Source organism: Typha latifolia, chromosome 6 (assembly GCF_019914945.1).
Source record: "Typha latifolia isolate L0001 chromosome 6, TyphaL0001v2, whole genome shotgun sequence".
In the NCBI taxonomy this organism is placed as follows: domain Eukaryota; kingdom Viridiplantae; phylum Streptophyta; class Magnoliopsida; order Poales; family Typhaceae; genus Typha; species Typha latifolia.
In genome coordinates this window covers 2,082,984-2,201,393 of record NC_133091.1, presented here as the reverse complement: position 1 = coordinate 2,201,393, position 118,410 = coordinate 2,082,984, and the positions used below count along the sequence as shown (strand labels likewise).

Below are 118,410 nucleotides of genomic sequence, written 5' to 3'. Positions count from 1 at the left end.
TTTCATTTCAATCAATTTGGTATCCAAAGCAATTCTTTTTAGAAAATGACATATTTTTTATAGGTAGCTCGGTGATGTCTTAGCATGGAGTATTATTGGCTTGAAATTTTGGTTCATCATTATAGCGGCTTGGAGCAGTAGCTCGGTACGATAGTTAGGGTCGTCAATTAATGAAAATATTAACTTAATTATCCAAACAATTATCTTATATGCTTGGAGACCTGGATGTTCTTGTATAATACAAAAGGATGATTTACTTGTTATCCAATTTATATCTAACAAACGAGTTCTTAAAATAATACGAAGGAATCGAATTCAATTTAGATATAAGAATATAACAACAACAACAACAACAACAACAACAAAATTGATCCATTAAAAATCGATCGATCAAAACATATTAACATGGACGGTCGGCTCGTACCAAATCCGACCGTAGCGGGAGAGGCGTTTACGATGATTTGTCCAAAGATTAACCAGCCTGTCAACTCTACCAAACTTTGTACGAATCCCATTGCGCATCGATACATCGATCTCGGTAACCCACAAGGGGAGTAGGAGTACGAGACTGCTTACTCCCCTTCCATCAGCCGTCAAATCCATCTCGCATACTACGATCCGCATATCCGAGCGAGAAACCGCAGTGGTATCGTCACCGCAATCGACCCGACCGTCGTCTTCCGTTCTCCTTCGCTTGCCTTTCCTTTACTTTCTTTTCTTTCCTACCTTTCTATGGTTCTATCCTCTTCTCGCGTACAAATTACGATCTCTTTTTTCTACCCAAAATAATAATAACAACGAATACGAGGAAGGAGGAAGAACTTCGTCGCCTCTTTATTCTTTCTCCTCATCTCCCTTCTACAATTAACGAATCAATTAGTGGCTTCTTGTTCTTCTTTCGATGAAAGGTACGATTTCTTTCTCTGCATTCATTTCAATATTTCGATCTAGTTTTTCTACTGCTCTTGGCTTTACATGGTGTGAAATTAATTTTACAAACGAAAAGTTTTCTCCTTTTAGTGTTGAATGAATTTTTTTTTTTTTTTTGTTATGAGAATCAGAGGATTCTGCAATTGTAATCGTCTTTTATTTGCTTTTGCTTGTCAGATGGATTGTGGAATGTTTTGCTAATATTATTTGTTTAGCCTGATGACCTCCTCAACTATACCTGATGGTGCAATGCCAATGAAGCAGCACATTGCAATATTCACGACTGCCAGCCTTCCATGGATGACAGGAACTGCCGTCAATCCTCTTTTTCGTGCCGCTTTTCTCGCGAAGAATGGCGACAGGGAAGTCACCTTGGTGATTCCTTGGCTCTCTTTGAAGGACCAAGAACTAGTTTATCCAAACAAGATTACATTTTGTTCGCCAGCGGAACAAGAAGCCTATGTCCGTGGATGGCTCGAGGAGAGGCTTTATTTTTCAGCATGGTTCAACATCAAGTTCTATCCTGCAAAGGTAACCAGTGCTTATCTTGACCTTCTACTCAATTTTGGAGAAAAGGTAAAACACATAGCATGATATTTCTTGATTAGGTTGTTGGTGGTTGTGTTGTCGTCATTAATTGTTATTGTTTGGCAAGTTAAACTAGTTTGACATGTTTAGAACTAAGAAGCAATGCAGAAGGCTTTTGCTGCTTGAAAAATGCTCTTGACCAAGAGTCAGGACATATCTGGATTGTCTTTATTTCGCTTTTCCTTTATGGTGATAATTCTTCCCTCGGGTATTCATGAACTAAATATTCTTTGTGTTTGATGCAAGATTTCATGTCTTGTTTATATAGTTTTCCAAAGATATGAGGAGCATCCTACCTGTTGGAGATCTCACAGAAATCATTCCTAATGAGGAAGCTGATGTTGCTGTCCTGGAGGAGCCCGAGCATCTTACTTGGTACCATCATGGACGTAGATGGAAAACCAAATTCCGCAAAGTAATTGGTGTTGTTCACACCAATTATCTGGAGTATGTGAAGAGAGAAAAGAATGGACAAGTGATAGCATTTTTCCTCAAACCTGCTAATACTTGGGTTACTCGAATTTATTGCCACAAAGTAAGTCTATAAATGATGCATCTGGGTACTATATTTCTTTCTCATGTTCTATAGTGTTCATAAATTGATACTTTTGTGTATTTCCTTTGAAATGTATAAAGAGAAAATCCCTGATGCATTTGGATGGAGTTGGTGAGCACATTGATCTGTTTGCTTATACATAATTCTGCCATTAGACTTTGAATAGCTCATCTCCTATGATGTTTTCAGAGAAATAGAGAACTATAATGCTAATATACTGTCTATTGGTCAAGTAATTAAACTTTATCAACAATAAGAAAATAAATGGCGTACAAGACAAAATCTTGTTAGTTTTCTTGTTCTTCTTGAAATCATGTTAGATATAAAGGCATCTTTAATTGAAAGACATGCTTTTTGTTGGCAAATGTCATTCTTATGAAAGCTATTTGTCTGGCAAATATCATCTTAGGAAAATAGCAACTTATTTGGATTTACAAGCTTATCTCACTTTACTGAATTAATAATTTTGTAATACTTATGATAATTGAATTCATGATTTTTCTATTGAGACAGCGATAGTATTAAAGACATTAATGACTGTTGGTCATCATCCTTCCCTCTAAAATAGATAGCCATTATCTCTTCAGAGGCATCTGATAGAAAATAGATAAACATTTTTCAGAGTAAGAATACATGGTTCAGATACGACTTTTTTCATGCTCAAAATGGTGTAATTGGTGTAGGTAAACATACTGTACTCCATTATACTGGGAAATATATTTGGATATTTTAGATTAAAGATGTACTCCATAAGGATTTTGTTCCAAAGCAATGGTTCTAGGCTTATAGCAGAACGGAGTTTGAGTTAACCATGCCCTATTCAGGCTTATCTCTTGGTTCTGCTGGGAAATCTCAACTTTCTTTCACCTTTTCTCAGAATAACATAGAATATGACTTTTCTCCAGAATGTGCATTTTCTGGATCCAAGATAAAACTTATTTCACTGTTTCACTGGTTTATGCGACTCATCTTTCTAGATAATATTTTTTCTTTGACATCCATTCTCGATCCTTCAGAATAATGTTATTATATATTTTTCTGTTTTCTTACCTACTGTTCTCATTTAGATTGCCTTGGAGTTGGGTTTTCAATCATTTTCTACAAATTAAACACGAATATATCATTTGGTCATTCATGAGTTTGTACCTTTGATTGGCAATGCTTGTGGTTTCACATTCAGGACAGCAGTTTCTTCTTGCTCATTGAATTCTGAACAAGCATTTTTTTCAGTAAAATGCTAAGATGAGGGACAAGGGATCTTGCTAAACCATCTTGAACTTCCTGCATAGTAATAAGTCCATTGCAATTATTTAAGGCTCAAGAGTGCCTTGGGAGCTGTCATTTATTCAAGTGTTTAGATTTGTTTTTTTGTTATAATTTTCTCTCCCTCATTGTAATATTTTGTTATCATACCTGATTTAGGGAACTTAAATAATCACACCGCATCAGGTTCAAAAGAATAGTCAAATTGTAAAAGCTTATTATATTCTTTCAGGAAATCTATGCTAATGTGAAGATCATCTTGATGTAGATTATCCGATTATCAGCTGCTACCCAGGATCTGCCAAGGTCTATCGTCTGCAATGTTCATGGTGTCAATCCAAAATTTCTTGAGGTTGGCAAGGTAAAGTTAGGGCAGTTGCAGAAAGGTGAAGTAGCTTTCACCAAAGGTATCTACTACATTGGGAAGATGGTTTGGAATAAAGGCTATAAGGAGCTTCTTCAACTACTATCTAAGCACCAGAGCAAGTTAACCGATCTTCAAGTGGATTTATATGGAAATGGAGAAGATTCTGATCAAGTTCGACAATCTGCTGAAAAATTGAGTTTGATAGTAAAAGTTTATCCGGGACGTGATCATGCTGACCCTTTGTTCCATGAGTAAGTTGGAGTGTTCTTTTGACTTAAAAGTCCATTTGTTTGAGATATGTGTACATCTTTTTCGTTAATTGCATTCTAGAATGATTATCTTTCTTAATACTCCACCAGTGATTGTGTGATTGTAGATATAGAATGGGGCTTAATTTGGATTCTAGCAGCAGTTAAAATTTCAAAATTTATGCACTAATATAACAAGCTCACTTGTTGTCATAAAAGTCTCTACTATTGCTATTTGAGAAGTACTGCATCTTTTTTCTTTTTGCAGATACAAAGTATTTTTGAATCCGAGCACAACAGATGTGGTTTGCACAACAACAGCAGAAGCATTGGCAATGGGAAAGATCGTCATTTGTGCCAACCACCCCTCAAATGAGTTCTTCAAGCAGTTTCCGAATTGCCACATATATAATAATGAGGATGAGTTTGTGAAATTAACTCTGAATGCTCTTGATGAAGAGCCTGCTCCATTAATAGATGAGGTACGACATAAATTGTCATGGGAGGCAGCCACTGAAAGATTTATCGAGGCTGCTGAGCTAAACAAGATTCCTGAAGAGAAACCTCCCTCCACAACCAAGCCTGCCTTGTTAAAATCTCTTAGCACTCATAAGTTAAAAAAGAGCATGGAGGAAATCTCCACTTATTTGCATCAAGCCGTATCCGGATTGGAGGTTGCACGTCGAGCTTTTGGCGCCGTCCCGAAAAGTTTGAAACCTGATGAGCAGCAATGCGAGGAGCTTGGATTAGTTTTGTCCAAACGGAAGCAGGCGATGCATCTCTGATGCTGCCATTCTCTCCTCTCATGTTTAACTTTTTCCGGGACTTGTATACAAAAGAGTGATGATGCTAAAAGAGATGAATCAACAGTACCTGGGGGCAGGGCAGTTCACTTCTCTATAACATACTGTTGTATCATAAACATGAAACTAATTTGAACTTGATGTACTCTCAACCAGTTGTAAATTGGAAGAAGGCTAAAAGTAAAGTATTCTCTTCATTCGTTTAGCAGTCATTTATGTCTATTCTCGCAATTCAATACCTAAGCTGTCTTCTTCTTTATATTCCCACCATCTTATTTATGGTTTGTTCTCAGTATGCATGCAAACAACAGTAGGTTATAATTAAGTATGATTAATACACCCATCCATTCCATTATGTGATGTTAACCTCTTGGAATTATAATTAAAACTTATGACTTCGTATAAAAGAATAAACTTTTGGTGTTGTTGGTTTGGTAGAATATCCAGAAAACACGGAGCTGGTCGGCAATAAGAGTGTGATTAGAGAGATCATCCTCTAATTTGTTTCCAAGTTGCAAATGTAGTCAATGGCTTCGAAGCTTTCCTGGGATTTGTTTAGTGCGAGATTACTCAAAGCTGAGGTGCTTCTAGAAAAGAAGACGCATTCTTTCGTCAAAACTACTGCAGATGAATGCCAATTCGAAGCTAATTACGGCATTTTGTTCCTCCCCATGCATGCACTGGTACCGAGATTTCTCCTCCTGTCGTACTAAAATATACTTGGAATATTTAGACTGAATATTTTTTTACCTTGAAAGATTAAAAGCTGGAATAATTACAGAAGCATCATATATAAATAATATATTGTAAATAAAACAGAATATTCTTAGTTATATATATTAAGAGAAGTGGGTTTTCTGAGGAAAAAAAGATCAGATTATTACAACGAAATATATTCTTTCTTAGCCCAAGGTATCAGAGAATAAGTCCAAGGAAAACTTATAGAAAACACCCTAAATCTTGCTTTTATAATCATTAATACAACTTTAAAAAAAAAACAATAAATTTCTCTTAAAATGTAAATATTAAAAATAAAAAGTATCTTGCCCACAAAAACTTTATAAATATTTTATAAAAAGTAATACTGCGGTTGGATTATAATGACTGTGAGATGTGAAAAAAAATTAATTAATTTTTTAGAATGCGTGTAAAAATTCTAAGAGTAGAAATGTTAAAAATATAGTGTGTGAAATATAATTTTTTTCTCATAAAAGGCAGGTATTTAAGGCTGGCTTGACATAACTCTCGTACTGTTTAGAATCACATCAAATGTATGTTGGAAATAAAAATAAATAAAAAAAGGGAGACATTTAATTGATTTGATGCTCAACTACACAAGAAGAATTTGATGTCTGGTCTGAAATCGGTCTTAAATTGTTGTCTTCGATAATTAAATTAAATTTTTCTAAAAAAAAAGAAAGAACATTTATTGGAGTTTTTTTAATTAAATTAGGAAAAACAAATTTATTACATAAAAGATATTATTTCTGACACGTCAGCCTAAACAAATAGGTTCAGTAAACCGCTGATTTTTTTGTCATTTATCTTTAGATATAAAGAGTTGATCTAATTAATTATTTGATAAATATAAATTAAAGAATAACCGGAAATTAAGTTGGGCTCCTAAAACTTTTTTTTTAATAAGATTAGATATGAGCTAGACAACGGATCAACCGTCTTTAGATAAACAAAGCCTTTAATTGATTAGTTTAGGTTTTAAATTATACATGTCGTTAAACAATTATTTCGATTCAAATATCTCCAAGACCAGCTTCAACCTATCACAAATTGCTCATCTAAGTTAATTGCAACGTGGAGCGCTATAGAGTCCAACCTAATATAATATATCCTCGGTCACGGGGACCGAGGGAAGTCAAAACCTCTATTATTCTTTAATAATTCTCGTACAAAAAGAAGCGGATCGTATCCCCTGCACCCAGACTGTAGGAAAATTCGTACGGCCAGGTCATTTTGGCAATCCGTAATTGACCGCTAAATAGCGAGAAATGTTTTAAAATTGTTTAAACAGTGTAATAATAATAATAATCATATGTGTCTACAATGGAACTTTTTTGCTAAATAAATTTTTAATTTTATTTTCGAATTATATTTTATTAAAAAAACCAAATCCTGTGCATCGTCTAATCAACGTGTTAGTACTTCTAACTATTTGCCAAAATTTTCTTTTGACTACTAACTTGTTTTGAGCCAAAGAAGGACTGCCAAGTATTTTATTTTTTTCTGAAAGAAAAAAAAAACTAAAAGGAGAAAAGAAGATATTCCTACAGTCATGGCTGCAGAAGATCTGCTTCCAAACACACAGTAGCGCAAGCGAACAAGAAAGGCACTCTCTTCCAAAATAGCAACTTTTCTCTCACAAGTTTTTTAAAATTATAAAAAGGCCCTTTTTCTTTTGCAGACGAAATGATAGTTATGATGGGGGTTCACGAGCCACTTTTTCAGAAAAGCACTCGAGTTAAAATAATTTCTTTTTCTTTTTCTTTTCAGAGCGGCGCCGCCTGCCTTGCCAAAATAATAATTAAAGCAAGGGCAGGAAGGGAAAAAAAACCAAAAAAAAAAGAAAAAAGAAAGAGAGAGGCAAAAAGGGAATTATTCCACTAAAGCCCTCGAGAGAGCTACTAATTATGAAAAGGTAAAAGAACCGAGGGCATGCGTAGAATAATGGGTTTTTTTCCTACAGTGATTCTTTTTGGTCCTTCTCCTCGACAACTGCCTCGTCCTCCTCAAAACCACATCCATTATGTGGTTGGCTCCTCAGGGGCAACTTTATTTTGGTAACCAACAACTACCCAAACCAAATACTACCCCGCCTAAAGGCCCCAGTGTATGGCCAACGGTCAACGGTCAATGGTCATGCAGGTGGGGGGGTTGTTCTTTGGGTAGTTGTTGGTTGGAAGACCTTCGATTTTTGGCGGTAGAGTGGTGGCGTTGGGCAAGGACTGTTCATTGTAAGCTTTTGCCTGAGCTTTGAAAGGTGGAGAGTACTTTGGTTGCTTCACTTTAGTGTTAGGGATTTGGGGGCCTTAAATGGGATTTATTTTCTCATTAACTACTAAGCTTTTAAGGTGTTAGGCAGCTTTATATGATATTTATTGTCACTAAAAGTTTTTAAAGTATTATAATTGCCACTCATATATTTTTGAGTTTTTTAAAAAGTAGTTTAAAATATAGTTTAGAAAACTAAAAATTTAAAAAAAAAAAAAATCTATGGAAGTAGTAGAATGGTGTGTCTTCTGTTGCTTAGCTATTTTTAACTAATATTTATATTTAACAACCTCAAATTTTATAAACATATAATTTTGCATATCAGAGCAAATATCATATTAACTAAAAAATATCATCATAAAAATATAGTTTACTAGTAAGAAAGATAAAATTATATAGAACTATAGAAGTGAAAACAACTTTTAGAACTAAAATAGAAGCATTGGAAGTGACCGAATAGATTCGCTCAGCTATTCAATCCATGAGTGATGAGTTGGCTAATTTTTATCGTTGGATAATAAAATCGAAATAATTTGGCAGTCGGTTATTTTAAAATAATTCGGTTCAACCGGCATTTATAATATTTTAAAAATTTTTAATAGCAACTATATGAAAATATATTCTTATTTTTATATTCTAACATATTTATTTGGGCCATGTGTGATCGTGCACCACTTAGGCTTATAATAACAAGTCTAATAGTAATCCCTATGTTAGTTAGGGAAGGCTTAGGTATAAGTGGGTGGCCTTAATCTATACCTATGTAAATTTAGTGATAGGTATCATATGATACATATTAAGATACATATTTATTTATAGAGGCATTTCCTGTGGTTTTATGTCACACTCGTATTATATATTGGCTCTATATAACGCCAAAAATGTGATAGAAAACAAATTAACGAATAAATAAATCACTGTCAGTTAGAGTCTTTCTAAAAGAGTAAAAGTAGAAAACAGTAAGCTTGTTAACAGCATTATATACATTTGGCTAGCAGCTTACAAGTTAATGATAGATTAATTGAGTATTACGGTAATTAGGAATGGGTAGTAGTTAATTTAAATTATGAGCGCAAAAGTGTGTTTGATTGCGTAATTCGTGTCTGAGTGTAGGCAGATGGGAACATTTACCTGCGAGCCGGCAAATATCCAACATACCAACGCCATCCTCGATTTGGGTGATTCAAAGAGAAACAACAAGGCCGAGCTAAGAGAGAAGAAGAGAACAAACAAACAAACCAACCACACTGACGTAGTCAACACCCCCAAAACCCCAAAAGAAAAGAGAAGAGAAGAGAAGAGAAGAGAAGGAAAAGAAAAGATTGAGAGATAGAGAGAATCCAAAAGGACTACCATTTTTACGGGATTCTGTGTCTCTCTCTCTCTCTCTCTCCTCTTTCCCCCATGTCACCTTCTCGCCCCTCCCCTACTATTCCCTCCCCTGCGCTCCGCCTCCCCTCATTGGCCTCCGTTTCCCAACAGCCCCTACGATGAGCGACAACCCCCTCTGGACTAGCCCAGGAAGACCTCATCAAAGGACACCTCCTCCTCCCTTTCTTGTCTGCCATTAATCCCGCCATTAATATATTAAACCATTTACCCACCTCCTCTCCCAGGTACTACTAGTCTACAACTACTGCTGCTGCTGCTCTTCTCTCTTTGTCTTCCTCCGTCATCTTCCGGCCAAGCTCGCTCCTTTTCTGAAGCTTATCCTGGAAATGGGCTGATCTCCTCTGTTACCGCAGCAGCTAGCTATTTTGGCAGTTATCTCTCTCTCTTTCTCTGCGTCCAAACTTTAAACTAGACCTCTCCTTCTTGCTCCTCCCTTCTTCGCTTTCCCATCTCGGTCTGGTTGCATTTTAGAAGGAAAAGGTGCTTTTGCAGTAAAGATCGCTTCTTGGGAGTCCGAACTTCTTCCTCTGTGATCGGAGCTAGAAAAGCTCTCGCCTTTCGCGTCCAAGATGATCACCGCGGCCGATCTTTACCATGTGCTCTCTGCTGTGGTTCCTCTTTACGTCGCCATGATCTTGGCCTACGGCTCGGTGAAGTGGTGGAGGATCTTTACGCCCGACCAGTGCTCCGGCATCAATCGTTTTGTCGCGCTCTTCGCCGTCCCGCTCCTCTCCTTCCACTTCATCTCCACCAACAACCCCTACGACATGAACTATCGCTTCATCGCGGCGGACACGCTCCAGAAGCTCATCGTCCTCTGCGTCTTGGCCATTTGGTCCAAAGCAAGCTCGCGCGGTTGCTTGGAGTGGACGATAACTCTCTTCTCGCTCTCCACTCTCCCAAACACTCTTGTCATGGGGATTCCTTTATTGAAGGGAATGTATGGGGCCAACTCCGGTACCCTCATGGTCCAAATCGTTGTTCTTCAGTGCATAATTTGGTACACTTTGATGCTCTTCTTGTTCGAGTACAGGGGAGCTAAGCTTTTGATCATGGACCAGTTCCCCGACACTGCTGGTTCTATAATATCCTTTAGAGTCGATTCGGATATCATCTCTCTCGATGGCAAAGAGCCGTTGCAAACCGACGCCGAGGTCGGCGAGGATGGAAAGCTCCACGTCACGGTCAGGAAGTCGACGAGCTCAAGATCGGAGATTTACTCGAGAAGGTCCCACGGGCTCAACTCGGGCGTCTCGATCACTCCTCGCCCCTCCAACTTATCCAACGCCGAGATTTACTCGTTGCAGTCGTCGAGGAATCCGACGCCAAGGGGGTCTAGTTTCAATCACACGGATTTCTACTCAATGGTGAATGGGAATAAGAATGCTACTAGCTTGAGCCCGAGGAATTCTAACTTTGGAAATGGTGGTGGTTTTGACGAGGAGAGTGGCGTGGGAAGGGGATATCCGGCGCCACCGGCGACCGGAATCTTCTCGCCGGTTGGGGCAAAGAAGAAGGTGAATGTGGTTGATGGAGGGAAGGATCTGCATATGTTCGTTTGGAGTTCGAGCGCTTCGCCGGTGTCGGAAGGCGGGATTCATGTGTTCAGGGGAGGAGAGTTCGCGAATGAGCATGGAGTAGCTCACACAATTGATCACCATGCAAAAGGTGAGAACTTTAACTTTTACTTACGACTTGGAATTATTAAGTAGTTTCTATCATGCATTAAATTTGATACTAGCGTGCTCTGCAATTTGTGGTCTCTTAAATTGTTTATTAACAGTTGGTTGATGTGATGTTTAGCATACGAATAAATCATGGTAGTGTCATTTAAATAGTTTTATCTGCATATAATGCTTGTTCTTGATCTTACATGTACTCATTCTGATTTGTTAGAAGCTCGCCACGACGCATATGATGAATACAGTCGCGAAGATTTCAGCTTTCGGAACAGGTCAATAGCTCAAGGAGGAGACTCTCTTCAGAAGGATGGGCCAAGCCTCTCAAAATTAGGATCTAATTCCACTGCCGAGCTCCACCCTAAAGGCGTTGCAGATGGAGATGGTAAGCTGACTTCGATGCCGCCAGCCAGTGTGATGACTAGACTCATCCTGATCATGGTTTGGAGGAAGCTAATTCGAAACCCCAACACTTATTCCAGCCTCTTTGGTCTCGTCTGGTCTCTAGTGTCTTACAGGTTATGTTCATTCCAGTGTGTGGCTTAAAATTTTCCTACATTTACGTAGCTGATGAGATGATTGCTATGTTGCAGATGGGAGATTGAAATGCCAGCGATTATTGCTCGTTCTATCTCGATACTATCTGATGCAGGGCTCGGAATGGCAATGTTCAGTCTTGGTACTGTATAAAAATCTCAGTTTCATAGCTTGACACACACACACACGCATATGTGTGTTCTTTTGCTGACATGAAAAAATTTATTGTTGATGAACTTCAGGTTTATTTATGGCATTACAGCCGAGGATTATTGCCTGTGGAAATTCTCTTGCAACTTTTGCGATGGCGGTCAGATTCCTCACAGGTCCAGCAGTCATGGCAGCTGCATCAATTGCTGTTGGCCTTCGCGGCACGCTGTTGCATATCGCAATTGTGCAGGTCTGTTGTATGCTGGCATTCATGAATTATTCTGGGTGGTAATACATGTCAATTATATATCAACCTCAAACCAGTTTGGAGCATAATTTAACTAAACTATATGCTGAGAAACAGAATTCTAATACTTGTGCTCTTTCTCAGCAGCCATTTTCTTAGATATAAAGCAGGAAATCTTTCAAAGCCATTTCTGCTCTAACCTTTGTTGTTTTCTGATTTTCAGGCAGCCCTTCCTCAAGGAATCGTGCCATTTGTGTTCGCCAAGGAATACAATGTGCATCCTGACATACTCAGTACAGCGTATGATCTCTTGCTTCAATTAGTCGAGACCTTAGTCACTACTAAAAAGCTTCAATTTGGACATCCTTCTCAATGAGATGGTTCTGATATGATGCCTAATTCTTGCAGGGTCATCTTTGGAATGTTAATAGCTCTGCCCATCACTCTTGTTTACTACATATTATTGGGGCTTTGAAGCTCGAAAGAGATCGGTGTGGTGTAAACAGCGACGACGACTGCCTGACAAAGATTAGGATCCTATAACAAGAATATTAGAGTTCCATAGCTCCCTTTTTTCCTCTCTTCTCTAGATCTTTAGATCATCCCTAATAGTTAGCTTCATCTTCCATAGTATTATGACTTATTAGATAGGTAAGATTTTGCTAAGATATAGTGGGGGTCAGAAAGGAAACATTATTAGCATCAACTCCCCCCTGTTAATTACTTCTAGATTATTTGAAAAGCTTCTGTATTTTGAGAAGAATCTGTTGAAGTCGTAGTGCTGCTAAAATTTTCTCTTGTTCTTGGCTTGAAGTAGATGCATCAAGTTGTGTAACTTGACCATTAGCTGCATGCCAGGATTGCAAGTATTTGGCAATGAAGGCAATTTCTCTTCTCTTAAAAGTGTAAATATATCATATTCTGCTCCTCTGCTTACAGTGAGCACAATGTGACCTCTCTTTGGCCCTTCACCACTACCCGCTAATAATCTACCCCTGGAAAATTCTAACAGTATAAAATGATTAAAACCATATTTCTCTACTAATTCTTACTCCATCCACTCTTTCTTATCCGATTGACTGTCTAAATTAATATTCCTGACTTCAAATCCTTCTAAGAATGCAAAGAGAAGCTCTCAAGAAAAAGAAGAAAAATTGCAATGTGAAAGTACATGACTTTGTGAAAATAGTTGAAGATTATCAAATATAAAATAACTAAAGGAAACAACTTAAATGAAATCTATATCTTAGCAAATAAATTCGAAATTTCCAGGTACAGTGTCAGCATTGCGCAATGCTGTGATCATCAGAGGAAAGTCAGAAGAGGATGAGGGAAAAAGTACGAGAGAGAGAGAGAGAGAAGAAAACAAAGCAACTTTAATCTATACGCACATACTGCAGCATTTACTCATATCCTCCCCACTGTAGCCGACAACCATACGCATGTCTCTTCTTTTCATTCCCCTCCCCCTCGGCCTTGTGTTTGATTGTGTCCCCAGTCCCCAGTCCCCTCCTCTCCTCCATATGGACATTATTATCATCATTCTTATAATTATTTGCTCTTGTTACTAATCATACCTCTTAAGCACGCATGTAATTATATAAGCCTCCACCCTTTTCAGCTCCTCGTCAAACCTCAAAGCTCCTTGAGATTAACACCCTATAATTTCCTTTTATCTTTGTTCTCAAGTGGATAGCAAGGAATATGTTCTAGTTAATTTGAAGCTTAATTAATATTGCCTAGCAAGCATATCAACGAGTCTCATTGGATCACAACTAAGCCTAATTAATGACTTTTATTGTGATGACTGATATATATTTATCCTTCGGAATAGTTCACAATTTATGTATATATTTTATTATCAATTTACACTCTACTGTCCAGATAGTTATTATTGAATATTTTGCTTAAAATTCTTTTTTTTATAAAAAAAACTTAAGATTTAATTCAAGAATATTAGCACCTATAGTTATATGATATTTAATTGCGAGCGCGCAATTAATTTGGTAGCGCGTGCCCGGCCGAGCCGCATGATAAAATTTCTACTGTTGTATAGGGGCAGCATATACACGTGCAGCCCAACAAAGCAACTTTCTTTTTCTTTCTCTCTCTCTCTCAAAATATTTTAATTTTTAATATTAAATTCTTTTGCCTCTTTATCGTATGATCTGATATGCTGCTTCTCAGTGCGCCTCCTTGATGAGCTCCTTCTGAGCAATGGAAATGATTAAACTCTGACAACGGTCGGCACGCGCGCCACCAGCCACGCTCAATTACTCCATTCTCGCCATCATCTCTCTCCTCCTCATCCTCCTCCTTCCTCTCTCTTTCTTGGAGGTCAAAAACGACGGGCTGTGTGGTCCCAGAAACACACACACACACACCTCCTCTCATGCATAGGTGGCATGACACACTCACTCCATTGCCTCTCAAACTAATTCTTCTAATTACTGACTTTTAAACACCAATATATATATGTATCTTAGGCGCGTGCATGCATCAATAGATGGGGGGGGGGGGGGGAGGGGTTCTTTGACATAGAAAGCGAGTCAGCCAAAAAGAACTTCATCTCGACCAGAATCTAAAAGAGAGATACATTATATATCGCAGACTTCTGTTAAAGCTAGCTTTCAAACGCCAACTCCATCAACCTTAATTATATATTTATATGTCCAAGTTATTAGATATTAGCTTACAAGTTACAATTATAACATTAACCTTATTCTAAATTCCAAGACAAGTAATTAAAGAGACAACAACACAATAAAACATCACTGAGAAAGATAAAGATACACAATGATGACACGAGTTTTTGGAGGTGTGAGTGGTCAGGCCAAGCTCCTGTTATGCAGCACCTTCCTCCTCTTGTTACGGTCGGCCGGCGCCGCGCGATAAACGAGAGCTTTAAGCGCATCTCTCAAGAGGTCGCCGCCGCCGCTGTCATCGTCGTTGCAGTTTCCGTCCTCGCTGGCGACGACGAGTACGTTGCGGACCCTCCCGCCGAGCGTGGCGATCTCGGCCCTGAGGGTCTTGAGGCGCAGAGAGCGGAGGGTCTCGATTAGCTCGGGGAGCAGGTCGGAGCGGTCGTCGCAACACACGGAGGCCTCGAACACCCCGGACGGCCGTTGGCCGGCGTAGGGTTTGGAGGAAGGGAGCACGACGATCTCGTCCGTCTCCGTCGGGAGGAGCTGCGCCTCGGCGATCGACGCCATCCGCTGCTTTAAATCCCGCACTCGCTCCACCGCCTTGGCTAGTAAGGATGCCTTGTCCATCTGCAAGCATGATAACACTTCAATTATTATCCATAGAGAAACGGAAAATCCTAACCCCAGAAATCAAGTCCTCAAGAAACTTCATAAAAAACCCTAACCCTAAAAATCAATTATTATTCTACTCAGCATGTTGTACGAACTAAGTTGGAATCCCAACAGCACTGGTTTAACCGGAAGGTATCTACGTACCTTGGCGTCGCAGGCGAGAATCGCGCGGAGGCGATCGAGATGAGACTTGATGCGTTCCCTTCGGCGCTTCTCGGCCTCGCGGTGGTTGTGCGACGCGATGAGGGCGCGGTCGGCGGCCGCGGGATCGGCGGCGGGATCTTGGGGAGGATTAGGGTAGAAGGAGGCCATGAAGCAGCAGGTGGCAGGGATAGGGATAGGAGTAGGGATGGGTGTGGAATTGGATGGAGTCGTAGTTTGGACGTGGGTGGTGGTGCTGCAGTTGTGCGCAGTGGAGGGAGAGATATTAGGGTACATGGTGTCGGAATAGTTTGTTATCCGGGAGGAGAAGAATATATAAGTGAGTGTGAAGTGATGGATAGATGGATCATAAGTACTCCGAGGAGGGGGGATAACACTGCGGGAGAGGCCACTTTGCCGCGTTTATCGGGGGGGGGGAAGGGGGGACAAAGATTTAATCCGTGGACTTTATTTTGATAGAGATAGAGATAGAGATAGAGAGTTATGCAACTATGCATGTGACTGGGGACATAATGGTAAATTGATTATTTTGTGTTTTGAAAGTATATTTAAAACCTTTTTTTTTTTATAATATGTTTGGCATGTTTTATTATTTTGGAAAATAATATCTGCTTTGGTCTGCTTGTAGACATATCCTCATCAACACTACATTTATTACCATTCTTCATTACCGGTATGCCTCGATGTAGATTTTAGATTTCATGCTTGACCAAGTGGCCAAGATTGCTAGGGGTTTTCTATTTTAGAAAGGAAAGCATAAGAAATATCTTCACCTTGTTAATTGGGATACGATCTCCAAACTCAAGATAGAGGCGGCTTATCGGTTAGGGATCTCTGATTGTCAAAGATTACTCTAATGGGTCGTAACATCTACAAATTTTTAGACAATGATGATATGTTCTTGGTGGCAATTATAGCGGCACGGAGTCCGTCATCTAGTGGGCCAGGGGATGAGAATGGATATCCTCAGTGACCCTTGGATTACCAAAATTCCTCTCCAGTATATGCCTTCCTTTTTTTGCGCTGAACGATTCTATGTGTGTGGCCGAGTTGATGTCCTTGGGCAACTAGGGCCTAAACCTCTTAAGGGGTGCTTTCAAGGTGGACTTGACGAAAACCATTCTGGGCATGTGAACTAGCAGTTTAGAGGATAAGTGGGTGTGGTGTTCAAACTCAATGGCCAATTCGTCAGCTTAATTATTTGCCATTATTTGGCCTAAACCCCATTTTGAAGACTCAGAGAGGAGTTGTGGAAGCTCAAAGTTAGCACTAATGTTCCTTTAAAAAGTTTTTAGAGGTCATATCCCCCACAAAAGGTCTCTTAGCCAATCTACGCATTGGCTCCTTCGAACTGTGCCCCATCTGTGGGCTGTGGAACGAGACGGCGGATCACTTATTTTATGCTTGTCGGTGTGCTATTAAGGTTTGAGAGTTCATAGCCCAACACCTCGATCGTCGTATCATTTTCCTTTGATATCTATTAGATTTGCTATAAATGGTCCTATCTTGGTGGTCACAATGGTAAGTTTAAAGCAATAATAGCCACTAGTATATGGCTGATTTGGAAAGCTAGAAACAAATGTGTTTTGAGGGCCTTAAGCAAAGCCTAGATATCACAACGTGGCTAACGATTTGGATGGCGTGGGAAGATTTCGATCAGCCAGTTGAAGAGAGGAAGGAACCAGAAGGACTCTGGATCAAATGGCTGTCTCCTCCCAATGACTACCTCAAAATTAATTATGATGCCTCCTATGATCTGATCGACGAGATAACGGGGATTTGGTATGACCATGAAACAAATCTAAACTTCTCTTCAGCTAGGAAGGTTAATGCTTCTTCCCCGTTGGTAGTTGAAGCGCTTGTCTTAGAGGAAGCGATCCACTCGGCTGTGTCACACCATGTTGGCAAGGTCATATTTGAAGGTGACTCTTAATTGGTCATCTCGGCTATCCAAGGTCTTGGTACTCTACCTTAGACAATCAGTGAGATCATCCACCTTACTCAAACTTTTTTTTTTCTTTCATATACTTTTTATCATTGCTTCTGGGAGTGCAATAGGGCTGCTAACTAGGCTTCCCCTGCAAGTCGGACAGGGCTGCCTTTGTTTTTGTTTTTAGCTAGCTGGACTCTTTCCCAATGATCTGACATGTATCCTCCTTTCTAACTCATCGGAGGCTAAGCCCTTCCATTCAAGCTCTAATAATTAGCTCTCACAGCTCTATTTGATATCAAATAATAATAATAATAATAATAATATCTACTGAGTAGTACCGTTATGATAGTCATTTTAATTGGGAGAAATTATATTTAATCCATTATTATGGTTAATGTTTAAATTTACTCCACCCTTATAATTTTATTTGTATCGTTTCCCTATCATAGTCTATATTAAAGTGCAATCATTATATTTTTTTTACTATATTTAATAAATTAAAATATATAAGTTAAAAATATTAATTAGATAAAAAGTTATATCGAATTGAATAAGTTTTTTTAATGCATATAAAATAATAGCAATAGATTTTATCGTCGGATCTCCCGCCGACATGGTCTGCTTTGTGTCAGCCATGGTCAACATGTGGGCATTCATCGTTGTATCATTCGACATAGAAGAAGTCATCCGAGCATTACTAGATCCTCACCTTCCTTAAAGCCCTTTACCATAAGTATATTTTGGATGCATTTAAAACTTATTTAATTCTCAATAACTTTATATCTAATGAGTATTTTTAAATTCAATTTATAGATTTGTCAAATACGATGAAAAATATAACTATTTTAATTTTGAATATAACTAAAGGATGATAAAGTTACACAGATGAAACTATAAAAAGGGTGAGGTGAATTTAAGCCTAATCACTAACCATAGCGAAGTAAAAAATATAGTTTTTCCTTTCTTTTTAAAGAAGGATGTAAATTTAAACTACCATATAATCAAAACAAATCGTCGGAAAAAAAAACGTACAAACTAGAGAGAGAGAGAGAGGAAAGCCCTTCCCACGTATAACCATCCATAGGGCGATTAGCTTGTCAAAAATATAAAAAATAATAAAAATAATTATAAAAAAAAAAGAGAAAAGAAAACAATATCCTCAATAAGAGTTATAATAGAGCAGGGGAGGCATACATGCCCTTGAAAGCATTGACTAGCAACAACAAGTACAAGTCAGATTCCACAACCAAACGAGAGATGTCACAAAAGTAGAGCTTCCGTAGGGTGACAATTTTCGGCCACAAGCGTGGAATATAAAAATTAATAAGTAATCCATCAATCAGACTAGTGTAATATAATAAATTAATCAATCACGATATCTAGGTCCATATTCACTTTATTTATTTGGATTCGGATCGATTAGTCCATTTGAGCATCCGATCGATCCTATTAGGAATATATTATAAATAGTTCGGAATATTATAATTTACTCTTATCTTTCAGCATAATTCAAATTTGCTCTATGTGCTTTAAACTTAGCCACTTAATTCTCTTATCGTCCGTCCAGGCTAAATTAACTGAGATTTAAAAAATATTATTAATTTTAGATGAAAATTTTAATAATTGTAGTTTGGTATATAAGAGAGGACATTAAAATTGAGCTAAACTATAGAGGATAATTGTATCATCTAATTCTCTCATTTGATCATTAAAACCTTTCCAATTACTTATTCTTTATCTTGGATTATTTTCTTTGCCACCTGAGTTATACACAACTTATCTTCAACGGCTCTTTCACATCCTATTCCACTTCTTATAAACCTTTTAAGCCCTACATAAAATCTCATCTCTCAAGATCCAATGTATCATTCTATTATTATAAATATATACTTTTTTAGATTCAATTTCTATTATAGAATCACTTAATCGCACTTATCCCTGTTGGGTTTTTATTTAAAACTATTTTTTTTTCTAAAACAAAAATTAGTAGTCATACTAAAAAGAGATTAATTTACAGCAAAAAGCCTTTTAATTTTCTAATCGGCGGAAATAGCCCCTTATTTATCGAATTATAAATTCAGATCTTTTTTACTAATTTAGACTAATTTATCATTTTAATCTCGATGTGCATATCGTTAAAAATTAGAACGTACCTTTTGCATAAGCGATGCTTATAAATTACATAAGTGATGCTTATAAATTACATAAGTGATGCGTAACTTTTTTTTTTTTAAATCTCAATCCGCACATCGTTGAAAATTGCAGCGTATATTTTGCATAAGCGATGCATATATATTATATAGGTAATGTGTGACGCTTTTTTTTTTGAAAAATTAGAGTGTACATTTTGTATAAGCTATGTGTATAAATTATATAAGTGATGCATGACTTTTTTTTTTTAATCTTGATATGTATTATTTTAAAAATTAAAGCGTATATTTTGCATAGTCGATGTGTATAAATTATATAAGTAATGCGTTTTTAAGACACGACATTTTTTTTGAAATTTTTCAGGATTAAATCAGTAAAAAAAACCCGAAATTATAATTTGATATATGAGGGAGAGGCCTATTTTTGCTGCAAATTGCCCCTAAAAAGGTGGTATCTTTTCTAAATAGATATATAAAAACACTTTCCTTCCTATAAATATACAAGTACATACGGGATTAAATTTCAAAAAAAGATTTGATATTTTAGTTATTTAAATATATTTGTTAGCTTTAACCGTCATCCATTAGAAATGTTCTTTGACGGTTCTATTAACAACTAATTATTAATTGTGATTCTTAAAGAGTAAATTTTTTTAATTATAATTATAATATTTACAAAGTAAAAGTTATTGCATACGTAGTTATGATTTAATAGAGTAGAGTGCGGAACATATAGTGTTGGTATCCGAGAAGAGGATAAAAGACATAAAACTCACAATTCGGTGGTGTACGACAAAATATGTTTAAAAGTTTATTTGGTTAGAAGCTAAGCTCTAAATTTAATTAATTAATCTTATTTGTTTAGTTTTAATTTTCTAAAAAATAAATTGAATTAGATATAAAAAAAAAAGTTCAAAAGAGGTTCTTGAAAGCCTTAAGAACCAGTAATAATTAAGTTTTTGAATGAAAAGAAAATGTGAAAAGTAATCTCTCTCAGTAAATAGCATTTTTTTTTTCTTTTCTAAAAAGAAAATGTAAGGGCAGGTATGATATATTAAAACAAAAAAATTGTGTAAAAAAATTATATTTATTAATTTCCATTCTATAGTCCTTGCGGGACGAAAGATTTTTAACCCCCCAACTCCCTCTTCCCTTTAATCCCAATAGAGAACTTTTTAGGGTTTCCTCATCCTCTCGATCGATCTTGCTGGGGGTTTCTCCTCGTTCCTTGAGGCGATGCCGTGCCTCGTACGCGATCGTCTCTTCTTCGGCAACATCGGCGACGCCGTCGAGGTTCTCTCCGGCGGTGGAGGGGAGATCACCCACGTCCTCTCTCTCCTCAGCTCGGCCTCCATCTCCTTCTTCTCGGAATGGCGCACCGGAATTGAGATCCCCGCCGAGGAGATCAAGAAGGTGTTCGTCGGCGACGTGTCGCCGAAGAGGTCGCTGGCGCCGGAGAAGCTACTCTACTCGCTCCAGCGCGCGGGGCCGGAGATGAGGCTGGTGAGGATGGCGGTGCCGTTGAGGGATACGGAGGAGGAGGACCTCTTGGATTACTTGGAGGCGTGCTTGGAGTTCATCGAGGAGGGAAGGAGAGAAGGGGCCGTGCTGGTGCATTGCTTCGCGGGGGTGTCAAGAAGGTAAAATTTTCTTTCGTTTTTATTTTTGGTCGATAGATTAGGCTTCACATTTTGAATGCTGACTTATTATGTGTTGCTTAGTAACTATTCCTTGTGTGTTTCTATTATTGGATGATGACTTCTGGAATTTTCTTTTGTTATATTTGTAAGATGGATAATTTAATTGCTGATGATTTACTTCTTATTTGAGATAAATGAGGATAATACCATTATTAGGTTTCTTTGGCTATCTAATTTCTTGACCAAAGTTTAATAGAGTAGTAGTAGATCATTTTCTTTTTTCCAGCTAGTAACATTATTGGTTAGGCATGTAGCTGCAGATGCTTGCAAATGGAGTTGAGAAACTTAAGTTATGATTAATTTGTTATTTGCAGGATGCTATCTATACTTTTTCATTGAAGTAAATACTGTATTAATCAACTATATTGTAATTATATTGCAGAATTTCGTAATCATATGTAAATAGCAATGATTGACCTGCATATTCCTCTTGACACACTTGAATCTTTCTTCATTCCTTAATAGGCATGCATATGGCTATACATTTGGGCACATCTGGTACATCATATTACATGTCTAGATTATATCGCTGCAGGATGAATTCATGCATTCCATTAGTGTTGATGATACAAAATTTGTATTACTTATTGGCTTATTGCAATTAACCTCAAGTGTATCGGTGGATCTTTTGTTCACTAACACAGGGTTTGGATTTATTGCTGTGCTTGTCTGTCAGTAAATGATGATTTTTTTTTCATCATTGTGTTACCCAGATATGCATATTACCTCAATGAATATGACAAGTAGGAAAAATATAAGTTACTATAGGGCCCTGTTATTGCCAACTTTGAGCTCTTGTAATGGATGTTTTAGGAAACCTAGCACTTGTGAGTGTGGAAATTTTCACAAATAAGCAATAACTTCGCGATATTTTGAAGCTATAAGTCTCTGTAACAGTTAATGAAGCCTTATCCCTCCATCATTTTGGGAATGTTTAGGTTTGAAATTGAGGAGATAGATGTGTGTCCAAGGTGTTGTCTACTTAACCTAGTTCGTTGGTGGTATAGCTACAATGGCAGCTGCATATGCTGAAATGATCCCTTGAGGCCTTGACCACTCTCATAAACTACATCGACATGGATACTAGCTCATTAGTACTTTTTGACGTTTCTTTGACTATATAGTAGACCATCATTTGTTCTCCTGATCCTGATTCAGTGTATCTACCTCTGCTTTATTTACAGTTTCTCTCTCTCTATTTTGCTGCAGTGCTGCGGTTATTATTGCATACCTTATGAAGACAGAACAGAAATCTCTGGAAGGTCCAAATGATTTATTTATTTATATATTATGGATATACAAACTTCTACCGTCATTTGAACTTCATGGTAAAGGTTAAGATACAATTTATAGATTCTATGGTAATGTTGGACTATGCCTCTCTTCCAGATGCACTTGAATCCTTAAGGCAAATTAATCAAGCTATTTGTCCGAATGATGGTTTTCTGGATCAGGTTGGATTATTTTGCTTCTTTCTGATGATAAGTTTGTATTCTTTAAATTTGGAGGTCTTTCGCCTTCCTAACTGTTGCAGTCCAATATGTTCAATGTAGGAATTTTTAATAGGCCTGCATTCTAACCGTTGCAGTTAAAATTGTTCGAAGAAATGGGTTTTCTAGTAGATACTTCAAATCCAATGTACAAGCGCTTCCGGTTAAAAATATTAGGTGAGATTTCATCCCAGTCAATTAATTTTTTCACCTTGATATATGGTAAAGGTTAATATAACATAATGGGCTTGAAAATCTTTCCTTTCTTTTATTTCTTCAACTGAATTAAGTAGTTGAAGACCAAATATGATGTTTGTTTGCAAGTTTCTCTTTTGGACTTTATTTGTCCTGTTGAAGTTTCTGGGTGACGGAGCTTGTTTGGATCAGTGTCATTGACAAATAACACGAGGCTATGGCATCTAGCGCATCAGCAAGAGTTTTTATATAATTAAGAAATCTAGGATTTTGTTGTGGAAATGTGAGAAGCGGAAACATTATACATGTTCATTTTTTAGAGTTTCCAGTGTTGATAACAAATTTTCAAGTTAAGGTAGCAATAAGACACTTAAGTGTCCTGGATCTTACAAAACCATATCCTTTGGTTTTCCAAGACATTGTCGGGGTGATATAAGGTTTAAATGATCTATGCAGAATCATAGATGAAGCACCAACACTTTTACTATGGTTCCATTGGAATTGCAAATGTACCATAAAGAAACAGCCTTTTTACTATTTTCAACTAGTGTTATCACAATTTTGTAGTACTCTGATGATATTGAAGATAGTTAACATTTGAGTCCTTTTGTTTAAAGTGTATTTGTTATGTGCTATATTTTCAAAAATGAAACAGATACAGACAAATTGACTAGAGTATTTTATCTATTGTAATACTGCTGATTGCAGTGCAAGGATAGGTTGACCCCTGTATGATTGCACATGGTGTCATTTTCTTGGATCTTTTATCTTCTCTGGCATTATTATATCCTTAATATGTATATGCTTTCTGCATTTCATCCGAGATGCTTCTGTAGTCCTTTTATCTTATTTCTGATGATGTGATAAATAGTTTGCTTGCTGGTCTACCTAATTGAAATGGTAGCTTCCATCTGGAAGACTGATGAGTGACTCAGTTCACTGTATTTTTCAGGTCATTCATATAAATTAGGCGAGAAGATAGACAGGTCTATATTTGAAGTTGATCCTGATCTGTCTCCAGAATCGGACACTTCTGAAGATGGATCCAAGGAGGGTCATGAGAGATCTGCTTATCGCTGCAAAAAATGCAGGAGAATTGTGGCTGTGAAGGAAAATATTGTTAGCCATGTTCCTGGTGAGAGTGAAACATGCTTCGAGTGGCAGAAAAGAAAAAGTAGAAGTTCATTTAATAGGTTTCAAGAGCAGTGCTCTTCATTTTATGTTGAGCCTCTGAAGTGGATGATTTCAGGTAAAGCTGTTGGGATCATGCTGCCTTGTTCAAATTACTTCAGTCTTGGTTTTTATGTACTTTTGACCTTTATCTTGGATACTAGTAAATAAAATTATATATGAATTCCGTGGTTCAATAGTAACCTGAAATCTAAATGTAGAAGCCAAGTGCTTGGAATGCTCAAAATTTGTAATTCAAAGTAAGGGCGAGGAAGGAAACACTGAAACTATTATAGAAGGTAGTAGTTAGACAAGACAGAAGGTTCATATAGCTGATCTTATAAAACTGATACCAGGCTTCACGTTATTTCTAACTTTTCTATTGTTGTAGAATTATATCAAAGCAACAAATGCATATTTTCAATAACTAGATTTACATGCAGATAAGTTTCTTTTCTTTTTTTTCCCCTATAGAACTTTTACTGGATTAGAAATGGACTGCGAAATCTCTCCTCTAACATTTGTTTTCCTTGTGGTTTATTTTCATGTAACAGTGGAAGAGGGCGCATTGGAAGGAAAACTTTCTTGTATCCAGTGTGATTCCCGCTTAGGTTATTTCAACTGGTCGGGGATTCAATGCAGCTGTGGAAGCTGGATTACCCCTGCCTTCCAAATTCACAGGAGTAAAGTTGATTTCAGTGCCTCCTAGATCCACACGGGGAATCAGAAACGTCTACAGCAGCCTCTTTTTCCATGTAATATAGTTGCTTGATAAACTACATGGAACCCGCATTATCGAATTCGAGGATCTTTTTCAGAATCAGATCTTCATCCTTAAGTATGACCTCAAAAGGCCTGCAGATATGATGCTGTGAAGTAATAATAAAAAGTTTATGTTACCAAAACTGCATATTTTTTTATCAATTGCAGTTGGGTTTTTTCCAAAGAGCTGTGTTAATGTACTTCTATATCACTGTAAAAAAATGGACAAGAGAAACTATATTATCACAATATTGTGATAGAATGAGTTATTCTCCTTTTATGATTTTGCTGATAGTTTTGTTTAACTTTATGTGGCTTGAATAAGTCATATGTAAATTCTACAAAAAGCATTTTCGCCCAGCTGTTTGACTGGTACCAGAGTTTTGTGCCATTTGACGTTAAGAAAATGTTTACAAAAAAGAAAGAGATTAACTCGACGGTTTTTATTTGAGCCTTGGGACTCGAGGTGGGAGATATTAAATAATTAAGTGGGGAAAGTATTAAAAAAAAAATCAAATGAGGTATGGTTCTGTATGTAGTTACGAAGGCTATTTATAATTGTGCTCACTATGGTAATGTAGAGATTATTTAACACATTTAATACTCTATAGAAATATTTAATTTAAGGGAAATAAGTGTCATATAATCGGAGACAAAAAAAAAAACTAAAAATACAATTAATTTTACAATCCTTATAATTGTGAGTTATAATAATAATATCAAGACTTTTTACCACCTAAGAAGATTGAATGATGTCATTTAACATGTTAACTAGTACTAAGGGATCCGACTTAGTCCAGAGGTTGGGAACAAACAGGCTAAATAGTTTATGACAACAAAAATATATTATTATCTGAAGAAGTTATTTACATTGAAATTGAATATGGACTCTGCAGCTAGAACAATGGATAGATACATTGAAGATGAACCAGAACCAATTACTTCTCCCTAGATAGATAGGATGAATGAAGTATCAAGACCTTGTGTTATTTTCTATTTCTCACGATAATGTTGATAGCTGGTGGTAAATTCAGTCAGTTCTACCGTCTGCCTTTGCAAATTTAAGTTGCGCTAAAGATGAACCATACTGTTCCAAAAATGCTTGAATGATTGATAATGTTGTTGTAGCCAGGAATTAGACCAAGAAGATATACAAGAATGTGTACGATACGATACGGTCGATATCTATTCGAAGACTTCAGTTGGCCACAGCCTTCTCCACTTTGAAATTTCTTCCTCGCTGTGGAGCTTCCTGATTCCTCCGTAGAATCCATCTGTTTCATCCCCTTTTTCTTGGTGATCCTTCCGACTTACAGACGCTCGCCTCCATCTTGAACCAGGTGTGTAGTGGTTGAACTCCAGTATTATGGTATCTGTCAATAGATGAAGCTGGTGAATGAATTCCATAACTGAAAGTATTAATAAATATAACAGAAAAAATGATGGAATTTTTGTTATATCTCCCTACTGATGTTAGCATCTTATTCGGCAGTCCTGATGAAAGAGACAGACATATCCAAGATGTAGAGATGTAAATGTATTTTCTAAAATTGATCTATGATATCTAGAGACCTTTTCAATTCAGCGACACAGGAGACTTGGCGATGGAAATAAATTCCTGACTCCAGAAGACAACAGACGGCATCATTTCATTTGGAAAATAGATTGGCCATGTAGGTATCAGATAAATAGGAGATATGGCAATTGCCAAGTCATTTGAATCCTCCCTACTTTTGCTGCAAAATGAAAGATTTATGAAATCTAACATTGTGCTATTACCATCCTATATCAAATTTGAGCATGTTAGAAGAAGCAGATGGATTCTTTCATGTTGATGTAATAAAGTTTCAGACCAGATGCCGATTAGTACATCTTGAGGATTGAGTAGTAAGCTACAAAGGCAAGAAACTTCTACCGAGACTGAAGTGTCAATTTTCTCACTTCTATTACCTCAGCAGGCATAGTAAATAGTTTAAATGGATCAAAGTAGAGCAGTATGTAATCTCATGCATTAATCAGAAAGTTAAACTTAACTAGTTTCCAGAAGATGAAAATAGGAAATTTAGTGAATCACGATAGCTTATTGCTTGTTCTTGCAGCCTCTTAATCTATTCAAAATCATATGAAAGGGTTTCGATATATAAATTCAACCATGTTAGTGAAGAAGAGAGCATTATATATGTAAGCAATTACAATCTAAGATCCTCACCATTCTCGTGACAATGACAGTGATGCTCATTTCCATCACACGACTCCAAATGACCCACAACTCCATACCACCAGCCTGCCATACATAAGAAAACACTATTAACAGATACAATAAAGTCTACTTTGAACAGAGATACTATAACCCAGAGAAAAATGAGTTTAAATAAGAAAAAAAGAAAAGGTAAAAGGAAGGCAATGTATTGTAAAATATGTACCATATGGGAATTCTTTGTTTCTTCTCCACTGAATCTCAAAGTGATCTCCTGGGCACAAGTCATTCAGACAATCAGAAACATAAAGATCATGTGCAGGAGTGTTAACAGGTGAAGCTCGCAGCCTGTCCCACTGTATTCTGTCTTCCATTTTTACAGGCTTTTGACCATGTGGTGGATACCTATGGAATAATCCATTGTAAGCTGATCAGATTCAGATAATCCGACAACTTAAAAGCAAAATCATGCTAAAGCTCTTACTTTGCTACTTTGACCTCTAATAATGTTCTTGAAGTTGAGAACCTTTAGATATGAAAATATTTTGTCGATTTCTCATGTAATGTCAATGTAATCAAAGAGTTTTACTAGGACGAAAAAAAAAGATTCAGTTTTGACTGGAAATGATCCAAAATTATATCTCATTCAGTTGAAACAACTAGGTTTCTGACAGAGAACAAGAATGATCATCAAAAGGGATATATCCATGAACTTGAATTAGTATAAGAAGTTCGGCACATACCTTGCATAGAAGGTGTTGGTTTTCCGGTCATAGCTAAGATGAGCATCATAGCATGATAACAAAAAGCCGGTGTGGCCGTTCTGTTGGAAAATCATGAAAATAAGTATCCTGTGCACTGTGCAGAAGAACAAAATGGTAGAGACTAGATAGATGACAACACCAAGTAATAAATCATCTAGCATCACACAATTTGACCTAAATTCTAGTACTAATATGACTCAGATAAAAAAGCATTACTGGATGCCCAAAAAAAAATATGGATATAAAGCCTGTGGCAATAACCTTCATAATTACCGCCATGAAATTTAGAAACTAAATAACAACAGGATCAAACTAGATGGTATAAAAGATGCAAAAGAACATGAAATTAACTCTGGTATGATAATTACCTCACGATTATAGACCTGGGCAGGAAACAAAAATTTGCCACTCTCAAGTGCCACATACCAGGATATGATTGAATCTAACTGCAAATCACTCTTAGATTTACTCCTGGTATCATCAACCTTAGAACTAAACCATGAAAGAGGCCAGAAACATGACAGCAACTCCATCCAGTCCTTCGCCGTCGATTTCTCTACATCGCCATCCGTCGCCGCCGCAGAATCCTTTCTCGGCGCAGAATATCTCTCCCACTCCCGGCGAGCCGCCTCCCCGACCACCGGACTCCACTTCTCCCTCATATGCCTCTCCCAGAGATGATCACATCTACACCTATCCCTAAGAGATCTACAAACGCATGCCATGTTTGCCAATGCAGCTGGGGAGAGCTTCTCCAGGATGCACTCCAAGGCTAAGTCAGGCAAATCCAAGATTCTATTAGCTTCTCTTATCTCCACTCCCACCACTTCTCCCACCTTAGGGGAACACTTCCACTCGGTAGACATCTGGGATGAACAATCCAAGAACTGGGAGCTAAACAATGAATGCCACAAGGAAGACAAGAGCTCTTGCACAAGTAGGAGGCATACAACCATCATCTCATGCACCCAAGAAGGAAGGGTCTTCTTCAAGGGGAGTGGATTGGTGATGAGGAGGAGTAGGAAACAAGAGAGTGATATAAAAAAGAGGAGCATTAGAGGGTTGGTTCTTCAGGAAAAGTTGGAGAAGGGAAAAGAACCAATTGCTCCAAAAAGAGCAGACAGAGAGAAGAAAAATTGGATGCTTAGGGAATCTAGGAGGGAATGATTCCTCTACCAAATTTGGGTTGTTTTGCTGACAACCAATCCCACTAAATTCTAGTGATAATAATGGAGGAGATGTGAGTCGTCGCAATGGGCTTATGAATGAATACTCTATTCCTCTCTACATGTTCAAGAACACCTCAATTCTAATCAGCTACTGCTCTTCTGACAGAATCTGAAGCAGCCCAGCTGCATCATATGGGAGTTGGAGATACTAGTGGGAGAAAGATTAGATTTTGGTTGTTGGATTTTGCTTAAATTAGTTGCAACAAACAAACAAACAAACAAACAAAAGAAGTTTATAAAATGTGGAACATAACAAAAATGGGAAGATCGGGATTAAAAAGAGAGAATAAAATATGAGAGTTGGTAACTATATATAATTTCATCTGAATTTATTGGGGAAGGATAAATTATTGATATTTTTAATTTTAAAAGTAATAAAATATTCATATTTTTTTAGTTTTAAAAGAAAATATATAAATATCCATATAATAAAAACAAAATATTCGATGATCTTGATGAATTTTTTAAAATTTATTTTTCATATGTTTATATTCCAAGTTTGGGGAATAAATATTGTGGGTTTAGTGCTGCATATTTTGGAGACTTAATTAGAGGTCTGGTGATGCAACTACTTTCCCCTAGCTCCTAAAATATTCCAACCAAACTCCTACCTCATTTACACTAACTCTTCAATCCTCCTACCAAACACCCACCTTATTTATACCAACCAAGGGAAGGAAATTATAATAAATGGAGTGATATATAGCTTCAGGTCAAACAGCAGTCACCTGACTGTATCAATGCGAAGCAATTAAAAGTCATTTAAAAACATTAAAATGACAATTATTCGATATTTGTGTTATTTTTGAAAATATTGTTCCAAAGATGGATGGGAGGGCTTCATATCAAATGTCTTTTTAATAGTGTAATGGTTGAGTTAGTCCTACATCACTACCATACTAACTCGTACTAACGATCGATATATTGATATGCATTCAATGGTGCTCCTTGACCAACCAGGATGAGTTAACTCCCATGAATCTTTATCCTTAATTTTTCTTTTTGTGCTAAGTTTGATCCGTGTTTATAATAGAAAGAAAAAAAATGTTTTAAATGGCTTGTCTTGCCAAATCTTTCTACTCACTACTTCCATAGAAAGTCTTTGAGTTGCTTGCAAGCAACTGGGAAAAAAAAAGTTGAATATCTTCTTATGCTTCAATAGTTCCTTTCAACATCCAACTGAAATAAAAGAAGCCAGAAGGATAACCATTCCCATCTCAAAAAATTTCATTAGGGCACTCCCACTAGTAAGTACATGTTCACATTTTTTCTATCACTTATTAGACAAATGTGTTTTTTTTTCTTAAACTTATTAGACAAGTCGGTCACCTCTTCTTGGATGTTATGTAGAAACTTAGGCAAGTGAGCCCTTGATTTCACGCTGCATTATGTGTTTGTTATCGTTTACACTCTATCTTTTAATAAGAATTGAACTTTAAGAAAGTATACTATTTATTAGGTTTTATTATATGAAACCAAAAGGAAGATTACATCTATTGTCCATTTTCATATAAACCTCCCCTCTCCTTGTGTAAAATCTTCCAATAGCATTTGATATATATATATTTTTTTTGCTAAGAAAATATGACAGGTGATTAATTTTAGGTACTGGAGGATTATTTTTTAGGAAGTATTGTCCATCCTGATCCTTGGGTCAGCAAGCCACTGTATATTACTAGCATGTCTTTAACATATCTCTAATATATTTTTGTAGAGTATTTAAAAATATTTTAAATTTAAAGTATATAAATACTAAACTCTACAATAGAGTCTTTTATCCTTATATTATATTTTCAAAGCCCTATCTTATTAATGATATATCAATATTCAAGTAGAAATATTATTTAAAGATAATATGATTAAGCATACATATTAATTTATAATAGTTTAATAATTAAAACTAAAACTTAGTTTAAGGTAGAATAACAGGGTTGCGTAATATGATTACACACATTCATTAATTTGTAATAGTTCAGTAATGTCATGATATTATGCTACCTATAAACTTTGGTCATTCTTTCATTTAGCTGTGATTGTGTTAAGCATGAAATGATTCTTTTTCTTTCTTCTGTTTGATAAATTATACCTCAGTATTTATCTAAGTTTTGCCCCCATAGTAATCTTGGGTGGCACGCGTAAAATTTTCTTCTTATATAAAAAATAATGTCTCTCTAATAAGAAGATTGTGTAGCATAGACATGTGCCTCATCTCTATCATTCCAATTATCACCGCCACCAATCTCAAATTGAATATCATCATTATCACCACCACTATCATCATCATCATCATCATCATCAATTGTAACTATTTGTGAAAATGATCTAATTTGACTAGTAGCCTGTCGGCCTGGTCCAATATTCAAATGGCCACCACTAGCTCGATCTTTAGAAGTCTAACTTGGCATCTAGCTTTGATGAGTTCGACCTACCATAATATGGTCAAAAAAGAAAAAAGAAAAAAAAGAAGAAGTTAATGATAGTTGAGAAACCGTAAGCTAAAAAGTTTGGCAATCATTCAAAGTCCAAACCCTATATGCGATCAGTGTTGGTGTTGGTTTCTGGGATTAATCCATCTCCCTTTTGGATCCTCCAAAATCTAATTAATTACAACTTCAAGTGCAGATTAATATAATCCACAAGCAATTAGAACAAATCCCACCACTCCTGGAGGTTGGAGTTGTATAGTTGTGATCACAACTTTTGGTGCATGCATTGAATCCAAGAAAAGGAAGTGATCTTGGAAGATAGCATTAATGAATAAGACTAATTTGATTAGAAATAGGCATTCATGGTGTGTTAGTGGGTAATTATATTTCTTCTGATTGTGATCTTCACAAAGGAACATCTCTTGGAATTAATGTGCAACTACGCACTTATTAATGACAATGAAAGCTAAGTGACATCAACTAAGTGTTATCAAATAGTATATGATAATGAGGCAAAGACTGCTGTAATGTTAATTAAGAAAAAGAAACCACCTCTCTTTCTTATTCTTTTGTCTTTCAGAAAGACAGAAAAAAAAAGTTTCAAAAATATAAAGAATGTATATCTATAGAGGTAGAATTAATAAATAAACTTTAAAAGAGAATGGCTAATCTGGGATCAAGGATGTGGGAAATGGGAAGAAAGAGGCAATGGGTCACAGTGTCGTCATGGAAAAGACTTGAAAAAAAAGTTAGAAATCAAAAGTGAATGGTCTCGCACTGAGATGGCAAAGGAGTGACATGAGATGAGAGCACTCTGCCTTCTTGATTCAATGCAACTTTGCTCCATAAAGGAAGAATGGTACACCGATTAGGTCTCCAAATAATTCATGCATGGAAGACAAGGTTGGCCCCATTAGAGAGGGAGACAGAGAGAGAGTTCAGTGGAACCTTTTAACAATGCCCCCAATAAGGGAAGCCGTTAATAAGCTCTATAAATATAAGGGGGGCAGGCCTCTTTTCTGGGACTGGGAGGAGGTAGTAGAAGAAGCCAAATCCATTTGAGTGGGGGAATTTTAGTGGGAGTGCACTGCTCTATATATATATATATATATATATATATCCATGATTTTGATTATGCTTCTATATTTATCTTTTGAGATTGTGCGGATGATGATATGCCAAAGTTGATCTGAGCCTATATGTGTGGATCAGTTTGGGCTTACCATGGTATGTATGTATGTATGTCAATGTATTAATCATGCGCATCTAACATTCAACCGCACTCGTTTAAATTCTATAACTTTGGCACGCACTCGTTTAATCAAAATCGTGGGGTGCAAGTAAATGCACCGTTCAGTGAAAAAATTAGTTTAAAAATTGATTAAAAATACTCAAATTTTTACTTATTATTATTATTATTATTATTATTATTATTATTTTATTCTAATATATAGACATTCATCATTTGGCTCGTATAATTTTTTTTTCAATGCCTCAAAAACACCGTGGGTTAAAATTTTCTTCTAATGATAGTTAACAAAGGTCTTTCAAGTAGCTCGTCCTAGCTCCCACACCTTTATCTTAAATTCCCATATACAGAATACACTCTTTTAGGTTAATAGAGAATACTATATTATTTATAAAAAAAAAATTAAAAATAACTCTTTGCCATTTGACCTTATAAATCCAGTTCTCCATTTATTTTTCTCTTAACGTGAAAAAAATTGATTCAATGTTATTGTTTATAGTTATCTTAAGTCATCTATGTGACATTAATATACGGAATTTTTGAGATATTTTAGGAGGGGTGCTAGGGTTCAAACACAAAAGATAGAGTGTTTTTGATAAAAAATTTTTTTTAATTAATTGTGCCCAAATAGGTTATTGGGCCTTTCTAGTTTTATTCGGCCCATTAGTGCTTACCATACATATATATATATACATATATATATATATATATATATGTATATATATATATATATATATATGCGTATGTGGTATTGCGTAGTAGTCTGCATCCAAAGATTGTTAAATATGTAATTATACCTCTTAAAAATTAAGTCGACCAAACAGCTTTGCCAACAAATCTAACATCCTCCCATGTCTATATATCCTCCCATATATGTCATTACATTCTTTAAATGTTTTAATTTTCATTCAAATCATTTTAACTCTTTCAAAATTATCATTTTCATTAGTTTTTGAAATATTCATAGTATATTCCTAACATGTAGTTATTAAAAATAACAAATATATATATATATATATATATATATATATATATAAACATTTAAAATATCCTTCTTTCTTGAAGTTTAATCAGTAAAATATTTGTCTTTAATTTTTGACACAGAAAAGAAGGTTTTTTTTTTCAAAAAAATTATATATATATTATTATTACGTGCAATCCATAATACACTCCTCCTATAAAATAAAAACAAAGAAAACTTAATGTAGTAGCTGAAGCAACCACCACCACCACCACCTCAATCCCCAAACGCTTAAAATTCTCCACCACGTACCTCGCTCCCTCCATGTCCCTCCTTCCCCTCTCCCCTCGCACTCCCTTCGCCGTCGTGCCGGCGGGAACTCCCCCCGGCTCCCCGTTCACCCCGCGCCCTCCGGCCCCCTCCTCCCCGCCCTCGAGGCCTCCCCGTCGCCCGACGTCAAAAACCTGGAAGGCCCTCCGCGCCCTCCGGTCCCTCCTCCGCGCCCTCCCCCTCCTACCACCCTCCTGCAGCCTCCACGACGGCCACGTCCACTCCCCCCGCCGCGCCACCGGCACCCTCTTCGGCCACCGGAAGGCGAGGATCACCCTAGCCATCCAAGAAACCCCTCAGAGCCCGCCCCTCCTCTTCCTCGAGCTGGCCATGCAAACGGGGAAGTTCATGCAGGAGTTGGGCGCAGAGCAAGTACGCGTGGCACTCGAGTGTGAGAAGAAGAGGTGTAACGGCAGTAATGGTGATGATGATGATCAGAAGAAGAAGACTAGTATACTAGACGAGCCACTTTGGACGGCGTACGTGAACGGACGTAAGGTTGGGTATGCTTTGAAAAGGGAGCCGAGTCGTGACGACGTTGTGGTTATGGAGGTGCTGCAGAGCGTGTCAGTTGGGGCTGGAGTGCTGCCTTGTGCTATTACCGAGAAAGGCGAGGGGGATTTGGCATATATGAGGGCACTTTTTGATAGGGTGGTCGGAGGCAAAGACTCCGAGTCTTTTTACATGTTGAACCCTGAGGGCACCACCTCTGGCCCTGACCTTAGTATCTTCTTTGTTAGGATTTGATCTTCTACTACTTCTTTATTATGATTTTTCTCTTCTTCTATTCTGAGTTTTCTTTTAAAGTAATTAATTATGGATTTGAGAACGACAATGTACATATTATCATTAATTTTTTTGGGATATGATGTGGATATTGGTAGTTGGTCTTATGTTGTCTAGTCGACTTTGTCAAACAAAAATTCACCAGTCATATAAAATCAGGCTTAGTTTTGTAAATAAAATCATATTAGATTAGTCGAGAATGGTTTTGAATTCAAAAGGTATAAATTTTAGTTTTTATGTATTAAATCACAGAACAGAACTGTGTGCTATTCTTTTTGTTATATTTTCTTACTGTTCTCGGGCTTAATATCTTATTTTATGATTATGATGTTTAATGTTGCAATCAAGTTAATGGGTTGTGTTAAAAGAGTCGCCACACTAGATCGATATCCATTTTAACCGGATCCGGGTTTCAAATTGGATCCGGGACACTCTGTCTCTCCCTCCCTCATTGCTCTTTTATGAGAAGGGGGGAGGGGGTTTTAGGGTTTAACGACTCCATCACTGACACAAATCGAATGCGAGAGGATTTTTTTTTTTATCACTCAGGATCACCATGTCGGCTCTCCGAAGAGCTGCAAACCCTTCAAGGTTATGCTCTCTCGCTTGGATCATGTTTCTTTTGATTCCTTTTTGGATCTCTTTTGCAAAAAAAATTAAAAAAAAAATCATCTTGTTCTTACTATTATCTTTACATGGCGCTATTTGATCATTCATATATGTTTCTGTAATGTTGTTGTAGTAATTTGTTTAGTGAATTCGATGTCCTTGTACCTGAAATTGTTACTTTTACTTATTTATTTATTTATTTGGGTGAGGATGGTAAATTAGCAATTTGGTTAGTATTCATCTGTTAAAAGTGGCTCCTTTTGTGAATCTAATAGCTGGTTTTGTAACTTTGATTCTATTCCAGAACCGAGACCTATGCCTGCACTTGTCTGTAGACTTGATTAGTTTCATTTTGAGCGTAGTGTTTGCCAATCTTGATCCTTTCAATGGCATTTCAGGTTGCAGATTACACATCATGTGATTGCCCGAGCCTTTTGTTCTAAGTTTGGGATTACAAATTGTAGCTTGAGTGATACCTGTGAAAAAAGCTTACAGATGGGAGGCCATGTCTCCTGTGGACATTCAGTGATATATTTTCTAGGGGTTCGAAATCTTTGTTTGCAGTCGAGAACAAGTAATAGTAATGGAGAGGCTGCCGATGGATTTTTGGATGTTGATGAACTTCCAGTATGTCATAAAGTTGACAGACTGCCAGACGATGTGGATGATGAAGAATATGCAGATGAACAAGGAATCTCTAGGGATGAAGCAGAAGTAAGCAAAACAGAAGCTGCCAATAGTTCTCTGGGATCATCAGAGACTGAAAAAGATTTGTATCATAGTGATGAAGTCAGAGGGAAGAACCATACAACCCCTTTGTTCAAGGTTATAATGGAAGCGCCATGGCAGTCTGTTAGCAGTGTCCTTAACAAATGGGTTGAAGGTGGCAACCACTTGGGAAGGGATGAAGTCATGACAGCCTTGCGCAGTCTTAGGAGACGAAGGCTATATGGAAAGGCTTTGCAGGTGCCTATTTTTTTAGAAATATAGAGTTATAAGTTGTTTCTAACCTTAAATATGGGATGGTTCGTAGTGAGAGTAATCTGTTATTGGATTAGCTGTTTGCTTATATATATATATATATATATATATAGGGTGAATTTCAAATTACTCCCCTGTGGTTAGGGGTGTGAGTCAGCTGAGCTCTGATCAAGCTTGATTCAAAATTTGGTTCAAGCTTGAGTTCAAAATCAAGCTTGAGCCTAAACAAGCCGATCAATTTATATTGCAAATTGAAGTCTATTTAGTTCAAGCTTAAATTAAGCATGGTTCAAGCTTGAATTAGGCTTGATTCAACAAAATCAAGCTTGAATTGATTTAATTTTAATTTGAGCTAATTTTGAGCTTGAGCCTAAACAAGCCGATTAATTTATATTGCAGATTGAAGTCTATTTAGTTCAAGCTTAAAATAAGCATGGTTCAAGCTTGAATTAGGCTTGATTCAACAATTTAGATGCAAATTATTTAAATTATTTGAACTACAAAAACATAAAGATTACATAAACTTAAATTATAAGTTAAAAAAAATAAATTAACAAAAAATGATTTAAACCCAGGAGAAACTAATATTATGAGTCTTTAGATCTTTGATCTAAATTATATGTATTATATATCATAGGAATAATTATACTTAGCTCCCTTGAACTCACAATTTTTCACTTATATTTTTTGAATTTTTTTATTATGGGTTAAATACATTTTACTCTCCTGTATTTATGCCCAAAATCACTTTATCCCCCTATATTTCAAAAAGTCTTAAACCAGTTTCTATATTTATGACTAAAGTGAAATTGTTAGTTTTTCTGTCAAAGTCAATGAAGCGCCCCCAAATGACCAAAATGGTCCCGTCGTGTTTATTAGGTAAAATAGATGGGTTTTTTTTTATCTAATTTTCATTAATCTATATTTTCTTGTTCCTAGATATGATATAACTATTAAACTTCATAAAAATCAGTTAATAAAATTTATTATATAGTTGACACAAATCTATAAAGTAAAAGAAATGCTTATATAAGAGGGGAAAGACATTTTTGTCCATAAAAAGTTAAAAATGGAGACAATTCAGCCCACCATTTAATTTTTAAAATTTTTTGGGCGTGCTCCGTTAATTTGGATAAAAAAACAAATGGTCACACTTTTCGTAAGTATATAGACTGGTTTAAGACTTTTTAAAGTATAGGAGGGTAAAGTATTTTGAGCATAAGTACAAAAGAGTAAATTGTGTTTAACCCTTTTATTATCCACGTAATACTTCTAAATTAACAAAAGTATCTACATAGACCTCCTTAATTAAGAAAAAAAGTAACTATGTGGACTTTCTGAACTAAAATTTTTCATGTTAGAGGATCTATGTGATAAAAAACTAATTTAGGGATGCGAAAAATAGTGATAGTTCAAGGAGGCTAACTTATATAATACTAAATATTATACTAAATACAAGTAACCCTATATTATATAATACTAAATATTTATTATTATTTTTGAGTCTTATTAAGTCGAGCTTGAACCTTAATGAGCCAAGCTCGAGCTAACTCAATTATGCCTAAAATTAAACTACCACCCTAAACTTTCATTTATATCATTTTATCCTCTTGTTATAAAACTGTTAACTTTTCTATCTATACTTTAAAAAAAGGTGTGAATTACCATAATACCCCTGTGGTATTAATAAAATTAAACTACCACCCTAAACTTTCATTCATATCATTTTATCCTCAGGTTATAAAACAGTAAAACTGTTAACTTTTCTATCTATACTTAACAAAAAAAGTGTGAATTACCATAATACCCCTGTGGTATTAATAATCACATTGTTTTGAGCAAATATGAATATTTGCCTATATTTTTAAGATGATTAAAAATTTTCATTCCATGGCTATATATTTAAAAGGGGGTATGATTTGATAGTTAGATAATAATTAAGATTTGGGACTTCTAATCTTAGAAAGAAGATGTTGAAAATATTCATTCCATGATCTTAATTCTCACTTTTGATGACAACTAAGTGGTGGCATATTCTGGATAACAACTGTCTCAAAGACTGGTTACTGTATTCAGTCAGTGCATACCTTATAAAAAATGTTCAGACTTTAGTTTCATGTTCTTTTAAACATATAAAGAACTAAGATGAGAGAATGTTGATTATTGTGCCATTTAGAAAATCAATTATTGGGCATGCTGTACTTGCATATGCAAACTTTGCTTACAATTGGTGTGACACAGATATCCTGATATTTTGGAGCAATTTGTTCGATCTGACCTCCTATGGCATTTAGTTTTCAATCACTCACTTATACTTTATTTTTCATTGTTTGCAGTTTGTGGAGTGGTTGGAAATAAATAAGCGTCTCAATTTTGTGGAACGAGACTATGCTTGTCATCTTGATTTGATTGCAAAGGTGCATGGTCTTCAAAAGGCTGAGAAGTACATAGACAGGGTTCCAGAATCCTTCAGGAGTGAGGTGATATATGAAGCTCTACTTGCTAATTGTGTGTCTACCAGCAATTATAAGAAAGCAGAAGAAGTGTTCAAGAAAATTACAGACCTTGCCTTGCCAATTTCTATCTTCTCATGCAACCAACTCCTATTGTTATATAAAAGGTTTTCTCGCAATAAGATAGCAGATCTTCTTGTAATGATGGAAAAGGAAAATATCAAGCCATCCCTCTTCACATACAAACTACTGATAGACACAAAAGCCCGTGCAAACGATATAACTGGTATGGAACAGATCATGGAAGCAATGAAGACTGATGGCGTGGAGCCTGACCTAGTGACTCAAGCTATGGTTGCCAATCACTACATAGTTGGAGGGCTTAATGGTAAAGCAGAAGCAACCCTCAAGGAGATGGAGGGGGAAGATGTTATCGAAAATCGGAAGGCTTGCAAACTTCTCCTTCCTCTATATGCTTCGCTTGGTAAAGCTGACGAAGTGGAGAGGATTTGGAAGTGGTGTGAGTCTGATCCTAGTCTTGATGAGTGTTTAGCTGCCATTGAGGCATGGGGGAAATTAGGGCGTGTGGAAGATGCAGAGAGCGTCTTCGAAAGCATGTTGAGGACCTGGAAGAAGCTTTTGTCAAAACACTACAACTCATTATTGAATGTTTATGCAAATCATAAACTTTTGTCAAAGGGTAAGGAACTGGCAAAAAGGATGTCAGACAATGGCTGTAGAATCGGTCCTTCAACTTGGGATGCACTTATAAAGCTTTATGTTAAAGCTGGCGAGTTAGAGAAGGCTGATTCAATATTGCAAAAAGTTGCACAACAGAATCAGGTTAGGCCTCTTTATAGCTCATACATTACTTTGCTGGACCAGTACGCAAAGAGGGGCGACATCTACAACTCCGAGAAGATATTTCACAGGCTGAAACAGATTGAGTACTCTGGGAGGATGCAACAGTACCAATTGTTACTTGAGGCCTATGTTAATGCTAAGGCTCCTGCTTACGGGTTTAGAGAAAGGATGAAAGCTGATAACATGTTTCCTAGCAAGCAAATTTTGGCTCAGTTGGCAGCTCTTGATGCATTCAAGAAGACTCACATTTCAGAATTGGATTGACTGAAGAATCTTTCATGCCCTTCTACCATGTTCAAAATTGATGACATACTTTAAACTCAATTCATGTTTTTCTAATAGGCTAATAGCGAAAAGAAGATTTAAGAGTTATCTTTGGAATGCCAGGCATTGGATCCGCCACAGGCCTATTTATTGTGATTTTGTGTTTCTTTCCAGAAGTTGTTGTTTAATACATCTGTACCCCTCCATTGTGTTCTTAATCTCACAGGCATACGAAGTTGACATTTCTGAATTAGAGATGTTGCTCATTAAGAACATTACAGGGTTCACAAGTTAGTAGTTAACTTCCTAGCTGCAATTTTATCTACATTTAATAATTTTATTTAAATTAAGAACACCCTCTCCTGCAACAACAGAAGCTTGCTGTTAACCAGTGAAAACTACATTTAATGCAAGCATTACTTTCAAAAAAGGTTTAAATGTCTGAAAAAGTCAGAGAAAGCAAGGGCATTCTGGTAAGAAAAAGAGAATTAAAAAACGAATCCATATTGTTTTCATAGAAATTGCTCAAAAAGAACAACAAATTACCACGACTCTTTTTCTACTACCCTTGATGATGACCAACAACCTCTATAATTTAATGCAACTTTAACTTCCTTTGCTCTCTTTAGCTTGTCATCTGATTGAGGACTGTTGTCTGTTTGTGCAGCAGATTAATGGTGTGGACTGTGAGGGTTGGTAGCATTGCCTTTTGATGACCTCTCACCCTTTCTACATGGAAAGGGCTCCCTTTTTCCAACCTGAGGGCCCTTTCTTCAAACCCAACTGCGACTTTTGGAGGAACTGCAACATTTAGCTTCCAATCCCTTCAAAGCTTCCTAGTGCTTCTTCCCATAGAAAACGCCATGGATCCCAGTAGCTACACTTCTCTCCTTGATTCTTCTATCCCATTGAAGCATTTGGAGCATTTGGAGGAGTCCAATTTCCCAGCATTGCCACTTCCTGAGGAGCTCAACATCCTGTGCCAAGATCTCTCTTTGCCTTCATATTTATACAATGTGGGATCCCCAGTCACTCTCAATCCACAGGTGAGCTCTGATTTCAACTATCCCATCAGCAAAGAGACTGTCTTTAGTCTTGATTCCACCGTCTCGTTGGAAGATTTGGACTTCATAGGGGCGCAATTAGACTTTAGGGTTGATACTAATGCAGCACCAAATGTGGTCGTTTCTCAAAATCAGAATGTGGGTATTGTTGGGTCTGCTGAAACTTTTGGAAATCACCATGGCCCAGTTCAGAATGCCCATTTGCAAGAACTTTCTGAAGCATATAAAATAGTTGGTGGCGGCAAGGAGGAGGAGAAAAAGCCCCTGCAAGTAGCTACTGTTTCTGTTGACTTGATCAGAAACAAGAGGCCATTTAAGTGTATGCATGATGGGTGTGAGAAGACCTTTAAGAACCCCCAAACCTTGTCCATGCACCACAGGACACATTACAAGAGTTTGGGTGATGGACTGCATCCTAATGCTGCGAAAGCTGGGCAGAACAAGAAGATCCCATGCCGATGCCCGGTATGCGGAAGGGTGTTTGTTGGCCTCTATGAATTGCGGCGTCATTTTGGGAGGAAGCACTCGGAGGGAGAGAAGATGCATAGCTGTAGGAAATGTGGTAAGAAATTCTACATAGAGGTGGATTTGAGGGACCATGAGAAGCTTTGTGGGGAGATGGTGGGGTGCAAATGTGGATTGAAGTTTGCATTCAAATGTAATCTTCTGGCTCATAAAAAGACCCACCCAGAGTGTGTAGGAGAGTCTTCAAATCCTCTGAATCCAAGAATTGCTGGGAAAACTGCTGGTTCTGAATCCAAGAGTCCTTATATTGGTATGATGGGTGTGAAGCTAGAAGACATCTGGGCTCTTAGTTGCCATTCTCGGCTTAGCGTTGTCAAACCTCAGATTTTTAAAGAGTAAGTTTTTGGATTTAGGCAGGAACCATGCAAAACATTTCTCTGTTGTTGCAATCATTTCCAGGTTAAATGATCTAAATTTTCCCCTTTTGTCTTTTCTCCAACTTCCATGTCTGACTTGTTATTTTAAAAAGCAATGCTAGCACTAGTTAACTGTGAATCAGCATTGTCAACTTTCCTCTTAAGATGGTTGTGAGACACCTGATACTTTCCTTCTTAGTAAAGGTAAACAGTATGTTTGTTTATTATTTTAATGTCAGACAAGCATCTACTGAAACCCAAAATTATCCGTTGATATATCTAATCAGATATCAACCTTCATAATTAACCTGTAGATATAACATAGTAGCAATTCAGTCTGTTGAGTATAGAAGAATTTTGACTGATCATGTTTCATTTGATTAATGGAGAGTAAGCTAAAATTGGCCCTTCAAAAAGTTATATTTGATGAGGTTAACGCAACTCAGTATATGTGGCCTCCTACCATATCTGTTGAAATATTCTTATGGTACTGCTCTGCAATTACATTAGTTGATTCATCAGTCCTTTGATCCTGAGCGAAATTTAAAGTGAAAATTTGTTTGGTTTTCTTCGTCATCTTTCATTTTAAGCCATGATTTGCTTCACTTGCAACCCTTTAAGTTTTTCTGCTAATAGCAAAAGAATTTTTTTCTTCTCTTCATTAAACTTCACTTAGTAATCTTTTCACAATGTCTGTTTCAGCCATATGATATCAAAAGACTAAATTCCATCCCATTCCTGTCCAGCCTCTTGTAAATCAACTTGAAATAATCATGACTATGAAGAATCTTATACTGAAAGTAGCAACTATCTGATCAATTGAACTGTTCTTGAACTCATGAAGAATTTTGTCATGACCATAGATCACATCTTCCCTTTTCGAGCATGTGGCTAGATTTCTACAAGATATCAAAATTCTCTATCATATGAATGCAATTTCAATATAGTCATCATACTGCACTTGTTCCCTCAATTTGTTTGCTTATATCTACTCACTAGTAGCCTTCCTCTTGTATGTTGATAGTCGTTAACAAACTCAACTATCTAGAAAAGCGGCACAGAGTAGACTGGGCAGAGAAATATGGAAGTCAGCATAACAATCACACCAGGAAGTTCAGCAAATGCATCTGGATGTCTAAATATTTCTTGTTTTCTGCAGGAACTCCCTAGATTAGGCATCAAAGTCTAGACAAGAGTTGTATAATGTGCAGCAAATAGATTTTCATTCAGTCTTGAATGGTACATAAATGAGAATATTGATGGTATTGCTGCAATACAATTGTACAAGGAGCTTTCTTTACAATTGAAAATAAATCTCCTGCTCTTATTTCTCAGAAAAGAACAGTACATTGAAGAGAGGTTAGACAGCTTTCAGTAATTCTTTTATGCATCATCTCCTATCTCTGCTTCATTTGTACAGGGCATATCCATAAGCGAATTCATCTTAAGATTCTTGCCGTCATCTTGAACAAGGAGAGCTGCCAGACCGCGTGCGCAGATCAACAGAACCACACTGGTGCACCCCATGAGGGTTCAACAACAGAATGACCATGACCTCTACCTTGGAACATTACTTTTGATCCCATCTTACCCACCAATCAAAAGGGAGACTTACGATAGAAAAACAAGACAACAAACCAAGAGAAGCAAAGTATAAAGAGATAGCCATATCTCTCAATGATTTGAATTACAACATATAAGATTGATAGCAGTAGCTATGCTTTTATAGCAACTCACTCAGAATTCAAGTTGGCAATTAGTTCATGAATTTTGTGGGAAATAAAATTGATTAGTTGCTTTATCAATTTGATACCTTTTCCATTCCAATTTTGGCAAGAGAAATCTACCTTCTAAAGAAAATTTATCAGATTTTGGCAAATTCACAACGGTATCCATTTCTCTTTATTGATCCGATGGCAAAATTAGTTATCGTATTAGTTTCATATATAATATATTTAGATTATTCCTTATGAGCTAACTAATAGCAAGAGGTGATTATTTGCAAATATATCCAAAGAAAGAGGAGTTGATTAATTAAATTTGAAAAATGGAGGTAGGTTTTTGCAATAATGTTAAAATGTAGGTCGTTATATGCAAAAACCTCCATTTTATTACCCACCGGTGATCAGAGAGGCCAAATTGATAGTATTAACTAGCGACACAGAGAGGAGGAAGGAGAGATGCCTCACAGAACACGGCCGATGACGTCGCTGTTGGTGTTCATGGGAGTAAATTTAGTCCTCGTCAATACCATCTCTCCGGTCTACGATTTCGTCTGCTTCCTTCCCTACTGGGAGCGCAGGGTGCGTTGTTTCCTCTTCCCCAATTTTTTTTTCACTTTTAAACTTGTAATCTTGGTTTGTGTTCAATTTACGTATTAGATTCTTAAATCTTCATATTTTTGGATGGTTGTAACGTTACCTTCCTTCTACTGTTTACATCCGATGTTGATAAGATGCAATATGAGTTGGTGCATGTAAGCTGTTTGTTGAAATGCTCGAAACAAACTGGATGTTGCGTTTCGAGTTTGGGCAGCCAAATAGATCCTTTTCTTGTTCTAACAGATGCAGATTAAGGGGAAGAATTGCCTGCTAAAAAATTTATAGAGTTCAAGCAGTTTTTTTTTCCTCCTTAAAGAACTCTTTGTATTTTAAATTTTGAAATAATCCTTATGTCCTCATTTTCCTCATAAAGATCCATCTTCTTTGAAATAGAATCGAGTCCTTCAATCTTCCATGTTTTCTTGGATCTTTGCTTGAATTCTATCTTTATATGACTCTCTCCATACTAGTGCTTGTACTAAGCCAACCTCCCACATATGCGGTTTTTTCTATCACTATATTTTCATTAGTCTCACCAATCTTTTCTCAGCATCTTCATCATATCCATGGTTTGTTTTGTGATCATTGTTCTCCTAGCTTTTCAATGTCCATATGCTGAAGAATGTTTTGTTTTGCAAGTTTCCTTTTCACTTACGGAATAGGGATTATCGTAAGTTAGAAATTCTCCTCTTTAATTATCTTGTGCTACCATCTTATATATATTTAGATAGGCAAATTCACAGGTTTTTCAAGTTTACTCACATCCTTTGCTTATATGGCATATTTTTCAGAGAGAACACCGTCGAAAGGAGCGTGAAGATGCTTTGATAAAAGGTTCTGAAGCAAATTAGTACATGCTCTTGTCAGGTATTCTCTCATAAATAGAAAAAAAAATTCTACTATTTTGTTTTGGATTTTTTGCATACATACTCTTCAAAAATCCATTATATGCTTGTACTTTAAAGTTGATATTTGTATGTATACTCTCAAAACACACGGTGGGTTTTACATGTATATCTTTTATAACTTATTTTTTTTGTGACTGCCGTTGGAGTTAACTTACAATTACAATTTGAACAATTTAGACATAAAAGGGGAAAATCTCAAAACACTTGGTTCTTCTTCTTAGGGATTTTTTTAAAGGGTATACACGCAAAAAACCCTTTTTGTTTTTCCAGTCCCAAGGTGGTTATAATGCTTCTACCGAATGTTGTTTTGTCTTTAATCAAATTTTTTAATGAACTAACTCATTAAAGTAATTTAATTGATAGGATGTTATAATAGATAGATAACACTGGAATGGATCTATAGGAAGTTTGTCATGGTTTATACCATTAACTTGGAAATGACATTGTATCATTTTACTGTAGTTATACCCTTCAAAAATTCCTCAAGGAAATTTGATCCTTTTGGGGTTAAAAATACTGAGAGTAGATGCACCTTTAGTTAAGGATTTAGGTTACCAAACAGGAGTTCCTTATCGTATTTGCTGGATGAGGGATGAGGCTGGAGTGGAAAGGTTATTTGCATATGCCGAGGGATCCTGCAAACAGTACCATTGACCTACTATTGCCAAACAACCTCGGCATTGGGTCCAATGTTGGCTATGATCCATACTTGAATAGGGGGCACATTGGAAATATCGATAATTTGTCAAAATTTGTATGCATACTAGATTTTCTAATTTATCTCCATTTCTGACATCTGTATTGAGATTTTTGAAGCTACACCATCTATCCCTGGATATTTTCTTTACATTAGCCTTTGGCATTGTCATTATGCCGAATATATTTCAGCAATCTATGGAATATCTCATAAATACAGTTCACTTCAGCTTCATGAATGTTTCTCATGGAACATGATTGAATCATAGCTATCCAAATGCTAGAAGACAGAAATTACACAACCTTTCATATGTATAAAATAACTTTTAACCTCAGCTGCACTTTATCATCATTGAAAGATTATAGCAGTTGTATATTCTTAGGGTAATGTAGGGATTGCATTAAATTACAAACCGTTTGATTATGCCATGCATTATTTTCTTAAACCCTTTAGAAAAGAATGCATACAGCATGTTGTTGAAATTTTTGCTGGTCAGATATCGGAATCCTGTGTATTTTATTATAATTATTTAGAGATTAAGAAGAATTGCTGCTTCTGATATGTAGGTAGATGCTGATACTTCAGTCAATGGGATGCAAAAGGCAGACATTATGTCCTTTATTGGTGATTTTGTCCAGCTACACCTTCCAGAATATTGATGTAATATAGACTAAGGTGGCTTCTCAGGCATCTTTGTTCTCAGGAGGAAAGCCTTTGGCTTTGCAACGATCATTACTTGTTTCATAGTTTGATCCTCAAATTAGAGTTGTAACATTTTGTTCTATCATCAATCTCAAATGAAATAAACTCTGTATGATTAGTTTCAACTGTATTATTTTGAAGTGCTAAGTGTAATTCTGCTTCCTTTGTCACCTTTATCTCCAATCTGTAGACGATTCACACATTATCCAGGAAAAAGGGGACTGAGAAAGAAGAGTATTTTTGTGCTCAAGTTTTTTTTTAATGTTTTATTTAATATAATTCACATGTACATGTATGATATATTTTTTTTAAATTTTAAATCTAACAAAAGATAATTCCGAGGCCAATGCGATAGTGCTAAGTTGGTTTCAAATGGCTCACGGTTATATAAGGATTCTTGGCTTTGAATTCTAAAGGTAGGGTTTGTTTTCAAATTGTAAGAAATTGAGGGGGTTTAACATAAAAAAACCTTTCGCCTTCCTTAAACCCCAGGACCTGAGCTAAGAATCACTCTATCTTCCTCCTCGGCATCTTTGTCGAAGCTCAGGTCCATCCTTCGCCGCTTCCATTTCAATCGAGCTCGCCCTCGCCAGCTATGGCTTCCGGCGGCGGAGCAAACAGCGCCTCAATCGCCGCCGCCCCGGCTCCTCCTCCGGTGTCGGTGGAGTGGCACGTGCGGCCACCCAACCCGAAGAACCCCATCGTCTTCTTCGACGTCACGATCGGCACCATTCCCGCGGGGCGCATCAAGATGGAGCTCTTCGCCGACATCACCCCCAAAACAGCCGAGAATTTCAGGTAAGTTGGTCTTGGTTCGAATTGATAGAAGCCCTAGAATTTATGTTAGGCTTGTTGGTTGACTTGGTTATGTTCTTTTTGCAGGCAATTCTGCACTGGCGAGTACAGGTAGGTGGATATGTTCGTATTGTTGGATTTATTCTTTGGTTGTCTATGTTTCTTTTAGCTACTCGATCATGATTCAAAGTGTAAACGATGATGGAAATGATAAAGTGTTAATATTTCTTTGATTTAGAGATGAGAATCGAATCAATCGATAGACTATGTTATTAAGGTGAAAGGGCCCGAGTCTTTATAAAGGGAAGATTGTAGTTTAGCCATGGGGAAAATCAAGCTTTGTTCTAATATTTGCTCATAAAAATATTCAAAATATCTAATTAAGACTACCTAACTCTTTTATGGGAGTTTTATATAAACTCATGATTTGCAGAAAAGCTGGATTACCTATCGGTTATAAAGGATGTCAATTTCATCGAGTAATCAAAGATTTCATGATTCAAACCGGTGATTTCGTGAAGGTATGCTTCTATGTTTAAGACTTCGAGCAGCATGTGATTTAATGTTCTCTCCTTATAGTTACAATATGCAAATGATTTTGTCTCTTTAAACCCTACTATCAGGTCTTACTATTTAGTAGAAATTATGTTGCTAGTTTTGTTGCTGCTTGAAACATTCAATATGTACAGAATCACTTCATACAAGTACCAACATTGCAGTACACCATTGATTCCATCCCAGCTTTTCTCAACAATCTTTCTCTTTTGTTTGTCATGTAAATTGTTTGATGTAGATACTCTCACCAGCATCAATTAGCTTTAGACATCAAGATTGTCTTGCCTTATCCTTCTAATCTCTACTTTACCTTTTTCAGGGCGATGGAAGTGGATGTGCAAGCATATATGGAAGTAAGTTTGAGGATGAAAATTTCACTGCAAAGCATACAGGCCCTGGTCTGCTTTCTATGGTAAGTTACTACTTTATCTACTATTATTTTTAGTTACTTTCCTCATCTATTTTCCTTGGCATTTCATATAATGTAATTTGTCTATTCATTTTCTTTTCGTCTGTTAGAAAAGTGATACTTCATCCGAATACTCTAAAATCCTGTGTAGAGCCTTGTGTACATTATTACAGACAATTGAATTTCTGCTTTATAGTAATTACGATGATAAATCAATTATTATTCTAGAATTCAACAAATACCCAAATTCCCAAGCACAATTCAGTTGTGTCTGCAATCCAAATTGGTTTATCCAAGGCCTTAAACAAAAGCTGTCCACGTAATCTGGATGTGATTCTCCCTTTTCTTTTGCCATGCAAAGAAGAAACAATGTATGGAGAAATGTTTGATTAAGATGGCGTGTAGACTACTTTCAGTGTAATCCTTTTGAACAGTAGTACTTGTTACAGCAGTAAATTTTACCATGAAAAGATGTAAACTAAGCCAGTCTCATCACCTTTAAGAGAACAAGCTGAAGTGTGCAGCTTGGAGCTTGTTTGGGCTACTAATTTTAGCTCCAAGGGAAAATAGAAGAAATAAAAAGAAGTTTAAAGGGAAAATTTTCGCTACAAATCCTTAAATTTTTAATGCATCAGAGCATCAAACAGTAGTATGTTATACTTCTTACTTCCAGGACAGTGTAGGTTTATGACTTTATGTCATAATAAATGATGCTCTCTCCTTCCAAATCGCTAAAAGAGATTGCCCGTCGTGAACTAATCTGTTAGATTTTTACTAAATTATTCTCCACTAAGTGAAAAATAAAATTAAAGGGACTATTCCTGTCAGAAACTAAAAGGAGTATACTGATATTACTTCTTTTGAAAGAAAATGATAGGTGGTAGATCATTGTGACTCCAATGAGTTCTGGACTGTGGGGAGTTATAGATGAATCAGGAAATTGGAGTGCGGGGGGCTTTACAATTGTAATCCGCATAGGTTGGCAGCTTCAAAGAGTTGTATTTGTTTGTGCTTAATCATGAGCTAGTGATTGGATTTTGATCCTCAAGTTTCTCTAGTGTTCAACAAAAATTATTTCTCTTGCAAATTTCATTCTATGATTTAGTGCTATAAAGGTAATTCAACTTTTGCTATTTATTTGACATGATTTGACCATTTGGTTAATCCCTGATCATCAATAACTTTCTTGTTCCTTTGCAGGCTAATAGTGGGCCCAACACTAACGGATGTCAGGTACTTATCCGACGACTTAGATTTAGTAATGTTTCCTCATGACTTGTGAATTCTCTTTACCAAGGATAATATATGAATGCATAATTATAAATCGACAATCGATTTCACAAAGAGAGATATGTCTCTGATTTCTGCTTTATACTTTGTTTGAGACAGCAAACCTATTCATTCTTCTTTGAGCAAGTTAGTTTTTCCTTTTCCTAAGTTGTCATTTGGTTTCACTTCATCTGATACTCGTTTTGTGGTTTGGTCCTGTTCTTTTTTCTGCAGTTCTTTATAACATGCGCAAAGTGCGAGTGGCTAGACAATAAGCATGTTGTCTTTGGGGTAAGTTTGCTCAATCATATTTTTAAGTGGAAGGTGAAAGATAACATGGGATAAAAGAAGAAATGATAACGTCAGGTATTAGAGTTAGGGGTACTACCTACTCAATTACCCATAAAAGAGAAGTTACTTGAAAACATATCATGATGGCTTTCTGTTGTAACAACACGAAGCACTTTCACAGATTGAAAACTTTCATCCTCATGCGCTCTATCATAATTTTCAGATATTAATGGTTTTATTCTGTAATTTGCTACAGAGGGTGCTGGGGGAAAGTCTCTTGGTGGTCAGGAAGATTGAAAATGTTGCTACGGGACCAAATAATCGACCAAAGCTTGCATGCGTAATAGCCGAATGCGGTGAAATGTAGGATCTGATACTATAATTGAATTATGTGGTTCCACTTTACTACATTATTATTGGGTCAGTGAAACCTTTCAGCGAATGTGGTAGAAATTATTTAGCGAGGAATGCCTGAAGGCGTTTAATTCTGGATTAACTTTTACACTGTACTAATCCGTCCAGTTATAATTTAATAGAACGCCTATGCTGAAATGGGATATTGCTTAGATGGTTAAAAAGGTTAATGTTGTATGAGTAGTTTCGAATTTATATTTCAGCGGCATTAATTTAACTGGCATACAGTTAAATATTCATTTCCCTCTGACGGGAAAAAGAGTGCATGCTAAAATGTGCCCTTATGACTTCACCACTCCATTCTCATTGCAAACTTTACAGTAATTTTCAGTGAGTCGTGTGGTATTTGAAATGTCTTCCAGTGGCTTAGCAGTTGACAAACTCTGCTCAATGGTTAAAAAAGCTTATATCATATGAGTGTTTCGCTGTTCCAATTAGAGCGGCATTAGTTTAATTCGAACGCCCATTAAGTTCTCACTTCTCTTTTAAGAAAAAATATAATAAATTCAGGCACATCTGTCCTTTCGTATTGAATTCTACTAATATGGGGGTAGAAAAGAAAGAAAACTAGAAAGAAGAAATGTTTAAAAGAAGATATATTACAATTGAGAAAAGAGAGCCCATTACAGACTCTATACTTGCTGGTCAACTAAACTGCAATCCAGGTACCAATTAATCGCATAGCACGAATACCAGCAAACAGATAATACTAAACCACTAAGCAAGAAAAAAAAACTCTAGGAAAAGAGAAACACATACTCACATGCACACATAGGGGAACAAAGAAAAATCCACGTATGGAATCCACTCTACACTCAGAGCTAATTCACTGTTGTGCTGCATCCCGGTATCACAAAATAAGCACCTCTACGGCACACTGCTGTACATTTCGGATGGAGATGAACAGACTGCATTAACACTTGAAGAAGAATGAACATTTCAGGCAAGAAGAAGCTACCCCATAAGCAGACGATTTTTGAACCAAGTGAGGCTGTACCAACCTCATCAGTTCTGCTTTCACATGAAAAGAGCATTATACAAAATGTTTGTCCATATAACTTCGTCGCCATGGTGATGCAAAGTACAGCAATAGCATGTAAGTTGCAACTCAGTGAGGAACAACATCCAAACCAACACCAGGTTGGGCAAAACAAGATTAAGTACTCACACTATTCCATACATTTAGTGCAATATAAGATCATATTGCGAGATGCACTTCCTTATCAAACAACTACCCTGATGAAAGTAAAGGTGGTGTATTCTCCATGTCAAGTTAGACGACCCATAATTGTTGGTGAACAGCTTGATTAATGATGATCCTTAGGATATATAAGTGCTAATTTTCTCAGAGAAGGAATATTTATTAGCATTATAGCTATTACCGCAGAAGGGAAAAACTGACATTGATGTGTTCCTGTTATAGTAAAGATTAAATTACAAAATGAGTTGAGATTTGAGAACAAAGGTTAGAGTTGAACTTCACAAGCTTAGCTAGCCACTTAAGATATGCAGATTAATTATGACCAAGTGAGTACCCTAGCCGGAGGGCCACCTAAAGTTTTTGTTGAACCTCTAGATGCTATGTTAGGGAAGCACAAGAGCTGCTTAATAGCTAGAAGAAGAATAAGGAGGGATAATGGGAGTTTTGAAAAACAAAGATGTAAAATGAGTAGAACAACCGAAAGGATGAGAAGGAAGAAGGAAAATTGCTACAATCAGACAGGAAGATAGAAGGGAGGACGTAGAATGATCTTATGTCTATTGTCTGATACACGATAATAGTTATTTGATGCTACTATAAATAGTCCAAGAAAGTATTAGGCATGATTAGGTAGAATTAAAAGAAATATATGTTTGAAATTACCTAGGCATAGAAAAATAGGCCAACTACACCAATGTCCCAAATCTAGTAGCCGCTTCCCCTAAATAAAAGTGGCATCATCCTACTCTGACCTTAGGTTAGACAAGTTATATAAGAAAATAGAGCCTCCACCTCAAAATAACCAGACATATAGAGTGAAAAGGAAAAAAAAACAATGATTAAGGAAAAAAAGAGCCTGATGTACAACACCTACATCTTAATGCAAAAGCAAAGATACATTATTAACTATTTGTGCTAATAACAACTATCACAAATCGTGCAACTACTTGATAGTGGTTTAAAATTCTATGAATGAAGGGCCAGATTACTGAATATGTTTAGATGTCTAGTTTCAACCACACATTTAAGGAGCAGATATCTCACTCTGTCACTAAATGGAAGCTCCATTTCTCTCTATCTCTTTCAAGTAGGTAACTCTTCTACATAGGCAAATTGAAGAAGTAAGGGCGAAGAGAAAATAAAAAACAAAACATGCAAACTGATGCAGAAGGACTAAAAAACACAAGACCAAACTCAGGAAAATCCAGAGTCTGAGAAGTTTTATACTTAAGCCGCAAGTTTGCATTGGAAAAAGGTCAACTTTTTGCGCAAACAGTGATTATTCTAGATCAACTCCAAGGTTCAATTCTTGGAAAAGACCACGCAAACCACCTGATCATGGAGTTCCAACGAAGATAACAGGTAAATTACAAGAAGGGAAATAAAGGACTTCGCCTGATATCAAGCCGCCATGGGGTGATTCGCGATGTACTCGATTGCGAGGTTGCAGGAGTCGATCTTATCTGCCTCCTTATCCGGGATCTCGAGCTTGAACTCCTCCTCCAACGCCATCACTATCTCCACGTTATCCAAGCTATCCAAGCCCAGATCTTTCTGGAAATGCACGTCCGCCGTCACCTGTAGAACGCCCCAAAATTCGTCCTTTTAAGGGGGGAAAGACACTGGCCCAGGAAGAAAGGAAGGGGGATAAAAAAGTTAGGGTTTTGACGAGAACCTTAGAGGGGTCGACCTTGGGGAAGCTCTTCACGACGTCGAGGACTCGGTCGACGACCTCTTCTCGGGTGATATGGTCGTCGCCATGGGAGGACATGGATCGAATCGGAGGATGGAACGGATTGAGGCACGAGAGAGATCTCGATCGATCTAAGGTTTGGACGGGGAGGCGGAGATGACGAAGGATGCCGGATCTTAGCGCGGCGGCCATTTTTTTCCCCCCTCTTCTTTAGTATAAGCTTCTGCTTTTCTCTTGGCCGGGGAAATATAGAGAGGGGAAAGAAAACTTTCCCAGTATTTTACAATTTAATTATATATATATTTTAAAAAAAAATTATAATAAAAATTTTTAATGTGTATTTTATATGTAAATTATGCAAGACTCGATAACTAAATTGCAAAATACTCCGGTTTGATGATGGTAACAATTAGATGAAAAATTAGGATAATTTGAGATAAACTAAAGTTATCATGTATAGGTGTTAATTTATATAAATTAAAGTTGAAAGTATAAATATATATACAGAATTTTATTTAATAATTAAATTAGATAAATAAAAATTATACTAAACTTAAATCTATTTAAAACCTGGAATTTATATCAAATTATATTTTTAGCGAGATAAATCAGGTAAATTTAGATTAACCCGGCCCAACCCAGCCCAAGATAGAGATAAATAAATAAATATATATATATATATAGTAAACACAAAACCTCTCCCAAGCTTCTCCGTGCGAGGTCGGAGTGGATACCTAGTTATCTGCCAGCAAAGAATTTATTAGGGTTTAGAGTAGGGTTACTTCTCTTCTTCCATGGAGACGATGAGCTCCGAAGGGGAGCTCTCCTCCGGCTACAAGATCGTGCCGTGGTCGAGCTGGGAACAATGGGACTTCGTTAGGGAAGGGATATTCTCCGCTTCCCCCGATGCCGTCTCCGCCGCTCTCAGAAGAGTACGAGCTTGCATGCATGCATGATTAAACCTTAGCTCTTAGAGTGGTATACCTGATGATTCTTTGTTGTATGGTTTGTGTTAGATATCGGCATGGCGAAGCAGAGGCTGCCTTCCGATTCCGATCGATGTCACTGCTGCGTTTGTTGAGATCCAGCAAAAGGATCCTTTTTTTAGGTCTTTATCTGATGAAGTTTTGGTTTTGGTGAGTGTTTTGGGTTCATAGTCTTATTTTTGAAGATTTTATTCTTGTTGGTTTGGCAGGAAAGAGCCTACGGATGATGTTGTAACCTCGGAGGAGATGTTATCCATGCTGTATAGCATGGCAATCATGAGGTGAGGATTGTTCTTATTAGAGTACCACTGAACTGCTTGGATTATATCGGAAATTGGAACTTGCCTGCCCTTTCCCTATAGTCTTTAGGAACATGTATAGTTACTATTTGAGAAAAACTGAAAGCTGATCATGATCTTTCTCCAATGTTATGTTACTTGGTCTAAACGTTGTACTTCTGTCATCTTTGTATTATACTAACTTAGGATGACCTGAAAAATATGGACTTTTATTCAGAGCAAAACGTTCTTTGATTTCAGTCTGAGGAGATATATCTCCAAGAGTATATACTCTGTAGACTTGTAGTTTTGAAGGGTAATACTTAACTTATTCAAGTTGCCTTTTTTTCTAAGGCTTGTCAACGGTTTTGTGGAGCAAGCACATAAAAGAACAGGGCGTTCTATATCTCAATTAGCTGATGCAGTTGGTATACCCCGAGTGCTGGTTGACATTCGCCATGGTAAGATAGCTCCATTTCTTATTTTCTTAATAAAATAGTTAGTTTGTGTTACAGCAATCCCTTCTGAATTTATTTCCTGATACATTCTTTGCTTTACCTTCATGGTGCAGAGAGTTCCCATCGCAATCTTCCTTCACTGCGGCTGGTCCGATTGGCCTGTATCAAGGTATATTGGGTTGTGCAAGTGCATAAATTTTAAACTGACTTAACTCTCGTTTTTCTTTTTTTCTTTTTTTCCAGCTTTAGTTGAGAAATTTGTTCATAGTAGCTAGTAAGTGAGCTTACTTTGCTTTGATAGCAATCATTCTTTACCTTCACTATTGGAGTCTTCAACATCAACTATTTACATTCCTTGAGACATCCTATGTTTCTATAGTTTGTGTAAACAATTTAAGATTGATTAATTATTGATTTTTTCTTTCTGCCTGATTCATACTTCTGCTTCATAAAAGATGATTATGTAATGGAATATTGATTTCTCTTCCTCTATCTGAGATGGTTTTCCTCAAATAGTTGAAGACTTCTTGTTGCATGTGGCGTGATTTTCAATTTTGCACCTGGCAATTGCTAATATTTGTAGAATTTATATATTAGATGTAAGTGATATGTATGCTGCAGAATATCGAGTCATGTTATGTTATGCGATTAGTTTCTCACTTAGCCATGTCATTTTGTTGTTATTTGCAGGCACTTGATTTTTTGAAATCTAATTACTGGGAACCACAGAAGTGTGCTATCCGCGATGTTCGAATAGAAATAAGATCTAGATTGCGTGAGATGGCGTACTGCTTAAAGACCAAACATGTTGCAAAACCAAGTTCAGAAATCAAAATGAAATGTGAGTCTGTGTTCCTTAGTTGTATAAAAGTAACAGTTTCATCAGGATTTAATGTCCAAAATACAGCCAGATCAATAATTTTGACTACCGGAGACAATGTTTATAGTAAACATATATCATGATTAGAGTCATAGATTAGTTTGGAGGTGGAGGGTTATTTGCCCTTTATCTACAACCACTGTGACAATTTTCTTCACATTGATGTAGGGTACTCACAGTCAGTCCTGCAATGCAATAATGAACTTATATATGACCAGAACTTGTTTTGTAGGCTGAACTATCACCCAATTATTCTGTCATATCTATCAAGACATTAAAATGGGTTTAAGTGTTGAAATAGGTAGAAAAATTTTATACCACTTTGCTTGAGATATCTTGAAAGCCTTTAGATCACTTCAGAAAGATTATTCTCCATTATGAAGCAGAGTTATGTTGTGGTCTGTGCAATGTTGCACCAAGTTGTTAATTGTCCGATAGTAAGATCTTATCTTATTGTCTTGGATTCAAGTGTTCAAAGCAATGGAGGAAATTGAACCTTGTTAGAAACTTCTGAGATTTGACATAGACAAGTAATTGATGCTAGAAGTTTAATGCTGGGAAGTGAATAGTAATTTTGGTTAAGAAATTAGATGAATGCAGTACAGAATGTGTTGCACTTGCTATACCAATGTATTGTACTGTAACTAAAGATGGATGGGGAAATTTTTTGTGTTTCGAGCAGTTGGGAGATGCAGACTTTAAGTAAATAATAATGTAGTGAACATTCACATGTTGATGCAGGTATAATAGGAAGATTCATATCGGCTCATTAAGGAATAAAAAATATTTAAAAGGCATCTGCATTGATATGTTCCTTGCTTGGCTGACTTGTTTTCTTTAAAACATTGCTATCTCAGATTTTGCAAGTTTTAAAGTAGATGGCCATTTATTTATCTAAGGATTTAGTTCTATTAGAAGATAATTAATATGATGGACTTTTAACTACGTCAGCTTTCACTTAGGGATCCATGTAGGTGATTTTGATCAGAAAATTGTTGGAAGCTTAGCTACAAAATGAGCAAGGCTTCTAATACCAATGCTCTCCCAGAGAAGTAGCTGCAGTTGAACAAAGATTGATTTACTCGTTAATCTTCGTTTAGTTTTTACAAATATGAACATGAATTATTTTTTTCTACGGGCATAAAAATCATAGAATTTATTGTTATGTAATGAGTGTTGGTTGTGGAATTTCTTAATGTCTGTGTTTCTTTTTCAACTTTTAGCTCTAAAGAGGCGGTGAAAGGCTGTTCATTACCTTTCATGCTATCATGTCTTATTTTCTGACCAGTACCAATATTAATCTATGTTTGGCTTCTTTGACTTGTGTAGGTGCAAAGCAGGCTATTCTGCTAAGGGGAGGCAACAAACTTTCTTCACAGATAGTCGGAAAGTTGCAGTCATCTAGGTCGAATGGTACTTATCTAAATCTACTTTGCTACTCGATTTGATTATCCATGAAGTTTGGCTTGCCAATGATTTATAAAAGGTTAAGCTTATACAATGATGTCAATCATGTTATCGCATTAGGTATTGAAGTGGTTCTTCTCCTGATGGTCAGTTCCTTTATGAACACTTCATCACTTTTATAATGCAGTCACTTTGTTTCAGACTTTTAAAGCTACAAAAATGAACTTTGTAAAAAAATTTTGATGATTTGATTCATTCATCGATTATTTCTAAGGAACTGTTTCTTTATGCTACATTCCCTAATCTGACCCTTTACAGTTCAAGCCATCTGAATTTTTCTTTTGAACATGGTAAATTTTTAATGCATCACCTAACATTCAGCTGGTAAGGAAATCCATGGTACATGTTTCATACTGCTATATGTCAGATAAGAGGAGGTACTCAGTTTTGGACTTACCATGGCTCCCTTTTCCTTATTTTCTTCTTTCTTTGACTAGTATCTGATTAATTGGATCTTAAGCTAGAGATATTGAACTGATCCATAAAAGAAAGAGATGCCATCAATGAATCACTCACATATTCTTCAGAGTTATATGCTTCAACCTCAGGAGTACTACCCCAACATAAATTAACTTTTAAAATATGTAAATTCCATAAAAATGAAGTAGATCAGCTGGACTCACGTGTAAAACTTTATTAATAAAATTTACTGATCAGACTGGGAGAGACATGACTGGTACACACAAGATCTTACCCTAATTAAGCAAGCATATCACTAATAAGATAATATTGCACTCTAACACTATGCTTGGTTGATGTTGATGGGTATCTTTTTATAATTTGCAGGTGCGGAGAAACAGATCTCGAAGGTTACAAAGATTATTGCTCGACTTTACTCTGCATATCCCTTAGAGGTTGTGTCCGTTCTGTTGGAGTTCTTTGAGTTGCAGACATCAGCTGGTTTAGACATTGTTGATGTAGAACATTCAGAAAATGATGAATTGAAGCCGCTTGTAAGCTCAGTTAATTATTTGAAGACTATCATTAACAAATTGGCATGTAAGAACTCCAGATTACTACTCAGTATACTGAAGGCAGTCCTTGAAATGATTGAGGCCAAGCAAGTCATGGAATATGAGAATGGTATAATTTGAATACTAGTGACATTTTTTTACTGATGCCTTTTCTTTTCTTGTTAAGTAATTACCTGATGGTGGAATTTCATGTAATTTTGTTGCACTTTTCACAAGTCCATATCTTCTTGAATCTTGAGAACATAACTATGGGTTATCTGGGTGTATTTTCCTCTAATTTTTTCTAGACTTGGTATCATTTTTTTTAGTTAGTACTTCATGAAGATCTTTGTATTCTTATTTACCTTTTGACTTTGCAGGTGAATGCTACTTTCTTTCATCCCAGCATTCAACTGAGAAGTCTGGAGTAAGAAACTTGTGTTCCCTGTTTCTTTGGCTCCTCGAAAACCTCAAGTCATTGAATGATTCTGGCCATATTGATCTCATTGATGAGATTGGAGTTCTTTCTGTAGACAAACATGCTGTACCCAGATTTTCTCTCAAAAAACTTCTGCGGAAGTGCCTAAATTTATCAATCATTGGTGACAAATATATTGCAGCTTCAGTAGTGCTACTTGCTGAGATGGTTGGAGAAAGTGCTCTAAAAGAGAGATTGAAGAAGCACCCTTTGCTAAGTTCAGAGAACTGCTATTCTACTGAAGATGATAGCATGCCCCAGTCTAAAACTGTGCTCTTACATGAAGAGGCTTTGGCTAAAAAAGAAGCAGAGAAGCTGGAATCTCTAAAGCAACAAGCCAAGAAACGTAAAAATAGAATTAGAAATTCTATAGACGACAATGCAGAGACAAATAGCACGTGGACTCTGGCTAGCTTGTGGATTCCATGCCCAATTGGAATGGTACCTTGTTCATTTAGTTCAACTGCAATTCTTCCTGTTCTTGACATGGTTCATGATCAATTAGAAGATAAAATAGTTGAAAGAAATGACAACCAATTAATGAATGATCAAGACATCGGTTGCAGTGATTGGAGTGACCATGCTGAACCTTCAGAGAATGAACATGCTGTTAAAAAATTCAGGCCAACCACTGATGACCAAAATTTGGATTTTCCAGAATCGACATCCCTCATGGTTACTGATGGCATCTGGAATGAGCAGAGGGAAGAAGAATTGCTTTCCATACATTCTACTATCAGGATTCCTCTCTAGTATTGTTCTATGTGCACCTTGCCTTGGGTGCCACCATTTTGTTTATTCAGGATGCTTGTTGGAACTGCAAGCATGTAATGACACTTAAGGACGTCGTGGTCCTACAACTGGAGATCTTTGAGAACCAGGAATTGTAAAACTGGATAAAGCTGTTAATGAGAAGGGAAAGTTATGTGCTTCAATTCAAGTAATAAGGCAGCTGAAAGGTGATTTGACATATCAAAAGCTTCTACTAAAAGAACAGAATTTTTTTTCGGCATTTGGTGGAACTTCCACTTGGAAAGACTTGAGACTTGAGGAGACAAAGCAAGCGGTACCAGAGTTCAACGGACAATTTTGGTTTTTGCCGTGGAATCTTAACTTTTTTTCCCTTTTTTTCCCTGGCACAGGTAGATTAGGCTGTTTCTACTAGAGTAGCAGGCAATTTATATATGTTTGCTATGCGGCAATTGTAAAAATCTGTCAAAGGGAACACTCCATTCTTTTGATTTAAGAATTTCATTTGCTTTACACGGAAACCATAATATTGTGAATCTTATGCAATGTCTTTAAAGTGATTTTATGGCTGTTAGATTGTACTGACTGCTATACCGGTCAAATGTCAATATAGTTGCCACCTTCCCAAGCCATTCAGCTTATTGTTTTAAACAGCGAGATCAAGAAATAGTGCAGCTGCAATATAATTCCTCATAAACAGGATGCTCAAATTGATCATAATGCCATCAAAAATCAAAGGAAACTTCTCAATATTTTCTTGCCTGCTGTTAGAAAGCTCCAAGAAGATTGTCATACTTTGAAACTTAATTTGATTAAACTTTCTCACTTTCTAATTAAATAATGGATTCTGTGTTTGCATATATACCCTTAAAAAAAATCTCTTATAAACCCTTCTAAAGTTGATATTTGATACACAAGTTTTGCTCGTATATCTTTTAAAACTTTAATTTCTGCATTGATACTCATTGAAGTTAACAAACAATTATAATTTAAAAAAAAATAGAGATAAAAAGACAGAAATATTCTTATTCTAGTTAATGTTATTTTTTTTTTGGGTCTTTTTCTATTAAATCATTGAGACCTACCTTCAGGACATACATGCAAATATTAATTTTAGTTGAATACACACGCAATAAGACATTTTTTAAGGGTATGCACACCAAAAAAAAAAACCTTAAAAATCAACGGAGAAAATAAAAAATTAATTACATAATTTTATACTATATTGTATTTGTAAAACCTGTTTGCAATTTTGTCCCAAATTTCATGGGTTCATCCCTGATTGTTATAATAGTCAACTTAAGAAATTAAACACCACATGAAAAGGAGTTAAAAGGAGATCTCACCTTCAAGAGAGCCACACAGGAGTTCATCAGATTCTATTAGTCAACCTATAAGTGATGTCAAGATTCCTTCCAGCTCAGAGAGAAGAAGCTATAATCTTCCAATCTATCAAAAAAATCTTGAGACTTAAATTACAATTTTCTCCCCTTAATGATCTACAAAGAACAACAGCCTGATCCTAATTTGTGGCTTAGTGCCCATTTTTGCAATTGTTGTTGCGAAATGTTTTAACTCAGCCACTGGATCCTGCCAAGTACCCTGATTGTAGCAAATTGCTACAGCCTGAGCTGCAGATGATTCACAGTACAATTATGGTTATCTTGTAATTTAACATCTCAAACAAGGGCATTTCCTCCTCTATATACTAACAATTTCAAAACACTACCCGCTTCGATGCTCGGATAAATAACGCGATAAGTCCAATCTCCATTCCCTTCCTTTTTCTCTATCTATTACTACTACTACTATCGATGGGGCCAAAGCTTCGATCCAATCGTCCATGGAAGACCAAATCCCTCCGTTTCGATCTCATCATTCTCTTCCTTGTCACCCCTCTCCCTCTCTCCGCTTCCAATTCGCATCAGGCGCAAGGGGTAAGCTCTCTCCGAGAAGCCCTAGCTAGCTATCTTCTTGGATTACGTTTTCCGTGGTACTATGAGGGATTTGTTGGATTTCCCCGTAGTTCTGCTCTATTGGAGGTGATTCGAGCTGTGGTTTGTCCTCCTCGACCAAGATCTTGATCAAGGGAGGGACCGTCGTGAACGCGCATCACAAGGAAGTGGCGGATGTGTACATCGATGATGGGATCGTTGTCTCTGTGAGGCCTAACATTATGGTGAGATTTGGATAAAGTTGGTTTCTTTTGAGAATTAGTTGGATTTTTTGTGCACGCGTTGATCTCTTCTATAACTGCAATAGTTGGATGTCAATACTTTTAAGTGTCTTCTGATCTGCTGAGAATCGAGATAACCTCTTTCCCGGATAACTTATTATTATATATTTAATACTTAGTAAAGAAAGCGCACTATTTGATCTTTTTAGTATTGCTTGGAGTACTCCAGTAGGTTATTGATGACTGAGATTTTATGTGCTAAGGGGTGTAATTGTAAATCTGGCCTAATCAATAGCCACTATCTTTTGACGTAGTACACTCTTACCGCCAAGTTGCATGACACGTAGGAAATTATAGTCATCAATGGCCTTCTGAAGTACCCCAAGCATTAATCTTTTATTTTTCCTCTTTATTCTAATATGTGTAATTAACTATAAGATTCTTGTTTTTTCTTCTGCAGGTTGATGATGATGTAAAAATAATTGATGCAACTGGGAAGTATGTCATGCCAGGTGATCCACTGATGTCCAAGTGAATGCCTCACAGTAGCTGACCACATTTGTCAATATATAGTGAAGCTAGATATATCCTGAAGAATTTATAGAATATGACAAACCTGATGGTTTTCCCCTGAAATTATAACAGGTGGGATTGACCCTCACACTCACTTGGAGATGGAATTCATGGGAACTGTGACCATAGATGACTTCTTTACTGGTCAAGCTGCAGCATTGGCTGGGGGGACGACAATGCATATTGACTTTGTCATACCAGTAAATGGCAGTTTATCTGCAGGCTTTGAATCCTATATGGATAAAGCAAAAAAATCAGTAATGGATTATGGATTTCACATGGCCATCACAAAATGGGATGAAGCAGTTTCAAAGGACATGGAACTCATGGTTGAAGAGCACGGTCAGTGGATTCCTTTTTCCTTTTCTTTTTTGTTGCTAAATATTTGTACATTGGTACTTTCTAGATTAGTGAATTGCTCATCTGAAATCATCTTCATAAAAAGAACTCTGAGCGATTTTTGTTACCCTAATCAGGAATAAATTCTTTCAAGTTTTTCATGGCATACAAAGGATCATTGATGATTGGTGATGAGCTTTTACTACAAGGCTTGGAGAAGTGCAAGTCACTTGGTGCGTTGGCTATGGTCCATGCAGAAAATGGAGATGCTGTTGCTGAAGGACAAAAACGAATGATAGATCTTGGAATAACAGGTCCAGAGGGACATGCTCTTTCAAGGCCTCCAATTGTAATTTCCAATGCAGATCTGTTTAACGTATATAGTAATAACTAATAAGTATATGTTGTCTAGTCATTTCCTTTTATTTAAGGAGCTTCTAAGACTTTTTCTGCTGATGTTTTTACCCCATATGTATATGTTCCTCCAGTCATTGGTTATAAAACCTATCTTCTTACCTTTTTGTCCATTATTAGACGCCAAGTTTTTTCTAGTAACCAACAAGTCAGATTTTCTTGTAAAAGACTTTTGACACTAGAAATTGGGCCAATTAACTTTCCACATTAAATTATTGTTATTATTTACTATCATTTGAGATGGCGGGTTCTTGGGATTGAGATGTCTTTGGTTCTTTGATAATTCTTCTGTCAACAAAGACATTTAGTTAATTATGTCTTGCCAATCTCATGATATTGGAAGCTGGTTGTAAATTAGAAGTTATGCTCTAACATGTTCTACTGTCGACTAAGATTGGAACAGCTGGTCGTAAAAATTTTAAGTTCTTGGGGAGTCATCTCATCTGTGGGTTTTGCTCTTGCAGATCTCATGTTGTTGGGAGAAGTAAATGCAATTGCTTGCACTTAACTACATATAATTGTGGAACACTTGAAATGCTATATATGTTCCTGCATTCTCTGTTATCATGGTTGTTCATCTAGATGTTAGATATTATCTGTTCACTGAATATTTGGTTGCAATTTGTTCACTGCTTATGCAGTTGGAAGCAGAGGCAACTGCAAGAGCTATCCGACTGTCAAGTTTTGTCAATACACCACTATATGTGGTTCATGTGATGAGCATTGATGCCATGGAAGAGATTGCAAAGGCTAAGATAGCAGGTTTTTTTTTTTTCTTTCTATAGTTTTCTCCCCTTCAACTTAATACATCTTACATCTTAATAGTGGTGCACTAACATAAATTAGCAAAACTAACCTTTTGCGACAAAAAAATAGATTGGTTTGGAACCTCATCTGTTTTTGATATCTTTTGTACACAAACTCTTGACACAGATTGTAGTAAGATCACTGATTAATTAATGCAAACATAAATTAATGAAATCCTCTTTTATGAAAGTAATTTTATTATGCATATGTTGGTCATTGACTTTGCTGCGGCACGCCAATATCAAAATCTAAGTGTAGCTGGATCTGTCATATGATATGGGCTGATGTTTGGACGGTATTATAGAGGGTAGCAAAGGATTGGGCCTAATCAGGATTCGTTTTTATATCAGCTGAATCTTTTCAATTTTTCAGCTCATTAATATTCGGTTATAAATAATAACAAAAAACTTTTCATACATTATACCTGTAATTCAAAACTTCCTGGTAGTGATTCACAAGTTGATGGAAATAAACATATTTTTTTCAGGGCAGAGGGTCATTGGTGAACCTGTAGTTTCTGGGCTAGTGCTTGATGATTCTTGGCTTTGGCATCCGGACTTCACTACTGCTGCAAAGTAAGAACAGATATTCTAACTTTCCTCTTTCTTGATTTGAAATGTACGATCATTATGCATAATGCTCAGATGATATTTTAGGTATGTGATGAGTCCTCCAATAAGGAAGGCAGGACATGACAAAGTCCTTCAGGCTGCTCTTTCAACAGGAATTTTGCAGGTCTTTTGTTAACACTTGGTAGTCATGTGATAAAGTACTTGGGGTCTTCACCTTTATGATTATTACCTTTTATGAGAGTTGGCTGTTCGTGATGTTTCTGGTAAAACTGTCACTAAACAACAAGTCTTGGCATTCCTCTATGAAATAATCTAAGTATACCAAGAAAGGGCAATAGGGTTTGGAGAGGGTATCATTTATATGCAGCATTACCCTTATTACTTGTAAAGTTTTTTCACGGCATGGATCTGCACCCCAGGATGCATTAGGCAGAAGTAAACTGTCACTCCAACAGACACCCTCTGAATATTTTAGTGTCTTCTAATTCTGACTGAGTTATTACACATCATGCTATATTTATAAGAGTTCTTCTGATCATTCCGTATGTGAATACGTCAGCTTTCAAAAATATTGCACCTAATTCTATAGCTACATTAAGTTTCATCTGCTTTTATGTAGCCCTTTGTATGTACTGATTTCTTGTTGAAAAGTAGTGAGACTTCTGGAAGCTCATTCAGATGTTCTACTTCTACAGCTTGTTGGAACTGATCACTGCACTTTCAACTCTACTCAGAAAGCTTTTGGTTTTGATGATTTCCAGAAAATTCCTAATGGTGTCAACGGTATGCTTTAGGCTTTAGTAAATATGGCAGCAAATTCATAACCCAAAAGAGGCTGGTGCAATTCTTATGTCAATTTTGGTTGAAATCTCTAATACTATTCCTATATCACTTTGACTAATCCTAGGTATAGAGGAAAGGATGCATTTAATTTGGGACACAATGGTGGTAAGTTGAATTTGCTAGGTTTCTAGGCAAATGATTGCAATTACATGTTCTGTCCCAGCAGGCTGCATCTTATTAGAGCTTCTGCCATTAATGCAGGAGACTGGTCAGATATCTGTTACCGATTATGTTAGAGTGACGAGCACAGAATGGTATGTTGTCACCTTATGGATAATCATTTTTTTGGTGACATGATTACTTTTTGTTTCCATCATGTTTCTATCATGACTATGAAATGTTGTCATGTTGAGAGTAACGTAGTTCACTTTGTATGTAACTGAATATCCAGGTCCATTTGTCAAGGTACATAGTTTTATATCTTCAACAAGATTTCTCTTGATTTTTTTTTTCTCAGTGCTAGAATATTCAACATATACCCAAGAAAAGGAGCAATACTAGAAGGATCTGATGCAGATATTATCATACTAAACCCCAAAGCAAGCTTCAAATTATCTGCTGCTTCCCACCATTCAAGATCCGACACAAATGTGTACGAGGGGAGAGCCGGAAAGGTAAACCATTTCTTATACAATGGACCTTTATAGTTAAATTGGTTAGGTTGAGTGATAATTGTGTGAGAAATGAGAACATCATAATTTTTCTTCCGTCGTGTAGTTCCTTCTAAATTTTCTTCATCCTCAAATCATGTCGGCTCCATATCTTCTTGGTTCACCAATCAATAAGCTGCTGCTAATTTTGATATTTTGATGTGTGTATACCAAAGACTTATTCTTAACATTTAAGGTTGTGATTGTTTGCATGTTCCATATTACCTGCTAATACAAATATAGTTTCCCCTGTGATTCAATTTTGTACGTTTTTCCAATGTCCAATCTATGCTGAGTATTTTTAGATTTCTTAGAGCTCGGACTGGTTTGACATTTTTCTTGTCAGCTAGTAGTTCACTCAAATGCAACCAGATTTCTCTCTCTAGTTCCATAAGATCTAACTACTCTCCGAATCCGATTACTAGTCAATCCTTCCCAAGATTGACCTCTACACTGATGAATCATCTTCATGGTTGCAGGGCAAAGTTGAAGTGACGATTTCAAGGGGTAGAGTCGTATGGGAACAGGGCAAACTGGAGGTTACGCCTGGTTCAGGAAAGTACATCAACATGCCACCTTTTGGTTATCTCTTTGATGGCATTGAGAAGGCCGATGCTGCATACATGGCTTCTCTTCGTGCTCCCGTTCAACGGAGTAGAGCTGCAGCTTAGTCTACTCTTATGGATCGTCGATAATAGTAAAGATTATGCTCAAGAAAATAATACAAAATTACAAGTTCCGTACGTTATAATGAAATCTAATCTATCTATGTACTCTTATGAGCACTCCATGTTACAGTTGTAGTTGTGTATATAGAAATGATATGTGACCACCCTGTGATAATTTTCTTATGATATTGTATAGTTTTCCCCCATTCCTTGCCTTCATTCTTTTTTCTCAATTGGAAAAAGATGTTTATGAAGGTTATGATAAATGCTTTCCAACCAAGTGACCTACCAAATTTAACAGTGTATATCGTGTTTTTAACATATTAAATATAATTTTGAAATAAGGAAGAATTCCTTTTAAGCCTATAGGTTAATTTTAATTAACAACTTGGAACATAACATTCCATTATAAATTATTATCAGCTCATGCCACAACAATTTCTAGCCAATTTCTACATTTATCTTATATTCCAATTCAAACATGGAATCGGGTTCGAGTATGTTGTTCGGCATTCGATCCGACCCGTAAGACGAAGTCGGTAAGCACGGCCATCCGCTTTTATTATCCTTTAGACGCCGCAAATAATTTTCACCCCTCCTCCCTTCGTCTTCCTCACTGAAACCTACAAACCCTAACTCTAATTCTCCACCTCCTATCGGTTTCATGGCAGCGATAAGCCTCCGGAAGGGAAACACCCGCCTCCCCCCCGAGGTGAATCGCGTGCTCTACGTGCGTAATCTCCCCTTCAACATCTCGAGCGAGGAGATGTACGACATCTTCGGCAAGTACGGCGCGATCCGCCAGATCAGGATCGGGACGAACAAGGACACGCGCGGCACCGCCTTCGTTGTCTACGAGGACATCTACGACGCCAAGACCGCCGTCGACCACCTCTCCGGCTTCAACGTCGCTAATCGGTACCTCATCGTGCTCTACTACCAGCAGACCAAGATGAGCAAGAAGGTGGACCAAAAGAAGAAGGAGGACGAGATCGCTAGGATGCAGGAGAAGTACGGCATCTCAACCAAGGACAAGTAGACGCACTTCCGATGTATCGATGGGTACTTCCTTTGTTTTCCATTCACTTGTATGATATAAGTACTTCTAATAGAGGAAGCCATCAACTTTGGAAAAAAAAGGTGTCAACTTTGAATGTTTGATGACTTAATGATGGTGCTTATACTTGTCTGGATTGTGCTTTGAGATGAATTCTGTGAACATGGATGTGCATTGGATCTTGTATTTTTATAGTTCCCTTTATTTCTTGATGTGCTAACTTCATCTTGTTCTGTATGCTGAGTGTTTGTTCTCATTTTCTCAATTATGTTTGTCTAAGTTCTGCAATGTAGTGATGGTGGCTACGCATGTTGTTGATGAATCTCAGGGTATTTGAGATCGCGTTGTAGCTTGTTTAGTTTCATTTGTTATAATAAGGATTGCGTGGGGACTTTCAGCAATTGAAGGAAAACGGTTTCGGTATCAGGAAACTTCAATGCACTACCAGTCTATCATGTCAGGCTGGTAGTTTGGGAAGAATTGATCCTATATGATGAAGATGAAGAATGATGCTCTTCAGTTTGCACCATCTGGTGTTAAAAATTGTAAGACAAGAATAGAGACAAGTGGATAGAGGAAACAACCAAGAAAGAACATATAAAAGCCAGGTCCTTGATGTATCTATTTATATGCACTTAAGTAATAGTAACAATTGTCTGAACTCTTGATGAAGTCATTTTCTGTTTCTCAGAGGAAGGCCAGTCAGTTACATATATGTTGTCAGAAGTCAATTGATTAATGCTATACTTGACTTTTGTCTTAATGGTTTAAACTTCTAAATTGATGAGGTTAACAGAAAATGCGAGTTAAAAGAGGAAGGAAACAGGATGCAATCCACAGAGTATGTATAGTGCCGTATTCTGCTGTACATACAGATTGAGGCTATCCTAGATTTTGAGCCTGACAGATAAATGATTTTATTGTAATATAACTGGATGTTGTTTAAAAGTTTAATTATATGAGGGCTGGTAATTTAAATTATATATAATCTTTGAATTTTTGCTGGTAGTGTTTGTGTTCTGGGTTCCTATTGGAGTCATAATTTCTGAAAAATCTTATGGCAATTACAGGTTTATAGGTTTATTAGGAGTCCTCGCAGGATTATATAGCATTGTTTCATGTTTTCTAATCCCTAATAGCAGTCTAAAATATAGTGTGAGGGGTTTCAAGAATGCTGGGATATTCTTGTTATCTATTTTTCTGGACTAACCAGGGAAAGTTCATCAGCTTCCATATGCTATAAGCAAATTCAGTTATAGAAATAGAGGAAAGAAGGTATACCTGGTACTGCTTGAGCTTATGCAAATCACCGTATACTGTGCGCTAGCAATTAATGGTGCTATTGTTCTATTCTATGCCCGACCATAGTCATTGGTAATGGTAATGAGCTATCGCCTTTGGGATTTGATGCTCATTAAGTTACATTGGACAAATCTTCAGGCTACACTAGCCAATCTAGAACAGTTATTGAAAGCTCTACTGAGATGCTAAAACAAATGCCAGATTGGAACCTAGGTTAGCGAAGAGAAATAGGAATATAGACTGAACTTTCCCCAAACCTCATATAGAGCATGCATTTCATTCCCAGGTCCATCCATCCCCATCAATACATTGTACAGTATATTCTCATATTCATGAATAGAGATCCTAGGCAACATGTGAAAGTTCATTCCATTGTTTGCAGTTCCATGACTTCCATCAATGCTTTGCATAATGTAGTCTCTGTGGTCATTCATCACGCGGAAGACTCAGGTGCCACTGTTAATTTTCTATAGGATTACGTCACGCCGCTTTTTGGGGTTTGGATCAGGGTTCCCTTTCCTCATCATGGCAGCAAACTCTGTGTAGTCGATCCTCCCATCCTGCATGAATGGATAGTTGAATCAGTAGGAATTTATATAAGAACTTGCTTGGCTCAAAGGCTCATTATTGAGATATGCTAATCAACTTTTCTTTACATTATCAGCATCAGCTTCAGAGATTATGTCCTTGATTTCTTCTCCATCATACAAGCCCTTCTCTTTTAGAGCTTGCTCAAGCTCCTCTGTTGTTATGTACCTAATTCAGAGTAAGAAAAAAGTAAGTTGTGGCCTTTTCCATCTATTAGAACAGAAATCACTACACACTCGAATACACCAATTGGTTTCTTAATATCTTCAACTTTCTTTGTTAAGTATTCATCAAATTTAAAGGTGCGCAGATCCACTGCTGCTTATTGATCATGCATAACATACCCGCTGTTATCCTTGTCAAAGTACTGGAATGCTTTGTATAGATGCTCCTCTCTATCCAGTCTGTTCATATGCACTGTTGCTGTGATGAACTCTTCGTAATCAATTGTTCCATTGCCATCCGCATCAGCCTGTGCCAAAAGGTGTTAGATAAAAGGATGAAGAACCCTAGGTATGTTCAAGATGGTTGTGATAATTTTCAGTAAAACTTGCGGATTTTTATAACTTATATCTTATTGGTTTGAACAGTCTTTTATTTCTGAAAACTTACAGCTTCCATCAACTGTTTAACTTCGTACTCTGATAGCTTTGTTCCTTGCTTGGTTAGTCCTTGCTTTAACTCATCAAGGGTTATAGTGCCGCTATTATCCGTGTCAATGTTCTTGAACATCTCCTTCAGCCCTTTGATCTCTTCTTCTGATAAGCAACCTGCTATAACCTGTACATTTATCCCCATGCACAGATGTTATAAGAGATGCAATTGTGTTTCTGGAAATAATTGGCTATAGTTTCAGGAATACTATTGTAAAGGGACAAGTGGCAATTCAGTAAAAGAGTTACTCTGAGTGCAGCTTTCTTAAACTGGTTCATTGCTCTGAACTGCTTCAGCCTATTGAGAACAGCATTGTCAAGGGGTGTATCAGGTGCTTCTCCATCTTCTTTGATCCATGGGTGATCTGCCATAGCAAACCATGATGAACCGCTGCTTAGAAATCAGCTTGTACAAATTACAGAGAGTTAAAACTTTCGTTGTACTGACGCATTCGGAAGAAGATGATTGCTGTCACAATATATTACACAAGTTATTAAATTTGGCTTCTTTTTTTGTTCTTTACTCATGATTTTGAGAAGCTCTACTATACTTACTGAGAACCTGGAATGCTGTAAGCCTCTGCTTAGGATCAGAGTTGAGCATCTTCCTGACAAGATCCTTTGCTCCAGATGAGATGTTTGGCCAAGGATCAGTGGTGAAATCGATGTGGCCACGCAGGATTGCATTGAAGATACCATGTTCTGATTCTGTAATTGATCAAATTTGCAGTTGTTTATATATATAATCAGCTCATGTTTACCATTAAGGAGCTTTATAAATAGAGAAGTAAAAGTTTTTTTTTAAAAAAATACCAGCCCAGAAAGGAGGAACTCCACAAAGGAGAATATATAGCATCACTCCTACGCTCCATATATCTGCTTCTGGCCCATATTTTCGTTTCAACACTTCAGGTGCAATATAGTATGCACTCCCAACTATGTCCTTAAACACCTCTCCTGTGAAAAAGTTAAAAGGGAGGATTAAAAATCAACAACTAAGTAGAACGATGATCCTTACGTAGATTTAAGTAGTTGTGGTAGCCGCCAACCTTGTTTGAAGAAGACGGAGAGGCCGAAGTCGGTGGCCTTGAGCGGCGCGTCCTCGTCCTTGTTGAGCAGCAAGAAGTTCTCGGGCTTGAGGTCACGGTGCATCACCCCCATGGAATGGCAGGTGTGGACGATCTGGACGATGGTCCTGAGCAGGGCCGCCGCCGCCCGCTCGGTGTAGTGGCCCCTCGCTATAATCCGATCGAAAAGCTCCCCTCCGGCGCACAGCTCCATAACCAGGTGCACCGACTGCTTGTCCTCGTACGCCCCCTTCAGTTCTACCACGTTCGCTTGTCCCGACAAGTGGTACATTATCTGCACCTCCCGCCGCACGTCCTCCACGTCCTCCTTCGTCGTCAGCTTCCGCTTCGCGATCGTCTTACACGCCAGCTTCTCCCCGCTTCTCTTGTCCGTGCACAGGTGGGTCACCCCGAACTGCCCGCGCCCCAGCTCCTTCCCGATGTTGTAGCTGCCGCGCACGTCCTCCATCGGCCGCCCCAGGACGGGGCCGACGGCCGGCGGGGCTGGGGATTTGCGGGCCCGAGCAGGTTCGGCGGAGGGAGGGACGACGACGACGGCGGACGTGGGGGGAGGAGCGGCCGGGGGATCCTGATGGGCCTTGGAAATGGAGCAGCAGTTGCCCATTGCGATGGAGATGGCGATGGGGAGGAAGAGTAGGAGGATGAGATGATGAAAGGGAATAAGAGGAGTTTGGGTGGTGAGGGATAATCCCCCGTCTTCAAGCAAGGGTGGGGAGAGAAGGGCGGGAAGAGGATTTTAACGACGGTTTTTTTTTTCTTCTCTTTTTCTTTGTTCTATCAATTCTTTTTATAAAATTAATCGTAAACACCACCTTAAAGTAACTAATAATAAACATTAAAATAAAAATAGGGTGTTATTATGATAAATTTCTCTCTTGGGTGTTTGAGTTTTGTTCTTAGTTTGTTTATTTTATTAGTTGTAACAAGAAGGTGGTGGAAGTACGACATTTTCTATATCTGTTTTAGTTACTAGTTTGGGAAGAAGGTTGACCTGGATAGATATGTGGGTGGGTCAATTTGGAGAAGAGGAGTCAAAGGTCAAGTTTCACCAAATCTAATAATTTCATCTGATCATTAACTTCTCATACGATTTCTTTTTGTTTTTAAAGATAGATCCTAATTAAATACACGACTATCCCAAATCAAACTCATAACCTCTATCATAAGTTAATAAAATCATACAAAATTAAGCGATCATAACCTTTTATTATAGAAGGTCCCCATTAATATACCACTAAGCTACAGTAATTAATTAAATATTTCTTAATTCAAAGTTATTAGTAGATAATAACCCTGGATGCTTGGATCCACATAAATTCCCAATCCAAAGCTTTGTACTGCAAATAAAAACATCTGACAATATTGAAATGAAACGAGATACGGACTGGAAGATGAGTGTCGGAAAGAGTCATTGTAGTGTCAATATCCCTCAATTTTTCCCCTCTACTGTTTACTTCTTTTTTCATCTCCTTTTTTTTGCCAAAAGAACTCAAATAAACAAGAAAATTGCAGGCAGAAAGGACACCTAAATGGTCCCAAACAACATCAACAGTGATCTAACAATTATTGGTGTTCAGTCGATCCATCAATGGAATTTTTCTTCTTTTTTTTTTTTTTTTGAGAGAGAGAGAGAGAGAGAGTTCAACTTCGGATATAGTTTATTTTCTTATTCTAACTTAGAATTGAACAAATGAGAACACTCACTATTCTAATATTATAGTTTAAATATTATTAAAAATGCATAGTTCTCCTCGAAATGATGAATAAAAAATTAATTATAATACTGTTCATGAATTTTTAATTCTTCAACTGACGAGGCTTAAATAGTTTGGATAAACCCTGTCTCTTGTTACATGATTCAAAGTGAGTTTTCAGTTATTTTCTTGAAAGAAAATTGGAGAAAGCGAAAAGGAAATGCAACTACCAAATAATTATGATGGCATCATTTGAGCTTTAATTTGTTTGATAATATGACCAGGAAAATAAAATTGCTATCTGGGTAAACTTCAAATTACCCTCCCGTGATTATGATGCCTAAAATTAAATTTACCTTTCATCTTTTCGGGCCAAACTTATTTGAGAACGTGTTTTAAAAAGAAAAAAACTCTATGATTTTAATAATTTTATTATTTGAATAGATATGAATGTTTACCTATATTCTTAATTTTTAGAATATTTTATTATGTGATCGTATATATAAAAGAGTTAAATAAGATAGAAGAGGTTGAAAGTGTATTTTATTTTAAATTTGAAGGATACTTAAACTAATAGAAGAATGATATTTTAATATTTATTATAGTGGGAAAATTATAAATTATAAATTTCTTTTGGTACTTTGTCACTTAAGTTAATTAGGATGAAAATGTTAAATAATTTCACTAGTCTAAACCAGGGAGCAAAATAATAAAAATAAAAGTTTAAGAGATAATTTAAATTTAGGCAAAATCATAAGGAGATAATTTATAATTTATATGACGCATAAAATACAAGATAATGGGTTCTTTTTTGCTTGTATATTCTTAAAAATTCTCTTATTTACTTGTCTACTACTCTAAATTAATATTTGCATGTATACCTCTCATAAATACTCTCATAGTTATTCTTCAATTTAAGTCTTAATAATTTAATATAATAAAGACAAAAATACCTTCAACTAAGAGAAACATATAAAAAATGGAATAAGAATATTTTCATCTTTTTCTAGTTTTAAATTATTCAAATTTTAATGGTTAGTAACTCCAAACAAAATATACGTTAAATGATATACATATTAAAAATAATGTTTTATTATTATATATATATATATATATATATATATATATATATATATGTGTGTGCAAATATCTACATTAGATAATCATACAAGTAAATAAAGGATATAAAAAAGAATTCTAAGATAACTGATATCCATGATAACTTTGAGAAAAAGAGCAAATGAAGAGTCTCAAAGGGGTTATTGCTTGGTGGTTGGGAGTTCCATCTCTTTCCAGTGATGACTTGATGTTGTTAATTAACACACATCTTAATCAAAACGTATATCTTAATAATTTATTATTTTCACTAGTTTGTTCGAGTAATAAGTAGCTTCTTGTACTAAACATTTGCCACATTGTCAAGCTTAGCTTTAGTATTAAACATTTGCTTTAGGGTCACACCCCAAATTATCATAATGTATATTGCATTAATTCGACACTAAGCTTTTGAATTAACATGTTATATAAGAAGTTTCACCACTATAATTCAATGTAAACATTTTTCTTTTTCAGGAGATATGCTCATGTTTTGGATCAGTTGTTGTGGCCATTGTCTCTTTGTCTTTGGTTAGCCCATATACTCGTATATATACATATTTAAGGCGTCAATATGTCACAAAAAATAAATAAAATATTTATGTAAAACTAGGCAACTGTAATAGCTAGGTTTTTTTATACTCACAAATATAATTGTGATAGATATAATTATATTTTAATTATAGGAGATATCACTAATACTAAACAATCTAAATTTAATTCTTTATAGATAAATATCAATTTAAATATAATTCTCTATCTCTATCTGTTATTAAATTTAATTTAAATTAATCTTAAACTAAGTAGAGATATATGTAAATAATAAAAAAATAATCAAAGAGATAAAATTAAATTAAATTTTTATCAAATTAATTATTTTGACAATATATATATCATTTACTTGATAAAATATTAAAATAATATACTAGTAAAAATAATAATAATTAACTATCGAATTTTTTATATTTTTATTATATCATTAAAGAATCTTAACCGTTAGATGTTCGGATCGGTACTAAGGAAGCGCTAACCTCATTTAGTTTAGTAAATAAGTTTAGAGTTCCGGACAAAAAAAAAACTTCGAATCCATTCGAGACAGCATTTAATATGCTGACGTCAACAAATGTACGTGCTTCCAACGTCAGCACGTCTGGACCCATCATTCGTGCGTCGCCACGTAGCATTAATTATTGAAGGATTCATAACCAATGGGAGTCATGCAGTACTATATACTACGTTTCACGTATTTTTCATAAATTATAATTACTGCTACTACCCCTCTCTCTCTCTCTCTCTCTCTCTCTCTCTTTCCATATATATATTTATACACCGATATATCTATCTATGTACTTATATAACTATATATCTCTCTTCTTTTCTCTCTCTAGAAACGAGTAATAAAATCCATAAGAGACCCAATCACATGCCTCTCATTTTCCACCCCCTTTTCCTCCTCCACGAAGCCAATAAAAAAATCTTAGCCACAACCCTAACACAATCCAACAAGGAAATTAAGTAATAGATATTTCCCTAATATGGTTAAAACTACAAGTCCCCCTTCCTATTTTCAGTACTCGTTCGGGGACCATAGCTCTCCATCCTAGCTAGCTGCTACCTTCGGGATGGAGAAGCTTAGTGTGCACCAAAAGGGATCTAAGCAAGCCAAGGCCAAGAAGAAGCCCATCAAGGTCGTGTACATCTCCAACCCTATGAAGGTGAAGGCGACCGCCGAGGAGTTCCGTACGCTAGTCCAGGAGCTCACTGGCCGGGACTCCAACGTCGCCGACCTGTCCAAGTTTCCTGGGGCTGATGACGGCGTCGAGAGCAGACTCTCCGCCCCCGCCCCTCATACGGATACGACAGCCACCCTTAACCCTGGGGCCTCCTCAGATCATGGCGGCGTAGATCCATGCGAAACGGGTTACAAGACCGCCGTGAATCCCTTTGATATGCTTGACGATGCATTCGCTCCACAAATGCTAGATAATCTCCCCGGATTCTCGCCGTCGTCGGGGTTCTTCGATCGGTATGGCTATGGCGGTTTGCGCAATCTTGACAAGGTGTAAGGTGCGTGATTGGTTTTTCTTTTAGGCTTTAGTCTTTAGGAGAGCAGTGATCTATTGCTATCCAGCTATGTTTGGAAATTATGTTCGTATGCCTCCTACTAAGTGATTTATGCCCTATGATTTGTACTCTTGAGTTGGAATTTCTTCTATAAAAAAAAAAGAGGAAAAACTCTCCCAGCTTTTTTGTGATTCATTGAACAACATAAGGGTGTTGAAGAAGATGATCCTTAGATGGGGATTGGGTGGGTCATCAGAAAAATTAAGGATATGGATTTTGCTACTAGTAGACAAGAAGGGGTAAACATGTGGGGGTGATTGCCTCATGGAGTGGTGTGCAGTGTATACTCTTGATTGGCTCATCTAACTCTCTCTTTCTCTCTCTCTCTCTCTCTCTCTCTCTCTCTCTCTCTCTCTCTCTCTCTCTCATACACATAAACATACACATAAATTATCACACGAGGTTGATATATGTGCATGTGAGAGGTGTAGTAATTAAAGTAGAGTTTTCTAAGTTATGTCTTGCTGGTATAGAATGCTATATACACAATAGGTCGAGAAACCAACACCTATATAAATTATCGTAAGAGGCAATACTAATTAGCCCCAAATTTTTTAGAGAGATAAAATCCCTTCAGACAAACGTTAGGTCGCACTAATTTTGATGTTAATGTCTAAGAACATGTGACGTTTAAGTATTAAATGATTTTGGTTGGGCCATCTGCATTTCTTGAAAGAGTTGTGATACCAAGTGCACTTAATAATTACCAACATATATGTATATATAAATATATATGTATAGCAAATTAACAATGATACTTATTTGTTTTCAAGGAATGTCTGTCTTTTGTAGTCTTGTAGAGAGGAGAGAGAGAGAGAGAGAGAGAGAAATAAGAGGGTCTTTTAGCTATTTAGTCAGTAAGGTTCTTTAATCTCATGCTTCACATTTATCGTTTACTAATGAGTCCGTCGATATATCACTCTTGCTTTAATACGTGACACGAGATATATATGGTCATTATAAGAATCCTAGTAAAGAGTTTGTACACCTTGGTACTCCACTGTTATAAGCTTTCCTGATCGTGCATCACTGCAAATTTATTGTGCTGACTTGCTGCTGCATGCTTCATCTTCTTATTGGCAAGCAGACCTGCAAGCTTTTATGTACATTTTATTTTGATTAGTCCAAATTAAAGCTATTGATCTTATTTCTTTTAATCTTTTATGGCTGGTAAAAGGTGATAATTTCCATCCTTCTTAGTGTCTTCTCAAGCCATGCAATGCTGAATTAGTAAAGGTAGGACATGATATATAGAAAAAGTTACACACACACACAAGAAGAATAAAATCTCTCTCTCTCTCTCTCTCTCTCTCTCTCTCTCTCTCTCTCTCTCTCTCTCTCTCTCTCTCTCTCTCTCTCTCTCTCTCTCCCTCCCTCTCCCTCTATATATATATGATGGTTTTTGAAGATTATCCTTAAATAGTTTGTGGAATTAACTACATATCTGGCAAGATGAAGACAATAACTATTCTTCTGGATTGATCAATATTGTGTCTTTTTGTTCTTTCTTTTTTATCATTCTTATGATATGTAGATCAATCGATTAAGTGCAGTACTTCTGCATGCATTTTCCTTTTCTCCTTTGATCATTTGTATTTTATTCCTGGTGATTTAGTTATTTTGCTTCTTTTGACATACATTGCAGAACCATTCAAAAAGAAAGGATAAGTTATACATATCCATAAGTTTCTGATACACACATACACACACACACACACACACACATATATATATATATGTTTAAAAAAAATTTAAGACATACATTCATGCAGAATTTGGAAACAGAATGTCTACACTTGCACATACAAAGGCGGTGTATCTCCGTAGTGTCTCTCATCTTTCATTCTTAATTTTCTCTTTCACATATAGAACAACACTGCTTAGTAGGAAGGTTGGCATTATATTAAACTTCTTATCTCTTTGGAAAGAGAAAGTCGTGTTTTATAAACATTATTTGCACTATATTATATATTTGGTTTTCTTACAAAAGAATTTTGTGATGACTATTTAATTCATACTACAACTGAAGGGTGGTGTACAGTAAGAAGGTTATAAATTAGGTTAAAAACAAGGGATTCAATTTTAATGTTATCTTAAGTACTTTGGGTGAATCGTGGACGTTTCTTCTAATCTAACCTATTAAATAAAAGCTCCTAATGACATGACAGCCTAGGGCATTTCCTCCATTCATTTGAAGGCACAATAAATCCAAGATTGCATCAATCTGAGGCAAATTATCTTCTCTTCAATATTTTTAGTATTATTTTATTAGCATTTCTTTCCTGTTGTTTGCTTTTGATTAGTTCCTAGCGATAGTCCTGCTCAGAGTCATAACTAAGAGAGGACAGGCAACAGCAGCTGCCCCTTTCAGTACTATCAACTCACTTAGATATAGGCCATGGCTTGCATATGAAGGTAATCAATCACAAAAGGATCCCTTTTGTTTATATCTGTATATCAACTACCAATTCAAACTACAGTTTAATTGCTAACTACTTTGTCACATGAATTTATGGAAAACTTCTTAAATCTTCAATATAAAATGAGAAAAGGATTTTACGTGATTAACACTAAAAACTTTTCAAATATGGTAGCTGTTGGTACATTCTTTAAATTATCATAATTGCTACTAAAATCATTAAGCTCTTTCAAAACTGATATTTATAAGTTAATTAGATACAACTAATTATGATAAAACTGAACTTAAACTATAATATGATTATTTTTTCTCTATGTAAATTACTAAAAATAGTTCAAAAGCTATCTAAACTCATCATATATAATAGTATAAGAAAAAAAATCATCTTTTATGCAAGACAAAATTATTAATAAATATTTTACACTCTAAACTTTAAAAAAAATATTTTAATTGATTTACCTACGATTATTAACTTTAATAGACATCTATTGGGAATATTTCCAGGAGTCCTTCCCTGAAAAATGATCAAAATGGCAATTTCAAAAGAGCCAAAAAGTTTTAGTTATAATTATGATAGTTTAAATAATGTTATTGTATTTATGATATTATAAGAAAAAATTGAATGGCAATTAATTAAAAGGACCCAATGAGAAAACTATGGATATATTGTGAATAGTTGATGCAAAGAGAAGGGAAACAAAAGAATTATTGCATAGTAGTTGTAACAAGCTTGTCGCAAGTTAATAATTGCCATAGGAAGAATGAGGGTTTTATTTAAGACAGAGGAAGTCTTTAATATTCTTTTTAAGAAATGAAAATTTAATGGTATCATAATTAACCAATGCTGCTAGAATTTGAATTCATGAAGATTTATATATACTATAAGCTTATTTAACCATTAAACACTATCTTTTTAGTTTAGAGGGTTTATATAATTAATTTTATATATTATTTGAGAAATTTATTCGGATTTTTTTTTTAAATTCAGAAATTGTACGTGGCTAAGAAAAAGTTCACTCAATTGTATGTAAAAAACGTGCTAAATATAATTATCTCTGTACTGAATACTTTAACTTCTTGTATCACTAATGGGTTTTATACAGGAAAGATGTTAGTATTATAGAATTTCCTTCCTCATGGATCTTTGTTAATATTACTAATTTGATGGGATTAAAAACTTAACAAGTTTTTATGTAGCATACCAATAAAAACCTTTAAGCTTTAAGATGACAAATCAATTGATTAACAATACATATTATGAGTAATAAATTAATTAGAGAGAGATATTTGGGTACATTATTTGTTTGTTTGTTTATTTGTTTCTTGTAACTTCTATTTTATAAGATTATGAACTTACTGAAGGCGGCTGGTAACATTGAATTGTTTTGACCTAGCTCTATTTTAAAATTTATTTATTAAATAACACTTAAATTTAATATAAAAATAGTCTATGTTACTATAGTTCTAATTTAAAATGCCTAACTGTTAAATGTTTTACTTATCTAAAATTGATAGTTCTTAGTAAAAACCTTTCTAGGCTAAAAAAGGGTAAAAGATAAGTAAAACACTTAATAGTTAAATATTTTAGTAAGGATTATAATAAAACAAACCCTTTTAAGATTTAAATTTATATCTCTATTTGAATAAATAAATTTAAAAAATAAAACTAGTTTCATCAAGAACAACTCTAGTAACATTGGCTAGTCTGAGTAGGGATAAGTAGTACACTATATCTTGTCCCTATCACTCAGTTTGATGGTACTCATTTTTGATTTGATGCATCTCCCACAGAAGCAAAAATGTCAAACTTTAGCATTTACAACCTACAGCCAAGCACTATATATATATATATATATATATATATATATATATATCTATCTCTATCTCTATCTCTATCTCTATCTCTATCTCTATCTCTATATCTAGCTAGGTTTCCCAATATCACAATAGAGAGCTTCTTGATGTGGTCCTGATGGAGCCCCCATTGCTGGCACAACTACCTACTTTCATATCCAAGTGGCAGAGCAACATATAAGAGAAAAGGGGGGCCATCCTCCCAAATTATACTGTTATTTTTCCAATTATAATTTCATATTATCTTAAAATTATTCATTGGATATATTATTTAGCTCCAACTTCTGAGATATATATATATATATATATAATGACTTTATATAATATTTAATTTTAATATATCAATAACTCTACACGGAAGAGTTAAGCTATGTATAGCTTAATGATTGAGTCATATTAATTAACGACGAAGATAGTGAGTTTCTTTTAATAGAAGATTGAGTGTTCCAATAGCTAAAATACTATTTAAGAAACCCATAAAAGTTTACTAATTACATCTAATATAATCGAATAAACTCACTCGGAAATAGATTTTATTTTTCTGGACATGAATAATTTTTACAAGAAAAAGAAGAAAAAATATTGGGCATTTTATCTTTATTATCATTCACATCATGTAGATAGTTATCATTATCAGCGTTCACATATAGATAGTTATCGTAGGATCATTACATTTTATTATTAATTTCTCAAAGGCACTTTGTTAAATGATTAATGTATGTATAATAGGGTGTCAATAATAATACATATAAAAGATAGAGTATTTTTCTAACCCCATAAGATTTACTCTAATATGAAACTATTAACATTTTCATTTAGACTCGTGGAGAAAGTGTAAATTATCATAATACTTATATTATATTAATAATTTTATTGTTTGAATAAATATGAATCTTGCTTCTTCTTCTTCTTTTTTAAAGACGATTGAAGTTTTTATTTTATAATTATATATTTAAAAGGAGGTTTATTATAATTCTCAGATAATAACTAAGATCTGAGACTCGTAATATTATACTTTACCCCCTTTTCTTTAACTATATTGCACTTCTACTTTAAATATGTCACGTGGACTATAAAACCTCATGGTTATATATGGACTTAAAAGTAAGCCTACAAATTTGTATACATGTAAATAAGGGAATCTAGAGGTGTATTTACGTAAATATGACACTAATACAAAGTATACAACGCCACTCTTATGGCCTCCGAGTTATTCACCTTCCAGTGTACCTTCAGCACACACTATCTTAATCGAAACCCCAGAAGAGTTACAAAGTTTAGCCGACCAAATTTAGTTTGTTTTATTAGAAGATAGCGCTTATTTAATAATCTCCGCAGGGTTTACGGAGTTCCGTAGTCTGCCGGTATATATACCGCCGTCCTTAGCACGCATCCCGGCGGACTAATTTCCCCAAATCTACGGACAGGGCCGCGAAACCCTACTGGTTTCATCTGCCGATTCCCTCGATTTCTCCGCTCGGATTCCGACCCCCACCAAATCCCAACACTTTCCCCCTCCCGATCGCCACCTTTTCCTTGCATTTCGGGCTTCTCCCTGTCATCTCCGTCCTCAATTGGAAGCCCTGGTCCCGCGGCATTAATTCTCTTACTGGCGCTTTTGATCTGGCTTCAACTATGGCGAACCGGTGGCGTCTTTTGCATGAGGAAGCGTTAAAGTCGCGATTTTGAGGAAATTTTGTTTGGTATATGATGGTGATTGGTGGGGTGGTTTTTGTTTTTGGTGATGGAGATGGGTTCTGCAGGAGCTGAAGGAAGTGTGGTCGGAGCGATCGGGTCGCTGTTTTGAGAGGTGCGTTCTTGTCAAAATTGACCTTTTTTTTTAATCTTTTGAAGAGGGTTTGGATAAATTGGTTTCTTCAGTTCGGATGATGCTGCTTGTTGTTCTAAAATGTTCTTTTTTTGGTCATGTTTATGAATGCATCCCTTGTGTAATATCTGTTATTATTCTTTCTGTTTAATGTGTTCCCCTGTAATCATTGCTCGTTGATGATTATTTGTACTTGGGAACTACGGAATCCGGCATTCTTTACTTGAAATTAGCAAGTAGTTTTATGCGATAAGATGATCTTTGCTGGAGATTGCTTGCTTGCATACCACTTTGAAATAGAGTGACTAGTTCAGATGATTGGATCTGCCAATCTGCTAACTTATGTGACTGATGAAGAAAATTATCTACGGGAATAGAAAAAGAGAATTTTCTTGGTTCACATGTGAATTGTTGTTTGGTCTTTTTTGCTTGTTGATGATGTTTCACATAATTGCCACTAGCATTTGTTACATTTATGATGTTTGGCGTTGCAGGCTACTCACCATGTACCATCCCAAGAAATTTTCAACTCTCCCATTGGTCCCACACAAGGCCCAGAGCAGTGAGCAACTTGGTAATGTTAACAATTCATCTAATTCAGGGGGAGTTGGGAAACAGAGGTTGCGATGGACTTCAGATCTTCATGACCGCTTTGTTGATGCCATTGCCCAGCTCGGTGGACCAGATAGTGGGTATTTTCAATTCGGTGTTGGTTGTTTAGTGCTTGAACTTGATAGAACCCTGATGAAAGTTGTGTAGCAGCATAATGTTTGGTAATCTTACTTTGGTATGTACAACAGTAAAATGTCTGAGTAATCTGCACGAGAAATTTACTTTAATCTAAAAGGCCAAATACTATTCAAATCGCAACTCTCTATTTTAGCTAGAGATCTTCTGCCTTGACCAGTCTCAATATTTATCCTGATATGTCAATGCTTTGTCAAAGGTATGGGAACTAAAAATTCCCTAACCAAAAGTTTCTCCTTGTTGAAACAGTTCCTTTTGCAAATTGTGCTATATGTCAAAGTATCAATCCCAGCTCAAAAAAAGAAGAAATATAATTGTGTTAATGATTAAATTAATCATAAATCCTATTTATCTTCCACCTTACTGATGCCACTGCCCTTGAGCTTACTATTTCAAGCTTTCAGAAGCAGCAGAAAATAGGCATTCTATATACTAAATTTTTTCTTTTCATAATTTCACTGTTTAACTTGTATCTTATTCTGAATATGCTTTAGGAGCAACACCTAAAGGAGTTCTAAGAGTAATGGGTGTGCCAGGAATTACAATCTATCATGTGAAAAGCCATTTACAGGTAGAGCCTGCTGCTTTTGGTTCTGGGTGGTTAAAGTACTTCATAGCTGATAATTATTCACATTGCTCATGTAGAAGTATCGCCTTGCAAAGTATCTGCCTGAATCTCCAGCTGACAGTAAAGGTCTGATTTCAGCCTTTGTTTTGTCCTTTCAGATAGCTTTTCCTCCCTTTGTAGCTTTTTGTCATTAGCTCCTTTGAGTTGTAAATAATTTTTTTAGTAAAGTTAATTTAGCATAAAGAACAACATTTGTTGTAGGTTCAAAAGATGACAAGAAAGATTCTGGTGATACCTTCTCTAGCATGGACTCAGCGCCGTAAGTAATCTATGTTGTAGTACTGTATTTGCTAGTAAAGCTGCTCTGTTAAAATGGCTATGGATAAATTCAAGCCTATCTGTATCTGAAGAGAAACTATTTCCTTGGTATACTCTTCGGTACTCACATTGTATACAAGTCTGCTTGTCTGAAAAGAGATGTAATTGTGTTTTGTACTGATATGTTTTCTACTTGCTGCATGGTCCTAAATGGCTGCAGTTTCTAGGTCCTTTAAAGACTTTCCATTAATTTTATTATCCTTTTTAGTATTTTTTTTATGTTTATTTTGGACTTTCCAGAGGAATACAAATCAATGAAGCTCTAAAAATGCAAATGGAAGTTCAGAAGCGACTTCATGAGCAGCTTGAGGTAGCTAGCCAGTTTATTAACTTGCCCTATCGTAAAATTCCAAAATTTCCAATTATTAGGTTAATTAAGCTATTAGTCCATTTGATACTCTTATGAGTTATGTTCACAGTACAATGATCCTCATTTTAGTTATTCATTTTTCTTGTTCTTGGAATCATTTTGACTTAACGAGTTTTGTTTTCTATCTTGTTTGACTAATAAGCTACACAAAATATTTTGTGTCCTGTAGATAATTCATGCTTTCACTTGATTCTTCTGTTTCAAGTTCTATATTCTTGGTTTCATCATTGGATATAGCACCATGCCACCATGGTTATGCTACCTTGATACATAACTGTCATCATCCTTTTGTTTATGCTGCTTATTTTTGGTGTTTGGCAGTCATCCACAAAATACTTGTTGATCTTAACAAAATAATTGAAATGCTCGTGCATAGACAAAAATTGGACCTCATTGACTCCACCTTACATGTCCATACATCTTGATATGGTTTTTTTAGGTGCAAAGGCAATTGCAGTTACGAATTGAAGCACAGGGGAGGTACCTACAGAAGATCATCGAGGAGCACCAAAAGCTTAGCGGTTCCTTAAAAACTTCAGAGGAAAATCAAAGCTCTCCCCACTGTACGTCTAGTATACACAACAGCCTCAGTGATCAAACTTCCCCAAATAAGAAACCAAGGATATCTCATCAGTCAGATGATGCGGCCCCTGAAGCACCTAAACCCAAGCTGAAGCCTGATTTCATAGAACAGTGGGATCGCGAATTATGTGGCAGTAATGTTGGTAATTTCAGATTTGATGTAGAAAGCGAGTTTAAAGGACACGGCAGCCCCAATGAGCAGCAGCAGCAGGATAAAGGGTTACCTGATTCTACTTCTCACAAGTAATTGAGATGGTGGTCTGGGTTAGGGAAACTGTTGTAATGTAAATGTATTGTTTCAGCCACATTAGAATCTTTCATATGTAATGATCACACCAGGCAGGTTGGTGTGTTCTTCATGCTTCCATTGTACATTCATATACTACATTCTGTTTCCGAAAATCCTAGTATCAATCAGACAGTGTGTGCCTTTGTGGTTGGCAGAGACGGGGGAACTAGGAATCAAGAGCCAATAGATTATATACCTATTATTTTCAGTAGTTATCTACAATCTGTTCTGAGTTCATTTGAAAAGTAGAATAAACTATCAAGTCACTAGAAATAATACTAAATTACTTCATACGGGAGAATTTCTGTAACTGCTTTATGTGGCTCCATTTTATCATAAAAATCCCTGCAGCTTTCCTTTGTTTTTAGCAATAATTCTCTGTGCTTTATTTTTACCAGCAAGATATTGGAACCACATTCAAAAATAAAACAAAGAAAAGAATTAAAACCACATGGGAATATGGGATGCTTCGAGAAGTTGGAAATAACGAGGACTTAATTCAATATTACAGTAGGGTGTCTCTGTATAAAGAAAGCCCACAATAAAAATATAGGAAATACTCTCATATTAGCATATCAAGTAAATATTTTCTTATCTTAATACTAATTTACTATACCTACTTCCCTCACTTTTCATCTTCCATCTAAATATTTTATAACTATCAATTACTATTTTACTCTTGGAAAGATGTCGCTTTAATCAATTATAATTTCTATTTCTCTATTTCTTATTTCTCCTCCCTTTTCTCCTCATCCATTCGTTATAAAAATTATTTTGTAAACTATCATTTAAATTTTATATAACATCAAATATAATTATTACGCCACTATACTAGTTTACCAAAAAAAAAAATACTATAATAACTTATACCAATGTAACATTTCTTATGCAAATATAATCAATGAGGCATATCTATACAAGTATAGAACTTATTCTACAAATTTCTGTGCTCCACAAAGTGAACGCCTCCAAAAAGAATCTAGATCATAAAAACAAAATAATAGGGAAAGTTGTAGATTGTGATTATTTTACTGCTTTCCAAATAATAAAAGATTAGCCTGTTACAACTCAAAATACAACATAAGCTAAAAGAATTGGACAAATGAACACATAGGACCATATTTGACAAATAAATCTCAGAAATAGTGCTGTTGCATTTATCAGTAAGATGTAATTTGTGCGCTTAGTAGGCTAGATAATCATCTACATATCGACCAGGACAGGAGCTCGACTTTTCTCTAACCTTTTTTCTTTTTCCGTTCCCTTTTTGCAAGGAAAGTCGATTAATAAAAAAAAGTCTAATTATATTGCAATTCCCTGGAAAATGCATGAAGGATCTGAAAGAAAAGTTATTAATTCTCCATTACCGAGAACTTGATATTTCCACCTATATGACATGAAACTCTGTTACCAACCATAAGTGCACCTGCAACAGCTTCTCACCACTGTAACATGAGCAAGCATATATTCAGCTGTTAGTAATTTCATGTTTTTGACATGAATTTTTATTAACTTTGAGCTAAGTTTTAAATGAGGCCCACACATTATTAATAATGGTTTAATGGTGAAATTAATTTAGCTCAAAGTGTATTTTATTGTCAAATATTCACTTAGTCAAATCCATGAAGAGAAGTGAATGAAAATTGACTCTAAAGTAGGTATCATGGCAATGGAAAATAAAGAAAAATAAAATTTAGTACCATATTGGATATTTGAGAAATGTTAGTATGGTATATAAGTAACAAACTTCTTATGGACTTTGGGCCCCAAAATGGGTACCTATTTTGTGGGTAAAGGTTACTATACAACTTAACTCACACACGCGCGCGCCGCCCGGCTCGGTTCGCACGCACGGGTCAAGTCCAATTTTAATTTTTTGCCTGATACGAGTTCAAATCTGGTTTGGTTCGGGTCAATTCGCCAACATCAGCTACCTTACTTCGATAATGGTTGTTGCAAATAATGTACTCACCACCACTTTGCAAGGCCCATTATTGTCGCTTCCCTTTTCTGAAGGATAAATGACTATATAACTCTATATACAACATGTATCCCTGCCAAATATATTTTTCTTAACCCAACTCAGAGCATCTGGTAGGCTTTTGCCACTGCACATTGCTAGAAGAGAGTACATGCACTTGATTTCACTTTGGAATGAGTTGCTCCACTGTGCGCAAGATGAAACCTTGTTCTGGAAGCCGAAGCGTGTATTGGTATTCTTCCTCCTCAAAATCCACCTTAGCCAAAGTTCTCTGATAACTTTCAACAGATTCCTTTGGATGCCCTTTTGCTACAGATGCCTGCATTTCCACCAACATGTTAGAACTTAAAAGCATGCTTATGCATAAATTTCAAGTTCATATATGGCACGGACCAAATGACTTTCGTCGATCTCAAAAAGGGAAAATTTCCACTCCCGAGATTCAGCTCCATCAATATATACTGTTATATCAGTGCACTTTGTGTCACGAAATTCCAATCTCTGCAGTCCAAAACCCACTCCAGCACCTATGGCTTTGATATATGCCTCCTTAAGACACCAGCACCTACAAGCAAGCCATAACAGCTTCATATCCTTGTGAATGACCCAATAAAAAAGGCATTGACTGTATCACACTCCTGCAGAGACTGATGTCACGAACTTAATAGAAAGAAGTCCGGTTTCGCCTTCAGTTTATCTAGCTATTACACATACAAGAATTTTCTCATGGAACTGAACAGAAAAGTTAAAAATGATGGTTTTGCAGACACATATGTGTAATTTTCGATACCTACTTACTCGGGAATATATAGACAAAAGTTATTAGAAATAAATAAAACACATTCTGAAGGATATATTATTTCACTAATAGTATTAATCAAAAACTGAGGAGAACTAACAGAACTCTCAAAAAGTTTGAATAGCACTCCAACAGCTATACTAATAGATGAAAGCTGCTTCTCATATCCAAATGCAAGAAGTTCAGAGCATATCCAGAACAGGATCATCAAGTGGAGATATGCAAAGGGAATAAAAAAGAAAGGAAGGCTTCAACAATTCTTACTTGAGGACAGATAGCATCAAGGAAGGAGACATACCTTGCATTGTGTTGATACTAGTAGACTAGCTACATATATCATCAGCATATCAACTTCATACTCCACAGTACAATTTCAATGATAAGTACCAAGAATGAAATATGCATGTTTTCATTATCCTAAGCTTCTATGGACAACTCCGAGCGCTTAACAGAGATCATGTAACAAATAGCTATCCTTATTCACAAGGATATTCTTCATGCGCTTCTAAAGAACATAAGAATACAAGGTAATAAAGATGGGAATTAGCTTCCTGTAGCCGGCTAGCTTAACAAATTACATGTGACTGTTTAGAATTAGGACAGAAGACCTTGTATTTTCACCAAGGATTTAGCATAGTTATTCTAAATTATACATAAACCTACATTGCAACATTCCCTATCATAAGAAGTTTGGATTCTAAGAATTCTCAAACTAATTTCATTTCACTAGGCAATACTAATGTTCAATTGTCCATCTCATCCATGTCGCACGCATAAAGTTGCAATAAAGAAAAATGGTTCTAGTAATATTTTACCTGTAGAATTCGGTCAATACAGCATCTGAAGATCCAGCATGAACAATGTTCCACCATTCCAAAATAGTGAAATATGACGAAAAGTTCTTGATGAACTCAAGTGCTGTTTCTTTCTGAGGCTTGCGAACAGAAACAATATCCAAGCCAACAAGGCAAAGTTGTTCAGATGCTATACCTACATAGTCTCCATGGTGTGATGTGTTGAAGTTGAAACAAGGGAAAAGTGTATTCTCTTCATATTTCTGCAAAATAAGCAAACAAAAATACTGCAATGAACAATCAGCAGAACATACTTTGTAACGTAAAAGAGGCAAGATAATGAATAAAGTTCTAATTGTAGGATATGAGATTTCAGTTGCCTATAAGACCAACCCAATCAAATAATACCAGATATGGCTTTCCCTCAATTGTCCGATGAATGGTTATCTTTTCAAAAGGAATACCAAAAACTTCATGCACAACTGAGTACTGCAGCAACCGACTGACCAATGCTCGTTTCCTGTCCTCAAACTTTACAAACCTATTGCGGTATGAGTTTGATGTAAAAGCAGAAAATAACATGCAAACCTATTTTACGAAGCCAATAGTAATTCAGAAGCATGGCAGGGTAAAAGAAAGTTTCTTATGTTCAAGATTTAACAAATTTAACCAAGCTAATATTTTTATCTCGAATATCTACTTGAAAAGCATGTTTAAGGCTTTTCTTCCTTTTTCTAGAATTCATACAATCTAGTGATCTACAACCATTTCAGCCAACTTAAAATCCTAATACTCTTAATAGAAAAAATTATTGAGAAAAGCTAGAAATAAGAACTGCTGCAATTTCATCTCAGTTTACACCAGAGCATAAACAACTATCAGTTAGCATAATTTAACATCTATTACATATATCATCACTTCAATCATCTATTAAAGCAAGAATCACTTTCTGGTAAATGATAAATAATCAACAGCTTACAAATCCTGCAGAGATGTTTAAAAGAATTGGAACTTCTATTTCTAATAGGTGATGATAGAAACTTCACATCTCTATCAGCTATTGAAATCAAAGTAGCAAAATAAAATTAGGTTCTATATGATTCATTTCAAACAACCAGCAATCATCTAAAACCTAGAACAGGTAAAAGATTGGAGCTGGTAACCTTGTGATCGCAGGCCGTTCATGCGGCGGAAGAAGCGAAGAAGCGAGGAACTCGAATCGCTCTTCCGAAGGATTCCACTTCGAGATATCCACCAACCATCTCCTCACTCCACTCTCCATTCTCGCTCACCCTCTCAGATTCCAAACCCTAAAAAGAAGACAACGCTCTTGCGCTCCCACGAAACCAAGCCAAAGGCGACACCTTGGTAAGCTACGACAACGAAGGAACACTTTTACTTGTCGTTATCCGCGGAGCAGCATATGCCCCATTGGATCAACTCAAGTGCAAATTCCTCTAGAGAGGAATTAGTCGGGAGAAAGATGGGTATCACTATCATCTAACTAACTAAATTAGGATTTATAAGAAGAAAGAGTTTGGGAGTTTATGTATTCTAAATTGGTCTAAAATGAATTTGACTTGGGTGGTGAAAGAATCAACTATGTAAAAAATATCATACAAGGTTGTGACAAAAGGATTTTAGACTCCCAAATTTAAAAATGAGTTCTATCCATCCATGATCATTTGAAAACCGAGTTGGTTAAAATTTTAGACTGATATTTAAATTAGTAAATACTCTCTTGCCATAAATTTTTTTCAGTTATTTGAAATTGCATGCGGCCCTAGTTTTTCTGGTCTGGACCTCCGGCAGATGCGCCGTCGGAAAATGGAAGTGGTGGATGTTTTCTGTGTGTTGTGCTGACGTATATATGTAGATACTTGGGTTCGGCTACGGTCGGCTATCTGTACGTGGAGCAAAGTTTTGTTTTGTTTTAGTGCCGTGGTCGGATAATGTTTGGAAAGTAGATCAGTTCGGTGTAATTTGGATGTACTTTTTTTTTTTCTTTTTTTACTCTCTGATTGGTAGCGAAGCTGCTGGGCCTTAGGGTTTTGTTGAAAGAAAAAGAAAATTTAAAAAAAGAAAAGGATAGAAGAATGCTGAGGTACGGGAGGGAGCTCGCAAAGTCGGCGTTCCGCCTCGCGGTGGCCACGAGATGGGTAGGATCCGGCGCCGGGTTTGGGGGAGTACCGAAGGAGTCGGCGGATGTGGTGGTGATCGGAGCCGGTGTGGTGGGGCTCGCGGTAGCGAGGGAATTGGCTTTGAAGGGGAGGGAGGTCTTGGTGGTGGAATCCGCATCCACGTTTGGGACCGGAACAAGTTCCCGGAATAGTGAGGTTATTCATGCCGGGATTTATTACCCTAGGAATAGCTTGAAGGTGAGGAGGATTTCTCTCTTTCTTTGGTTCAAAGTTGCATCTTTTTGTGAGATTTTGGAAGAAACCAAGATAAGATAAAAATCGTGGTAGTAATCCTCTGGCATCGTAATCTCTCTTGGAATTGGCACATAGATGCTTAAAAAGAATTTGGATAGTTATAGCTGCCTTCATACTTGTTAATGATACTTTTCTATTGTTCCTCCCTTATTTATATCAAATTTGGAATGGCTTTCCTATAGGCTAGACTCTGTGTAAGAGGAAAGGAATTGCTCTACAAGTACTGTGCTGAAAGAGGAATTCCCCATAAACAGACAGGTAAACTTATAGTTGCTACTAGTGTTGCAGAGATCCCAAAGCTGGAAGCTCTTCTGAGGCACGGAAAAGAGAACGGGGTTGAAGATCTGAGGATGATGGAAGGCTCTGAAGCTATGGATTTGGAGCCAGAACTGCAATGTGTCGAAGCTTTGTTATCGCCTAGTTCTGGAATCGTAGATTCTCATTCACTCATGCTCTCTTTGGTGGTACATCCTAATTTTTTTTTTCGTCTGATTGTGATGAACAATAATACATATCCTCTTCCTGCTAGCATTTACTCAAATTTGTCTGATATCTATGTAAATTCTCCAATGATCATGGTTTCATGGCGATGGTAGTTTTTAGATCTTAACACTATTTGACGTGTATCCTACAATATCTGCTGGAACGAGGTACTTAATCTTTTGGATGACCAAATGCTAGAGACGAGTAATAAGTATTTTTGTTATGAATATGTTTCTAGGATCCTTTTTTCTTGTAAAGAAGCACTTTCTTCTGTTTGTGTGGTACCTTTTTCAGAATGTGCAAGGTCGGGCAATATTCTGATTGGTGAACTACATGGAAACAGGGAGAAGCAGAAAATTGTAGAACTACTGTATCTTATAATACAACTGTTACTGGTGCCCATATTGAAGATAGTTGCGTACATCTCCATATTTCTGAAAGCAAGGAGCTTGAAAATCATCACGGAGACTCTCCTTTGTTGCCTCAGCTTATTTTGGTTCCAAAGCTTGTGATAAACTCAGCAGGTTTAAGTGCTGTTCCTCTTGCAAAAAGATTTCATGGCCTTAATGTGGCTGTTATTCCACCTGCTCATTATGCTCGTGGGTGCTACTTCACCCTCTCTAAAACCAAGATCCCTCCTTTCAGTCGCTTAATTTATCCAATACCTGAAGATGGCGGACTTGGAGTCCATGTTACTCTGGACTTAAATGGCCTTGTCAAATTTGGCCCAGATGTCGAATGGATTGATAGTATAGATGATATTTCAGGATTTCTGAATAGGTAAATTGACTGTGCTTTGTCTGCTGCACTTAATATTATCTTTTCTCTCTAAGCTTCAGAGTGTATTGCCTTGTATAATACTACGAAAATGATTCAGAAATGCATGATTTGAAGTCTCCTCTGAAGGTAGCAGCCTTTTATGTTCTATTTAATAATTCATATGCCGCATCTGATCTCCTTGCACACAAGCATGTAATAACTCGTGCAGTCTGCGAACTCATTATCTAGAATTGAACAAGAATGCAACATTCAAACTCTCAATCTTTGGTACTGAGAGCATCGTGTTATTCTGAAATAAATTTCTGTAACAAAAATACACACTTAGAAACAAAATTCCCATTTGTCTTCTCCAGGTTGTTTGACCCATTTATATTTGCATGTTTTCTTCAAAAAATGGTTGATCGGTTTACTGTTGCATTGATGTTTCCTGTTTGCTACTTTCCATGTATAACTGGACTATATTTTTTCCTCTCCGGAGGACACAGTATTTTTTATGCAAATTTTTATGACTTAGAGCATGTCATTCTTATAGTTTTTTTTTTAAATCTTCAATCTTCTGAAAATTTTCAGCTTGTGGGTCTTTCAGGTTCGACTATTCAGTCAACTTCGATCGTTCAGATCAATTCTATACAGAGATAAGGAAGTATTTTCCTAACCTAAAGGATGGTTCTTTGGAATCTGGATATTCAGGAATTAGACCAAAGCTTTGTGGCCCGCAACAAGCTCCTTCAGACTTTCTTATTCAGGTGCCTTTTTTCCTAATCTTAGAAGCATCTTCAATTTCATCTGATGTAATTTTGGCATTCATGTATTTCATTCTGGATAGATCATATTATAATCTCTTTCAGCGTCAATGTTGGCCAGAAAAGTTCTTACTGAGAACTGGAATTCTTTGTTAGATTAAAGAGAGACACTTCTAAACTGCAAATATGATGCATGTGAATAGCCAGTCACTCAGATGCTTCAGTTGTTGGAAAATGGTGAAACTATTACGAGAAATTCAAGAATATATAAAACCATGGTCATTGCTTATAGGTGGCAACTTCAGAAATTTGAATATTACAATGAATCATTTGGATTCTAATAACACATATAATTGTATTATCGTAGTAACTTTAGCTTTGACGATCTGGAGACAGATACATGTCAAAAATTTCAGACTTGTTAAGGGTAAATAATAATAGTTTTCACCTACCTTGTTGAACTATGTATTGTGGGTTCATTTTGTATGTTACTTTACCTTTTCCGTTTCATTTATAAGAGATTATTTATTCATGTCCATTACAAACACTTGCATGCAGGGGGAGGAAATCCATGGTGTTCCTGGAGTGATTAATTTGTTTGGCATTGAATCACCGGGTCTTACGTCCAGCTTAGCCATTGCCGAACATATGGTATCACGAATGACAGAAATCAGTAGAATACCTTTCACTTTTCAAAGGTTCCCTCTTCAGTAAGTTTCAGTTCTTCAGTTGTGCATCTCTGCTTCTGTCATCTTTTTTGGCCTGTCAAGGTATTTCTCTGAGGATTGGAAGAAATATCTCGTTTTGATTATCAAGAAAGAGATGACCATCCCATTCAGATTAGCAGTTGATTTGATCTGCCGGCTAGTTCCACAAAAGAATGGCATTTTATTCTTGAACCAAATCTTGGCATATTTTTCACTAACAAGGGCCTAATTTGTCTGGGGTTTCCAGTTTCAGCCCCAATTCTATGTACTTCAAGTCTGCAAGGATTAGAAGGGTTTCTTCTTTTGCCAGGGAAACAATGGGCATTTACTTGCTTTCTCTGGCCCTTAAACTCATTTTGATAAATTTATCAAATGTAATACAAATATTATTGTTGATTTTAGACCATTCCATTTATCTCGGAAGAATGCTATTCATTTCTTTGTATTATTTTTCGATTTAGAATATATATTTCTGCCATATTAGTATTTGTGCAAATGATCCCTGTGTCCAAGTATTGTAGTCCAACTCTGATTAGAATATAATCCACCCGAAGATTAAAATGTCATCAATGATGGTGTAGATTATCATTTAGCATAACCAAGTAGTATATCCTTTCTCTACATCAACAGAAAATGCATTGGACACGGCATATCTACTAGTAATTTTCAGTCTCTCAACATATTACAGAGCATCATGAAATACATAAATATCAACTAGGAAAAAACTTACCGTGAACCAGTCTCTCAACATATTTCAGACAATCATAAAAAAGCAAAAAACATAAATATCAACTTCAAAAAAAAATTAAGTTCTCATCTCATCTCAAAAAGGAGATGATGTATACAATGTGATTTGAGAGCTCTCGAGTGGGCATGAGATCCCACATAATAATCTTCTGATGTCAATACAAGATAATTGATCTGCCACAGCTTCAGCTTAATCTGCATATCTGATCTCACCGGTTGGCGCCAAAATCATCTGAGTATTTACGATTAATTATATAAATGGTTTTGAAACCAAAACTAGTGTCATTTGATAAAACAGGGAAAAAAGAAAGGACTCATTACCTCTTACGTTCTGGTCGCCACTTATATACGGGCTTGGTAGTTGGAGTGACTATTTCATCTTCACGGAGTTTACGCTTATGGCCAGATTTCTGTTTCATAGACAATGAAGGAAATAAAGGTCAGGCTAGGGCTATCAAAATAATCAAGCCGGCTCGATCAAGCTCGGCTCAAAAATGAGTTGAGCCGGGCTTGACCTTCAATATTATAGGCTTGAAAATAATTTCAAGCCAAGCTTGACCACAAGCCAGCTCGATCAAATAAACTCGATAAGACTCGAAATAATTATTCTATATATATGAGTAATATTTTTCATACTATACTATTTTTATTGTATTATAAAAATTTGCTTAAGTTTATTATTATGTACTATAATGTTATAGAGTCTAGTTCTAAAATTTAATTTTATTAGTTTATATTTTTAAATATCATATTATTTTAAGCTTGATTCAAGACTAAAGCAAGCTTAATTTAATTCAAGCTTGATCAAGATCGAAATTTGGCTTTAATGGATTAAGACTTAAAATTGCTTTATTAATCGGCTCGAGCTCGAAATTGGCTCAAGTTAAAATGATTTCAATTCAAGCTTAATCGAGCTACTATTGTTCAGATACAACATTTTTTTGTCCCTATGTCAATTTATAGTTAGAATGCAGATACCAATCGTTACTCTATGTTCTCATGCAACTGAGAGTTTTAGGCTGGATCAAGGAAAAATTATTCTGACTGAATTTATTGCTCTGACTACAAATTTCCAACACATGGAGATAGTAGCAATTAAAGAGACCTGTAATTCCTTTTGCAAAGCCATGTCTGCATGCAACTTCTCCAGCTCTTGGACCCGTTTCTTCCTTTCTTCTAGCTCCTTGTAAGAAGCAGCTGTCTTCCTGAGGTAAAGGAAATGATAACTAGTAGGCATTTATCATGCAGCATCAAAAAGCTGGAACAGGAGACCTTGGAATATAGGTTCAGTTAATGCAAGCCCCTTGTTGACACCCTCAAAGGGGGAAGGTCCAAAAAAATCCAAGTTTAATAATGCTATTCTTTATAGCTTTAGTTGCTTTACCTCTGAATGAATATGCAACAATATAAATATTCATGTTGAATTATGCACATTAAAGATTCTCATGGAGATGAAATATTGATACGACAGCTACAATGACTCATACTCCCAACAAATGTTGCATGATCAATATGAAACAAAAAGTTCACATAAGCCAACGATACATGTTTATCAACCTTAAATATCTAAGATCACATATCTCACATATGTCACAATTAAGAACTTCTGGAAGACTTTATCCCGGCTGCTTCTCCAACAATATTAAAAAATATATAGTTTTAGGTGCCGAAGCAAAGCCAGTCTAAGCTCTATACCATCCTTTCCCATAGCTTTAGATTTAAATGTCTCAGGTCAAATAATATTAACTTATCAGATAAGCATCTGGTACTATCAACAATCTGAGTTGATCCACTACCTGTCCCTTAGTTTCTTACTTTCTTCATTCCTTCAATAAGATACTTCTTGAGATTGATATATCTAATTACCTCCTATTTCTACATAGCTATGATCATCAGAACGGTTAAACTCCTGTTAAGATGTTCTCATTTGGTATTACATCTCCTACCTCATCAGGAAGAGAGATTCAGTCCTGCAAATATGCGGGATAAGTTGAACAGTTTTTTATGGTGCATTGCCCGAACTGCACAAAAACATTGATATGTATAACATGATAAATTGAACTGCCTACTAATCGTAACATGACATTCGTTCAAAACAGACACCATTGCTATTTATTTAAAAGAAGACTCCAAGTCAAGTGCTTGTAATGTCATTCTCTTCGTAACAACATCCAAAGCTATTTCATATCAAAAGCAAGCTTGCAATAATTTGTACATGTACGTACTTCTTTATACGACCTGGCACATTCTCCAAAGTAGGTGACTTGCTGGGTCCTGATATTCTCAAACGTACTTCTTTCGCTTCCTCCCTAATGTATTGTTTGGCAAGAGAAATCAGCACAGAAGTGATAAAAAGAGAATAAACACAGAAAATCATGAATAACTTACAGGTACATGACTTCTATAGCATTTAATTGAATATATAATTCTTTTTTAACTCCTTAATCTTCAGGATTTTTGTTTCTGCCTTATATTAGAATGAGAAGCAATAGGTAAAAGAGAAATGAAAAGTGACGCCAAAAGTGCAGGAAAGATTTGGAATGGATGAAAGCTATAGTTTGCATCTAATTACGTAAACATTAGTTTTGCAACTTTCGTTGCCCTCAATCAGAATATAGGACATTGTACATTATGAAAATTCATGTTTCCTAATCTTTGCAGGTAAATAATGTAGGAATTTGTAGACATATCATAACTCATATAGAATTATAGCCTTCCCATTGTTCACAGAAATTTGGAATCTCATAATCCCATCAATGAGAGATAAAAAAAGCATTCTAGATAAACAGTTTCAAATGTTAATTGTATCTATAAAACAGCAAAAATTTGTTCTAACCTTTTTTATACTCTTGAAAAAACAAGGCTCCTAAAACCTATAAATCCAACCATCTATCTTTTAGATGGGTGATATAAGAAGCAGAATGTAAAAGGCAAATTCGGTCATAAGAAGGTAAGTCTCTAATTTTATTCCAATTATGGAGACAATACATGTGTTATGGTACTCCAATCTGCAATTAATCAACCTCATCACTCTTTCCTAATTCTCACTTCCCTCCTCCAAAACAATTCACAGCATAGCAAGTAGCAAAGAGTTGATGCAATCCATAATGATGGGATATATCACTCTTTTGTTAGTTTAAAAACAAGGCCTTGTATTCCTCTAACTTTAACAGCATGCAGAACCAAAAGACATGAAGGCCTTACCTATCTTCGCAATAGTAGACATGGTTGTTTGGTGGTTGACTATCCAGTGTATGAAGCATCGAAGTTAGCCTTTCAATTTTCTACATAAATCAAGTACATAACATAAGAACAACAACCATTTCATGAAACCGGGAGAAAAATATGTCCAAGTAAATATTCCCAACACACCTTCTTCTCACTCTGAACTTTCTGAAGAACATATCCAATGTCTTGGGTCTTCATTATCATAAGTTCCTCTGGGGTGTACTTGTTAGCTTCACTCCTGCAAAACACGAGTTAGCCTACAAAAAAACTAAGACAACTGACTTAACTCAAAATTCAAGAAACTAAATTATAATTACTGTGGTCTATGAATTCCACCGACACTCCTCGTATTGACCATCTTGAAATAGAACTCATCGGGGTTCCTATTTGCCGCCTTTTCCTTTAGTTTCTGCAAGAACCCAAATGCCCAGATCATATACGATACACATCAATCATTAACAAAACTTGCAAGAAATCATTCTAGATAGGAAAATGGTTTCTACCCTTAAAGCCTCTTCCTTCTTATGAAAAGCTTTTGCTCTCAAAACATAGTCTTTGTGCTTCTCCAGAAGCCCAAATTTCTTCCTCGCTTGCCTGCCATAAAAAATAAGCAAATTCACTCAAATTTCCGCTCAGCGGATACAAGTCCATAGTAAAAAGGAAGCATCATTCACTCACGGCTGCGCTCGTTCTTTGTGAGCCCGTCGAGGGATTGCATTCCTCAGGGACGACATTGCGGAGAACAAATTCTCAAGCTAGTACAGTATCTATTCTGCAATAAATCCAAACCGGCATCAATCTTTCCACACGGATTCCATACAAAGCAGCGAGAAGAGGAGATTTAACAAAAGTGTCCTGGATTTTACCTCTTACAGAACAAAACACGGATTCCAGAGAGGGAGGTCTAGACGACGGCAACGGCAAGGAGGCCGGAGAGGTGGGGGACGGCGACGATGATGGCTTCGGAGATGCAACTTAGGGTATATTGTAGTCTGCGGCCTTCAGAGAGACACCCGGAGAATAACGCAAACTAATGGAAAGCGGGTCCGGGTTGGATCAGTGTCGGATCTGGATCAGAATAACGGATATCCGATGAATCTGAATCCGTAAACGAAAATTTTATTATTTATATATGTATATTATATCCTTTTAAACTTAGCATTTATATATATATATATATATATATATATATATATATTGTCAAAACATTTGATTTTTTTATAAATTCACATAAATCTCTCAAAACATAGCAAACTGTTAAAGATTTCATCAAATTTATTACAAAAAGATATAAATTTTTATATTTATATATATTTCTTTGGATTAAAGATAGCTACGTCTCTTTGGTCTGTTAATATAAAATCTATTATAAGGGTACATACGTAAATAAGAAACTTCGGAGCCGTATACAATTACCTTGCCCACACCGAGTCACGCACCAACGGGTTCGACTCGGTTTGACTCGTCCTTTGTTAGGGCCCTAGGGAGCACCTAGTACTTATTGGGCCACCTAGGGTGAGGCCCAGCCCAATAGATGTTAGCTTAAATAACTAAATAAAAATTCTTATATTTTATAACTAGATAATAAAATATGGATAAAGTGATAAGGGTGCCTTATTTGTATTTAAGATATCTGAGTAAAATTATCCTTAAAACATCCTATACATGAATTAAGATCTCAGTTGATTTTATAAATAATTTTTTTTATTAGGATTCAAACTGAATAGAAAATAGATGCTTTCCTTTCAACAGTTCTAGTTTTATACATGTTATAAATTAAGCTCACTATATATATTTTTCATTCTATATTGACATAAAGTATTGCATCGTTCTAGTTTGACAAGACACTCAAATAATTACTTTCTTTTGTACGTAAAGTAATCGTTATATACTAAAACGCTAACATCTATTATTCTAGAGATAGTTAATGGATAACGAATTAGTATTCTAGGAGATTGTGTCTAATATTAGACGACTTATAAAATATCTCATATTCTGTAATCTATAAATTCTTATAGTAAATTAAATTATCGACATCAAAAGCTTCGGTGAGTCAGATAAGTGACCAACAATGTATACCATTCATTTAACACTTAGAGACACGCATTTTATCTATCATCTACTCACATGTGGTAACGGTGATTGGGAATCTACTAGTAAGGATAAAAGCAAAAAAAGAAAGGACCATAGACAAAAAGAAGTATCAACAACTCTTATGTCCTTTGCAGTGAACACTATCTTCATAGTCCTCCAATTTTCTTATTCGACATAACATTGCATCGCTGTGATGTTTGTTTATTGTAATTTTGTCACCATCATACAGACTTCTCTGAATAGGATATGTAATAATTCAATTGGTCTGGTAAATAATAGAGCAGATAAATAATTATTCACATATCTCAGTTCTAAAGATCACGAGTTTGTAAGTTAATTTTACGATAGGCAAATGAGTTAATCATCACGGATATATAAGCTAAACAAGATTATTGAATTAATTATCTCTAAGTAAATGTAGGATATGAGATAATAAATGTAAATTTCCCCGTAGCATGTCCATTAATTGTCTATGAATTCCTTTTCAGAGAGTTTATTTTCTAACTGGGAAAAGGATAGATGTGATATGATTTGGTCCCAACTTTGGAATTGTCACATATTTATTCGTTTCTCTTACTTTTGATCATTATTTTCGGTTTATATTATAAATAAATTATAAGAAAAAGTCACTCTTAAACCGATATCTTTCGGATTTGAACCAATTTAAGCACATCTTATTCGTTTATCATATTATTATTATTATGACTAACACGCGTCCAAATTCTAAATTCTACGCGAGCCAGTCGTACGATCATTGTCGGGTCAAAATTGGACAAGAAAGGTAGCAGATCCTTTTGGGTTCGATATGGCTAATAACATATGTTATCGATTATGAGAGAGATGGACAATTAGGTAGGCCATTGTTACGTAATAGTTGTCTTCTTCAATTCTTTTACGTTACTAATGTTGTTAGTATTCCATAATTTTTTCATCCACGTGCTACGTTACATATAGTGTTTAGACTTATTTTGATTCATTTTTTTAGTAACGTTGATATATATACTAAACAGGCCTAGTATTTTAGATAGCATATAATTAGTCTATGAGCTTATATTCTATCTACGTAAAAAAAAAATGGACATTTAACTAAGACTCAAGCCGTCACCGTACTCTAGTGATTGAGTTCTATTAACTTATGAGAAATAAATTTAATTTCCCTAAGTTGGAGTTTTTATTTAATAGATTTTTCAATGCATTAAATATAAATTTTAATCTCCTCTTGTTTTCTAACAACATTGCTAGGCAATAAAATTTCAAATGACTATCTTACTCTTAAATTTTTTTCTTTTTTAAAATAAAAATAAAATGGTCATCAGAGTGAGTAAAAATTGATCATACTGAGGACCTGCAGGACTAGAGTGACGTTATCAAATTTATTTAAGAGGTTTTATATAATCGAGGACGTCAATATACCACGAAAAATAAAAGTGGAGATTATAATTTTAAATAGTTTAATGAGTAGATTATTATGTACTGAAAAATTAAGACATAGAAAAATACAAGGAGGCAATCAACGAGCTCGTAGTACAATAGCAGGTATTGGCAAGTGGGATTCTCTGATTAGCAAAGTAAACAAATAGCACTGGAAATATATAATATAATATTATACAAATTAAGAAGTTGCTTACGTTTTCTAAACAATAATTAAGCGTACACTTGTGGGCCATTAATCAACTACGTGAATCAAGAAATAGCTCTTAAGTAAACGATACGTATGCCTAATGCTCTTTCTTTTTAATGTTAATCTCCGAATCTATCTCGTGCATGAATGCAAAGGATACGAACGAGTGCGTCCAACCAAACACATTAAAAATAACACAGAGAGTGGGGCCCAAATCTCTCTGGCCGATCTTAATTTGAGCCACCGGAGAAGATCTTCAATTTGGAAGCCTACGTGGCCTAAGAGAACTGATGAGAATTAATTGGAATTGCCACAAAATGCCAAAGAAGTTGTTGGGCAAAGAGGCTGCTAAATTGCAAGTTCTTTTTTTTTTCTTTTCTTTTTACCACGTTGTCTAATTTATCTTCGAGCATCTTTCTCGTAACTAAGGAGATCATAGGTTCAACATTAATTTTAGATAATAATATATATATAAATTATTTAGTGATTTAGTAGCCTGGCTCGATTCATTTGATAGCTCGGTAGTGCAGTTAGCTTGGAGGAATGGTTTGGCAACCCAATAGCTTAAAGCAGATTTCAGCGGCGTTCGGTTCAAAATAATTGTTCAGCAACGCATATGGTTTAAAGTCTAGACTAAATAGCTAAAAACTCAATAGGGCTTAAGTGTCTAAAGAGGATTGATTATTTGTTTAGCCTATATCTAATCTTTAGGCTCGTGAATGATAATTTTTTTTAAAATAGTTAAAAATTTATACACTAGATCTCATTGTACTTTTTAAAAAAAAAATTAGAATCTCATTAAACTTGCAACTGCCCTTATATCTTATTAAGATCATGAAATATTATATGGTATTAATTTGTTAGTTAATGTGATAATATTTTTATTGTTTTTTTTAATATATAACGATATATTTATTTTCTAGAACAAAGAAAAAAAAGGTAAAGAAAGGGTTAGTAATTTCATGTTTTTGACATGAATTTTATTAACTTTGAGCTAAGTTTTAAGTGGGGCCCACACATTATTAATGATGGTTTAATGGTGAAATTAATTTAGCTCAAAGTGTACTTTATTGTCAAATATTCACTTAGTCAAATCCATGAAGAGAAGTGAATGAAAATTGGCTCTAAAGTGGGTATCATGGCAATTGAAAATAAAGAAAAGGAAGTTTAGTACCATATTGGATATTTGAGAAATGTTAGTATAGTATATAAGTAACAAACTTCTTATGGGCTTTGGGCCCCAAAAGGGGTACCTATTTTGTGGGTAAATGTTACTATGCAACTCAACTCACACACACGCGCGCCGCAGGTCAAGTCTAATTTTACCTCTATAAATAGGCCGACGTCTACTGTTCCAGAAGCAATCGGTGGAGGGCGACTATTAATAAGTTATTTATATTATTTTGATCGAATTAATTGTCGGTAGACTAGAATTAATTGTCGGTAAAGTCTTTATATTATTAATCTATTAATTGTGACTCTTTGGAATCAAATTGTTACCGTCAACGGAAAGAACATTTTTTGTCCTTTTTAATTGTAATCCAAAAAGAACAAAAAAATTATGTCAAGGAAAGAACAAGAGTCTACCTACTACCTCTCATTTGAATCATTAAATGTCGTCGTAAGAGTTCAAAAACCCGATCCACTTTTATTGGTCGTCGCTTTCAAACACGATACTGCACTGGGACCCACTTTCCCCGCCTCGGCGTTGACTCGTTCATAAAACTACTCTTTTCCGACGTATTTTTGGCCCCTCTCACTTTACCTTGTGATTTGAATTTTAAATTAAAATCTTTACTCTTTAATATATTTTTTTCATTATATTTAATTAATTTATAAACCAAATTTAAAGATGTTAATTGACTAATATACATATATTTGATATATTGATCGTTTTTACATTATGTAAAATGTAATTTCTGAAAATAGAAATTGCGAAACGTGCAGCGAACCGGGTTTCGTCGTCTTTGAATCGGATCCGAAACCCGGTCGAGATCTGGATCCCGTCACCGCCCGTTCCCTTTGTTCCTCTTCCTCCTCCTCCACGTCGTCCTCTTCTTCCTACCCCACCTCGTCTACGAATCCTTTTGATCGTGATAACGACAGAAAGAGACTGAGAGAGAGAGAGAGAGAGAGAGAGAGAGAGAGAGAGAAGAAGAAGTAGAAAAGCGAGGGAGGGGAGCGTAAATGACGAAGAAGGTGACGTATTCGCGGTTAGAAAGGCAGCGAAGTAGCATTTGAGGAGGTCACTGTGGGACTAAGGCGAGCGAAGACGACTCCAATTGTGGGACGGCACTTGCAGCTATTAATATATTGAGCTTGGCGATCTGCGTTTTGATGTTCTTGTGGCAGAAAACGTTGTTTGGTTGAGAAAAGGAGACGCCTTGCTCTCTCTCTCTCTCTCTCTCTCTTGCCCCCACACCCCTCTAGAATGGGGGATCACGCGGCGCCGTTGTTGAAGAAGTTCTACTATGAGAATTGTCCTGGTTGTGCTCACGATCAAAAGAAGGAGTTGCATCGGGGGATTCCTTACAAAGAGTTCTTGTATGTTTGGATAGCTACGCTTTGCACGAGTAAGAATACTGATCCTTGTTTGCTACTATTTGGGTAGGTGGCAAATATTCTTATCCTTTCTATCCTTTTCCTTTTCTTTTTGATAGTTTGAGCCTTTTTAAGATTCTGGAATGATCAATCGAAAAGAGGATCCTTTGCATTTTAGTATATCCTCTTTTTTGAGGTTGTGTAGTGGAGATGTTGGGCAATGGATGATGTTGTTTTGTTCTATTTCTGATAGTAGAGGGCGACCCAGCTCACCAAGGTGACACGATTGAATAAATTTAGGGAAAAAAGGGTTCTTGAAAATCTGTGACTTGGTTTAACGAGGTGATCATGCAAGATGAGTAGCCAGGAACTGTGTTTTTACTTGGATGTATTGGATGCATGCCACTTTGATTGATACGGCGACGTCAGACTGCTTTTCTCTTGCAATAATTCAAGTTTAACTAGTTAAGAGGAGTTGTCACTCCTTAGTTGCTACCTTTAGGGCCGCTCATAGACATCTAGAAACAGACAGTACACATCTATGCTAGATCTAATATTGTGATATGTGAAGGAAGTTTTTGATGATATAGAATTTGAATCATAAATAACATTTTAGTAGCACCTGTTGTGCTTTTACAAATTATCAGTAGATAATGGTATTGTATCAGCAATCATGTTTTTGCATTTAAAACAGATCTTTTTGATAGATCTTGAGCTGTGCTGCATGAATCTTACATATATATGCATATAAGGTGCTAGGTTGTGTGATGGACAAATGTATAGAAGAGCGTAAGGATGGGATTGGTTCTTTCATTCCTGTCAGACCTTGCCTAATGACAATGACAAGCCTGACTTGTTTGTATTAATTGAAATTTAATGATGAAATGCAATATGAATAATAAGGTTCACATACATGATAATCTAGTGGGCAATCATTGAGTTGTTTGTCCTAGCAAATTGGACAGGTTAGGCTCTAAAAGATATTGAGAAATCTAAGCTAACTTTGAGAGGTTGGGCAATGAGTCTCCAGAGTAATGAATGATGAGACCTTAAAGAAACAGGAGAATGTCGATGTTGATGGAATTTGTAGCAAATGTTGTATTCTACATCTCCCAGACATTCATATTGAAGGTTTGGTACGTGTACTAGGTGTTGTATTCTGATTTTCTAGACATCCATACTGAAGGTTGGCCAGAAAACATTGAAATCATAAAATACACGAAACAAGTAAGAAAATCAGAAAGTAAGGATCTCATAGCAAAGTCCAATATTGAGAATAATCTTGGATGGAAAAGGTGGAGGGTTGATGCTGGATAAAAATGTGCAGTAACTAAAATGTTAAGTTTAGTTAGTGTGAGTGCAAATTACTAAATGCCAGAGTGTCAACATCCATGCACCAAAAGGTAGATATGCGGTGGCTATGATTATACTTACAGACTAGGAGTTTCCAGTTTCCACCACTAGTATAAAAAGGTATTTTAGCAGTCCAAGGCTGTCAATGGCAAATGATCATATGCTAAAACATGTTGAATAAGTCAATGCGTCCAACAAAACTTGTTTTTGTTTTTTCTTTTAAATAATTGGAGAGTATCAAAATAATTTATTACAATAATTTTTTGTTTTCCCAAGTAATAGCATTCATACTCTCTGCACAGGACTGCTTGACAGTTTTGTTCTGAGTTCAAGTTGAGTAAACATCTAGAAGAAATTAACAGCTTATATTATGATTTCGACCTCGTGTGTTACAACCATCAATATTAGTTCTGTTGAGGTCCAAGTTTTTTGGACTGGTTGGATCAGGCCTTAGTTTTATGTGTTAGACTTAGACCATCATAGCAAAGATCTACTTTGATTTATCTGCTATTTGTTTTGAATCTATTTTGTAAACTATATTACTCATTTGTGTTTTATATTTTTTAGCTTATATTGGGTTTTGGCTTACATGACACACTTCTGCCTGTACGGCTATATTTTCAAGTAATCTGGAAAATAAATTTTTATCTAGTAGTTTTAGTTCACATTTCCCTGACCAAATATGTTGGGGTTTCTAACACTACCTTTTTTTTTCCTTTTCAGCTTTGCCAATATCATCCTTGTTTCCCTTCTTATATTTCATGGTACGTATGGTATTTGGAATCTTTTATTTTGTGGTCATGGTCTCATGGCTAATTTTTTTAGTAGTATCATTATGCGGTATTAGTGCTTGTGTCCTCATAAAACTGAAAAACTCAAAGTGATTCTTCTTGTTGATTCTTGAGAACTGTTCTTTCTTAGGAATGCTATTAATAATTTAGTACCTCTCCAGTAAAGCTACTCAGCGTCCTATATTACCCTGCTTAATATTTTTTTGTAAAACAATATTATTATTGCTTATAGCCGTTCCATGATGGGGCATCCGGTGAATCTCTAATATAAAGCTAGTTGGACCACCTATCCCTTTCTTTCGACGTTCTTCCCATATATGCCTCGTACTTCTTCGAGAAATTGCTAATTCATGACCTGGCCCTTTGGGCGAAGAGCAGTTGTGAACTGTACTGTATAACAATCATTCATGACATTAGGTTATGTTGCACACTTGCATTCTCTCAACATCTAAAGAAGACTAGCTGTACTATATAACAATCATTCATGACATTAGGTAATGTTGCACATTTAATCTCTCAAAATCTAAAGAAGACTAGAGTTTCTTAGTTTCCTTGGCTACTGAAGTGTCAGTAAAGGGTGGTTTGATAATGTTTATCTTTAAGGCATATATCCTTGGAAGTCTCCGAAATAACTAGTTCCAATATACATGATAAGGATAACTATGAATCCCTCTCTATTAAGATATTCTATATGAATTCATGTATTCCTATTATTTGTTTTATATTCAACTTTATAAACATGATCTGCTGTATTTTTGCTCTTTTTTGTCCTTGCAGACCCTTTCATGTGAGCAGAGTCCCTTTTATTATCTATATCATCTTTACTGGTTCATTTTAACATTTTTTTCTCATTATGAAACCTCTGTTTTTCATCTAATATACTTGGTTTTCAGTAAATTGTCACCCTTTTAAGTTTTACCACATCTGTGTGTATGGTCCTCCTAATTCCATTTTAGTTAGACTGACCCTAAAATTTTTCCTCTCGATTTTATATGATAATACATAATAGTGCTAATCTAATAAGTACACTGTGGCATATCTGCACATAGCATTTTGATTGTAGTACAACATATAACATATAGCTAGTAGGCTAATTTTCCATTCCACTACCCCTTCCCTTGATGTGTTTTCTTCCTGCTTCCATCATAATTGGTGCAGTTACCTCAGTCAATGCAATAGCTGCCACCCTTTTCTAGTTTCTATCTGTTGTGCTCTAACAACCTTTGCTAGCTTTCTCCAATATAGTGGCTTTAGATGATGATCTGCACTATAAGTTCAGTGCCAGCAAAGTGTTAAGATGTTGGTTTGTGATAGGTATGATGGCAGGATATCATGTTGCATGTTTGCAGAAATTAGTGGTGTTTTATAACTGAATTGGATGGAATTTACATATGTTGTAGTCCTAATCAGATATTCAACAGATACTCTGAACTTTTAATTATACTTACTTTATTGTTTATTCATTACTCTTTCTTTCCCTTTTAACAGATAAGAGACCTTAATATCGCAAAAAGAGAAGAAGATATTGGATTTTATGCTGGTTTTGTTGGTAAGTGTCTTATGACTTGCTTGTGGTATCATGTGAAGCGACAATCTCGAGAGTCATAGCTTTTCCTGATATGGCTGATGTTTTCCAATAATTCTAGGTGCTGCATTCATGTTTGGTAGAGCTTTGACTTCTGTCCATTGGGGGATAGCGGCTGATCGATATGGGAGAAAACCTGTTGTAGTTATTGGCATTTTAGCAGTGTCAGTAAAACTTTCTGTCTTAATTCTTGTCATTTGAATTGAAAATTGCTTAGAGTATAAATTTTGCTTGGCTTTTCCTTGGGTGGGTTTTTATTATTTTCTGATATTGATACTTCAGGATCATATTTAACACTCTTTTTGGACTAAGTGTCAATTATTGGATGGCAATCACTACAAGACTACTTCTTGGGGCTTGTAATGGTTTACTTGGCCCGATCAAGGTAATTAGAGTTATGTTTATTTTTTATGTCCTTTAAGTTGTCGCTAGCTGCATTTCACAACTTTCGACTTTTACAGGCTTATTCTATAGAAGTTTGCCGACCAGAACATCACGCTCTTGGATTGTCACTTGTAAGTACCTTTATTTGTAGACTTTCATATTGCTTTTCAGTTAATTTCCTTCTATCAGGACAATTAAGATAACATCACTTAATCGGATCTCATGCAGGTCAGTACTGCATGGGGAATAGGTCTGATAGTTGGTCCAGCTATTGGAGGGTACCTTGCACAGGTAATGAACATCACATGACATTGCACAGTGTGCTCCATTTGTTGCCGTGTTGTCTAAGTCTCACATTCAAGATTTAGTAGAAGATACAAGTTTCATATTTTAACTGTTATTATATTATCTGTTTACAATATGTGCGAAGAGTTAACTAGTAGTAAAGGGTTTTAATAGCAATTGAAGTGACGGACCATTTTATGCATATTGGCATTCTAGTCGAAATAACTGGAAGTTTTCTACTTTTCTTTTAACTATCTACCTAAAGAATGTCATTTGAAAGTTTCCTAACAAGCTTAATGTATTTCCACATGAAAGCAGATTTTGTACTAAAATGCTCTTTTATGCACAGGAACCTCATGCACTGAATACTCTTTTAGTAGTATGATCTGGGTTTCTTATTGTTTGTTGAGTGTGTAGACAGATTTTATTTTATCCAAAAGTTTATCATTATTACAAATACCTTCTTCTATTCAGTTTCTAATGTTTCTTTAGGGTATTTGTTAACTTCATATATATTTTTCTGTCTTTTGCATCAGCCTGCAGAAAAGTATCCAAGTATATTTTCCCCAGAGTCCTTTCTTGGGAGGTATGTTTAGAGAAAGTGAGATTTGCTTCCTTTAAGTTTAATCACTTGTCTTCACACTTATTTCTTGCATTCAACTCTGTGTAGGTTCCCTTACTTCTTACCCTGCATTTGTATATCACTCTTTGCCGTTGCTGTATTTATAAGCTGCTTATGGCTCCCGGTATGTAACTTATTTTTGATATCTTATCCTTTCTTATAAAGAAGAAATAGTGCTGTGCATTCTGTTGCATACTGGAATTTCAATGCTAAGTTATTTCTTATGTTTTTAACTTTCTCACCTTATTAGCATTCTCCATTCCAGGTCTAGCAAAACTAAATTGTATTGGCATAAGTAGCTCTCCTACTTGCTTTCCGGCTCTCAGCTTAAAAGTGTTTTATACATCATACATACTTTGGTTTTAAACTATTAGGTAATAGAGGGAATTCATGCTGAAGACCATTGATCTGTCATACATTTCCATGCTTTAACAAGGCACTACAATTGACATCTAGAAGAATATTGAGAACTCTGGAATAATTATTTCTTCAATATTTAGTGTGGTTTGATGGTACAACTTACTCATGCATTGCAAGTATGATCAAAGTTCAGCGATGGTCGGTCTCTTAGTGTTCAGGCCTATGAGGCATGGATAGTTCGTTTGCTCCTTCGTACTGGTATCCAACACATATCGGGTATTGATACAACCCGATATGTCTCGGATACGACTGGAGGAGCATCCAAATTAAAAAAATTAATTTGAACTTTCCTATACGGCTCCGATATGGCGGGATACGACTCCAATATAGCGGGATATGACTCTGATACATTTTTTGATCATCTAATCATTTTTCTTTTTTCTTTTTTTACTAAAAGATGATATAAAACATATATTCTATATGTATATATAATTACTCAATCCTTCGTGATATTTTAAGGCATTGTTTATTTGATAAATGATTAAATATTTAACTTAAAAGCTACTTAACGATCAAAATTAATTATAGATTAATAGTTGAATTAGGTTTTAATGTTTCACTAGTATATTGAGTTTTATATCAGTTTCTATTACAATATTATTCTATAATTTTAGGCATGTAAATACTAAATCTGTAGCTTTCTTTCTTTTTATCTTATTATTTTTAAGATAATCTTTTTTTACCATATGTTATATTGGTTGACAACAGATTGAAAATATATTATTTATTTATTGGCGTATCCATGCCTTATTCGTATTCTACTTTTAATAATTTATTTTATCCCCATATCCATATCTCTGTATCCTTTTATCCCGTATCCGTATCTGTGCTTCATAAGTTTAGGCTTATATTGCAAGTAAATTTAGTCAGCTTTGAAGCTCTTGTATCAAGTAATCCTCATCTAGATAAGCATACAAAATGTATCATATGATCTATAATTCTATAAAGTAGGCAAAACCATGGATGGCCTTGCGGCGTACCGGCATGTGGCACGAGGGGTGCCGCACGACACCCCTCCTAATAGCTTCGCCGCTCACCATCGACCTCGTCGTTGGGCTACCCGTCGCCGATCGCCGCTCGCCTTCGCCATTGTCGTCGCTTCGTCGGGTGCCGTCTCTCTCTCTCTCTCTCTCTCTCTCTCTCTCTCTCTCTCTCTCTCGGGTTAGGGCACCCGATGAAGCGACGACGAGCGGTTAGCGATGGCGACGGCGACTTCGAAAGCAAATGTGAGTATCCCTTACCTTTTTATCTTCTCTTACGGCACGACTAGCAAGTGCGCGGCATGTGCCGTGCCGTGCCTATCGGTGGTCGGCACGGCCATCGTCGGGCAAAACATATTACATGCACTACCGTGGGTTGAATCTATATTCAATCCTTTTTCTGATCACATTAGTTGTTGTCGTGTGGCTTGATTTTGACTCTTCTCATTATTTTCTAACATTCTCTGGGAATGCAGCGAGGTGTACTTGAACATTTCTTTATCATATTGTTTACTGGTTTCATCTTCCGCACATGTATTGATCCAAAAACATCCATGAAACTGAACAATTCTGATTTTGGGTTTTTTATTATTTTTATAGGAGACATTGCATAAGCACAACATAAACAGAACTGGTGATCAGTCTGTTGAAACTTTGGAGTCTTTGGCTTATGATTCTGATTTAAAACAACATAATGAAGAGAGGGAAGGTGCAGCTCCTAAGCAGAACCTATTCAAGAATTGGCCATTAATGTCATCTATCATCGTCTACTGCATTTTCTCCCTTCATGATATGGCTTATACTGAGGTAACCACTTTCCTCTGATGTGCTTTATTTCCCTAAGTATATGTGCTACCAGTTTGACATAGTCTGTGTTACTGTGCTCTATGGCACCATGCACATACATAATTATATATGAAGTAATAATCAAGGATATAAAGTACATATAAAGTATGGAGTCAAATTTAGCTGAATAATATGTTGTGAGAATATTTTATTAATAATTGTGAATAAAAGAAACTGCATAGAATGAAGAAACTAATCTCTAGGGAAAATGAATAGCTATTTCCTTGAGCGGTCATGCTAATCTGAAGTCTGGACTTCAGTAGATGTTGTTTGAAATTTGATATTTTGTGGAGTTCCACAACGATGATTTCGTCTTCTTGCCGCATTATGTTGTCATATGATCTGTTATATCATTATTTGATCAGTCGAAGTTTGGTCTCTTAATATCTTTTAAAATACAATTTATTTACTTAGCTGGTGAATCCTCTTTGTCTATTATAAATTTTACAAGTCAGATCCTTATTAGTTCGATTCTCATACATTAAACTTTTGTCAGATATTCTCTTTATGGGCTGAAAGTGACAAAAAATATGGTGGACTAAATTTTTCATCTGAAGATGTTGGTCAGGTGCTTGCATTCTCAGGTAATGAATAATGATGCCTTCATCTGATTTGGAACTTGTTTGACTTTTTTCTGTTATTATGTAACCATCAATTGCATGATCAAATCATCGCTGGCCTGCAAGTTGAGCTTGGAATTAAACAGTCACAGAGATAGAAGCTAGAAGTTAGTTGCCAATCTGTTGTTTAGTGGAACCAGCTAAGAGACCTGCTTCTGCAAGCTCAAGGCTGTAAAGTCCAAACCAAGATCTGGATCCGCAACTTAAGTTTTAACTAATAAACCCCCCCCCGCTCTCTCTCTCTCTCTCTCTCCCCCTCGAGCTATGGTACCCGACGCGAGCTCGGGCGACGGCGAAGGCTAGCGGCGATGGCGAGGTCGATGGTGAAGCTATACGCCGCCGGCATGGCCATCCATGGTCCAAACAATACAAAATTGGAGTATTGGTATTGATTCTTCTAAGCTATCAGAATAGACATTAGAGGGCATTTAGACAACCTGCCACATGTTGAAAATGGAAAGGTTAATGTGGCTCAATGCTCAGATTTTGTGTGATGACTAATGACATGATAAGATTGGTCAAAAGGTGGTTACAAGTTATGGCACCAAACTAGAATTGTTGCCATGCTTTTTTTCAATAGGAGAATTATGTGCAATGAATGGTAGTAAGAAATGAGCATAACCGTGTGAAATTTTATACACAATGTGAAGGATTACAGAGCATCCACCTCCAAAATCTAAGACTAGACCACTTGTTTGAGAACTACAGAAATGATGAAGGCAGTGAGCGCAGTTCCAGTGGTTGCTGATTTTCTGCATGGAGAAATGGCTATTAGCTTATTACATAAACAACACTTTTCTATTTAAAATATCAAATGATGAATATCAAGTAAGTTTAACTATGACAACAAAGTGAAAAATGTAAATTTCCTTGCTAGATTTGACAGTCTATCAATGCCTATGGTTATCAATGTTGGCCAGTCTATTGGGATGCCAAGTTGGCTTTTAGTACTACTGAACTCGTTATGGGAGGTCTTAACTCTTAGTAAGACTGGAAACTTCCTAACTTCACAAGGATCTACTGATCTACTTTTCAAAACTGCTATCTGTCCACCAAATTTTGATATTTCATGAAAGCTTCAAGAAACATAATTAATTGTCTTCTTATTTAAGCACAAAGAAAAAGAAAAAGAAGAGATGCTCAGATCTGCTTATTAAATGGTTGATAATTTTTCTCTTGAACTTTACATTATAATTGAACCTTACAGCAGTTCAGTAACGTCTAATGGTGAAGACTATGTGATAATACTGCTTTGAAGCATTATCTGCCCTTTTTATGGATTATATTATGTATGCTGAGAAAATTTGCATCATACTGTAATTGTGGAGCATCATTATTGACTCTCTACTTGGTTCTAGGTCTTGGCCTTCTAGTATATCAACTTTTCATTTATCCTTGGCTTGCGAGAGCCCTTGGGCCTGTTACTTTGTCCCGTGCTGCAGCAGTAAGTAAATGTTGCCATTTCATTTTATCTATTGACATTGATTTTCCTTAATGGGCACTTTTGTGAAACTACCAAGATCCAACTTAATCTTGCAGGTTCTAGCTATTCCGCTGCTTGCTTCTTATCCCTTTATGACAAACCTGTCAGGAAATGAACTGTCAATTATCGTTTGTTCTGCATCCGTGCTGAAGAATCTTCTCTCAGTGAGTATTTTTTCATTTTAAATTTTATAAGGATCTTCTTGTATTATAAAGCTACTTGCGACAATTTGTCCTGGCAAATTCTCCCCTTTAAAAAAAAAATCTGCCTATGTTTGTCGACAAGTAGATACATATACAAGAAACAAATTGTGGTTACATGTGTGGATGTATGTAGCACTAGATTGGTGCTTCTAAACTTGTCCTCTTTTCCTGGATTTCACTTTTGTTAGATAGCAACTAGAGTTATTCATTTTTCTTTTCTATTTCAGCTTAGGTCGTACATTAATATGGATAAGAACACTAGGGTGATCCTTCCCTGTTCTACAGGTTCTGTAGATTGAAACCTATACAACTCACGTAGCTAGAAATGATGGTAACAACTAGATATGATGCTGATGACAGATTAATGTTCAGTATTTACCTCCCATAGGGAAATGGATTAATGAGAAGGACAAGTGACAGCAAAACAGATTTTTAGAACAGAATAGAACTCAGATGATGAATATACCTTTAATGTTCCCTCTACCAGATAAAATAAAGGATTGGAAGAAATGAGAACAAAGGTGGCTGAACTAATCATGAAAGTGCTGATAATTGATGGGAATAACAAATCACAGTGTGTCAGACAATATATACAAGGAGAAATGATATAATATGGGTTAATGCTGGAAACAATTTGATCATGAACTTGTGTCAAATCTTACTATTCAGAGGGAGGGTTAGTTTTTCCACTAAAAAAAAATAAGAATTATTAGATGATTCTAAGATTCCTAGCTTGAGGTTTCTATAGGGTAGACCCACAGTGCCCTTCAGACCTTGATGTCTGCGTCTCTTAGTTTCTTAAACCTTAGTAATTCAACATGGGACTAGGCTTCCCATACCTATCGAGTACTAAAGCTCTATCCTACTTCTGTTCGATCAAAGCAAAATAGTGGCTTGGCTGTTCAACGCTTTCTTCCCCAGGTTCGGTTCATCCACGTTTTGTTTTACGATATTGGTGCTCAATGCTTGTGAGCACCGTTAATCACTACCTCTTTAAACCTCTGATGATAAAGTCGTAGGTGAAAGCGGGCCTTTCACCCATACTCATGAAAAATGAGAGAGCAATCTTATCCATTTTGAGATAGTTGCTACCTATATGTTCTGATTCATTTACCACAATAAACCCACTATTCCAAGCGCAGGTCCTGTATTTTTTTGATTAATTGCCAGACTGTGAAATGGGAGACACTGTAATGCCATTTTTTGTTTGACCTTTGGGTCAAAATGATAAATTCTCAATTGAAAAGTTTCATTTTATTATATAAGGTAAAGACAGATTTTGGAAAGGGTAATTTTCTGAGTGATACTATGCTGGGTTTCTTACTGAGATTTACTATGTTTTAACTCAAATAGTTAACAAACAACTGCCAAAATGTACTTGCAATTTATCCGGAGCCAATGTAGCATTCTTTTTACATTTAACAGCTGCATATATCTGAATGGTTCAGATCTTTCATATATATTGCTTTCTACATGGAAAAAATCGTTTCATGCTAGGATCTTTCATGTTTTGATCAACTTCTTTGTAATGTGTACTTTTTATTAATGTTATCAGGTAACTATCATTACTGGATTATTCATCTTACAAAATAATGCTGTGGTAAGCGTCAACTCATTTTGATATCCCTTAGGTAGTGTTGTGCCTTCATGCCATCAGAACTAATTATCAAATAAAATGTTGATTATTTCAGCCTCAAGACCAGAGAGGAGCTGCAAATGGCATATCTATGACCGGACAGTCCATTTTTAAATCAATTGCTCCAGCAGCCGGAGGTGTTTTGTAAGTACTCTCTATATGAAATACCTGTCACTGTGCAAGTGTTAGCCGTTAATAAAGTTGACATAAGATATTCATGTTCTTAATCTGTTTAATGATTAACATTATTGCAAATGCGAATCTATGCCTATGGATACTCTGCAGTTCATGTTAGTTGACTTGGAGATTAAAATTAGAGTATCTTACATCTAAATGATATGTACCTACAGGTTCTCGTGGGCACAAAAGCGCCAGCATGCTTCATTTTTTCCAGGTAAAATTTGCTATCATTAGGAGCTGCCTTCCTTTAAGTTATCCTGATAAACCTGTCTTATCTGAAGTTTCAAGGGCAGTAAGAGAAAAATTATACTGGCTTATATGATTGGACACCTTATGTTTCAAGTGCTAGTAAGAAAAAAAATTAGGTTGGGTATACCAGTTGAGAAGTTTTCATAGTTTCAGCTGGGTTTCCATGTTTCAGCTGAAATTAACTTCTGTGGCCAAAACTAGTTTCCTAGTTTATAGCCAAGTCCTGATGAAATCAATCCCACTATTTAGTTCTGTAGAATGGAACTAGACCTGGAAGAACTAAACTAGGAAAAGTGATACTTGTTGGACCAACTGAACAGAGGAATACTTGGACTTTCAGACCATCTGAAGCTCAATAAAGCTACTTTAGAAAATAATCTCGTACACTTGGCATCAAAGTGTATAGTCAATTTAATATCTAAATGGTATCAACAAAAGTGGAAATGTTGATGAGTTTTTGCAAAACATATCATCTTTCTAGCTCAAGCTAACATTTTTTTGTCTTTTAGCTAAGGTTCTATCTTCTAAGTATCATTATTGGCTGTCGGAGAAAACGATATATATCGGCAATATTGACCAAATCAGTCAGTTTGAGCTATTTTTAATATACTTAAATTCTAAAAAATAGTATAAAACAAAAATCTTAGAAGTAGAGAAAAGACAAAGATAAGAAAATTTATATGACTCAGCATAAGAAGTAACCACATACTACAAAAAGTAAAAATACCAAGAACAATAGCGAATTCTAGATGGATCTAGTAAATATTTATGCTCATCATTATTATCACCTTTGTAATGGAGGTTGCAGGGAGCCTTCTGCAAATGAGGCTAACAATCACCTTTGCAACAGAGGTGAACGTAGGGGTGTTAGAATGAGAAGCTAAAAGAGGGTGGAGTGAAAGAAGAAAAAAATAGCAGCAAAAAGGAAAAGAGAGAAAAATATGAAGGAAATATAATATCTCTCTCAAGGAGGTCAATAATTAATGCCCCGAGTTGTACTAATGTTAGATGCAACTTATGATGCAATCCAGACCACATAAACGCAAATTCATTTAATTTTTTTACTGCTGATACTGTGTTAATATTGATATAACCGACAATAGACTAGTACGACCAATACTGGGCCGAACCCAAGTGAACTAATTTCAGCTCCGGTTCCGCTACGTATCAGTATTAGCTAATACTTTGAACCATGCTTTTAGCCAAGTAAATTGCAAATTCTGAAACTTTATGTCTAATATATTTTACCACGTAACTTTGGAAAATTCTGCAAGCTAGGATTAGAAATGATTTGGCTCGGCAGGAATCAATCTTGAAAAAGAAGAGCATAGATGTAGGAAAGATAGTCAATAGACTTCAAAATCAATAGCCAATTTGAGTTGCCACCAAATCACTGATGACAAATTAACTAAATATATTTAGAGTAATGAATATGCTTTTGATGGTGAAGACCAAACCTCTGTATCTCTACTACTGGAGAATTCAAATAAGTAATTTTTTTTCTGGAAGAGATAAAGAGGTTACTTCAACAAGTCAGCATGTTTTAGAGATATTTCCCTGAGTTCCATAGAATTCTCTATACCTGTGGGTATTCCAATTGGGTTATAGTGTCGAGCTTTGCATTTGCACAGCCATACAAAGTCCAAACTGTATCAAATATGTGTATCCAACTTGAATAACTGCCAATTTTGCTTTAGTTGCATCAGAATTGTTATTCACATTCTTTTCGTTGATGTTTTGACCTTCATTTGAGATGCTTTTCCTGATATGTAGGTGACCAAATGATATTCCTCATTTTGAACGTGGTTGAGTTTATTGGACTCCTCGCAACCTTCAAACCCTTTCTGGCTACCCAGTAAACATGACTACTGCCTAGATGTTTAGTGACTGAGCAGGAGCTTATTGAAGCAAAAGCATGAATTTCAGTGTTCTTCCAGCATGGGAAAATTGAGCCTTTGATGTGCTCCAATTTAGCAATTTGAGGTGTCAGCCATGATGGTATATCATTTATCATTATACGATGAGAGTGCAGAGAATTGTAATTACTTATAGGATTATATTGGAAAGGCCATGTGCATCAGTATGCACATTTTTTTCCATTCGTTCAGCAAGCAAGATTGCTTGCATTTGTATGCAGTATGAACTGCTAAACAGTATCGACGATGTTATTACTGATCTCCATTACCTCTGAGACAATGAAGGTATTGGATGTTTTTATTTTACTGGTTGTTGACTTTGAGCTTTTCATGTCTGATTTTACTTATGAAGTTTATAACATTATATATATGTTGAATGTAATCTCTCTATAAAATTCTTATGTTCCTGGTCATTGGCAGTAGATGCTGACATGAATATAACTCATTAGAACAGAAAAAGAAAAGGAAAGAACAGTGCATGACTTTTCCTTAAAGTTCACTATTGCTGCAAATTTCATTATCATGAATGTCATGTTACTTGGTAGTTGACCTCGACGAGGATTTTAAATATTAAAATTAGCAATTCTAGTTATTATTAGCCATCATATTTGAGACAGAGTTCAATGGTTGCTAATGTTCCTTCACAGATAATAAGATATCTAAAACTAGATAAAATTGTAGAAATAATGCAGACCAAACCTTACGAGCTCCTTGGTTCAGTGGCCAAAAAAAAAAAGATCTTGTTCTTGTAGACCTATTCAAAGAATTTTACTTATTTTTTTTATCTTATTATGCCCAATTATATTGAGAGAGAAAGGATGTACAATAAGAGTGGGAGAAGGGCTCCGAAGTGGAAAATTCTTTTCTTGCGTTCTCTCTAAATTCGTCATTTTTCACCTGGTGATGAGTAGGAGCATGTTGCTGCCTTCACATAGAGGGCAGGTATCCTTGTGATTCTCCACGTCCAATGGTTGCCCTAAGAGGATGACCATGAGTGAACATCCCGATTGAGGATGGA

At 36.0% G+C, this 118,410-nt stretch overlaps 20 protein-coding genes across 30 annotated transcripts; 14 read left to right on the top strand and 6 right to left on the bottom strand.

Moving 5' to 3' along the window:
• The first annotated feature begins 556 nt into the window (after positions 1 to 556).
• Positions 557 to 4,952, top strand: LOC140791274 (digalactosyldiacylglycerol synthase 2, chloroplastic-like). 3 transcript variants are annotated; one of them, XM_073141760.1, is made up of 5 exons: positions 557 to 908; positions 1,146 to 1,461; positions 1,787 to 2,053; positions 3,606 to 3,955; positions 4,221 to 4,952. In XM_073141760.1, the coding sequence occupies exons 2-5, from the start codon at positions 1,150 to 1,152 to the stop codon at positions 4,735 to 4,737; spliced, it is 1,446 nt and encodes a 481-aa protein (XP_072997861.1). In that variant the 5' UTR covers positions 557 to 908; positions 1,146 to 1,149; the 3' UTR covers positions 4,738 to 4,952. The 3 variants fall into 3 exon arrangements, with proteins under 3 accessions (XP_072997861.1, XP_072997860.1, XP_072997862.1); XM_073141759.1 differs by having other exon boundaries at positions 693 to 908; positions 1,108 to 1,461; XM_073141761.1 differs by having other exon boundaries at positions 763 to 908; positions 1,195 to 1,461.
• Positions 4,953 to 8,890: 3,938 nt separating this feature from the next.
• On the top strand, positions 8,891 to 12,669 carry LOC140791280 (probable auxin efflux carrier component 1b). Its single transcript, XM_073141767.1, has 6 exons — positions 8,891 to 10,821; positions 11,050 to 11,350; positions 11,426 to 11,511; positions 11,612 to 11,769; positions 11,990 to 12,066; positions 12,175 to 12,669. The coding sequence occupies exons 1-6, from the start codon at positions 9,723 to 9,725 to the stop codon at positions 12,239 to 12,241; spliced, it is 1,788 nt and encodes a 595-aa protein (XP_072997868.1). The 5' UTR covers positions 8,891 to 9,722; the 3' UTR covers positions 12,242 to 12,669.
• A 1,709-nt stretch (positions 12,670 to 14,378) lies between these two features.
• Positions 14,379 to 15,702, bottom strand: LOC140790925 (transcription factor bHLH106-like). The gene is made up of 2 exons (XM_073141242.1): positions 15,228 to 15,702; positions 14,379 to 15,038 (listed from the first exon to the last, which is right to left on the bottom strand). The coding sequence occupies exons 1-2, from the start codon at positions 15,519 to 15,521 to the stop codon at positions 14,595 to 14,597; spliced, it is 738 nt and encodes a 245-aa protein (XP_072997343.1). The 5' UTR covers positions 15,522 to 15,702; the 3' UTR covers positions 14,379 to 14,594.
• Positions 15,703 to 20,411: 4,709 nt separating this feature from the next.
• Positions 20,412 to 24,925, top strand: LOC140791219 (uncharacterized). The gene is made up of 6 exons (XM_073141646.1): positions 20,412 to 20,968; positions 22,238 to 22,290; positions 22,418 to 22,482; positions 22,617 to 22,695; positions 23,666 to 23,962; positions 24,438 to 24,925. Exons 1-6 carry the CDS (start codon positions 20,565 to 20,567, stop codon positions 24,590 to 24,592), a joined length of 1,053 nt encoding a protein of 350 aa, XP_072997747.1. The 5' UTR covers positions 20,412 to 20,564; the 3' UTR covers positions 24,593 to 24,925.
• Positions 24,926 to 25,468: 543 nt separating this feature from the next.
• LOC140790116 (F-box protein At2g26850-like) lies at positions 25,469 to 29,000 on the bottom strand. Its single transcript, XM_073140045.1, has 5 exons — positions 27,975 to 29,000; positions 27,586 to 27,665; positions 27,069 to 27,247; positions 26,855 to 26,929; positions 25,469 to 26,018 (listed from the first exon to the last, which is right to left on the bottom strand). Exons 1-5 carry the CDS (start codon positions 28,659 to 28,661, stop codon positions 25,831 to 25,833), a joined length of 1,209 nt encoding a protein of 402 aa, XP_072996146.1. The 5' UTR covers positions 28,662 to 29,000; the 3' UTR covers positions 25,469 to 25,830.
• A 4,795-nt stretch (positions 29,001 to 33,795) lies between these two features.
• On the top strand, positions 33,796 to 34,548 carry LOC140790492 (protein MIZU-KUSSEI 1-like). The gene has a single exon (XM_073140604.1). It carries the CDS (start codon positions 33,796 to 33,798, stop codon positions 34,546 to 34,548), a length of 753 nt encoding a protein of 250 aa, XP_072996705.1.
• Positions 34,549 to 35,015: 467 nt separating this feature from the next.
• On the top strand, positions 35,016 to 40,008 carry LOC140791389 (pentatricopeptide repeat-containing protein At1g80270, mitochondrial-like). The gene is made up of 3 exons (XM_073141938.1): positions 35,016 to 35,178; positions 35,595 to 36,162; positions 38,514 to 40,008. Exons 1-3 carry the CDS (start codon positions 35,144 to 35,146, stop codon positions 39,756 to 39,758), a joined length of 1,848 nt encoding a protein of 615 aa, XP_072998039.1. The 5' UTR covers positions 35,016 to 35,143; the 3' UTR covers positions 39,759 to 40,008.
• A 192-nt stretch (positions 40,009 to 40,200) lies between these two features.
• LOC140791578 (uncharacterized) lies at positions 40,201 to 43,879 on the top strand. 4 transcript variants are annotated; one of them, XM_073142225.1, is made up of 2 exons: positions 40,201 to 41,682; positions 42,752 to 43,042. In XM_073142225.1, exons 1-2 carry the CDS (start codon positions 40,622 to 40,624, stop codon positions 42,798 to 42,800), a joined length of 1,110 nt encoding a protein of 369 aa, XP_072998326.1. In that variant the 5' UTR covers positions 40,201 to 40,621; the 3' UTR covers positions 42,801 to 43,042. The 4 variants fall into 4 exon arrangements, with proteins under 4 accessions (XP_072998326.1, XP_072998328.1, XP_072998327.1 ...); XM_073142227.1 differs by lacking the exon at positions 42,752 to 43,042 and adding an exon at positions 43,124 to 43,879 and having other exon boundaries at positions 40,202 to 41,682; XM_073142226.1 differs by having other exon boundaries at positions 40,202 to 41,682; positions 42,863 to 43,042.
• A 2,947-nt stretch (positions 43,880 to 46,826) lies between these two features.
• Positions 46,827 to 50,202, top strand: LOC140791424 (peptidyl-prolyl cis-trans isomerase CYP22). Its single transcript, XM_073141989.1, has 7 exons — positions 46,827 to 47,129; positions 47,214 to 47,237; positions 47,560 to 47,647; positions 48,001 to 48,093; positions 49,291 to 49,323; positions 49,594 to 49,650; positions 49,907 to 50,202. Exons 1-7 carry the CDS (start codon positions 46,927 to 46,929, stop codon positions 50,015 to 50,017), a joined length of 609 nt encoding a protein of 202 aa, XP_072998090.1. The 5' UTR covers positions 46,827 to 46,926; the 3' UTR covers positions 50,018 to 50,202.
• A 2,237-nt stretch (positions 50,203 to 52,439) lies between these two features.
• LOC140791496 (acyl carrier protein 1, mitochondrial) lies at positions 52,440 to 53,219 on the bottom strand. Its single transcript, XM_073142092.1, has 2 exons — positions 52,941 to 53,219; positions 52,440 to 52,843 (listed from the first exon to the last, which is right to left on the bottom strand). Exons 1-2 carry the CDS (start codon positions 53,148 to 53,150, stop codon positions 52,667 to 52,669), a joined length of 387 nt encoding a protein of 128 aa, XP_072998193.1. The 5' UTR covers positions 53,151 to 53,219; the 3' UTR covers positions 52,440 to 52,666.
• A 442-nt stretch (positions 53,220 to 53,661) lies between these two features.
• LOC140791574 (uncharacterized) lies at positions 53,662 to 59,782 on the top strand. The gene is made up of 9 exons (XM_073142218.1): positions 53,662 to 53,890; positions 53,975 to 54,066; positions 54,154 to 54,225; positions 54,577 to 54,683; positions 54,794 to 54,849; positions 55,371 to 55,521; positions 56,890 to 56,973; positions 57,814 to 58,110; positions 58,361 to 59,782. The coding sequence occupies exons 1-9, from the start codon at positions 53,753 to 53,755 to the stop codon at positions 59,209 to 59,211; spliced, it is 1,848 nt and encodes a 615-aa protein (XP_072998319.1). The 5' UTR covers positions 53,662 to 53,752; the 3' UTR covers positions 59,212 to 59,782.
• Positions 59,783 to 60,944: 1,162 nt separating this feature from the next.
• Positions 60,945 to 66,456, top strand: LOC140791350 (dihydropyrimidinase). The gene is made up of 13 exons (XM_073141884.1): positions 60,945 to 61,145; positions 61,235 to 61,387; positions 61,845 to 61,896; positions 62,030 to 62,299; positions 62,434 to 62,645; positions 63,352 to 63,472; positions 64,005 to 64,092; positions 64,174 to 64,252; positions 64,785 to 64,872; positions 64,997 to 65,037; positions 65,134 to 65,186; positions 65,390 to 65,546; positions 66,062 to 66,456. Exons 1-13 carry the CDS (start codon positions 61,023 to 61,025, stop codon positions 66,251 to 66,253), a joined length of 1,629 nt encoding a protein of 542 aa, XP_072997985.1. The 5' UTR covers positions 60,945 to 61,022; the 3' UTR covers positions 66,254 to 66,456.
• Positions 66,457 to 66,827: 371 nt separating this feature from the next.
• On the top strand, positions 66,828 to 67,544 carry LOC140791329 (splicing factor 3B subunit 6-like protein). Its single transcript, XM_073141856.1, has one exon. It carries the CDS (start codon positions 66,915 to 66,917, stop codon positions 67,287 to 67,289), a length of 375 nt encoding a protein of 124 aa, XP_072997957.1. The 5' UTR covers positions 66,828 to 66,914; the 3' UTR covers positions 67,290 to 67,544.
• Positions 67,545 to 68,855: 1,311 nt separating this feature from the next.
• LOC140791328 (calcium-dependent protein kinase 2) lies at positions 68,856 to 71,627 on the bottom strand. Its single transcript, XM_073141854.1, has 8 exons — positions 70,900 to 71,627; positions 70,664 to 70,807; positions 70,406 to 70,558; positions 70,100 to 70,215; positions 69,810 to 69,977; positions 69,542 to 69,669; positions 69,266 to 69,365; positions 68,856 to 69,169 (listed from the first exon to the last, which is right to left on the bottom strand). Exons 1-8 carry the CDS (start codon positions 71,540 to 71,542, stop codon positions 69,077 to 69,079), a joined length of 1,545 nt encoding a protein of 514 aa, XP_072997955.1. The 5' UTR covers positions 71,543 to 71,627; the 3' UTR covers positions 68,856 to 69,076.
• Positions 71,628 to 75,148: 3,521 nt separating this feature from the next.
• Positions 75,149 to 75,970, top strand: LOC140790950 (sigma factor binding protein 2, chloroplastic-like). The gene has a single exon (XM_073141270.1). It carries the CDS (start codon positions 75,350 to 75,352, stop codon positions 75,791 to 75,793), a length of 444 nt encoding a protein of 147 aa, XP_072997371.1. The 5' UTR covers positions 75,149 to 75,349; the 3' UTR covers positions 75,794 to 75,970.
• A 5,507-nt stretch (positions 75,971 to 81,477) lies between these two features.
• Positions 81,478 to 85,014, top strand: LOC140791244 (myb family transcription factor PHL7-like). 3 transcript variants are annotated; one of them, XM_073141701.1, is made up of 7 exons: positions 81,478 to 81,934; positions 82,447 to 82,640; positions 83,194 to 83,270; positions 83,345 to 83,393; positions 83,529 to 83,586; positions 83,886 to 83,955; positions 84,455 to 85,014. In XM_073141701.1, the coding sequence occupies exons 2-7, from the start codon at positions 82,457 to 82,459 to the stop codon at positions 84,842 to 84,844; spliced, it is 828 nt and encodes a 275-aa protein (XP_072997802.1). In that variant the 5' UTR covers positions 81,478 to 81,934; positions 82,447 to 82,456; the 3' UTR covers positions 84,845 to 85,014. The 3 variants fall into 3 exon arrangements, with proteins under 3 accessions (XP_072997802.1, XP_072997803.1, XP_072997804.1); XM_073141702.1 differs by having other exon boundaries at positions 82,447 to 82,644; XM_073141703.1 differs by lacking the exons at positions 81,478 to 81,934; positions 82,447 to 82,640 and adding an exon at positions 82,687 to 82,739.
• A 1,788-nt stretch (positions 85,015 to 86,802) lies between these two features.
• Positions 86,803 to 89,888, bottom strand: LOC140790294 (uncharacterized). 2 transcript variants are annotated; one of them, XM_073140311.1, is made up of 5 exons: positions 89,624 to 89,888; positions 88,854 to 89,001; positions 88,482 to 88,723; positions 87,261 to 87,432; positions 86,803 to 87,186 (listed from the first exon to the last, which is right to left on the bottom strand). In XM_073140311.1, the coding sequence occupies exons 1-5, from the start codon at positions 89,740 to 89,742 to the stop codon at positions 87,031 to 87,033; spliced, it is 837 nt and encodes a 278-aa protein (XP_072996412.1). In that variant the 5' UTR covers positions 89,743 to 89,888; the 3' UTR covers positions 86,803 to 87,030. The 2 variants fall into 2 exon arrangements, with proteins under 2 accessions (XP_072996412.1, XP_072996413.1); XM_073140312.1 differs by having other exon boundaries at positions 88,869 to 89,001.
• Positions 89,889 to 90,246: 358 nt separating this feature from the next.
• On the top strand, positions 90,247 to 94,047 carry LOC140790293 (L-2-hydroxyglutarate dehydrogenase, mitochondrial). Its single transcript, XM_073140310.1, has 6 exons — positions 90,247 to 90,366; positions 90,489 to 90,838; positions 91,078 to 91,359; positions 91,722 to 92,158; positions 92,745 to 92,904; positions 93,460 to 94,047. The coding sequence occupies exons 2-6, from the start codon at positions 90,557 to 90,559 to the stop codon at positions 93,613 to 93,615; spliced, it is 1,317 nt and encodes a 438-aa protein (XP_072996411.1). The 5' UTR covers positions 90,247 to 90,366; positions 90,489 to 90,556; the 3' UTR covers positions 93,616 to 94,047.
• Positions 94,048 to 94,242: 195 nt separating this feature from the next.
• On the bottom strand, positions 94,243 to 98,590 carry LOC140790295 (probable U3 small nucleolar RNA-associated protein 11). Of its 3 annotated transcripts, none has more exons than XM_073140313.1 (10): positions 98,450 to 98,590; positions 98,262 to 98,355; positions 98,087 to 98,177; positions 97,901 to 97,992; positions 97,728 to 97,821; positions 97,560 to 97,639; positions 96,581 to 96,664; positions 95,461 to 95,560; positions 94,677 to 94,765; positions 94,243 to 94,587 (listed from the first exon to the last, which is right to left on the bottom strand). In XM_073140313.1, exons 2-10 carry the CDS (start codon positions 98,315 to 98,317, stop codon positions 94,584 to 94,586), a joined length of 690 nt encoding a protein of 229 aa, XP_072996414.1. In that variant the 5' UTR covers positions 98,318 to 98,355; positions 98,450 to 98,590; the 3' UTR covers positions 94,243 to 94,583. The 3 variants fall into 3 exon arrangements, with proteins under 3 accessions (XP_072996414.1, XP_072996416.1, XP_072996417.1); XM_073140315.1 differs by having other exon boundaries at positions 98,262 to 98,350; positions 98,450 to 98,586; XM_073140316.1 differs by lacking the exon at positions 94,243 to 94,587 and having other exon boundaries at positions 94,673 to 94,765; positions 98,450 to 98,586.
• Positions 98,591 to 103,445: 4,855 nt separating this feature from the next.
• LOC140791335 (protein ZINC INDUCED FACILITATOR-LIKE 1) lies at positions 103,446 to 117,723 on the top strand. The gene is made up of 17 exons (XM_073141867.1): positions 103,446 to 103,871; positions 105,916 to 105,956; positions 107,472 to 107,532; positions 107,630 to 107,732; positions 107,851 to 107,953; positions 108,030 to 108,083; positions 108,181 to 108,243; positions 108,774 to 108,823; positions 108,908 to 108,983; positions 110,860 to 111,066; positions 111,602 to 111,689; positions 113,084 to 113,169; positions 113,265 to 113,372; positions 114,967 to 115,011; positions 115,103 to 115,191; positions 115,398 to 115,441; positions 117,250 to 117,723. Exons 1-17 carry the CDS (start codon positions 103,730 to 103,732, stop codon positions 117,333 to 117,335), a joined length of 1,446 nt encoding a protein of 481 aa, XP_072997968.1. The 5' UTR covers positions 103,446 to 103,729; the 3' UTR covers positions 117,336 to 117,723.
• The last annotated feature ends 687 nt before the right edge of the window (positions 117,724 to 118,410 follow it).

Excerpts from the sequence above, each read along its gene's own strand:
- LOC140791328 (XM_073141854.1), bottom strand. The coding sequence starts at position 71,542 with ATGGGCAACTGCTGCTCCATTTCCAAGGCCCATCAGGATCCCCCGGCC. Across the intron at positions 69,670-69,809 it reads TTAAACAGTTGATGGAAGCT|GCTGATGCGGATGGCAATGG; the intron begins GTAAGTTTTCAG and ends CTTTTGGCACAG. Across the intron at positions 69,366-69,541 it reads TTTGACAAGGATAACAGCGG|GTACATAACAACAGAGGAGC; the intron begins GTATGTTATGCA and ends ACTCTGAATTAG.
- LOC140791496 (XM_073142092.1), bottom strand. The coding sequence starts at position 53,150 with ATGGCCGCCGCGCTAAGATCCGGCATCCTTCGTCATCTCCGCCTCCCC. Across the intron at positions 52,844-52,940 it reads CCAAGGTCGACCCCTCTAAG|GTGACGGCGGACGTGCATTT; the intron begins GTTCTCGTCAAA and ends GGCGTTCTACAG.
- LOC140790925 (XM_073141242.1), bottom strand. The coding sequence starts at position 15,521 with ATGTACCCTAATATCTCTCCCTCCACTGCGCACAACTGCAGCACCACC. Across the intron at positions 15,039-15,227 it reads TTCTCGCCTGCGACGCCAAG|ATGGACAAGGCATCCTTACT; the intron begins GTACGTAGATAC and ends TCATGCTTGCAG.
- LOC140791329 (XM_073141856.1), top strand. The coding sequence starts at position 66,915 with ATGGCAGCGATAAGCCTCCGGAAGGGAAACACCCGCCTCCCCCCCGAG.
- LOC140791219 (XM_073141646.1), top strand. The coding sequence starts at position 20,565 with ATGCCGTGCCTCGTACGCGATCGTCTCTTCTTCGGCAACATCGGCGAC. Across the intron at positions 22,483-22,616 it reads ATGATGGTTTTCTGGATCAG|TTAAAATTGTTCGAAGAAAT; the intron begins GTTGGATTATTT and ends TAACCGTTGCAG. Across the intron at positions 23,963-24,437 it reads TCTGAAGTGGATGATTTCAG|TGGAAGAGGGCGCATTGGAA; the intron begins GTAAAGCTGTTG and ends TTCATGTAACAG.
- LOC140790492 (XM_073140604.1), top strand. The coding sequence starts at position 33,796 with ATGTCCCTCCTTCCCCTCTCCCCTCGCACTCCCTTCGCCGTCGTGCCG.
- LOC140791350 (XM_073141884.1), top strand. The coding sequence starts at position 61,023 with ATGGGGCCAAAGCTTCGATCCAATCGTCCATGGAAGACCAAATCCCTC. Across the intron at positions 61,897-62,029 it reads TGGGAAGTATGTCATGCCAG|GTGGGATTGACCCTCACACT; the intron begins GTGATCCACTGA and ends AAATTATAACAG. Across the intron at positions 64,873-64,996 it reads AATTCCTAATGGTGTCAACG|GTATAGAGGAAAGGATGCAT; the intron begins GTATGCTTTAGG and ends GACTAATCCTAG.
- LOC140791578 (XM_073142225.1), top strand. The coding sequence starts at position 40,622 with ATGGATCCCAGTAGCTACACTTCTCTCCTTGATTCTTCTATCCCATTG. Across the intron at positions 41,683-42,751 it reads AAACCTCAGATTTTTAAAGA|AAAAGCGGCACAGAGTAGAC; the intron begins GTAAGTTTTTGG and ends TCAACTATCTAG.
- LOC140791244 (XM_073141701.1), top strand. The coding sequence starts at position 82,457 with ATGTACCATCCCAAGAAATTTTCAACTCTCCCATTGGTCCCACACAAG. Across the intron at positions 83,394-83,528 it reads ATCTCCAGCTGACAGTAAAG|GTTCAAAAGATGACAAGAAA; the intron begins GTCTGATTTCAG and ends CATTTGTTGTAG. Across the intron at positions 83,587-83,885 it reads TCTAGCATGGACTCAGCGCC|AGGAATACAAATCAATGAAG; the intron begins GTAAGTAATCTA and ends TGGACTTTCCAG.
- LOC140791574 (XM_073142218.1), top strand. The coding sequence starts at position 53,753 with ATGGAGACGATGAGCTCCGAAGGGGAGCTCTCCTCCGGCTACAAGATC. Across the intron at positions 54,067-54,153 it reads CAAAAGGATCCTTTTTTTAG|GAAAGAGCCTACGGATGATG; the intron begins GTCTTTATCTGA and ends TTGGTTTGGCAG. Across the intron at positions 58,111-58,360 it reads AGTCATGGAATATGAGAATG|GTGAATGCTACTTTCTTTCA; the intron begins GTATAATTTGAA and ends TTGACTTTGCAG.
- LOC140790116 (XM_073140045.1), bottom strand. The coding sequence starts at position 28,661 with ATGCTCCTCTTTTTTATATCACTCTCTTGTTTCCTACTCCTCCTCATC. Across the intron at positions 27,666-27,974 it reads CCCAGGTCTATAATCGTGAG|AACGGCCACACCGGCTTTTT; the intron begins GTAATTATCATA and ends ATTTTCCAACAG. Across the intron at positions 26,019-26,854 it reads CTGTCATTGTCACGAGAATG|ATACCATAATACTGGAGTTC; the intron begins GTGAGGATCTTA and ends ATCTATTGACAG.
- LOC140791335 (XM_073141867.1), top strand. The coding sequence starts at position 103,730 with ATGGGGGATCACGCGGCGCCGTTGTTGAAGAAGTTCTACTATGAGAAT. Across the intron at positions 107,533-107,629 it reads ATTTTATGCTGGTTTTGTTG|GTGCTGCATTCATGTTTGGT; the intron begins GTAAGTGTCTTA and ends CAATAATTCTAG. Across the intron at positions 111,690-113,083 it reads TCAGGTGCTTGCATTCTCAG|GTCTTGGCCTTCTAGTATAT; the intron begins GTAATGAATAAT and ends ACTTGGTTCTAG.
- LOC140791280 (XM_073141767.1), top strand. The coding sequence starts at position 9,723 with ATGATCACCGCGGCCGATCTTTACCATGTGCTCTCTGCTGTGGTTCCT. Across the intron at positions 11,351-11,425 it reads TGGTCTCTAGTGTCTTACAG|ATGGGAGATTGAAATGCCAG; the intron begins GTTATGTTCATT and ends GCTATGTTGCAG. Across the intron at positions 12,067-12,174 it reads CCTGACATACTCAGTACAGC|GGTCATCTTTGGAATGTTAA; the intron begins GTATGATCTCTT and ends TAATTCTTGCAG.
- LOC140790295 (XM_073140313.1), bottom strand. The coding sequence starts at position 98,317 with ATGTCGTCCCTGAGGAATGCAATCCCTCGACGGGCTCACAAAGAACGA. Across the intron at positions 98,178-98,261 it reads CACAAAGAACGAGCGCAGCC|GCAAGCGAGGAAGAAATTTG; the intron begins GTGAGTGAATGA and ends TTTTTATGGCAG. Across the intron at positions 97,822-97,900 it reads GGTGGAATTCATAGACCACA|GAGTGAAGCTAACAAGTACA; the intron begins GTAATTATAATT and ends CGTGTTTTGCAG.
- LOC140791389 (XM_073141938.1), top strand. The coding sequence starts at position 35,144 with ATGTCGGCTCTCCGAAGAGCTGCAAACCCTTCAAG. Across the intron at positions 35,179-35,594 it reads AGAGCTGCAAACCCTTCAAG|GTTGCAGATTACACATCATG; the intron begins GTTATGCTCTCT and ends ATGGCATTTCAG. Across the intron at positions 36,163-38,513 it reads TATATGGAAAGGCTTTGCAG|TTTGTGGAGTGGTTGGAAAT; the intron begins GTGCCTATTTTT and ends CATTGTTTGCAG.
- LOC140790950 (XM_073141270.1), top strand. The coding sequence starts at position 75,350 with ATGGAGAAGCTTAGTGTGCACCAAAAGGGATCTAAGCAAGCCAAGGCC.
- LOC140791424 (XM_073141989.1), top strand. The coding sequence starts at position 46,927 with ATGGCTTCCGGCGGCGGAGCAAACAGCGCCTCAATCGCCGCCGCCCCG. Across the intron at positions 47,130-47,213 it reads AAAACAGCCGAGAATTTCAG|GCAATTCTGCACTGGCGAGT; the intron begins GTAAGTTGGTCT and ends TTCTTTTTGCAG. Across the intron at positions 49,651-49,906 it reads ATAAGCATGTTGTCTTTGGG|AGGGTGCTGGGGGAAAGTCT; the intron begins GTAAGTTTGCTC and ends AATTTGCTACAG.
- LOC140791274 (XM_073141760.1), top strand. The coding sequence starts at position 1,150 with ATGACCTCCTCAACTATACCTGATGGTGCAATGCCAATGAAGCAGCAC. Across the intron at positions 2,054-3,605 it reads CTCGAATTTATTGCCACAAA|ATTATCCGATTATCAGCTGC; the intron begins GTAAGTCTATAA and ends ATCTTGATGTAG. Across the intron at positions 3,956-4,220 it reads GCTGACCCTTTGTTCCATGA|ATACAAAGTATTTTTGAATC; the intron begins GTAAGTTGGAGT and ends TTCTTTTTGCAG.
- LOC140790294 (XM_073140311.1), bottom strand. The coding sequence starts at position 89,742 with ATGGAGAGTGGAGTGAGGAGATGGTTGGTGGATATCTCGAAGTGGAAT. Across the intron at positions 87,433-88,481 it reads GTATTGACCGAATTCTACAG|GTGCTGGTGTCTTAAGGAGG; the intron begins GTAAAATATTAC and ends GCTTGCTTGTAG. Across the intron at positions 87,187-87,260 it reads AGATCGACGAAAGTCATTTG|GCATCTGTAGCAAAAGGGCA; the intron begins GTCCGTGCCATA and ends GTGGAAATGCAG.
- LOC140790293 (XM_073140310.1), top strand. The coding sequence starts at position 90,557 with ATGCTGAGGTACGGGAGGGAGCTCGCAAAGTCGGCGTTCCGCCTCGCG. Across the intron at positions 91,360-91,721 it reads CACTCATGCTCTCTTTGGTG|GGAGAAGCAGAAAATTGTAG; the intron begins GTACATCCTAAT and ends ACATGGAAACAG. Across the intron at positions 92,159-92,744 it reads ATTTCAGGATTTCTGAATAG|GTTCGACTATTCAGTCAACT; the intron begins GTAAATTGACTG and ends TGGGTCTTTCAG.